Source organism: Danio rerio, chromosome 7 (genome assembly GCF_049306965.1).
Source record: "Danio rerio strain Tuebingen ecotype United States chromosome 7, GRCz12tu, whole genome shotgun sequence".
Taxonomy (NCBI): Eukaryota; Metazoa; Chordata; class Actinopteri; order Cypriniformes; family Danionidae; genus Danio; species Danio rerio.
Window position 1 is genome coordinate 40,872,220 of NC_133182.1, and position 144,179 is coordinate 41,016,398.

General features: G+C 34.6%; 5 protein-coding genes and 1 long non-coding RNA gene across 17 annotated transcripts in view; 2 read left to right on the top strand and 4 right to left on the bottom strand.

Moving 5' to 3' along the window:
• Positions 1–16,764: 16,764 nt before the first annotated feature.
• On the bottom strand, positions 16,765–58,199 carry dnajb6b (DnaJ heat shock protein family (Hsp40) member B6b). 9 transcript variants are annotated; one of them, XM_009303366.4, is made up of 10 exons: positions 57,907–58,199; positions 49,450–49,573; positions 46,588–46,697; positions 45,233–45,286; positions 45,032–45,136; positions 42,271–42,396; positions 40,887–41,031; positions 40,646–40,716; positions 21,428–21,583; positions 16,765–18,521 (listed from the first exon to the last, which is right to left on the bottom strand). In XM_009303366.4, exons 2-10 carry the CDS (start codon positions 49,515–49,517, stop codon positions 18,421–18,423), a joined length of 936 nt encoding a protein of 311 aa, XP_009301641.2. In that variant the 5' UTR covers positions 49,518–49,573; positions 57,907–58,199; the 3' UTR covers positions 16,765–18,420.
• Positions 30,082–31,912, bottom strand: LOC141375423 (uncharacterized). The gene is made up of 3 exons (XR_012383459.1): positions 31,482–31,912; positions 30,481–30,534; positions 30,082–30,145 (listed from the first exon to the last, which is right to left on the bottom strand). It is a non-coding gene; the product is annotated as an uncharacterized lncRNA (long non-coding RNA).
• A 5,110-nt stretch (positions 58,200–63,309) lies between the features above and the next one.
• On the bottom strand, positions 63,310–107,208 carry ube3c (ubiquitin protein ligase E3C). Its single transcript, NM_200473.2, is given in 24 exon segments — positions 63,310–65,414; positions 71,015–71,145; positions 72,371–72,437; positions 72,573–72,761; positions 74,479–74,691; positions 79,983–80,230; positions 81,481–81,613; positions 82,955–83,052; positions 85,567–85,654; positions 86,097–86,201; positions 91,720–91,946; positions 93,037–93,194; positions 93,280–93,366; positions 100,327–100,514; positions 100,591–100,742; positions 100,850–101,070; positions 102,824–102,977; positions 103,642–103,799; positions 104,143–104,258; positions 104,420–104,566; positions 104,693–104,767; positions 105,043–105,096; positions 105,701–105,830; positions 107,126–107,208. Coding segments are annotated over 23 exon segments (3,246 nt in total). The 5' UTR covers positions 105,767–105,830; positions 107,126–107,208; the 3' UTR covers positions 63,310–65,243.
• Positions 107,209–114,655: 7,447 nt separating this feature from the next.
• Positions 114,656–117,436, top strand: mnx1 (motor neuron and pancreas homeobox 1). The gene is given in 3 exon segments (NM_001009885.2): positions 114,656–115,286; positions 116,413–116,573; positions 116,760–117,436. Coding segments are annotated over 3 exon segments (936 nt in total). The 5' UTR covers positions 114,656–114,787; the 3' UTR covers positions 117,036–117,436.
• Positions 117,437–121,300: 3,864 nt separating this feature from the next.
• Positions 121,301–134,103, bottom strand: nom1 (nucleolar protein with MIF4G domain 1). Of its 2 annotated transcripts, none has more exon segments than NM_001044832.3 (12): positions 121,301–121,649; positions 122,581–122,690; positions 123,924–124,055; positions 125,225–125,357; positions 125,697–125,818; positions 126,022–126,192; positions 126,617–126,727; positions 127,215–127,541; positions 127,658–127,715; positions 128,619–128,756; positions 128,880–128,992; positions 134,024–134,103. In NM_001044832.3, coding segments are annotated over 10 exon segments (1,464 nt in total). In that variant the 5' UTR covers positions 128,741–128,756; positions 128,880–128,992; positions 134,024–134,103; the 3' UTR covers positions 121,301–121,471.
• A 57-nt stretch (positions 134,104–134,160) lies between these two features.
• The window catches only part of lmbr1 (limb development membrane protein 1), a 53,925-nt gene continuing 43,906 nt past the window's right edge, over positions 134,161–144,179 (top strand). For 2 of the 3 annotated variants that reach the window (XR_012382440.1, XM_005166430.6), the window contains exons 1-5: positions 134,161–134,374; positions 141,176–141,248; positions 142,151–142,190; positions 142,466–142,605; positions 143,210–143,313. Coding sequence is in view for 2 of the 3 variants with exons in the window: in XM_005166430.6 (XP_005166487.1) it covers positions 134,315–134,374; positions 141,176–141,248; positions 142,151–142,190; positions 142,466–142,605; positions 143,210–143,313 (417 nt within the window). In the remaining variant the exon portion in view is untranslated. The remainder of the gene's footprint in view (positions 134,375–141,175; positions 141,249–142,150; positions 142,191–142,465; positions 142,606–143,209; positions 143,314–144,179) is intronic. The other variant, NM_001252604.2, reaches the window with a different exon arrangement.

Below are 144,179 nucleotides of genomic sequence, written 5' to 3' on the forward strand. Positions count from 1 at the left end.
AGAGCATGTAAACTCTACACAGAAATGCCAACTGACCCAGCTAGGGCTTGAACCAGTGATCTACTTGCTGTGAAGCAATCGTGCTACCCACTGCGCCACTGTGGCGCCTTCTTTAGGTTTTTGTTCACATATAAACATTGATCAGTATGTATATGTATGTATACATGTATTTAGTATGAACTGTATGTATACAGTTCAAGGCAAATTTATTAGCCATCCGGTGAAACCTTATTTGTTTTTCAAATATTTCCCAAGTGCATATTTTCCAACTCATTTTAAAACTTGAAAGTTTTAATAACTATTTATTTTTGCCCTAACTGCAGTGTTGCGACTCGATCGGAGTGACACAGGAGCAGGAGCCAAATAAAGTTAATTGAACTGTCTTATGGTTTCTCATGGCAGGGTCAAACATGGAGTGTACACAAAAGCAATCAAAGAGCATGAAGTTTAAAACAGGTGAATGGTCGATAATTCGAAATTTTATAAACTGTCCAAGGGTCAAAAACACTGAAAGACATAACAAGGAAAACACATTGTAATGTAACTACAGACTAACAAATCTTAGCAGAGGGTGAATTTGAAGAGTGTGCAGAGTGAAGTTGAAACAGGTGTGTAAATGTAGGGTGTGATGGGGTTTGTAGTCTGGTAGGATCCACATTGGAAGAAGGGAGAAACAGTTTTTTTTTTCCTTGCCACTATTGCCACTGGTTTGCATAGTGCTGAACTTGTAGAGCTGCGCATCGATGGATTACTCTTTAGTGTTTGAGCTCACAGCAGTGAATATTAAAACACATTAACCTGAACTGAGCTAATCTAAACTGAACTGAACTTAAACTCTGAAAACGGAACTACACTGTTTCAATTTACTATAATCTTTTATGTAAAGCTGCTTTGACACAATCTACATCGTAAAAGCGCAATACAAATAAAGATAAATTGAATTGAATTGAATTGAATTGAATTGAATTGAATTGAATTGAACTGAATTTAATTGAATTAAATTGAATTGAATAGATTTACAGGAATAAGGTTTAGCATCCCCGTTTTAGAGCATAGTAACTTATAGGCAAGCATATTTATAATAAAGGCCGATTTTAAAATCACTGAGAGTTTTGTATATTTTGATGCTATTTTTCTGAATGGACCACCAAACTTCTAATCTGCAGCATTGCTCATGATTGATGCCATGTTGCATGAGTGACATTTGAGTGAATTTCTACATATGTCTTCTGGTCCATGTGTTTTCACAAACCTGAAACACAAGCAATGGCAGAGAGGAAAATAAGTCTAAAAAATTAAAAATCTAGAGAACTAAATTAGATTAATATTTTAGTGAAATCCAATACTGAAACCAAAACTTAAGTAATAAAAGATAAAGTTTGCCCTTAGGGTAAAAGAACCAATAATAAAGCAAGCACCAGTACATTATAAGAGATACCTGCTTAATTATTATCTCAGCTCATAGTATCACTATTTAAGCTCTAAATAAGACACAACACTAGTACATTATAATGAATGCTTTGTTTTTCCATGATCACATTTCCTGTTGACATATGCAGTGAGCCATCTGATCAGTGAGACCCCAGTCTTATCTGTCGGCATATTGTAAAGTGAAGTGCACAGATGTTGCAGTGTTTGTGGGTCAATCATCCAGGACATAAATGGAAAATGAGGGTCGGTCTATAATTGTCAGGCATAACAATACATCTAAACAGCCAACAGAGTTTGATACATACAGTGATTTTAGTTTCTGTCATACAAGAAAGAGTATTTTTGTGGATCTGACTTACAAAAACATCTTTTTTAGTTGATCATATTCCGTGTTGTACAAATTATACGTAAGAAAATGAAATAATAGCATTTACTCTGTTGCTGTGGCCTTGACATCAATGCTGTCATTTTTTAAACATCAGGTATATAATATAAGGTAAAAGGGAAACCGATTGTATATAAATGAAATGAATCTAGCTGAATGACTCCAGACAAAGAAAAGAGCATTGTTCAAACACATTTATCGTAATGAGCACAACATTTACTATTAATGTGCTCTTCACGAGAGACGGGACCATTAAAAACAAAGAAGCAATACAGAAGTCACATTGTAAATGAATGTTTTGATGACGCCTTTAGAACAAATTCCTCAAATGATGAAACTCTACTGCTCAGGTATTCATGCACTGAATGCACATGATTTAGATCTTTCAGTTAAAACCAGAAGAAACAGACAGTGTGTGTTCTGTAATAAAACACTTTTGATGCAGACTCTAACAGGACAGGACATTGTATGGGAAAGATGCAGGAATGAAAAACAGAATTGTATTATTAATATCAACCTCCAAACAACTAATTAATGAAATAATTAATGTGCTAGCATTTTGAAATAACATACGTTAACATGGGCTTTGAAGGTCTGTTGCAATTCCAGTTTAATAAGCATATGCTGTTCTTGTATTACAGCATATAGATTAAAACAAAGCAGCACGTTAACTACAGTATGATAAATGAACATCAACTTGACAACATATCCTAGTGGTGTCAAACTTCAGTCCTGCAGGGCCACAACCCAGCTCAACTTTGCTTCATTAAAGTCACTTGATCAAACCTACAGGTAAACTCTCAGTCACACTTTTTGCGATTTCTAATCATCCGTTTAAAAGATTCTAGCTTGTCAGACTGTATGAACTTGATCCCCATGTCACACTGTAGGATCTCAGTTGTGACTCATAACATCAGACTAAATGACAACCAAACATGCCAAACACAGATACAAGCAAGACTCATCTTAAGTTTGACTTCATCAGCCCAGAACTCGTTCAGTAACCTGTGCTGATGTCTCACAGCAAACATACAGTAGTAGTAATAATTTGACTCATATCATGTCGTAAGTCTTTCCCCACCATTGCCAAGATATCTTGTCAGCTGAGAGATGGTGATTCCTTCTCATTAATGAGTTTTTACAGCAATCCGTGTTTTAGGTGTATTACTGTAAAGGAAGCGCAAGAACTGAATGAGTTACAGGACTTCTGAGTATGAAAGCGTAGATCAGATCTCATGTAAAAATAAAGAGATGTACCTGTATACACAGGCAAACCCGAAATTGTGTTATCTTGAAAATGGAGTCATTTAAAAAAAAAAGAATGTATTTTTCTCTATTTTTTGTCAAAATGACAATTCGTAATAGTTGATAATAAAGTAAGAAAAAGTTTTCCTGAGGTGATTTGAAGATGCACAATCAGCTTCAAGTTCGTATTGGTTCTTGGATTGATGCTTGTGGTAAGACAAATCATACCAAAAATGTCTAAAAACTTTTGACACTTTATTGGAGGGACAATTTCAATCACAACAGCTATTAATTGGCTGTCTGTAAACATGGCAAACCTACAATCAAAGACCAAGAATTATACAATTATAAAAAGATCATGGCCAAAATCGTACAGTGTGAGCAGGGCTTAAATGTGTTGGAGCAGGGATCAACCTACTGTAAACTCTGCATGGCTCACAATTCAGTGTGCTGTATTCCCGAAGGCTTTGGGTCTCCTCTCCAAACCATTGAATTCAGGGGTTCCAGTTACTTCCATGGCCTCTGGTGTAAAAATTCAAGCACTTAGAAATCTTCTACAAACATTTTTGAAAGAACGGTTCTCTTTCGGCAACTCAGTGAATTCAAGAGTGGTACAGGTTTCCACCTGTGCAATAAGTCGACTCATGACATTTCCTCACTATTAAATAGTCCAGACCTCAACCCATTAGAACACACTTGGGATGAATAAAAGCAGAGACAGCAGGACAGACCTTCTCATGTCTAACCTCAAAAATATGCTGCAAGAAGAATGGTGAAAACGGTGTGGAAAGCCTCCTCCCAGGAGAACTGAAAAGGTTGGATCAGCTCTCTATTAAGCCCTACAGCTTAAGATTGAAATGTTATTAAAGTTTGCATGCGTGTAAAGACATGTCCCCAAACTTTTAACATTATTCATTCAATCCTTTTTCTTTGGCTTAGTCCCTTTATTCATAAGGAGTCACCTAAGTGGATTGAACTGGATACCCCTCCAGCTGTAACTCAGTATTGGGAAACACCCAGACACACTCATTCACACACATACTGTAAATTACAGACAATTTAGTTTATCCAATTCACCTGTATCAGACTCTTTGGACTGTGAGGAAAACCGGAGCACCTGGAGGAAACCCGCGCGAACACAGGAAGAACATGCAAACTCCACAAAGAAAATTTTTTTTGATGAATATTGACGAATAAGCTGTCTATTTGCTTAGTTTTTGTATGTGATAATTATTTTGTTGGTATTTATTTGTCAGTGATCTCAGATTTACTGTCTATGTCCTTTGAATTGGGAATTTCTCACATTACAACAAAGCTCAGCAAAGTGAATCAGACTGGAGTTGAGGAGTTCTGTACACAAACAGTTCAGTAATTTATGTGAGTAAACCACATTCTACAACCAAAAAGGTAATCCCTTACAAAAAAATAACAGCAGTCAACTGAAGTAAAACTGCTGTACAACAGTAGTATATAGAATTGCAAGTATTGCAAAATTGCAATACAATGAAGTATACACACAGTTTAAATACAGTATAATAAATTTCAACAGCAGTATAAGGTGCAGTAAACTGGAGTAAAAACAAGTGAACTCTGTATTTACTGCACTTGTGCTGCTAGATGCCAATGCTGTAGTAAGAACTGTACTGCACTTGTGTTCCAAGGGGTTAGTTCTTCAGCATCTTCTGGGAATATTTTGTACTTTTTTGGGTGATGTGTTTTTTCAAGTGCTTTTCTAATTAGCATTTTCAGAGTTCATTTGCAAAAATGAATAATAAAAAAAACTGCAGTGAAACTAAGAGGGGCATTCAAGTGTTCACACAGCTGATGATTGATTATAAAGCTTGTTTGGCATGCTGTCCCAGGAGAGAGCTCTGAGCTCATGAGATCCTCAAGCCCAGGGCTCCTTCCTACTTGCAAGGCGAGAGGGGAGTTTGAGCTCAGGTAGATCTCCAGAACTCCCCTGCTGTAGTAGCAGATGAACAGATAGTGATTGCCCTTAAGAGATAACTACTTACTAAAAGCATGTCTATGGTGCAGATTTGTATTAGTCAATTACTTTAATTGCATGTTTTTAGATGGTGGAAGGAAACCGGGCAACCCAAGAGAAACCCACGCATGCAAGCACAGGGAGAACGTGTAAACTCCACAAAGAAACATCGACTGGCTGGGTAAGGATTAGAACCAGTGACGTTCTTGCGGTGAGACAACAGTGGGCCACTGTGCCACCCATCTAGGAAAGGAGGAGGAGTAGGGGTGGTAGGGGGGATTCTTCAAAATGAAGATGGCTGTTATATGGAACTTAGGGTATTCATAAGCAATCATAAGCACGTTATCCTGTCGAAATTAGTTTATAAATAGGCTTTACATATAGTGATATGTTACATAATTTATTGCACTTATAAGTATTAAAAGGGCACTTTAGTGTTATTATGTCTTGCAGTGTTGTAGATGTATTTCTTTAGTTAGTTATACTTCTGAAAAGTGCAAAGCAATACAATGTGATATTTCAGCAATAGAGGGAAGTACTGAAACCTCATTTGGAAACCTTTGTCTACAGAGCAGGAAAAGTAGTAGTTGTGCTGCAGTTGTATTGTAAAAATACTTCAGTTGCATTGCAGTAGTACTGCATTATAGTAGTTTTAGTACTTCAGTACCATTGCAGTAGTTGTACTTCATTATAGTAGTAATATTCCTTCAGTACTATTGCAGAAGTTGTACTGCTGTTGTACTGTAGTAGTACTTCAGTTCTATTGCAGCAGATGTACTGCAGTTGGTTGTATTGTAGTACTTCAGTTGTATTGCAGTAATACTGTAATTTAATGTCCAAAAAATTCACTTTTCAGAAGTTAATTAAACTGCAGTATTCCTTTAAAAAAATGCAGTATTCTTTAAAGAAAACTGCAGTATTTTTGTAAGGGATGACAGCCATTGATGGCAAAAAAGTTACTGTTTCTGTTATACTGTACAGATTTTTTCCTCTCCATATGTTATTCCTTATACAATTTATGGTTTCAAGCTACTTAATAAGTCAATATGAGTGACTTTGTAAAACTGCAGAGCTGCATGATTAACTTTAAAAATGGCAAAGATGTTTTGAGGGGCATGTTTTTTAAAAAGAATTTATTATTAATTTATTATTATTTGATCAACGCTCTACTGAAAAATAAAACAGCAGATGTCAGATATTCTGTTCACATAATTTCATGTATATAATAAATTTATTTGAATTTATTTTGTGTGTTTATTCTCCTAAAATGAAATCTAAAGCATACCGTGTGTAACAGACGCAATATTTAAATATGTATTCAACAATAGAAAGAACTCACCGGACCAGATCTTTAATACACAACAGAGCTCCGCAATCCTGCATAATGCTCTAAATGTTTAAAATCATTTTATTTTTTAGATAACACTTTATCTTTGAATATTTCATTGTCCCTGAAGCACACAGTATATTACTGAAGAAAGATGAGTTCTGAATTACAGATCAGACTTTCCAAAGCAGCGCAGCTCTGGATCTGTTCCTCCACGGCAGGCCGTTTCCCCTTGGATACATAAAACAGCAAGCTAATTACTGTGCTAAACCTATTCATAAATCATGTCTTCTCATATTGAACTAATGCCACATGAGATGCTGTGTCAACGCTTTCTTTTGCATGAGTGTGTTAACTACTGGACATGCAAAAACAAATTAATGCAATGCTTGCTAATAAGGATCAGTAAATAAAAGCGTAACTGAAGGCACGGGCACAGATAACACTATTGAAGTAGTTTTTAGGGCCTTTATTTCATGAGCTGGCTTAATGACTTAATGAAGTTGAACATTATAATGTGGTCATTTGGGTACAATGCTGGGAAATGACTAAAGAGACTTTAAGACTGCCTGCAAAGTCACTGCGTCTTTTGCTGATTTCATTTTGAATGCAGGATTGCTTGTGAAACCGAAGACAGATGATACCACTGCTGAAATGACATTAGTGATTTTCTCAAATATTCTGAAAAGGAAGAGAAAAGTTACGTGCTGCGCTGGATGAAGTTTAAAACTCAAGCACTTGAGTAAAAGTATAGACATTGATCTGCCATTTCAATTTTAATTGAGTCAAAGATTTTTTTTTCAATTTGTTTTTTTAATTAAAAACTTACTTATAATTAATAATAATCTGTGTCTAAACAAATGAAAATTGTGAAAAAAAAATTATAAACAGAATTTAAAAAAAATTAAATGTATAAAATAAAAGATATAATATAGACTAAATGTTAAACTTTTCATACATAATAAACATAAAAGATACTAGTTATATATAAATATAGATAGATATTATGTGCTATAGAAGCAGGGAAAATGCATGCAGAAATGAAATAAAGCCTTCTCCGTTCAGATAGTAATACTCAAATATAAACTTCCACAATTATAGCAAATTACTCAATGAGCTTGAACAGCTCGTGTTTTAAGCTCACCTCTGTCTCCAAGTTTTCAAATATTTGCATATGGACTAAATATTCCTAATAATGAGAGATGGGCAGAATTTATGATAAATGTATTTCAAATTCGTGTTTCAAATACAAAATTTAGTAATTTTTATTTGATAGGGTTTATGAAAATGGCTTAATATTTTAAATCGAAATATTTAAGCGTTTTGTATTTTTCTAGTTTTAAAATTCTGTGGAATGCTTTGCAAGACATCTACAGTACATGTTGATATTTTTAAATCGAGCCCTCTGATTGGTGCTTTCTCAGTTATTGGCCTAAGCTTGAGATCAAAACAGAAAACTGATTTATTTTTTAGAAGGTGGTTAATGCTTAGAGTATGGACGGAAAGTGTGCTTAAAGAAATTAAAAGACAAATGTTTAGTGTATATTGAGGAGTAAGTCAACAACCATTGAAAATAGCTACTGAGTAATGCTAAACCATTAATATATAATGGCCATAATGTACAATTTAGCATCTTTGCTTAAGAAATGAGATGGAATAAAAGTTTACGTTTATGAACTAAGTAGCTAAGAAAATTTATTGTTATCAAACATTGTTTAATTCACAAGTGAGTTTAATGGTGAAGGGATGGATCCAACAGGCCTATTGATGGAGTTTGTGAAGTAATGTTATGCTACCATTTAAAAGTTTTATTTTGATACATTTATCACTGCTGTATTTTGTAGTTCATTTGTATACACTTAAATTTTTTATTTGGTGTTTTATTTTTAAAATATTCAATGTATCGCTGCTAATAACAATACATCAATGCAATGCAAAGCTTAGTTATTCAACTTTGGTTTGATGTAACTTATGTGGAATGAACAGTGGAATGAACCGCCAATTTCTCTGGCATGTGTTTTGTGTGGCGGATACCCTTCTAGCTGCAACTCAGGACAGAGAGTGCATCCATGAACTACCCAGTGCTGGCAAACTGGTACATTTCATCACCTTTAAAAAGAGTACTCCTCCAGTTTTACATGCAAATCATAGTGTGAAATCTCTATTCGGAAGAGATGACCGAAGATGGCTAAAACCAATTGGGGCTAATGCAGAAGCATGTTGTCCTCAGGCAGAGACAGAAGAAAGTGGTGAGTAAAGACACATGAGGGAAAGAAAAGAGAAGAAACTCAGAAGATGGAGGAGAGAGAAGAAAGAGAGAGGGAGGGAGGGAGGGGGTCTCACAGGGGAGCAGTGTGTTGAGCAGTGTTTACCTGAGCCGGGTCGATGTGTGGGTGTTGAGGAGGCAGACCACTCTCTCTCACACACATTCTCTCTCTCTGTCTCTCTGTCTCATTCCCTGGCTCACAAAGACAATGCCTTTTTAAACACTGTAAGCCTACGGCAGGAATTGCTGTCCGCTGACCAAGTCGGTCTTAGTCATCATCCAGCATACAAAAGGAGATACTGTTCAATCAGTCTAGATGATGCCAAATGCCTGTTGGTGTGATTCCAGTACAGCAAAATGTTTGTGTACGAAAAACATTTGGCAAAACATATTATCTTCATGGGCAACGCAGTAGCGCAGTAGGTAGTGCTGTCGCATCACAGCAAAAAGGTCCCTGGTTCGAGCCTCGGCTGGGTCAGTTGGCATGTTCTCCCCGCCTTCCTGTGGGTTTCCTCCGGGTGCTCTGGTTTCCCCAACAAGTCCAAAGACATGCGGTACAGGTGAATTGGATAAGCTAAAATTGTTTTTAGTGTATGTGTGTGATTAAGTGTGTATGGATTTTTCCCAATGATGGGTTGCAGCTGTAAGGGCATCCGCTCTGTTTAACATATGCTGGATAAGTTGGTGGTTCATTTCGCTGTGGCAATCCCTGTTTAATAAAGGGACTAAGCCGAAAAGAAAACGACTGAATGAATCAAGTTTTTTATTATTAGAATTTTCTGTAGTTTTAAGATCTGCAATTGACAATCAGAAACACTTGTTTAAGAGATCTAATGGCTTAAAATTAAGTACTGTAAAGTGTTTTAAAAACAATAGAGTCAAGATGCAAATGCTTGAAAAAGCTGTTAAATGTTTTAAGAGGTCTCAGTAAATTGTTTTATTTGACAGTTTTTCTCAGTGGCTTTGGTGCATATCTCGCAACACTATTTACATTTGCACAACATTTTTCAAAACAATTAGTCATTTGTCCACATCATAGTAGCAGTTTCTCATTCCACCCAACAAATTGCAAATGCTTTTGGACATGCATCAATTGCTTTTATACAACTCTCTGCTGTTTTATAACATTATCATTTGCTTATGTCATGTCAGTCAAAATTAACTAAACTTGTAAATGCTGAAAAGTCATTGCATATAAAACTAATAGTCCTCTTTTCATTACTTGAGTCAGACACAAATGTTGAACTACTTGTAAAAATCTGTCAAGCAAATTTTATACAAGTCTTTCCATCTTTTTTTTCCTGAAAATGTCTTCTAAATTGAACAATTTGATGAATGATTTTCAGACCTGTGTATGTTGTAGGTTCAGTTCCAATATGTACTGCAATATTGTTTACAGTTGTGCACAGCTCTACCCAAACGGAAGTTTCGGTTTGTTGTAAATTACGGTGTATTTATTCTTTTGCACAATGCTGTGAATAAATTAGAAATGCAAAGAACACATGCAGTAAAAACATACACATTCAGTGTCTTGTACTCAGGTACCTCATTAAATGCAGTGATGTCTAACTGTACTGCAGTTTTCAAACAGCTGTGCAAATAGTATATAGTGCCGTCTTGAGCATTTTCAGCAAGTGTCACCAAAATCTGACTTTTTGTCATAATGAAAACTGTCATAATGAAAACATGACAAAGCCATTTTGTTCATAAACAATGGTGCCAGGACTTTTCATCTCGATGACACTGACACTTTCATTGACATGTATACTTGCTTTTGAGAAACGAGCTATCCATTTTGAGCAAGTGACACGCTTTTGCAGGTTATCAGCTAGGTTATCTCTTCCTTGACAAGAAAACCAACCAAGAGTATTAATTTTTGTAAAATCCCCTGAACATCACCTTAGAGCTGAATAAATATGATGTATAGTGAGGACAATATTTGGCCAAGATACAACATTTTGAAAACTTGAAATCTGAGGTTTCGAAACAATCAAAATGCTGAGAAAATTGCCTTTAAAGTTGTTAAAATCAAGTTCTTAGCAATGTACAGTACTAATCATAAAACAAATAATAATAATTAAATAATCAATTTACCGTAAGAAATTTAGCTTCATGGAACATGATCTTTGCTAAATATAAAAAAAACAATAATAATAAAAATTAATAATATATATTAAAGATAATGTTGACCCACACAATGCATTTTTGTCTATTGTCAAAAATATGTGTAACATAAGACTTTTTTTGTGTGGTTTTGTGGTTCAGAGTCATGCATATCCTCCCTAAGAACTCATTTTTGAGGTTCTTTTTTCACACATTTTTTAATTTATTTAATCAGTAATTGTCAAAATATTTCAAAAACAACACATTATTGATCCTTAGCAAATAAACCCTCCATATAATATACAAAAATAATATTAATGGAGACAGATTATTATTAAGTATGAGGTTCTCTGTCACAACATTAATATTCTATGTCCTTTTCAAAGCAATTTTCTTTGTTGAACCTTATAAAAAGGATTCTATTTTTCACCAAAAGCAGTTTTGTGTTGTTGTTAAATATCAAATACTCCAATTGCTGTTAATTTTTTAAAGAAAAAATAAGAAACGTCTTTTTAAAAATGAAGTAAACAAGCTACAGTTCCTGAATTTGAAATAATTGTAATTTTTAAAAACTAGTCAACATCAGACAGACAGACATAGGTAGACAGACAGACAGACACAGACAGACAGACAGACAGACAGACAGACAGACAGACAGACATAGATAGATATCCTCCTTTGCTATGCTGACAAACATCTCCACCTAGTGTTAGACCAGAGACATCTCTAACACAGCCTTTATTTACTGATACACTCAGACATTTATTCATTTTCTTTTCGGCTTAGTCCCTTTATTAATCTGGGATCGCCACAGCGGAATGAGCCACCAACTTATCCAGTATATGTTTTACACAGCTGATGCCCTTCCAGCGGCAACCTCTGGGAAACGTCCATACAGACTCACTACAGACAATTTTAGCCTACCCAATTCACCTGTACCACATGTTTTTGGACTTGCGGGGGAAACCGGAGCACCCGGAGGAAACCCACGCAAACTTCACACAGAAACACCAACTGACTTAGCCGAGACTCAAACCAGCAACTTTTTTGCTGTGAGGTGACAGCAGTGCCTACAGCTCCACCACGTCGCCACACTCTGCTTTTGACAACATGCTTTTGCAACATATCAGTGCTAGCAGCATGAAAGCTTAATGTTTACTTGTAGTGGTAACAATGTTTCTGAGCTCTTTGGAAAAGCATTTTCAATCACTCTCAAACTGACATTGTCCACATCATTTGAAAGTACCAATTCAAATCTTTTAGGCACTAATATGTACATTTCATATGCTATAAAGTGATAAAAATGCATCATTTGGGGCTGAATAACAAATGTGCATGACCGTACAGCTTTGCCTACATCTGTCAAAGTCAAATGTTTTACCATCTTATATAAAGTTCAGAGCAAAAGTAAATTTACTGAAAGACTGAAGCTGTAACCAAGTTCATTTATTCATTCATTTTCTTTTCGGCTTAGTCCTTTTATTAATCAAGGCTCGCCACGTTGAACAAATGAACCGCCAACTTATCCAGCATATGTTTTATGCAGCGGATACCCTTCCAGCCACAACCCAAGACTGAGAAACACCCATACACTCTTGTATTCACACTTGAACACTACGGACAATTTAGTACTGTGAGACGATCGTGCTACCCACTGCCCACTGCTCCACTGTGACGACTGTAGCCATGTTCTTTAAGTTCATTTGAAGTATACATGCATTCATTCTTAATCTTGTAATATGCTGAAAATGCCTCTATTCATTCCTGAATATTGCTGATATATTACTGATAGGTGTTTAATATTTTTAACAGAGGTAAACTTTCAAAATTCAATGTTTAGCTATGAAAAGGACTTTATAGTTAATTTCATCAATGGAAAGATTTAATTTCACAAAATGTTCTAAAATGGCTGTTTAAATTATGAGTGTTCTTCACACTATATAAAAAATGTGAATCACTGAGAATTTTTTTTTCTTCCTGACACTTGTGTTTCTGAAAAAATTAAGAGACCACTTGAAACTTCTCAGTCTCTTTGAATGCACTACTAGATTTAAGAGGTATGTGTTAGACTAAAATGTTTATAGTTGTTTATTCTAGAAAGGTCTGGTGAGGTTTCCTTTTTAAACAACTTTTTCTGAAGTAAAGGAATCACTTTTATTATGGGAATAAAATATACCTTATTTTAGGAATCACTTTATTTTGATAGTCCCTTTAACGCCTTTCGTTGAATTTAAGTTACATTGCATCTAAATGCCAACTAATTGTAGTTAGATTATAAGACTGTTAGGTTGGGGTTAGAGTTGGGGTTAGGGTAAATGTAAGTTGACATGTACATGCAAATTTTCTTATAGTCAATTAAATATGGTGCAGTATCAGCAGATATTAAGCAGACAGTCTAATACTCAAGTGACAAGTAAGTGGCATGTAGTTGCAATGCAACTTGTAGTCAACAAAATGTGCAATAGGGACCATCAAAATAAAGTGTTACCAAATCTACAAGTTTAGTATTGTGCCATTCTTTTTGTTATTTTTTTCATGCTCTAAAAGAATTTTTATTTCTCATTTGAAAGGAATGTCATCAGCAGTTTCTAAAACAAAACAAAAAATACATCTACATCTGGGGACTGCATGGCAGGTACAACCATGCAGATGTGTTGAAAAAGTCCAGCAGTGACAGCCTTTATACTTTTATTTCACTTTATATTTCCAAAACCCAGATATCATGCCAACCAAGTCAAAGCACTGAAGAGTTATTACTGTAAAACATGACAAAGATTAATGCATGGTACATTTATAAACAGTACGTTACTTTTGGATGGAAACCACTGACATTTTTAGTTTCTCCGACACCACCTGAATCTGAAGTGTTCCTTCCCATCATGATCTATATTAATCTTAGTTGAGACAGCTTGCAAATTGAAAGCAATGGAGGGAAGGTGAGCTAGTGATATGACTGCTGCTGTGCTATCTAATTAAGCCCTGGGAGACTTCAGTCAAGCAAACAAGACCCAAATTACTCTACAGGTCATGTGCACGAATCTTGCCATGAATAATACTGTACTCTGCAAGCCCATTTAATACATTCAGAGATTCGTGTCTTTTGTCATACACACTTCTGTAATCCTAATTTAGTGGCAATGCATTTACAATGCATTCAAATTTCTTCAGGCTTCATTGGCGTATAGTAAAATATTATATTGGGATACACACATCAATGTAATGTAAGTCTTTAGTCAATATTACCAAGACAAAACTTTCACATCAGTAAGTAAACAGCAAGAGAGTTTCAAATGATTCAATTGTTTGTGTTAAAGGCACAATATTGTATGATTTTTTTTCATTAAAATATCCAAAAACCACAATAAGAGTGTTATATATTTTTATGACATATATTAACATTACCACAAATGATTTGATAAATGTTCAAATCCAGAGAAATAAGCTAATTTTAACAAGTGACATGGACTGTGTTTTTCATGCTAATCATGTCACACACAGAGAAACACATAAGATATTTTAATATGTTGTGCATCTTATTGGAATGCACAGAGCAGCATTATGAAAGAGCCCTAAAGTGTATCTAGTATGATAAAACAGCGCTGCTTCTTCCATGTGTTTATGAACAGAAGAACCGGAAGCAGTCAAGTGTGTCATAAAAACTCTGACTTTTTGCAGCATCGCACTCTAAAATATTTAGCAATTGCTTCAGCATTACGTTTCACTTCGACGACTGTCAGTTTCAAGGCCTGTGCACATGGGACTATTTCCACTTGTGAACATTTCCCCACAAGACTAAACAAAGTGTCAATGTGATTGTGCACCCCACTGCGCAAAACGGCTAAAAAAAAATGCTTGTTTGTAGTAGTTTGACATGCCCGTCCACCAATAGTATTGGCACTTTTGCCTACGTGCCTGTAGCTGCTGTACACTCAAAAATTATTTTTACTGCATGTTTAAACTACTTATTAATAAAAAGCTCAATCAACAAAATTCTTGAGGGTTTTTGTAGAATAACTTAATTGATTTAACCTAATTTAATTTAACTGAATTTTAATTAAGTTAGCTAAATTGTTTTGAGACAACATGAAGGAATTGTGTGGAACCCAGCATTTTAACAGTGTAGTTATGTGCAATAAACACAACATGGTTAACACTCCAACATAAACAGTCTAGGCAAACACAGTTTTAAAGTTGAAAATGACCTTCCATGTAGTGTGTGACACAGCACTACGTGAATGAAAACATCTAGCTGAGGTTTAAATCTGAAAGTGCACCGTGTTTAACATAATTCTTTAATGAAATAGTCGACTCAGAGTCGAATAAACAAATTGTGTAGGGTTTAGATCTTTTGCCTGAATGCGTCAATGTTAATACAGTACATTACCAAATGTCGGATCCCGTAAAACGTGAATGCACCTTTCCCTTCACACTTGTAAAAGACATCACTGATCATGAAATGAAGATGACGACCACTGTCAGATGGAGATTCGGCTGTCAGGAAAAAAGGGTTAAAGTTCATTTTCACAACAATACCACAGTATAGCAAACCAAGTGCTGTGTTTGTTCCTGTCATTTTTCTGATTTTTGATGTTATAATCTATGCTGAAATGTAGGATTCATCAGCCGTTTGCTATTAAAGGAAGGAGCAGCAGACACTATTATTTTTGGAACTTTGTCAGACTTTGACAGGGACTTTGTCAGTAACTGTTACAGTTCAAATGGACCAGTTTCTTCTTCCTCCGGATCATAGCATGTAAGTGTCATTAAAATTTTTGCCTCGTTTTATGTATTTTGCAAAATATGTGTTTAATCGTGTGTTATAAGTTGTAATCGCTCCGCGTGGCTTGTAATCACTTATATAGATCAGTGCTTGTACTGTATCTCTCAGGTTGAATTTTTACTGTGCTATTCACATTTTGCGTCCAAAACAACGATGAAAACGTGATGCGTGCTTCTTCCTTTACCAATTTAGATGTGTTTCTGAACTTGCAATTTTCTGTTGTTTGTCTTTGCTATGGCCACCACTGTTCCTCACATGCATGGCGCAGTCAATTTCCAAAAAATAGTTCAACATTTGCTACTGTGTGGATTAGTACTGAATGTGTGTCGTATTTATTATTTGGGGTTAGATTTAAGAGAAGAGTAATATTCTGGTGTTAAACTGCATTGCTTTATTGCATTCCTGCATTTGGGCTCTCACATACTCACTCTGTATTACTTTACAACCGTAATGGTAGTTTCTCTCTGTTCTGCGCTGAACCCAGTCAACCAATTGCAACAGACTGGGTCATCGGACCAATCGCAGCAGATTAGCCTCACGCAAAGGAGGTGTTTGAGAACAAATGAATTGCTGAACAAATCATATGAGTCGTTGGGATAATTCGATAAAAATAAATGCATATTATAAGACAATGAAAGTGTTTTTTGACCTTGCATGCATATCAGCCTGTTGTTGGAGACCCCCAAAACCAAAATATTACCTTTTATAATGCAAAATAAGAGCTCTTTAATGAAAAAAAAAGATGCAAGAGAGTTAAGAAGAACATGAAGCTGCTTTTTCAATGGGGTCTGAACAGTATGGTAAACACAATTATTTCATTTTATTTCACTTTACTTTTATGACTTTATGACAAACATTTTGAAAAATGTTGAAGATTACTATGGACGTTGTCCTGATATGCAGAAGCCATTACAGTGCTTCATATAATAAAGTTGTGAATACTCATCTGTGATTTTCTGCAGGAGTTACATAGGATGTAATGAAGATGACAACTCCCATGACTCCACAGTTGGTCACTTCATCATCAAACTAAAGCTTTGTTTGTTGTGTATAATGGTGAACACTTCACAATGTGCCTTTTGTGTTTTCCCCTCATAAAATACAACTTATAGGCTTTATAAATAGCAGTAATTGATTAAACCTCCCTCAGATCACACAACTGACGAAAAACAGCAGAGATATGTAATAACAAATATTACATATTCATTAGGCATGAGCTCAAAAATGACAATTACACATCAGAGTAGAACCTTTTTAATATGCATTACTAAAAATGTGTTTGTCTAGTTATTTGTTTCTTCAATTCATTTTTATTTCCCTTTTTAATATAGCAACTGTGAGTCAGCACAGATTTTCTATCAAAAACCAAAATGAAACATACATGGAGGAGTCGGGCTGAAATTAAAGCCATACTCCCGCTTCTGAAAGGACAGTGCACATCTGGAGTTTTCTCTGAAATATTGATACAGTGCTTAAGACTGGATCAAAAGACGAACTGGTGAAAATGTGTTCTCTCACATTGCTGAATGAATAATTAAAATCTCTTTTTCCTTTCTTTTTCTTCTGTCGTCCTTCTCACTTTCATATCTCAGAAACCTACTCTGACGTGTCCAATATCTTTACATCATGCAATCCTATATTGGACTTTTCTATGGTTACACTTTTAAATATTGCTAAAAAAAAACAATTTTACTTTAATACAAAATGCAGCAAATGTAAAGCTATCATGCAAACTTTAATGTGCCTCTTTTTATGTTTATAATGCATTATGTTTGTCATCAAAAATGTATCAAAGTGCTGAAAACAGACTTGACAAACCAATACTTCTTCATACTAATGAAGAAATCTGTTCAATGTTTAAATATGTGAATATATAAATATTTCAGCTGGGTCTAATTATCATATGAGTGCTATGTTTAGACTCATTTATGAACTGACTCTTTTTTAAAATCACAGGAAGGGAATGTTCTACAATATGCACAGCACAAGTTCAAAAGTCAGTGGGATTGCTTATTATACATCAGCTCAGGATAATTAAAGATCCTTTTCTTCATTGCGCATTGTAGCACCTGATACAGATCAGATTTTATATTTAACAAATAATCCATAATACCCCTCACTCAACATGCAAACTAAATGCCAGAGGAAGCTGGTTCAATACTAACACCCAGGCAGAATCAGACCTCTGGACAAATCTGAAAGATAAGGCTGTTTTCATCACCTCAAGGATTTTAGAATGAAAGAAAATCCTATATTTCTAACCACTTGAGAAATGTGGGAACATTACATGCACACATATGTTATAATGAATTATTCATATTTCCCTCTGAGCTAATTTGCTACTGGTGCTAATTAGCAAGGTGATAGATGTAGGAAGGTAACCAACGTTGATAAACTAGCTGGTGAAATTAAAATTGGTTTGTTCCAAATTTAGTACTCTGCCATTGAACTTTGTACAGAACCAATATTAAAGACTTTAAAATGTTCAAATAGTTACAAAATTGTTACAGATGTGACTGTGGCTATGATTTGACAACATTCAGAAAATGGTATAGTGCCTGTAAAAATTATCACACCACTTTGAAAATAACTTTGTCATACAGCCTGAAATCAAATCACATTTCACATTTCAGTTCCTAGCCTTTGAAATGTTTTTGTAGCCTTATAACCTGTGCCTTTCTACAACTGTTTCCCGTAGGCCTTTTGAAAGCAAGATGTAATGTGAGTTAAGGTAAAGATTTTCACAGGGTATGATGATTTTCTATAGGCTCTGTATATGTGTGCCATTGAAAAATAATTAATATTGTGTGACAGTATTCAACAGGCATGTCTATATAAATCCCCATTGGGTTTTAGAAAACGAACAGTAAAAACAACTATACATATAAAAAAACTATTAGAACCACACCCCAATCCGGGGAGTGAGTCTTGGTGTCCGCTTCTTTTTGGTGTCTGACTCCTTCAGCGATAGCTTCTTTCTCCTGGTGTCAAAAAACCCTAAAGAAAACAAAAGTGAAATCTTGAGCTTGTATTAAATCAAGCCATACAAAAATAGTTCTGATAGCACTGATTTAATCAACCCATGCTCAATGGAAAAATGTGCTTTAGACAACGTTAATTCATGCCAATTCATAACTTTTTGATTTGGTTGTTGATTGTTTAGTTGTTGATCTACAATCTCATTCGTACAATTTAGTACATTTTGCTCAACCCCCACTGATGGTTGGGTTTTGGAGTGGGGTTTGGTGCCACACCTACTTTTAAAAATCTTACATTTTTGTACAGATGAACTCATACGAATTAGCCACTAAACTAGCAAAACATTTTTGCAAAACAAAAAATACATTGCTCTGGATGTCAGAGTTGCAGGTAAAGGGAAAGGAGCAAGGACACAAATGCAAAGACAAAAATATTTTATTATAAAATAAAGCAAAAAGGAAACTACTGGGCTGGCAAGAAAGAGTAGGGCTGGCAGGTCTGGACATGACAGGACAAGACGATTAATGACAACGAACGGGCACAGGCCAGCAGACAAGAGGAGACTATAAAGAGAAAGAATTAAACAAATAGCTGAACTAAATAAACTAATATGTGTTAACAAAACTACACTGTAAAAATCATATGGTCAATTAGTCCTGACAGCATATCTTTTTAAATCATTGTAACTTAAGTTAACCATGTTCATAAAATTAAACTAAGTTAATCATGTTCTAACTTAATTTGATAAGTTATGCAAGCTGTTTTAAGTCAGTTTAACATAATTTAAGTTCAATGGACTCATAAGGTTAACTTGATTCAGCTTAAAAATTTAAGGCAATCAAGATTTTTTGACAGTGTAGGGACTAGACATGGGACTAGACCATAGACGGGAGAGCACATGACACTAAGAAACAATACAAGCCATGTGTTCACATAAACCGAGACTAGAACGTGCAGCCAAAGAGAAAACTCATTAATCCTGTGTTCACATGAAACACGACACTAAAGCACACAGCCAACATAAAACACTGAGCCACGTGGTTTGACACAACACCGAGACGAGACAGAACGCAGGAAACAAGTACACGATAAATAAAACACTTATCGTGCACTCTTGTTCCAATCACAGCACCAACCAAAACCATAACCAACTAGACTGAAATGCTGAGAATAGAACAGCACGCCACTGACAAATCAAACACAAACACAAGGGCAAGTGAGCATGTGCAAGCTCGCTACAAAGACACACACACAGCTCACTTGAGACCGCACGTTCATGACAAGAGACACAGAGATGAGTCTAAGGCATGACAGGATGAGTGCCCGTTCTGAGAAAACTCGAGCTGAGCACAACATAATTGATAAGACAAGACTAGTGTCTGGATTCTGCCACCAAAACAAGAATTAAGAAGACCAGAGTGACAGAACCCTGACATCAGTATTTTTTATTGCATGTTTCAGATGACAATCCCTCTAGAGGGCACTGTTCACATTTCTGTGAATTTGAAATATGTTCAGCGTACATTTTGTTGTAATATTTTAGGGCCTACTCACACAATGCTATCCAAACCGTGCCCAGGCCCGTTTCCCGGATCGTTTGAAAAGTGTGAGTGCTCTGAATCAGGCTCAGGCAGTTCACTTGGGCTTTGGCGCAGTATGCTTGTGTGTGAGTGCAAAACGTGTCTAAGCCCGAAACTGAAAGCGAGACGTGACTTTTAAGGGACTGTTTGATATGGATTTATTAATCATTCTTGCTGTTCAGTGAATGCAAACTGTCGTAGTTTATTAAAGACGCAAACCCCTCACTGCACGACAGCTGCACCTTTAGCAAACCTCCTAATTCCTGCGCCATGAGGACTTTATGATTGTTTATGAGCGTCAAAGGTGACTGATCTATTTGGCAAAATATGATGACTGTGTCTCACTGCATATCAAACGACTTAAACGATAGAACTAAAGAAATCTCCACTGTGCTGAGTGAAAGCGCTTACTGAACAGCGCGTCATCGATGGCGTAAGCGACCCCAGGCCCGAATGTAATGTGAGTGCGGGCCGTCGGGGGAGACGGGAGGGGGGACAAGCTTGCTTTGGCCCGGTTCAAGGCAACTGTTCATAGTGTGAGTACGCCCGTAGATACACATCCTAGTGCATATTCATGAAAACGCGGAGCCTGAAACCAAGTTGTTTTACCTTGAGATTATTTACATTATCTATTTTGTGTAACCATTTTTCACCAGACTCAAACCCGATTACTCTGAGCACATGTAAATCACCATACAAAATAAGCTATCATGTAATCTGGTCATACCAGAAAAAAATGAACACATAAAGATAGGCAGATGAGGCAAATATATTCAATTACAAATCATAGACAGCTTCTGTCACTGCACAAATATAATTTTTTTTGTGAATAATATGTTGCTGGAAATATAATTAGCGTGAAAAAAAAAACAAAAGTCATTGGCCTCATACTGCCCCCATCCTCATTTAATCTAGAAACTGCAGCTAAATGCATGTTGAAGTGTGTTCAATAATAGACTGAAGCACGTATTTTCAATAAACCTGTGTTGGTTTTAATTGTTTAATAGATATAAACTGTTGCTCTAGGACACAGAAGGGAGGAATTCAATCACTTTAAATCAAAAACTCCACTAGAATGTGTTTGTCGGAGCTCTCCATTAAACTACTTTCCCAGCAGTCAGAAGCAAGCCAAAAAAGTTGCCTGCTGAAACAAATTTCACGAGCATGTAGACGCCACCTCCACCATACTGGCAGATCTTACCTTTTAATATCTGACTCACTGATGCAACCTTGAACAAATACAAAACTGAATATCTTTATGAATCAGCTCTGCATGAAAAAGCTCTGCTCTTCTGGTTCTGGCCTGTAAAGCCTAAAGGCATAACATCCAGCTGGGACACAAACCTTTGGCAATTCCCAGATTCTGCAGGCCTCTATCCTCCTCCTCCACCTCCTCCTTTTCTGAAGGGTTCTGGGCCACGTTTCGGAGGTATCGGTTGTGCGGGGCAGGACCACAGAGAGTGTTCTGTCTCCGTCTTTCCTCAGAGTCATCAGAAATAGCTGTGAGCAAGACCAGACACAGCGCAGATGAATTTGCATGAAATGTTGATTGTCTGTTTTCGTTACTTCACTTTTGCACATTTGTGTATGCTTTGAATGCACATTTTAATTTAGCCTAGTCTTCAGTTCAGAATATACTAGCCAGAATGTTTCAATAGGACTTTATTGTTGATGATGGTCTACTTTGCAAGTCAAATTGCCACTTCAGTTGGCAGTCATTAGAGTATTAAAAAACTGCCTGCCTAATATCTGTGAACATTTTATGTTGATGCTTCCCAGCAGACATTATTCTGACTATAATGAGTTACTCTGCAAGTGCATGTCAACATTTTATACTAACCCTAACATAGCAGTTTACTAACACTCTTATGAGAGTCAGCCATAAAATTAAGGCTAACCACATTTTCTTTTATGTGCAATTAAACTCATTACTCTGACATTTACTCTGACATTTGTGGTCCCTTTGGACGTTTAACATGTATAATACATATCAGTGTCTAATATCTTTATATTGACAAGACTAGGCTTTCTCCAGGTCTTAATTTGCTATTCCACATTTAAAGAGATTACAGTTATAAAGTTGGTGGTATTACATTTATGTTCTGCAAAAAAGAAATTAATGAAATAAATAAAAAGATTAAAAATTACTGCTTTCTTTAGATTATTTGTACTGTATTTCCAGCGGTATGAATAATATTGGGCATTTATAATTTCGGACTTGACTATACATGTTAAACCAAGACATATTTAATGGAGCAGCAAAATAACTCTATAAGAGTTTTTTAATCTGTAAAATTAAATTAAAAAATATAACTAAACAAAATCGACTATGACATTGGGCATTATATTTAAATTATGACACAGTGGTAAATATTCTTTTCTGTTTTGATGATTCATTTATTCAGTCATTTTCCTTTGGCTAAGTCTCTGTTTCAGAGGTTGCCACAGCGGAACGAACCGCCAACTATTCCAGCATATTTTTTACGCAACAGATGCCCTTCCAACCACAACCCAGTATTGGGAAACTATCAATGCACAATCATTCACACACACATTCATACATTAATTCATTCACTGTTTTGATAAGTTTAATTATGTTTTGTTGTTTATGTAAGTTTGTTTGCTTGTTAGTTTATTTCTTTGTTGCAAGACAATTGTAAGAGGAATTGAAATCATTAGGAAGTTTTATTTTGAATGCATCATGTGTTTTTGAGTGTGTGAAGTATAGAATATTACAATTTTACAGTGGCCAAGAGAGCTTAACGTGCTGCAATTTAATAAAACATATGCGATTACAAAAAAAACATCAGCAAATTAAGTAAAGATCTTTATCCATTTGTGCACGTGCTGCAAATTCTCACAATTCATACACATAAAAAAGTGCTGCATATTCCCACAATGCAATCAAATTAATAAAACACACAGCATTTTCTCACAACGCAAACAATTTGCGAAAACGCGCTACATTTTCACACAACACAAAAACATAAGAATACAACAGAAATGTTTCAAGGGTATCCAAAAATGTGATGGATGCTGCTGTGCCGTGACTATTGCTCAGCAAAGTTGTAGGTGATCTTTGAAAGGTGAGTTTTTTGTTTGTTTATTGTAATATCCTGATTCTGGTTACTTTTGTATTTATTAGCCTAAATAACCATAACTTAAGTAGCCAAGTCCGTCATGTTATAGGGTCTTCTAGAAACAATTTCGTTGTGTTGTGAGAAAATGCAGCTTGTTTTCGTAATATGTTTGTGTAAAAATGCAGTGCTATTTTAAAAAAAGATCTTTTCTCAATTTGTTGTCATTTTTTGTTATTGCACCTGTTTTCTCAACTTGCAGCATGTTAAGCTCTCGGCCACCATACCTTTTACTTCTGATTTTCACAATGAAAAATTGATTTTTGCAAAACTCTTGTAAATAATTTAAATAGGTAGAATTTAAACAAACAAATGAAATGTAGTAATGTTCAACTTAATTTGTTTGTTTAAATTCAGCCTAAGTAAATAGTTTACCACCACTTAACTTTAAAAAAAATGTAAATCCAAGGAATAATCTTTGAATATTTTTTCTCAGTATGTATTGATTTGTTATTGCTGTACGTGCATTTTAGATAGCTGTTTCTACTGCTATATTTATTTTATACACAATATTAATATTACTATAAGTCAATTTATTGTTGATAGCAATCTCAAATTGGTTAAATGCAATCTTATATTATTATAAATTCATTACAAAATAGCATCTTTCCAAGTAAAGCAGCAAACACTGCTTTTAAAAATAAAGGTTCCTGGAAATCAGGAGCTTCAATGTAAATAAAACTTCATTGTAGTGAAAAAAGGTTGTTTCTCTATGTTGTTCAGCTGTTATTATTGTGTTATTATTTAGATTTTCTTATATAGCATCACTGCAAAAACACCATTTGGAACCTTTATTGATGTTAAGAGCACAGAAACTCAAAATACTGAGAAAAAAAGCTTTTCGTAGATCAATAAGTATCAATATGGGGTTTACAAGCATGTGTAAGATTTCAGTGGCTGGTTTACAAACAAACCCAAACAGAAGGAAGCTTGGTGTTGTGTTTGCTTGAATGCAGTCTTTAAGCATTGCCGAGCGGCTGTGATCTCTGGCCAGTTATTTATTTCTTTAAAATCTGACATCACACGATTTGCTTCAGGGCATCAATTCTGTCTCATATTTTTCTGCATGGCTTATGATCAAAAGTAGACAGAGGGCTTAAATACAAACAGAAAAAATATCATTTTTTGTATGACATCAGTGCAATAACTTAGACGGCAAGGCACAAAACCATGCAAAATCTACTCAATCATAATAATCTGTGATGATAATATTCAATGCACAATCGATCGTTTAGTCAGCCATCATGAATTATGGTAATTCAATCACAGCAGTTTACCGTACCGCATAAAGCAGATAAATGATATGGAACATTAGAAGATTATAATAAATAATTTGGGTTTAATGTTTCGTTCATGTGAAATATCTGTCAGTGCACACCTAGAGTCATAAAACAAACAAGATCAAGTAGATTATTATTGGATTTCTGAGAGTTACAAAAGGCAAAAATAAGAAATTCAGCTTGTTTTAGTGAGGCAAAATCAGTGTTATTATATCAGATCAGAGTTTCTAGTGGTCATTAAAAATATTTTACATGCATGAAACATTTCTGTCTGAATTCCTGCTGTAAAATGGACACCACGTAATCTGACATCTCACAAAGTAAATAATGAAAACAAATTTCTTAAAAGTTTCATCTGACCTCACTCCTTAGATATCACTGCTCAGGGTTGAGTAAGTTACTACAAAAAAGAAACTAATTGATAATTACATCATTACAATTGTATTCAAACTACATTTCTAATAACTTTGTTGTAAAAAGTAACTTAATTTAATTAGTTGACTGAATACTAAATATCCACATTATCCACAATCTCAACACTTAGACAATAGTATTTAAAGTCTTAATTCTTTAAATTTGAGCTTTTGTAATAGACAATTTAGTTTACTTTTTAAATCAATTACAACTTACATTTTAACAAAATAGCAATTTATGTATCAAATTATTTCAAATAAACTACACCATATTTCATATGTACTATACTGTATATTGATATATACATTTCTAAAATGTTTCATTGTTTCTTAAGCATGTGCACTTGTCGGACAGATCATACCAATAGTTGAAAAATCTGGAAAATGCCTGAATTATAACTTAAATATTTATAAATACTCTGCCTCAATGAATTTATGCTTTATATTTTTTACTTTTAAAAAGTGTCAATATTTTTATACATAGATAAAATATAGATAAAAAATAAATATTCTGCAGTTGAAAAAGAAATAATATTCAGAAAATATTATGTTACTCTGCTTCATTCTCATTCATTCATTCTCTTTTCAGCTTAGTCCCTTTATTAGTCAGGGGTCGCTGCAGCAGAATAAACCACCAGCTTATCCAGCAAATGTTTTACGCAGCAGATGCCCTTCCAGCCATAACCAATCACTTGGAAACACCTATACACTCTCATTCACACACATACACTTTAGACAGTTTAGCTTACCCAATTCATCTATACTGTATGTCTTTGGTATGTGGGGGAAACCAGAGCACCCGGAGAAAACCCACACAAACACAGGGAGAATATGCAAACTCCACATGGAAATTCCATCTGACCCAGCCGATCCTTGAACTAAACTAAACTTAAACGTAAACTTCTTCAAGTAGATTATAAGTAACTGTAATAAATAAAAATGAATCCTTTACTTTTCAGCGAAAATAATTTAACTACAGTAATTAGTTACTTTGCAGCCGCAGAAATTGAGTTTTTGAAGCTCCTTTAATACAGTTTGATACAATACAGTATTATGTTTGTTTAACCTCTTAAGGCCCAAGGTGTTTTTTTAAGTGAATTTTTATTTCTCTTTTACTATTTGGGCTTTTGGAACAAAATTAGAATAAAAAACCTAAGTGTCATCTTTTGATATGATGTACTTTTAGAGAAAAATGATGTCCATATTTGTGGACTGTAATGCTATATTATGGTAATACATATTTAACATAGAAAATTTTTTTAACATGTTTTGACTATCAGTGAGTAAAAACAAACAAAAATAAAATCTTATTTTGGACAGTTAAAAATACAGAATGACACTGTGTGTCTGTACCAAAATATAAAACATTTAAAGTATTTTAAATAGCCATGTGCTGCCCCCACATGTGGCCACTAAGCCCTAGAACAGGGGTGACCCTATTCCTGGAGATCCACCTTCCTGCAGATTTCAGTTGCAACCCATTTCAAACACACCTGCCTGTAATTACCACGTGGTGTTCAGGTTCTAATTAATTGGTTCAGGTGTGTTTGATATGGGTAGTAACTGAAATCTGCAGGAAGGTGGCTTTCCAGGAACAGGGTTGGCCACCCCTGCCCCAGAAGGTTAAATTGGATTAACTGTTTTATTTCCTTTGAATTGACAAAGAATTAAAATGAAACAAAATGTGTTTATCACAGAGATGTTTACAGAGTATCTGTAAACCCTACTTGAGTGAAAAATATTCAACTACAAGTTGCCAGGTCACCAGTTCCAACATGATTTGAGTAAAAGTCTCAGAGTTTTAGATTTTTACAGTGCTGAAATATTCTGCTTGTACTGAATAAAAAAGAGAGAAATGGCAGTGGGAAACAACAAACAGTTGATTTGTGAGGAGAGCACTCATTTTCCAAAATACAAATAAAGCTAAATGCCTCAGTAAATCAAGGTGAACACAACAGCCTCTTAAAACTTCTACAAAACCTCAACTCTACCGAATGTTCAAGTGACAAAGAGAGAAATAGCAGAATCAATTATTTCTGATTGAATTGAGCTCAATGCCAGTGAGAATGTTACAATATGACTATGCTGTAAACCAGGTTTACATTAACAAATAGCATATCTCATATACAGCGGCAAGCTGCTGATGCACTCAAAATCACATAATGTGCGCGAAGGCAAAGCACACAAGATCTGTCCTTTGGATGCTAATATCACTTTTTATAGTAGAAATAACCTGCTGCAAAGAAATTCCAGCCATTTATAATAATGTGATTATTACAATGTAGTAAGTACATATGTAATAAGAGTACATATTTTTAATTTTAAAAAAATCTATATAGTTAGTCCAAATGATTAGTAGCTAATGCGGAAATTTCTAGTCAAAATAAGTAGTCAAAGAATATTTAAGAACAGTGATTACATTTACACTGATACTTTAATTTTCTGGTTTATCATTTTACTAATAGTATTCTGTGCTGTTTTACCTTCCACATTTTACATTTCATTTACATACATTATTTCAATTTGTTATTATTATTAAAATTTCAGACATACAAGAGCTGTCAGTGGGGCTTTACCTATTTAGATGTTACACATTTCTAAAGAGTTGGTACCTCATAATGTATCTAAAGTTTTGAAATAAACTTTTTCCCCATGACAGCTCACATATTTCTGAGAGCATTTTATTATTTTCCATAAAATGCTCATTCTAGCCCAGTTTGCTTTCATCCAGTCTTTCTGACCCAGAACATTTGATTACAGTTAAATACTAGTATAAAGCATGGGCACATTTGAATCTTTTTCTATCCCAGGTAGACAGTCTGCCTGACAATAAAGTAATCTGTTTACAAGCAGGTAAATCTGACTATTGATATTTGAACAAAAAAATCATGAAAAAGGTTTGTGATTAGGGATGCTCAGATTCCTTGTCATGGTGATCGGCCAATACAAAGTACCGATTTTGAGGCTTCAAGCTTAATAATGCATTGAGCACATGTTCCCTTTAAGAATGAACCGTAAGAGATGATCTCGCCTTACCTAAGAGTACAAATGAAAGATGCTATAATATCTCGAAAACACGTCTCTTATAACCATTCACATATTGGTGTGAACAGGTCATGGCCAGAAGCAGCTTTACAAGAAAACAATTCATTTATTCATTTTACTTAGGCTTGTATATGGGAGCATTCCTTGGCTTGTAAACTCATAAACAAACACTGGCGATCGGCCCATGAGATTGGCCAGATTGGCAAGTACTGATCGAGTTATGAAATGTGATTATCGGCTGATACCGATCTTTCTTCAATCGATCAGAGTTTTCCTATTAGTGATGATTTCCCATTATTATAAAAAGTATGTAATATTATTCATACAACAACAACAAAATAAATCACAGTTCTTAGTGTCTGATTTAATCTATTGATTTTCTCAAAGTAACTTTGGCAATATTTTAGCTTGCTGTAACATTTTGTCAATATAAGACAGCAGAAAACAGTTGGGAACATTACAATTGTCTTTGAGGTGCACTCTCAGAAAAAATGGTACAACGTTGTACCAAAGAAGGTACAAACCCTTGTCACTGGGGCAGTACCTTTTAACGGAACAGAATTGTACCTTAAGACAAAGAAACAAACTTGTACCGTTGCAGTTTGTGCCTTCAAAAACATGATTTGTATCGTGGGACACCAAAATGTACCATTGGTTTTTAAAACCTGCAGATTGAATATTGATAAGAACTATTTAAAGGCATTCTGCTAAATCCAAAACGTGTCAATTTATTTTCAGTAAATATAAAAAATTAAATACATTTTTAAACAATGTTTTTAAAAAAAAGTTTCTTTTTGTGTAAATGCAGCTTTTCTATTGACATTAAAGAACAAAAAATACTTTAACATCAATCAAAAGATCTATTTTGTAATAAACATTTCACAACACTTTTCACAACAATGTTACAAAAATACATAGAATACATTCTTATTACAAGTGTTGTAATAAGATATGCACAATGTTTGATTAGCTTTACAATAATGTTTGCATAAACACTTTGCATATGCAGGACTTTTGCCAGCTCACGTGCGTAGTGAAAAGCAAACGCCAAAAGGTGTGGATATCAATAATCAAATGAAAATGTATTTATGAGAAAATGCTTAGCTAATGTTTATTAAAAATGCCTTACATGTTTAGGTCACAATACCTATAGTTTTGTTTTTTGTTTTTAAGTTTCTTTAAACATATGCTTCTAAATGATGTTTTAATATATACATTATTCATAAAATCACTTTGCCTTTCCAGTAATATTGATTTTCATAGATATTGTAATAAAGAAGTTGTCCAGCCCTTACAGTTGAAGTCAGAATTATTGCCCCCTGTTTTTCCCCCAATTTCTGTTTAACTGAGACAAGATTTTTCAGTATATTTCTAAACATAATAGTTTTAATAACTCATTTCTTATAACATATTTATTTTATCTTTGCCATGATGACAGTAAATAATATTGGACTGTATATTTTTAAGACACTTCTATACAGCTTAAAGTGACATTTAAAGGCTTAACTAGGTTAATTAGGTCAAGGCAGGTTAGGGTAAGTTGCCAAGTTATGGTATAATGATGGTTTGCTCTGCAGACGGTCGGAAAAATATAGCTTAAAGGGGCTAATCATTTTGTCCTTAAAATGGTGATTAAAAACTTAAAAACTGCTTTTATTCTAGCCTAAATAAAACAAACAAGACTTTCTCCAGAAGAAAAAAAACATTACCAGACATACTGTAAAAACTTTCTTGATCTGTTAAACATCATTTGGAAAATATTAAAAAAAAGAAAAAAAAATTCAAAGGGGGGCTAATAATTCTGACTTCAACCGTATGTACCTTTTTTATGAGGAAAAATTGTGTATCATTGTTTCAAATGTACCATAAAAGGTACAGAAAAGTATCATAAGAGGTATTTTCTGTACTATATAAGGTACAACTTTTACAAAGGTACAAAACTGTTCCTTAAGGAGCATTATTTGTACCACCGTGTACCTTTTTTTCTGAGAGTGTGGATTTCATGTTTTATTACCTGTGTCCTCATGTAAATTCCTTATGATTCTCCTGGTTGTATTAATTGGTCTTGTATTCCCTATTGTATGTGTTGTTCCTAAGACAGTCTTAAACGTTTACATCACACTTACCCTGCCACTTACAGGCACTTGTCCCTCAGACCATAAACACAAGAGAGTGTCTGTGCAGATACTGTAAAATAAAAAAAGTTTAAATAGCTCCTAAAGTGCTCCTTGCCTGACACCCACCGTCCCCTTTTCCCCATAATCGCGATGCATTCATTCATATTTCATGTGGAACGCATTTATTGTGATTAGTCATGTAAATAGATTGAGATTTCTTTATTCTTTGCGCGTGTTAATTTACATTTATATTGAATTAGCGTACGGAATAGAGGCTCGGAAGAGAGAAAAGAGAGGCTGATTATGCGTGCAGATTATGGGCACATCTCGTGGCTATTGTGTTGTGTAATTAAAGGGGAGAGAGGAGAAGAAAAGGGACAGATGCTGCTTCTCAAACTACCGGACCTTTTTTCATCTCCGGAAAAGGCCTGCGTCTGCCGCAACACCCTCCTCCTCCACCTACCAGCAACCCCCAGAAGAAAAGATGAAAAACAGAATACATTTAGAAGACAAGCCACAAGCCTTTAGCACATCTCTTGTAGTCTGGCGGACCCTTGTATTTGAGCTTGGAGAAAGGATCACCGTGACCCAGAGCACAACAGCAGCTGCCGGAGGTGACGCTGGCATTGGGAAATGTCATTGTTTGTACTCGAAAAGCTTTTAACAACAACAAGTTAATTAGTTTAAGTGGTAACATCTACTTTTACTAAAGGAATATAGTTCGCAAGGTAATGACAGTTCTCTCATCATTTACTGAATTTTAAATGAAGACTAAGGTTGAAATAGATTTCAACACCTAGGAGTTCCTTTATTTCTGTTGAACACAAAAGAAGATATTTTGAAAAATGTTACTCGCCAATAGCTTTGACTTTTCATAACACTATATGGAAGTCAGTGGTTACAGGTTTCAAACATTTTTCAAAATAAATTATTTTGTGTTCAACAGAAGAAAGAAATTCATATTTGAACAAGAGGAGGATGGCTAAATGAACTTTTAAGTCTTTCTAAATTTGTTTAGCCAGTAAAAACAATAAAGATATTTAGAAGAAATTTGGATAACATTTTTAGTGACCAATAACTTCCATTATATGGATGTGATGACATAACAATGGAACATTTTTTTTATATATTACTATTATTATTATTATTATTGTTGTTGTTATATATTATTATTATTATATTTATTATTATAATCATTACTATTATTATTATTATATTTAATAATATTATTATTACTATTATTATTATTTGGTTCAACTACTGTAACATTAAAATATCATTACCAAGACACATTTAATCATTCTTCAGCTTAGTCGGTTAATTATCAGGGGTAGCCACAGCAGAATGAACTGCCAACTATTCCAGCATATATTTTAAACAAACATATATTAGAAACACCAACTGACCCAGTCGAGACTCGAACCAGCAACCTTCTTGCTGTGAGGTGACACCACTGCCTACTGCGCCACTGCGTCGCCCGCCATCCCCAAGATGCACATTATAAATATAATTACTCCTGGGAACATCTGAGATTATTTAGAAACTCCAGTCTTCAACATGATGAAAAAAAGTAGAGTTTCAGTAATGAATGATTGTTAGTAGACCTTCACATGCACTGACAGTGATCTGAACAATCAACCAGTGGCTATCATTTGCTCATCTGTATTCAGTACTGGCTAGGTTAGTCTTTTCAATAAAGATGATTGGGGTCCATTTAAAATTCAACAGGCAAGCTAATAATATGTAAGATCGCTCAGATCTGGCTTTGTCTGATAAACTATTGTGTACAAATGTACTGTTTCTGGCAAGTATTTAATTATTTTACTGACAGAAAAATACTGGATTACTCACCAAACGTGTAGCTTATTCCATTCTGCCATTCTAGTGCCAATGATCCACTGGCTTTTAATTGCCCAAACTTTGGTGGCATCTCTACTCACTCTTTGACTATCCTTCAGCTTAGTCCCTTATTTATTAGTGATCGCCAGAGAGGAATGAACCGCCATTTATTCTGACATGTTTTTATGCAGCGGATGCCCTTCCAGCTAGAACAATGCATCTCTAGTAGCTGTTATTAACTGGTCTCTTCCCTTTAGAAAGTTTTAAATTTATTATAATTTTAATGTATTTCACGGCTTTTACATCGGTTTTAACATCAGGATACTTGCAGCTCTTCTAACGGTCAAAAGATTCATTGTTACATTAAGCAGTATTGTTTTTCAGTATAAATATCTAACATGCTTGATTTCACAAAAACTATACACTTCTTGTTACTTGAAAGTTTTCTCTTGCAAAATTAATGAATTTCGATTAAGGAAAATGTAAACATTTGTAATGGATGATAAAAAATCTTTAAATACTGAAGAAGAACAGCACTTTTTAAAGGAATTTCCATACAGAATTTTTCAAACCTTAAGGCGTATTTGTCTTTACAAATGAAAAACTTAAAGAGATCATTTATTTGTAACAATTATTTATGCTACATTTACCTGACAGATAAAAGAAGGCTTTATATTGTTATCATACAAAAAAGCCAGCAAGATGGCTATTTAATTTCATATTATTAAATGTGATATGGGATTACTGAATACAGCCAAAGTCCCTTTAAGGCAAGTCATTTCACTCGGCGACCATCTTTGAAACGCCTCTCGGGCAGTATACTCGGACATTCTGTTTGAATGGAAAAACATTAAATTCTCCAAAACTACTTGCCAAGATTACAATTTCATTTCATATTATGAATAACCAATACAATTAAACAATAACTGTCCTTTTAGTTTCATTTCTAAATGTTTGTATCACACGAAATCTGCAGAAATGCACGACTGGTCCGAGACCCTCTCCTGGAGAATTGTCATTCTATAGTGATCGCTGATTAGCTCCTCTACGAAAAGGCAGGCTTTAGTTGCCATATAGTGATCACTGATTGGCTCCTGTACTAGAAGGCGGGGCTTTATTCGCCATTTTGACCGTTACACTTTTCCACTTACAAAGTATAGTGAAATGTCTTGTGTATTCTAGAGTCTTTGATACAGCTTGCTGGATGTTGTAACTCTCATCCTTTTCACAAGGCTTATGATGCGTTTAACTGTCAACATAATCTTAAATCCTTGAAAGTTTTTCAATATTTGCATTTTTTTTACGTATTTATATAATTCATATGTAAAAATGTATTAATTACGATTTTATATCATCTTTGTATGAAATTACTAAAAACAAAATACCAATTATACGAGGCATTTCTAACGCAGCGTTTATGGACAGAACAGTAAATTTGGCATTGTTCCCTTTAGGTTCTGACTGCTGTTATCAGCCTTACAAAAATATTTTTATTCCGCTGCCGAGAAACCCAGAAATGTGAAAAGAGTCCATTACAAAAAACAATGGCAAATTAAGAAAATATCTCCATCTGTTTGATAGCACACGTGCTGCAAAACCTCATAATGCAAGCCCTTTTTAAATACCACAGTTTTTTCTCACAACGCAAACAATTAATAGAACACGCTGCATGAATCTTTTCTTAATTTGTGGCTGTTTTTTGTAATTGCATGTCTTTTCTTAAACTGCAGCACGTTAGGCTCTCTTGGTCACCCTACCATTGAACTCATTTACTATTTTCCAGGGTCTAATTGTGTATAAGTAGAATCATACACACTTTAAAAAAACTTTTGGGTAGGTGTGGATACCACAATCACACCAAACAAACGGTGCACGAAACGGACTCAGCTAAAGATAGTCTCGTGGTCTGCTTCCAAACGAACTCTGCTAATCAAAACCAGGAGAAATTTGCTCATTTATCTCTTACCTGAGCCTTTTTCATCCTCTATAGAAAAAAAGAAAACTAGGAAACAGATGAAGGATCAGTAGAGGGGAAAATGGCAAAAGAGAACGACACACAAAATGAAAGATGAAGGAAGAGATAAAGATGAAAGAACGTGACAGTGAGAAAAGGGAAGAGAAGAGGCCTAATCGCCAGCACAAAGCGGAACGAGTCTGGTCAAACAGAGAGACAAATGCAGCCCGCGCAACTCTCAATTTCCGCCGGTATGATTGGATGTGTCATTACCACGAGGTCGACGCGGAGACCCCGTATATTCACAGTCTATTACCGCAGGCTCACCTCCATACAAACACACACATTCAGACGCTGCATCCGTGCAAATCACGGCGCCTTGTCTAAATCCCAGTCAGGGATGTACGTGGGAAATAAGTGTCCCGCTCGCCGGCTCTCAGCGGACTGAAAACCCTCGCGTTAGGGTTTGTCTTCCTCGTCGAGCTCTGAATAATAAGCTGCGTTTATTCGTCCGTGAAAAGCGAGGCAGAGATCATATCTCTAGCTTTAGAAATATATGGACGGAAAATAAAGCAATGAAACGGAGAGTATAGGCTACTGGAGAAATAAGGTGTGTTTCTTTATTTCTTGCTTTCCAAGATCCGTGTATTATGTTATTAATGTGGGTTACAGCAGTGATAACAGCAAATGTTCCAATCCATTATCATTTAATTACTTTGAGTGGCGAGGAATAATAGCCTAAATATTTTTTTTAAGGAAAACAATTAAAATGCAGTCCTTTAATACTAATAAGCCATTTTTTCTTTGTTCGGTTTTTCTTTCTGTTTTAAACGTTCTTGTTTAAGCAGGCAATTGGTATGGGGCTTGTTATGGTGACCTGTTAAGTCTAAAATAATTATGTTTTTATAATTATGTTTTTTTTATTAATTAATATTTATGACATTAAGAAATGAGAAACATTTTTTTTTGAAAAAGTAAAATAGTATTTAAAAGTAGTGTCAATGGGTGGTTTTCCAGTGCACTTAGTAACAATCATGAAGTTTACTACTTAAAATAACTTTCTTTTTACAGGTATTGCACTTTAGTATGACTATTTCTTTTTCTGATAAAATGCCATAAACCTCAGCTGTTTTAATTCTTTTTTTATAAATATGTAAATGCATTTATCTGTGCTTTCCAAGTGCATTATTGATCCTTGCCTGGATAACTTTGATGAGAGTTTGCATGCTGTGGTAACATGACCAACTGAAACTGCTGTCCACAGAATAAATGAATAATGTTGCAGATGCTACATCCGCTGTTAGATATCAGAATAATTTACGCCCAATCAACCTGCCATATCAACATAAGCCAAAATAAATAAACCTTGCATAATGTACATGCACATGTAAAACAAACAACAGATAAATAATGACCATCACTGAAAAGTTAAACAGGATTTCCATTAATAACCTTAGAAATATCCATTCTCCCTAACACAAGAAACATTCACTAGGAAAGCAAGGCCATCATCAACAGCAGCCGCTTCCCACTGTTCAGGCAGTCTGATAGCATCACAGCAGGCGCTAACACAAACCCAGAGCTGGCCTCATGTTTTCCTCCTCCATCACTCCTATCTTCACCATCTTTCATAAGCCTTGGGAGAACAGTGGTAAAACATGAAGGGGGGAACTCTTCATCAGCCTCTGGATGCTTTCAGCTTCCGGTTTCATCACAGTTCTGGATCATTTTGATCAAATTTGGATCATTTATCAGAGAGAAGTAAAAAAGTGTAGAAAGGAAATTAAGGTCTAAATTTGTCTATATAGATTTTTGTGTCCTTATAGTCTGCATTTGGTGACTGCTTTCATTTGTCAACCACAATAAGACCCTTTTTTGGGTTGCTTTCTGCCAGAACTGGTTTAAAAATAAACACACCTGGAGTCATTAATTCACTGTTGTACAACTGTTGTAATATAAATCTTTATGGTTGACATACAAAGCTAAAAAGTATCAGTAAAACATTCGTGGCAGGATAATATTTATATAAATAAAAAAATAAATAAATAAAATGTAAATAGTTGACAATTTTATGTTGCAGTAAGTTTTAGTTTTTTCTCTCTAAGCCTTTTTGCAAACACTCAGTCAGTGACGGACAGTAACTAAGAACAGTGAAAACAGCAATGAAACAAGTGTATTGTAATTTTTTTTTTCTTTACATTTTTAGGAAACATTTACGTAGGCTTCACTACATAATGTTGTGAATCTTAAACTAGAGAAAATGTCACCCATTCAGGAACATGTAAGTGACATTCACAATTAGCTGAATTCTTCAGTTACCGTCAAACCAGTTCACAAATCACAATTAATTCATACAATTGACTAATCTGCTCTCAAGTTACTGATTTAAATGATCTGAGGTCAGAGCAAATGTCCATTTGAGGATTCACTGAATTCACAATCCAGACTCAAAATAACCCAAACATACTTTAAATACTCTAAATATCGGTTAGTTGACTGAAGTTGTCAACAGTTCCAAGTTCAAGCGGGTTTACTCTTTTAGATCAACTTATTGCTATTAAGGTAAAGGGTTTACTATTTTATTTAGGTAAGTTAACTAATCACTTTTCACAAAATACCTAATTAATTGCCATCCATCTAACTTACTGCTGCATAACATGTATGTATATATATATATATATATATATATATAAATATATATATATATATACATATATATATATATATATATATATATATATATATATATATATATATATATATATATATATATATATATATATATATGTATATATATATATGTATGTATATATATGTATGTATATATATATATATATATATATATATATATATATATATATATATATATATATATATATATATATATATATATATGTATGTATGTATGTATATATATATATATATATATATATATATATATATATATATATATATATATATATATATATATATATATATATATATATATATATATATATATATATATATATATATATATATGAGTGTTCCTATGTAAAATGTAACACATTTTGTCTGTTGTTAAATTACAGCCTATATTTTCAGCTGGTCTATGTCATATTTTGCTGTTTTCACTTGTTTGCACACTTCAGTTTTAATTAATTATCGGTAGTAGTTTTAATTATGTGACAGGTTTAGTTAATAGTTTTCCAGCAAAATAAAACAATCATTAATCAAAAAAGGTTTAATACTTTAAGTAAAAAGGTACCTGCTATTTTGAACAGAGTAATATTTTATAAGGGAATCTGTACTTTTACTCACTTGATTTGTGTACTTTAAACACGACTTGCAGCCCACCAAAGAAGTGTAAAATGACTGAAGAAATGTCGCCCTCTGGTGCTGTGATGTTATCACAGATTAGATCATGGATGGACAAATCTGGCCTTTGAGACCCAATTTTTTTAGCAGAGTTCAGCTCCAACTTTGATCAAACTCACATCCATGTAGCCTTCTAGTAAAGCTGCCGACCTTGATTAACTTGTTTGGGTTTAGCTATAAGAGTATCTCGAAGGCTAAGACTTTTGCCTTTCCTCAGACAATACAGTATAAATCAGCCTAAGCTACTCCGTCACAGAAAACGGTTAACAAATCTTTTCATCGTTAGAAACGCGAATCTATTTTGGTATCACTCAAGGACAAGGCAAAAGTGATTCTCGAGGGAATGTAGGCCAATGCGGAACAGATGTTCGTATAACATTTAGACTACAGGGGGCGCTAATGGACCACAAACAAGGAAGCCTACACAACGTTCAGTGTTTACCCACCATAATCTGATTCCTGTCTGATGGTTTTACAAAAGACAAAAACAACAAAAGAACAATAATAAAGACTTTTACGTTGTTACGATAGATAGATAGATAGATAGATAGATAGATAGATAGATAGATAGATAGATAGATAGATAGATAGATAGATAGATAGATAGATAGATAGATAGATAGATAGATAGATAGATAGATAGATAGATAGATAGATAGATAGATAGATAGATAGATAGATAGATAGATAGATAGATAGATAGATAGATAGATAGATAGATAGATAGATAGATAGATAGATAGATAGATAATCATAGTTTCCATCAAAAATAAATGGCACAAAGCTGACATCAGTAGAAGTAGAAGACATCAGCGTACAAATCAAGGTAAAGGCAAGTTCACCATGACTAGTGTCGGCAGTAAACTCTATTGTTTGGATTTTTTAAAAATTAATAAAATATTTAATGGCTTCATTGTAATAAGAGAGTTAAAATAATATACATTTTCAAAAAATGAATAATTCACTAGTAAATACAGTTGAAGTAATGTTTTTTTTTCTAATTATTTACAAATATTATTAAATAAATTAGGAAATTACCCAGGGTTTGCTAGATTTACTTTTGGGCCACAGCTCTCAATCAAGCTTTTTATGCATTTTATTTTTATTGCATTTTATCTCTTAAAAAAAAAAAAGTTTGGCCACCCCTGGTTAAGACCCAAAACTTTAGGAGGGGAAAAGTTGTAATTACCTTTTAATCAATTAACACCTCATGTTCAACACAATAGTTCCTTTTGACTTACCTTAATGGAGTATAAAAATCACCAGTTTCATCTTCAAATTGTTTCATTCATTTAGTGATACATATTGACCCTTACTAGTACAGTATTTTTTTAATTGTTAATAGCTGTAATTTAACCATTTTTTAAATCTCTCAACATCGGTGAGATCAAACAAAACTTCAGCATTTTACCTTCAAAGTGTAATTATGCAGATATAAATCAATTATATGCCTGCCTCCCCTTAGTTCACTCACTCACTTTAGAAAGTATATAGCAGGTTTTACACAGCAAATGCCAGGCCCGGATTGGCTAATCGGGAGGACCGGGAGAATTCCCGGTGGGCCGGTCCGTTTTTTGGCCGCGAGGGCCGATAGCTCCAGAATCTGTTGCTCTCAGCAGTCACACTTTTTAAATTAATGCATTTATTTACTTGACCACAGTCTTCTTATTCAATATTTTACCGCAGCTCTGCTCTTTTTATCTATTTTCTCGCAGCCTCGTGAACAAGATGCAGCCTGCAGGTCAAGTATCATTTTACTGTTGTGGTCGAGTGGTTAGCACGTTAGGTTTTGATACCACCGACCCGGGGATGATCCTCGTGAGAGTTTTTTTTTTTTTTTTTTTTTTTTTGTTAAGACATTTAATACTGTTAGGGTTGTTGAACATTTGAAGTTCTAAAGCAGCTGTTTTCTCAAAAAAGACGTGATAAGGTAATTTCCAATTCAGTTTCTAATTACACTATTTCAATATAGTCAGTCGTGAACTAAGGTGGGCCGGTCTGAGGCTTGAAACTCCAGGTCTGAAAAGGAGTCCCACTCCGGCCCTGGCAAATGCTATTTCAGCCAATACCCAGCTCTGAGAGTACACTTACTCACAAATCCCCAGTGATGGGAACCACCCATAAACTTTCCCATTAACACTTTAGATTATCTAATTTACCTATAACCATGTGTCGTTGGACTGTGGGTGAAACCAGAGCAGAGGAATCCCACTCATACACAGGGAGAACATGCATGAAAACTCCACACAGAAAGGTGTCCTAGTCCAGTCATAGCCTCTGTGCTGCCTCTCCACTTAATTTTCATGCTGTACTTTCCAGCATTGTGTGTATAAGCTAGTTTGTTATCCTACCTAATTGTCACCATGGACTCTTCTGTAAAAACAGTTGGCATTCATTATGAATTTCACTACAGCTACACCACAGCATCTGCATTCAGTTTTGAGAATTTACACACAGTAGTTAGTTAAAAGTGTCTTTGTGCAATTAAACAAATAAAACCACAGGTGCAGTATGCGCTCATGCATGTGTGAATATTTTAAAGAGGCATATCAAGGTGCAAGCAGACTGAAAGCAAAGTTTTACTGTCTTTAATTTTGTGAGTGTTATGAGACACGTACAGTTCATCAGGCCAAGATAAAGACACACACATACACACACACACACACACACAGACACACAAATTGGAGTTAAATCTGTGTTTCCCAAAAGCACCACAAAAACACTGAGTGCAGCATTCCAAACAGGTGAAAGTGAAATTTATTAAACCTGAAACTTTGTCTGTCTTTGCTTATTTGTTTTCTTAGAAAGAACAGAATTTCCAGCATATAAGTTTACACAATGTATATAAACAGTATGTTCGGATCAATGGAAAGGTCTCAGGCTATGCAACAGTTAGGTGAAAAGCCAAATAAAAATCATAATAATTTATTAACAGTCTAATATAATAAACAAATGGCAACTACTTACATTGGTTAGATCATATTAAATATGTCAGAATGGAGAGGTTAAGACTTCAACATATGAACAGTTGAACGGCTCTACAGCAGAAAGCAAACACAACCTGTTAAGCTCCAGTTTCAAGCACTTATGGATGAAAGAAAAGCTGACAGAAAGGGAATAGAGTGTGCTTGTTCGAACTGAGGTTTTGTAAGGAATAAATGGTCCCTAAGAAAGAAAGGAAAAAATGCTGGAATGAGACTTCACCCTGTTTACCTCTGCGATTCACTGCACTGAGGGTAACAGCACCATCTAAACGCTCATGTTACCTACTCTTGGTTTGCTGACTAGTGGAGAGCAGGTGCACTGGTAGCCATCAGCCTGGTTGGGAAGGTTGGTTATGCTTAGGAATGTTTGGGTTTAACCGCTTCGAACATTCATCTGCAGTTCATTTGCTGTCCAGTCGGAGTAACTGCTCCTTACCGTTGACTGTGAGAGATTTGAGCTGACCGTCCTCCTCTACCTCCACTCTCTCTTGACCGTTCTCTACAATACTGCAATGACACAAACGTTACCTGTGAGATTTGCATTGAATAAACTTAAGTCAAATGAGCAACACTTAGTGAGCAATTTGCATAGACGTGTAACTGAATAACGTTATTAAAATGATTGTGCAACTAAGGTGTGAAGCGGTTAAAAGCTATTCCAATATGTTCTTTTGTACCGTTTAGTGGTGATCCTCTTTCCGTTGATGAATTTGGTGGATGTGGAAATGGAGGTGAAGTTTCTCATCCCACCTCCACCACCAAATGGAGACGATGAAAATGAGCTGAAGCTTCCTCCACCCATTGGGCCGAACGGAGAAAACCCTACAGAAAAAATGATGATCATGTTCCATTACACTAATAGCTGTACAATAATAACTGTTGACTTTTCCCATGGCTATACCTGCATGTCCATAAATCACTGACCACACAGTCAAAATTCTGCCATATTTAAAGGGTTAATTTACACAAAAATTACATGCCATCAAACAGTTGTAAACCTTTGTAACCTTTGTAAAACTGAAAACTTGTATCAACTTCCATGGTCAGAATAACAAACACTATTGAAGTCAATAGTTACAGGTTTCCACTTTCCAACTTTCTTTAAAACATTTCAAAGCGGATTGGAACAAGTGAAGGATGAGTAAATGACGACAGAATTTTCATTTTTGATGAACTATCCCTTTAAAATGTAAGCCTTAAGAAAAGGGGCAGTTGATCTAAAACTGAAAATTCTGCCATCTTTTACTCACCCTTCACTTGTCACACTTGTTTGTGTTTCTTTTTTTTTTTTTGTCTGTTGAACACAAAAGTTATTTAAAAAAAAGTGTTGGAAACCACTGACCATTAAGTAACCAATAACTTCTATAACAATTGTTTTTCCTGTTATGCGTGTTAATGGTTACAGGTTTCTAACATGCTTCAAAATATCTTAATTTTGTGTTCAACAGAAAATGCAAACTTAAAAGGGTACTTGAGGGCGAGAGTATATTCAGTTTAGGGTGAACTATCCCTTTAAACAACATCAGACTGCGAAGGAAATACCAGAGTGATCTATGAGAATAATTTAATGTCAGAATGTAATTGAAGCAGAACAAAAACTGTGGTAAGGGGTATAAAAGTTTGCAATGAATCAATATTTGACATGGAACAAGAAGAAGCCATGCTGTTGCTTCACTGAAAATAAAATACAGATATCATATTAACATTGAGCAAAACTTGAGAGAGGTAGTAAGCCTACAACCATGTTTTGAAAATGTGTGTACAACAGGCTCATTGCAGACACTAAAATAATTAATAAAATGATCTTTTTTTGAATGTTCTTTTTGCATGCAGTTTCCAAAGTGTCGAAAATAAAGCAAAGCACTAGACTAGTCCACACTTTTCATGTTTCTGAATTTGAGGTTATCAAAGGTTTTTTATATAGTTCAGTAAGACTTGAAGCTCTAGTTTATTAGCATGAGTGATCGGGGACAGGTGAGGCTTGGAACCCTCATCTACATCTTAAGTGGGGAATGACAGAAAAGGTTTGAGAAACACTGAGCTGCACACAGATTAACATACCTGTGTCAAATCCAGAAAAGGATGGACCAAATGGAGAAAATCCAGGAAAGAATGGACCTGCTGTCCTGCTCCTGCTCATACCTCTGTGACGGCGCCCACCAAAAAAACCTTCAAATGGGTCATCAGCTTAAAAAAATAAAGAAAAAATAAATAAATAAAATTAGGAGCTTAGTAGAAAAAAGATGTCATAAAATTAGGATATTATAAAGATATTTACACTTAAAATAAAAACATAAAATACATCTAAAATAAAAACATCATTTCAGGCTCACTGTGGGTCAGCAGAAAGCATTCTAGGTTCAATAAAGCCATTGAGTGACTTATTTCAAAACTTTTTCCTAATTATAAAAAAATAATAATAATTTAATAAAAAAAGCAAGTGAAACCTAGATTTAAAAAATATATTTTGTTTGTTTTTCTTCCCCTAACAATTTAACTGATCAATACTGAATTATTTCGAATCACAGTTAAAATATTTAATATCAACACAAACTTTTCAGTACTCACAGAATTACTGTATGAACACCGAAGGAATATGAAGGAAAAGCACTATTTCACCTATATATGAAACTTATTTACACAAAAAATGTCAAAGTTTGTTTGATTTAGTAAGGCAACCTTTTTTTATTATTATTTTTTTTACAACCAAGCTAAATATAATGTCTTTAAATAAATCTTTATAATTGTGGTATAATGTTTTACTACACTTATAAACTAAGAAATGTATGATGCATTAAACAAATAAAATTTGTTTAAAAATAACAACATTATATATATAACAATTAATCATTTTTTTTATAAAGAAAACAACTATGTGGTGACAGTAAAACAAGTAGTAACTTGCAGCTTTAATTATCATCATCTAATGGGAACACATAGGTCAACAGGGGATACGTAGATCTATTTTTGCTCATCCTCGTAGTTCTGTGAGCAAATGTTGTAAAATAGAAGATTTAGATTATATGCCTGCTGAAACATGCCTAGATCAATAGTTCTCCATTTTCAGGCACTCAGCACCTTAACATGAACTTCCCCATCTCCTTCAAGCAAGTTTTATTTGGCAGGCAGAACCACGACTGAAATCTTTATGCACAGAGTTATTTTAACCCAGCCCAACCTTGTCATAGCTACATAAACACCGGTAAACACCAATGACCTTCTATCCTCAAAGATGGTGCTCCTGAAACCTAAACCAAGTGTATTTGCATCCAGTTGACCCATTCAAAAACAATTCTCAGTTCGCTGAAATTTTTCAACCATACATATAAAACACACACACACACAAGCGTTCTCTCCCCGCATTGGCCTACAGCTATTAGCTTTGCCTTTCTCTTGCTGCTCTTTTATTTGGAAGCTATTTCTGAGAACATTCCTAGTGGATGATGCACACTCTCTTCTCGTCCCGCTCGCTGGTCCAAGCACCCTCGCCATATTTAGAGTGCCTGTATGTTTCACACACATGCTGTTCGGCCATTTGTTCCCCGCAGTTAGAGTCAGAGCGCATGGGGAAGCACTTCAGTGTTTAACGGATGACTAAAGTGTGTTATTAGTGAGCAGTCCTATTTGAACAAGTTCACCAATATCAGTATTTAACAATAATTAAGGGGACAGATTTGCACTCCAAAAACTTTGTTTTGTTTTTTAAATTGTGGAAAGCATTTAAGATTTTATTTGTTCAACAATATAACAAATTATAACTATGAATGTGGTCTAAAAAGATAGTTCACCCAAAAATCTAAATTCTGTCATCATTTACCCTCTCTCCACATGTTCCAAACCTGATTGACTTTCTTCTGTTGAACACCAAGTTAGATATACTGAAGAACATTGGAAAACAAACAGCTACTGACTTCCATAAAATGAACAAAAGGTCCTCCTTTAGAGGTCAATGGCTGCTGGTTTCATTATTCTTCAGAAAACCTTGTTTTGTGTTCAACAGAATAAATTAAATTCATAAAAAGTTTAAAACCACTTGAGGCTGAGTAAATTTTAATTTACGAGTTAACTGTCCCTTTAAGCCTTTATTCATGGATAATCCTCAGAAGATGTGGATTGTAGCACGCAAGTCACATGCACTACTTTCATGATGCTGTTATGTCCTTTTCTAAAATAAGCATAAAGTTCCTTTGTGTGAAGTATCAGAGAAAAAACTGCACAAATGTGATATTAGATATATATATATATATATATATATATATATATATATATATATATATATTTATATATATATATATATATATATATATATATATATATATATATATATATATGTGTGTGTGTGTGTGTGTGTGTGTGTGTGTGTGTGTGTGTGTGTGTGTGTTTTGTAACCGTATAAAAGATAAAAGTACAATTTTCCCATAATACACACCAAAGTTAAGAGCCCATTTCTGAGAGTATTTTTAGTGAACAATATAATTATAGTAGATTAACATAAAGCTAATCAACTAATGAACCCAAGCTCCAATAATTTCATGCAAAATCTAATTACCTAATTATAACTCAAACCACGTTATTACTGTCACACAGACAGGAACAACGAGAGAGATTAAATGACCTTCATTTCCTCACTTTGGGAGTTTTGTTCTAATTTTGAACACCATTTTCACTGACAAGAAGCTCTTTATTCTGAAATAATGCAGGGTAAATGCGGTTTCACAGTTAAAAATTGAAATACTAAACTGCATGTTGCGAATGTCCCCTTTTGGCACTTGCTTTATTAATTCAATAAAATAATAATAATAATAATCTCACATGCACCTACCAAAGAAATCTGCAAATGGATCATGACCTCCAAAAAATTCCCTGAAGACGTCTTCTGGGTTACGGAATGTGAATCCACCCATATATTCATCATCGTAATGGCCACCTTTCACAACAATAAATCATTAGAGGACAGACACATTTCCAAAAACAGGAACAAATGTGAACAGGTAACTTTTACAAAGAAAATAACTTCACCTACCTCTATTAGAGAGGCCTTGTTTACCATATCTATCATAATCTCTCCGTTTGTTTTCTGCAAAAGAAAAATGCTGCTTTTAGTTTCACTCAGTTTAACATGTTTTATATAAGTTACACACACCTGCCACAACACCTTCACTTTTTCTTTGTGGCATGTTCGAGGTCTGGTATACAACTGATATTGAAGGTATAGCAAAATAGCAGTTTAATCAGATTCAATGATCTTTGCTAAGCTAAAAGTGCTCTCGCCAGACCGGGATATCAACTGAATCGATAAAAATAAATAAATAAATAAATAAATAAACTGTTTTACTCTAGGGCAGTTGCCTATTTACTATAAAAAAGCAGACTAAGGACACACATTCCTGTTTACACCTTTACATGACACTTCTGTTTTGTTTCAGTCTCTTCCCTGATTTCTTTAAGGGAAGAAGGGCCTATGGACAGCTGTGTGTACTGGCCTTTTCTAATCTAATCTAATATTAGTAAAATAAGAGTGATTGGCAAATGAATGCTAAAAGAGACAACAGAAAACAACACAGAACAGTTTTTTTGGTTTCAGATTAGATAAACACAAACAACACTCAACGCTTTGTGTTAAAAGGAAGACTTTTAAGGAAGCATTGTGCTGTTTAAATTATTTGCTTACAATTTCAGAAGACAGAGCTTAAACACCATCTGGCTGTCATGCTGCACCAAAAGGTCCAAGAATATTTCTTTATTTACTGGCTATTTAAACCACAAGTGGCTACACATGTGACTAAAAGCACATTACAAACACAATATGGGTGTTTTCTACCACCCATGGAAGTGAAAGTGGACACTTTTTTTGATTTATAAAAATTGTATCGTTTTTCACCTGTGACCAGATGAACAAAATATATTTTACTATCAGAAGCAAAAGCACCAACTTTTTTTTTATTCATGTTGAGATTACAATAACTGTGTGGCAATGCATTTTAACAAGTCTTGCACAGGAAAATGAAATATTTAATAATAAATAATAAATGAAATCTAAAAATACCTCTACACATTTAATAAAACGGTAAATGGGAAGATGTACAAAAAAAAATGCAGACATGCAAATGAAAATACATAACTTTTTTTTTTACTGCAGAAATACAGAAAAAAGTAACTGGCTTAAGAAAAAGACTTAAAAAGCCAAAATACCAGGACATGTGTCATACCTCAACACCTTAAAATAGTCATAAATCAAGCAATTCAACCACTGACAGGTTATTTTGGTAGATTTCTTTACACTTTACAAACATTTATAAGAGGAAATTATTCACTTTCAATAATAAAAAAACAGTGTATCATTTAAAAATAATTATAGAAAAAATAAATATCCAATACCATCTGACAGGACTTCATATGCTTCTGAGATTTCTTTGAACCTTTTCTCCGCCTCCTCTTTGTCATTGGGGTTTTTGTCTGGATGCCATTTTAGTGCAAGTTTTCTGTACCTGAAAAAGCACATACACACCTTTTTCAAAGCAAGACATCTTAAATTTGAAAAGGGCACAAAAACTACATGCACCTGCAGAATATAAATTTATATGCAGAATATATAGTCACAATTTAAAAAGTACATCAAAGATGTACAAAAAAGAATGAAAGTGATAATATATAGTGTATATAGTGTGTATTTGTATATCTAGAACATTAAAAAATTATTTACAAAAATAACAGCATATATGAGGGTGATTAATGAATGCAAACACAAAAAAAGTTTAGGTTATTAATTATTTTATTTATTTTTAATTTTCATTTATTTATTTATTCATTCATTTATTCATTCATTTTCTTTTTGGCTTGGTCCCTTAATTAATCCAGGGTCGCCACAGCGGAATGAACCGTCAAATTCAGCATATGCTTTACGCAGAGGATGCCGTTCCAGCTGCAACCCATCTCTGGGAAACATCCATACACACTCATACACCACGGACAATTTAGCCTACCTAATTCACCTGTACCGCATGTCTTTGGGCTGTGGGGGAAACCGGAGCACCCAGAGAAAACCCGCGCAAAACTCAAGAAGAACATGCAAACTCCACAGAGAAACGCCAACTGACCCAGCAGAGGCTCAAACCAACAACCTTCTTGCTGTAAGGCAACAGCACAACCTACTGTGCCACTGCTTTACCATATTTTTATTTTATTAACTTATATTTAATCAACAAATTTCATTATATAAGAATCATGAACAAACAACAACAAAAATGTTAGTTACAAAACTGAAGATATAGGACTACAAAGATTTTTATAAATCACTATAAATTCCTGATGCTGATTTTAGTAAAAAAAAAAAAAAAAAAAAAAAGCTGACCAGAAACAGTGTTTAAATCAAATTAAATGTTCAAGGATGCTAATATTCACTGGAAAAATAATGTAATGCCCACACAAAATAAATTCCACACCTCTTAACATCCACTTTTTAATCCAGGTCATGCTGCACAGTTTAACTTCAGTAGGTGTGACAACAGGTCAGCATCCCTGTACACTCAACCTGAGTCAGCAATACACACGCAGCCTGCAGCGTCAATGGCCTAAACCAAACACTCTATACACCAGAGGATTTGTCCTTTGCACATCTTTTGATAGCGTTTACCCTCCAAACCACTGTGCTTTAGAAATCCTCCCTTAAACATCAGCAAATTCAGTGACCTACAGAACAAGGCTTCAATAGCTGTTTGCTCACCTGAAAAACAAAGGACAAAAACACCCTTTCTAGAAAGGGAGTGGATGAATAAGGTGTGGAGTAATGAATAAGGACACAATGTGACTAAACACCACTAAATGCTGTAAGGTTTCCCGTCTACACCCTATTCCTTTTTCTGGGTCAAGCTCAATTTGCAATATAAAAGACTGTGTTTACGTTTACATGCAATATCTAAATGACGTGTGAAATTAGCAATTAGACTTTATTTTGATGGTCCCTATTGCACATTCAGTTGACAAGTTGCATTGAAACTAAATGCCAATAACTCTCATTTGAGTATTAGTAGACTGTCTGCTTAATATTTGCTGATACTGCTCCTTCAACACATTTATCTGACCATAAGAAAATTTGCAAGTACGTCTACTTACACTAACCCCAACCTAACAGTCTACTTATAATCTAATGAGAATTAGTTGGCATGTAGATGCAATGTAACTTAAATTCAACAAAATGCGTTAAAGGGACCATCAAAATACAATGTTACCGTGAAATTTTGCATTAATGGAACTTCTTTTCCACTACATTAGTTTCTCTGGGTTTACTGAACTCTTTAGGTATGTGTTTGCATAAACTGCTCATTTTTGTTTAATTCTATTAAAAAGGTAAAACCTTCCTTTTACATTTTTAAAGAAAACAAAAAGATAATTGGTTTAAAAAAAAAACACAAAAAAAGCAAAACAATTGTGATCAAACAACTGAAGTTATTCTACCAAATATTGCTTTCATAACTAAATACCAAGTTAAAACACTGGTTATTGCATCGTCTAAAAATGAATATAAATGAAAATGCCTTCTTTTTTGTTATTTTAACTAACTGTTGCATACATATATAAAATGCATATATAAAACGCATATATATATTTTTTTAAGAAATGACATTAGCTGTTTTCAGATAAAACAAAAATTACATTTTACTCCAACACATGACTACAAATTGTACTAAATACAGCTAAACTGAAAAATGCCAAATGATCTCTTATTTTTTCCCATAACTGCATCTTATGAAACTATTGAATATTTTAAACTATGTACTATTATATGAATGGTCTTGGATCAAGCTGATTAAGAATGTACTTTGCATTTTGAAGAGGTTTAGTTGAAAAATTATTGGCAAATTTCTTAAAACTTTTATCAATTTGTCATGACATAAGAGAGTTTGCCATAGCATTTCTCTTAATCCCTTCTATATTTACCACAGTGAAAGTGTTTCCATCTCAACCTCAGCAATGTCACGGCAAGCACGAACAGCAATGCTTATCTGGGTCCGCATTTGTTTATTTCCAAACGAAGACATTAAAAAGTAGGGCTTTTTTATTTTATTCAAAGAACATCAGAAGCAAGGGATTAAAACAAACGCACTGACAGAGATGAGTAATAAAGAAGTCTCACACAAACAGTAACACTAAGCCTGTGTTGCACAGTCACTGTTATCATTAACGCTCTACTATGTCCAGTGTGTAAAAATAGACAGCCATGACAGAACACAGAGTACTTACGCTTTCTTTATATCGTCAGGAGATGCGCTTTTCGTGACACCAAGGATGTGGTAATAATCCTCCTCCATGGCTCAGGTTTTGGGTTTCCACTCCACGGGATGAAGACTAATGTTCAGCAGTGGGCCTAAAAAAAAGAAAGAGAGCGACAGAGAACCAGTTGAAGAAGACATAAAAGAGAGGACAACAGATTGAGGGTGTGCTTTGTTAAAGGGTGGGAGACTACTGTGAGGGACAACCTCAAAACACCAACTCGTCACTTAAAAGCTTAGTTCTGCATTACATTTCATGGCATGCATAATAGTGTTTAGGATTGATTCATGATTGGACATGTCATCCACTCTAGGCTCCTGTATATTACTTCAATTTTATTTTAGGAAATCCTATTTAAGAAGGTAACATAATATGAGAAATTATCAAAAGCAGAAGTTCTTACTGGTTTATGAATATGACAAGTGTGTTATACTTCGAACCCACATGATATTTTTAAATTGTGTCCTTTAAATCATCTTAAATTTATCAGACTTATCATTAGCATCAAAACATCAACTGCTTTCAGACAATCAGGTGCCAAATAGTCAGTTCCCGTATCCTTCCAGCTGGATCTGACTGGTGTTATTTATATCAGCGGTGTCCTTCAGGACAGGCCCAGAGGTGATCAAGGCCTACACTACATGATTTTTAAAACACTAAACTGACTTTAGGACTGAACATTAGGCATCATAAGTCTACTGACCAGAAACACTGGGCATCAAACACAAAAACATCACATCCTTCTAGACTTTCAACCCACAGAGAAAAGTGTTCAAAATAAATTTATTTGCACTAAATGTGGCTCAAAAGCTTATCAACTCGATATAAAATATGTCTGAAGTGAAGGATGAAGATTACAAATACCAAAGTCCGTGTCCATCTAACATTAAACCTCACAAAGGCCTGTGATATCAGGGTCAGGCCAAAAACTACTCCAGATTGTAATTATGGGCAAAGTCATGTAATGTATTCCAGCCTTAAAGGCACAATATGTATTAATGTTTAAAAAGCACTAGTTATACTATACGTTATATTTTTGATGGCTTATGTACTTACTTTATTCCAAATGTTTTTAAAAACGTTCAAATCCAGAGAAATTGGTTAATTTAACTAGTGACTAAGTGTGGTTCTGTTTTCCTATTTTATGGAAAACAGGAAAACACCAAGATGTGTGGTGTATTTATAAGACTGCACAAAGCATTATAACAGAACCCTTAAATGTATTAAGTATGATATAACAGTGCTGCTTCTTCAACATGTGCTCATGACCAGAAGAAGTGATGGACTGTGGCATAATAAAAGCTCTCCTGCTTTCATGTTGTATAATGCTCGTTTCTCATCAGCAATTGCTTCAACATTCATTTCACTTCAACAGCTTTCAGCCTAACTCCGCTTCAAATACCATAATAACAAATAAGTTTTGAATATTTCAGCTCATTCTTTAAGAGGATTTCTGCAGTACAGCAGGATGTAATGACGAGGACAACTCCCATGACTCCACACTCAGTCACAGCATCATAACAATACACCGTATTTTGTTGTGAATACAGACAATTTTGTTACTGTCACTGTGTCTTTAAAAATACAATTACTTTATCAATTTAGTCCACTTGAAATGACATGTACAACAAATCTAACAAAAATATATTTTGGCTCAACTTTCGGTTGAGGCCAACTAATTACTATTTTATTAATACTTTATTTTAAATGTGTAACTTACTGATAACAATAAATTATGTATAATTACGTGCAACTAACCCTAAATCATACCAATTAATAACTATCATACTAATAATAATTATCTGTACATTGTTTACAGTGATTACTCAGGACTTAAATAAATTATTTTATTTTAATGGTGAATAATTACATGCAACTTACCCTAAATCACTCCCATTCCTAATCATAAACTGCAAGCACATTGTTGACTGTGATTATTCAGCACAACAATAAATTGTTTCATTTTGAAAACAACTTTTTTTTTTCTATCTAGATTTCTTCATTTTTGGTTTGCATTCATTTCCGTAAATTAAAATCACAGATAACGTTTGATTACAATTTGTTCAAAATGAATAATTGTATTGCTCATGCAAACACCCAATACTGAGGAAAAAAGACAGGATGAAGGTTGATTGGCCACAAAAATTTAAACCCTAAAGCTTAAAAAGCAAAAAAGATTTCATCATGCCACCCAAGCAAACTCAAGTTACACAACTACAGTGATTCAGTAAGAAACATCTACTAGTGTACTATACTGTACATAGTAAATTGTTTGGACTACTACACAAACAAACAAAAACTATTGTATTTATATTATTTTAACTATTTTCAAAAATGCTAAATATCAATGAACACAACCATTAAGGCAATTTGAGGACTAAGATATATTATTTCAAGAAAGCAACTTGAAAATGTACTTAATAGGTAGATTTTGACACACAAATGTATTTCTTTATGTTTTAATGTGATACCAGCACATTGGCTATTCATTTTCTTTTCGCTTTAGTCCCTTTATTAATCTGAGGTCACCACAGTAAAATGAACCGCCAACTTATTCAGCACATGTTTTACACAGCGGATGCCCTGGAAACATACATACACACCTATTCATACTCATACACAACTGACAATTTAACTTACCCAATTCACCTTTACCACGTCTTTGAACTTGTGAGGGAAAACGGAGCACCCAGAGGAAAACCATACAAACCCGGGGGGAAACAAACTCCACACAGAAATGCCAACTGACCCAGCTGAGGCTCAAACCAGCAGCCTTCTTGCAGTGAGGTGATCGTGCTACACACTGCTGCACCGCGTCACCCCAACAACATTGGCTATATTCATGTCAAAACCTATACTAAATATACAATATATAACATCCTTATCAATCATTCTTAATCAATTCTTTTTTTTCAAAGTACAAAAATCATACAAATAAAAATCAGGGGCAGACTTTATCGATAAGCGAGGTAAGCAGCCACGGGGATTTAAGGCCTCCAAACTTAGGGCAACAGGAAATTAGGGGCCCCCAACTAATACTAAGAAGCCTATTTAATCATATAGCTCTTTTATACATTTTCTATCATATATTGTAAAACTATATCCAAAACCATTAAGATTTTAATGATGAATTGTGAAATGTTCCTTTCATCCTGCACATGCAAATATTGAAATCTAATCAGTCACAAAAATGGCTAATTAAATGTATGTATAGTTCGTTTGTGAACTTTGTGAACGTTTTTTATTTGTAAGTTAATTGTATTTCATTTTACATTAGGAAGATAAAGGTTCCACTTAATATATATTTTTAACATGCAGTTTATTTAAAGAAAAAGAAAAATGAATCTACAGACAGAAAAAAGATCCACAGAGAAAGAGTGTTTTGAGTTTTAATGCTAGGGCCCCATACCTGGTAATGCTTGGGGCCCCCAAATCATCAAGTCTGCCCCGAATAACAACAACAACAACAACAACACTAAAAAGAGTCATATACATATATATCTTCTAGGTTGATTAATAATAACATTTGAAAAATTCCTCCTGAAGACCCCTTTTCAAACATTTCCCTTAAAATATTTCCTGAATAAAAATGTTTTCTAATATCATTTAAAATACACATTCTATTAAAATATGTTTTATCATCAAAATATTCGTACACAAGTCACAAACAGGTTTTTCTTGCCCTTTCGATAGATATTTTTAAAAGGAGGCACCATCTTAAATATAAGTGTGTAAGTCTTGACTGGCCGATTCTACATCTCCTACTATATGTACAACCTGAATGTTTCTTTCATTTACAAATGGATTCACTTCATATAAATTGTTGTTTCTACATTCATCCTATTCCAACGGCCATTTCTCATTAATATACAAACTCAACCCGTTTCACAAATTTATATAAACAACAGAATGTAAGAACTTTGTTAGCGACTGATGCCCCAGTTTCAATAGACGCTGATTCTCACATACAGCACACACACAGCATTTCCTCTTCTCTTCAGTCAGTTCTGAGCCATTAAGTGTTTCAAACCCCACCTTTTGCCCTGCAGCCAACATTCCAACATTTACACCTTTTTGAGTCATTCACTTCATGAAGTACACTTACAGTAAGTGTTCAGTCCTCGATTCATGGTTTTTCCTCAGCTCTATCTTCCTTCAATCTCTGTTGCACATTCCTTTGCTACTTGTCATGAAACAGCAGTCAGGGCAAACTCACAAATGTGTGAACAGATGTGAAATGGTTGCTGAATTCTCTGGAGCTTGTTTTCTGGCTTCTCATGATGGCACTAAGAGGAGGCTGTCAGCTCAGCTAACACCAGATCTCTTGACCGCAAAGTATGCAGTCAGATTGTGCCAAATCTCACCACAGATCAACCAGTTTTTGTTAGTCTAAATTGGTTTGGTGGTTTAATTATAAGATATGAAAAGTAACTCTAAATTAGCAGGTTTGAGAGTGCATGAATGTATTCTTGAAAGTTTAATGGATGATCAGTCCAGCAACAAGCATTGCCATTTCTTTTATTCTTTCAAAATAATAGATTTATTTGACAGCACATGTTTGCCAATGTGAGTAACAGATGAGGCAGTGCTATCTAGGACAATGGAAATCAATATTTGGCAAAGGTGTGACAGACTGAACCAGAGGACAGCTGGATGAACTCTGCTACTGTCTTTGAGTTTTATGGCCAACTGATACAAGTGTCTGAATCTGTTACTTTGGAAATTAAGTAGAGCTAGGCAAAGATTAACCGAACGCAAAATAAAGGTTTGCTTTGACGTAATAAATATCTATCTATAATAAACAGACATACCTTTAGGCCTGTCACAATATCAAATTTGTGTTGTACGATATATTGTACCACAATTTAATGTGATAACGATATTATTGTTCTTTTAAAATCAATTTATGCCACTCATTATGCAAGTATGAACCTAACAGCATCATAATGGAAATACACTATCAAAGAACATATTTTATTCTTTAGAATATTTCATTTAATAATTGGGCATTGGAATCAGCATGTGAAAATGTATATATCCTAAACAAATAATTAAGCAATGTTGACAAAATGTGCAAGGTACCAACACTAGGAAAAAGTAGCATGTTTACCAAAGTCAATTTAGAGCACAGGATGCTATAGGCCACATACAATACCAGATCTATTTTCAATTGTTAGGCACCCACATAAAAATATACTATAATTTATATTAAATACTATAGTTTTTTTAACCATACTGACATCGTCAGTATCTTTATTGAAGGTGTCAGAGGCTGTGCAATAAGTTAAAATGTTGCTGACTTTTTTTATGTATGGGCAATATATATTGCATCACAAAAAATTGAGGAAATATCCACGTGTTGTGCGATAATAAGTCAATATTTTGATTATTGTGACAGGCCTACATACATTATGTGTAAGTGATGGACATTCATTAAAACGAATCTATACAAAAAAGTTTTGCTACATAGATATTTAAATGTATGTATAATTAGTTTCAAATATAATTTAAATCTAAATATAAATATAATTTGTTTTCAAATATATACATGCCTGTATAGTTAATAAATATACACAGTCACACACTTAAATTATAACAAAACAAACCTTTATTTTATTAATTGTGATTATTTTTGTAAGCACTAATATTAAGCTTCTGTCATTTCCTTTCAGATGGCTGAAACCAAAGACTTTTTATAGGAGTAATTTGTTTCTGCAAAAGACAGACTGTAACATAAATAGCCCAGACAGTTTATACACTTCCTGAAAATTTTACATTTGATCAAACCGATGTCATTAAAATCAGTTTTATAAAGTATTACTACCCAATGACTACACTAAATTAATTAAACTTGTTTTGATAACGACACACTATTGCAGCTGCTTGATGTCTCTTTTATAAATAGTGGTTGTCTAGTGGCCTTAAAAAGGTTTCTAATCAACAAAGCCTGTTCTTACGTTACAGTGGGAGTGAAAGGCACACCAGTACCTCCTCAAAGACAGAAAGTAAAGTACACTGGGCACCTTTAACAGCATTGATCTTTAAATCCTGCAGAATATACTGACAAACAGAGAACTAAAAAGACACTTGGTTAGTTGACTTGAAACTGAAAGCTGTTACATTACGCATTTTCACAGTCCTGTCAAACTGGCTACTGCTACTCCACTTATCCAGGTTAACCCTGAGACAGGGTTTTTCCTCATTTAAAAGGATCTTCCTCCATTCTTTAGATTAAAGTGAAGCAATGCTGTGAAAGCACAATCAGCAAACTACCATCCTTAATAGACATCACTTGGACTAAGGTCGATACTGCAGTGGATCTACATATGAAGAGTTCAGATGCAAAATCCTTTAAACACTATCTAATATTTTCTCCCTAAATTAACATTTTTCTCAAGCTCTTGTGTGTAGGTTCTGCAATTTTAATATTTTGGTGATTAATAGGTTCTTTTCGTTGCCTTTAATGTGGAATAATTGAACCTAAACATAGGAGGTTGAGAAAAGTTTTCATTTTGAAAGAAATTTCATTTGGTATTTAAAGGCCTTTACATCTGAACTCTTCATATACTAAAAGGTGTTATTATTATTATTATTATTATTATGCAACACGGTGGCTCAGTGGTTAGCACTATCGTCTCACAGCAAGAAGGTCACTGGTTCGAGTCTTGGCTGGGTCAGTTGGCATTTCTGTGTGGAGTTTGCATGTTCCCCCGTGTTGGCATGGGTTTCCTCTGGATGCTCTGGTTTCGCCCACAAGTCCAAATACATGCGCTAGAGAGGAATTGAATAAACTAAATTGGCCATAGTGTATGTGTGTGAATGAGTGTGTATGGATGTTTTTCAGTACTGGGATGCAGCTGGAAAGGCATGTGCTGCGTAAAACATATACTGGATAAGTTGGCGGTTCATTCCGCTGTGGCGACCCCTGATGAATAAAGGGACGAAGTTGGAGGAAAATGTATGAATGAATTAATAATATACTTTCAGAATTATTATCGGATATCCCACGTCACCATTTCCAGATTCAAACACTAGATTCAAAATCACGTAATTCTCTAATATACAGTCAGCCAAAAACAACATGACGAGAGCAGTACATTTTTGAAACTCAATTAAACTTAATTCAATTAAACTAATTTAAATTTAACTATTTTAATGGAGTTTTCACATCAATGCCATATAAATACAACTATGTTTTTATCTTTAAAGGACACTCTAGAAGTAGGACAGTTCAACAAAAAGTAAAACCTTGTACCTTCTTTTAAACCGGCTTCACTTTCTTCTATTGAACAACAAAAAAGATGTTTTGAAAAATTATGGAAAGACCATTGACTTATAGACCATAGAGTTTGTTTTTTATACTATAGAAGTCAATGGTGTTTATAGTTTTCACAATTTCTTAATACATTCTTCAAAACATCTTTTGTGGTCAACAGAAAAACTCATAACCCAACTCATGTCAAGGTTCTTAATAAAAGAATATATGCAAACATTGATAAACAAACTTTGTTCAGTTACTATGTTACAGTTACTATGTTCAAATAATATACTAATGCTCATATAATAGTATGTAACCTATGCAATGCGAGTATGATATTTGAGACAGGATCACATTTGACTATCCACGAGGCCATGCATGGGGGAGGACTTGTAAATGGCAGTGAAGTAACGTGACGGATGCTGAGAGGTTACGTGATGACTATCTGGCAAATGTTGAATGTCAAGATTACATTAAAACCACAGTTGGTCTCAGAAACAGCATTCCAAACACCAAGACTCTCCCAAGACATGTTGTTGTTCTACAAGCGAACAACAGTGAGCTCTTCTGTTATCAGAACTAATTGTGAATGAATCTCCAGCACGTATCAGGTTTATATGACATTTTGAATGCAACAAGTTTAGAGGTGTGAGCAGACATGGAAAGTTCTGGAAAGTCAAGACTCTCTTTGAAATGACTAATACTTTCAAAGGCATGCCTTGGTTTAAACATAAATAATAATCATTTTAAAAAGCTGATTGTACACCATCATTTAGCACTAATTGTCTTCACCTGGTATTAAACTTAATGGACAAGTTTAAGGTGTTATCATATGTGTAGGCTTTGTACAGCAGTATTTACATTAACTATTGAATCGTATGCTCTTATAGATTTAATAAAATCGCTTGAACCTGAATTGGGTCAGTGAAGTGCCAATGGTCATTTCAAGGACATTTTAAATGAGTAAAACTAAACACTTATTTCTGTTTTTCAGCATTATGTGTGCTTAAATAGTCGCGCATCACAGAGAATCAACTCAAAAGTCGCCAGCGATGCTGACTACAAAGGCAGCACAGTAGAGTTTGAGACACTGACACTGTATTTTTTCATCTCGTTTTCATCGCAAGCCGAAAAACACATAGACGTAAATCAACTTTAAACTCACCAACCTTCGGTGACAATGATAAGTCTCTTTAATTACAGCTGTTTCGGAGCTTCGCGGTGTATCCAATGATAAGGTCGAGTTTTTTTATTAATATATAACCTATTATTCCTGCTGGAAATCTGTTTGGTCCGAGCGCTGTCCGTTTATTAAAACAGTCCCAGGTGGTTGGAACAACTTCCCTGTTAGAAAGGCAGAGATGAGCAGGTGTGTTTCAGTGACTCTGTATCCCTGTTAATGATCTGCCGTTAATGTTCTCCAACAATCCGCCGACCTCTATAAAAGCGACATGATTCTAGTGCAGTTTCGTCACTTCCTGTTACCCAAACAGCTGAGGAGAATTCGGAGTGGTGTGTCAGGTAAAGGTTTTGTAATGTGGGGAATGTCAAATGACATCTTGAAGAAAATAAGTAATATATTTTAACATTAGCTTCATACGATACAATGGACAAAACATCATGCATTTTTCATAAGATAAAAACAAATATGTAGGATTTATAGTTTAGGAACATATTGTGAAACTGATGTTAGTCTAAATAAAACTCTCGAGACCGAGAAGTGGTGAAGTAGGAAGTGAAAACATATTTCACACTGAGATGTGGAGAGAAGAGTGAAGAATTTTCACAGGTGTCAATATAGGCTAGAGTAAGTCCATATTTCAGTTTTAATCAATCAGATTTTTAAGAAATCCAAATGAGCTTTATTCCCCTATTTAAGGCACATTTCTCTCAAAACAGAAATTGCTGTCCGCATTACTCACTCTTCACTTGTTTCAAATCCTTTTGACTTTCTTCCATTGATCACAAAAGATCTTCTGAAGATGGAAACCTGAAGATGGAAACCTGAAGATGGAAACATTGACTTGCATGTTTTTTTTTCTACCAGCTTACTGCTTTTCATGTTGTGTTTTGTTTTTTTAAGCTTAATGCATTATTAACCAGGTATTTGCTTTATTTTCTTTTTTTCTGTATGTATTTTATTCTCTTAGTTTACTCATCAGTGGGATATACAGTTTGGATGTGGGATGGTGGGAAGCTGATGTCACAGATAATTCCTCCTCTGCTCAAGATTCAGGCCTAGTCAGATTCAGTTTAGGAATTTTCATATTTAAAACTTTAAATTACAGTACTTTTTTCAAAATATGGATGTTAAGGTGTTATCTGGCACCTGCTGAACATACAGTACCTCCTTTTTCCTTGTCCAAATTTGGGAGATTTTTAGAATAACTTTACTTTATCAACATTCTCCACGTGTTTTTGAACCATGACCTCTGATTGCAATCTTTGGTGTCCCATTCTTCTGGTCTGGGTGTATTCCAAAGGGTTTGCGAATGATGGTGCTTCAGCCTCAAGAAGCACAGTTAAGATTAGATTGCACTGGAACATTCCCTTTTTATATGGTTTAAGATTTGATACCTTTTTCATATTTTAAACAATTAAATTGGCTTTAACAGGTTCCACTATTTTATTTAATTATTTTTTGCAGTATCCAATGCTCTACTTTATTTTTATTGCAATTTTTAATCAACATTTCAAACTATGAATAACAAACATATCAAAGAAAACCAACTTTTATCAAAACCAACATTTTATCAATGCTAATCTAAAAGAAAATGTCAATAATAATAAAAAAAAACATTTTAAAAATCAATTAAGGCACACCAAAACTAAAGATTGCTTAAAGATACATTAATAAAATAAAGTAAGGAGTCCAGACTTTTGAAAAGCATCATAATAATAATAGTAATGATGTGTCATCTTTTCATTCCTTTCTGTTAACACTTTGGACAAACAAAAACTATGAAACTGGTATTATATTATACAACCATCAAAATGAACATCCAGATGCTTTTTATTTATTTAATCTCATTATATTTTTGGCCAAATATTTTATACACAAGTGTAAATTTTGTAAGCGTAAACCTTTCTTTCAGATTTTTCTTGAAGATCTAAATCTTTATATATCTTTGATTTCTGAATGTACTAACAAGAAAGCTGTAAAAACTGAATCTGTTAAAAGATACTTTTCTGTTTTAATCCCTGGCATGTAATGTGATATAACGTAATGTAAATGTTTCATTTTGTTATAATAAAACAAAATAAAAAAAAACTTTGGACAAAGTTAAATAATAAAATGTAAATGCCAATGAATACACCACACTTAGTTGATGTATGTGGACATTTTTTAATCCGTTTATCATATATTTGTCCATTTAAATCATGATTTTGTTTACTTATAAATTTTCTATTATGTTGAAAATTAATGCAGGTTTTAATTTTCTTTTTTTATAACCCTCAAGCTCACGGAGTGTTTTGACAGATCATGTTCACCTTTGTATCTATTTAAAAAAAAAAGAGTGTGTAAAATTATCAGTAATAAAATTATTGTTTTTTGTATAAAACAAATTAATGTTTTGTGCTATGTTTTTAGCATATTTCCAAAGTATATGTAACGGTTTAGATACATGTTTTAGTTTATAGGCATAGATGGATATGTTAATGTGTCCTTCAGAGTGTTACTGTGTGAATGTGTTTCAGTAGACAGGATGTGATGCATAGATTTGAATTCAAATGTTGCCTTGTCCTTCCTGCTGTGTGTGAAGGCTGGATCCTGGACTGGAAGCTTAAGATAAGAGCGATTATTTATGAGAGTGGCTACATTCCAAACCACTTGGAAAGGCTTTTTCATTATTCACTCAATACCCTGTATTTACAACCCTCTTTAGTAAGCTAAATAATGTATGCATTTATAGATGTATGTTTTTTTCAAATTGTCAAAAAAAAAACAACCTTTAAACAGTATTTGGTATTTAAGTTTCAGTTGCCATTTTGTGGGTGTCAATGAAAACAAAAACTACCAGCATTCTTCACAAATATCTTCTTTTGTGTTCTAGAAAGGAATTGACACCAGTGTAGAACTATAGAAACGAGCTTGAGTAAATGAGGACAGGTTTTCTATTTTTGACTGGACTATCCTGTTTAAAGGAAAAAAGTTACCCAATGTTTGCGTTGTAAAGATGCATTCTGTAAATGCCGGTGTATCAACTATATATTTTACATTTAGAAACTTCTATAAACTACAATGTACAAATAACATGAGTGATACGCCACAGACTGTAGACAATTATAAATAAATAAATATTAAAAATGTTGTGAGTTTTGAGAACCATAACAACAGTGTTAAGTAAAACAGGTGTTTATGATACAGCTTTGCCTTTGTTGTACTGTATATACTTGAACTAGTATGTTGGAAGCGTGTGCTGCATTTGCAAGTATTGGCCAGCAGAGGGTGAAAATGTCCTTCTGTTAGTAATGAGTTTTTATTCATTTATTTATTTTATTAAAGCTTTAGACAACACACATGTGACATTACCAAGGTAATATTATCTTATTATTCTAAAAATATATCACTTTACTAGTGTTTAACCATTGTTAGTCATGAATTCCGTGTTATATAACCAAGATTTCATATTAAGACTACAACATATTACAACTTTACACCACTGCACAAAGTTATGTGTATAGTCTTAATAGTAATAAAATAATAATACGAATATGTGTCTTCTTTCCTATTCAGTTAGACTTTTATCTCAAATCAGAGGCCATTCATGGTATATAAATGCTGCATTTATTAAAATATGGCTCTTTTCCTGTTGTGGAAATGAACCTCCACAAGGAGGCGCCCTTGGCCCTCTAATGTAGTAAACGAATTGAAGAATTTGTCTATATGCGGTAATTAATCGATTATTTAATTTACACGTGAGCAAAAAACTGTAGGAAGACAAAATGTTTATAAATCACAGAAATTGTATTACATCATTATTATAATAATAAGTATTATGTATTGACAGATTATTAGGCAATTATGAAATTTATTAATTATTTAGCATATTTCTTATGCTAAAATTTATGATGAATGTGGGAAAGCACATTGTTGCTGCTCCCCACTTGTATATTTTGGAAAATGTACTAGGCTATGCAAGTTGTTGGGGATCAGCAACTGTTAACAGAAGTTCTATCTTTAGGTGACCTATGCTTTTAAGTTAACTGTAATTGTGCTGTCATTTGCTTGTTTTATCGTGCAATATGACAATTGGTAAAAATGTAAAGTGTTAAAAAGACAAACAAAAACAAGACATTTCCTCTCTTCTTACATACAAAAGGATTAGCTCTCCTGTAACTCTGTCAAATATTTCCCAAGTGCTGTTTAACGGAAATATTTTAAAAATATAACATTTTCAAAGGCCTTTAATAACTAATTTCTTTTGTCTTTGCCCTGAAGACCATACATAATATTTTACTAGTTATTTAAAAGATACTATTCAGCTTAAAGTGCAATTTAAAAGTTAATTAGCTTGACTAAGCAAGTCATTGACCACAGTTTGTTCTGTAAAAAAGTTCTTAATAATTCATAGGCATGACATTGACCATAGCAGATCCCCATTTTCTGATTAATTCTTATATAATTTGTTAATTTGACCGATTACAATTTTATGCTTTAAATGACATTTTTTTCAAGATTTAAAATAAAAACATGTCAGGAGTTTGCAGACAACCATTTGTTTTACCAAGCATGAATTATTCATTATTATTATTATAAACTATAAGTCAAGAGAAAAGTGGTCATTTTAGCTGCAAATATTCAAAGAAAATCCAGTTTTGGGTGCCACAAACTGAAAAATTAAACTATCTTGTATCTTTAAATAAACATATTTAATTCATAAAATTAAAATAGGAAATGCTTAACCAAGATTGATGACGATCTACATTAGAATCTTTTCACTTACTGTTAAAAAAAAAAAAAAAAAAAAAAGCAATCAGACCCGCTTAACCGCAAAGGGTTTATAAAACCCATTAATTGTTCTTAATGAATTCTCTGAAATGAAATCTCTCCGCTTTCATATTCCGGCGTGAAATGACTTGACCCTAAGTGCAATAATAACATTTCTAAAAGCTATATAAAATACCTTTGCTATATCTTCGCACGTGGATGTGATGGATGGCCAGAGGCATTAAGTTTGCGAGCAATAATCCATTATAAGGTAATAGGCCCAAATAAATCTCCCCATAATTAAGACCAATCCTTCATCGCTATAGGACAAGTTGGTTTTTTAAGACCCAATTACCACCGCCTGAGATTGCTGCTAAAATGCTAGAGATTTGGTCATAGAGGGAGGAGGAGTCCAGAGACTTATTACAGTGCGGCGTATATGGAGAATACATGGAGATGAGCCAAGGAGAGAAAGGAAAAAAAAAAGTTCCCATTGCAGAGCCCTATTAGATTTATGTCAAACACTCCGAGCCCTAATTTATGTTGTCCGGATAATGCATCGGTGCTCTCCATAAGCCTCCTTTCTTGTTCCATCACTGGATGTTTCTTTAATTATATGTCAAAGGCCATAAAGCGCATCAGAGTTTTTACTCAGTTTCAACAAAAGATTCAGAAACCTCTCCGGTGCAAATAAAACCCCAAAACATATTTAATAACTGCCATACCCTCTGATACACAGATTGAAGAGTCGTCTTTGTCATTCAGGGCATGTACACTTTAGTAAACGCACACTTTTTTTTTTTACACACACAACTGCAATCACTTGTCATTCTCATCACCAACATCAAGACAAACTCTACACATCTACACTCAGATATTCAGCACCTGTATGACGTCGGGTGTTGAGGAACAGGTGACTACTGACAGCAGACAAATGAAAAGTCTTGTACAAATGCTGTGCGGACGTTAAAAGATGTAGACATGTACATATTCACAAATACATCATCTTCAGCTCTCTGCCAATCAAACAACCAACATGTCCTTTCAGAACCCGGCGAGTAGCAGCAAAACAAATGAAGCAATCGGAGGATGTTGAAAGTAAACGCTCGAGTCTTGCACTGCTCAAATGATTTGTTAATTAACGCTTTCTGTATTTTGTGATTCACAGCTTTTCCATTTATTTGCGTTTTGCATAATGATCTCTGCTTTGATGACTTTTGATGTGAAAAATTCAACTGTGCGGTTTAACGAAATGAAACAATTCGTTGAATAAGAAATAAAATATGCAGAAATAAATCTGTGGCTCTGGTACATTATTACCAGGTTTTTGAACTGTAATTTACACACTCAGCATCAGTTCAAACTACTAAAAATGTCAGAGTTAAAAGTCACTTTATCAAACTTTTTAACATCAGAAGTTGTTAGAGGAAAGATCAAAATCTCCGAATGCAATTCAAAAGCCTAAATAAACTTGAAAGAACAAACATGAATGGCAAAATACAGAAAAATGCTAATTTACAGACCTTTTTTACAGAGTGTGTTTATCTGAATTGTTCTGTGCTACAGCAGACGTTGGATTAGTGTCCAGATAAAGGCTTCAAAGTCATATTTATACTTCATTCATCAAAAAAAACCCTCCTTGAACCACTAGCCTAAAAACAACCTGCATGTCCTCAAAATCTCTGGTTTAATTTTATTGCACAAACATCAGCATCATCATCCATTGCTGTAATGCCAAGATCAAAATGTGTTGAAAATTTATTTTGGTTAAACGCAATGGATCATAAGGCCTGAATTCTTCCAATCGGGCCTGTTTGTTGCACTGAAATATCAAACTGTGTGCTGCAGCTCCATTCTGTCGGTAAAACTCATCATTTCTACATGATTAAAAACAAGACGACTGCACGCCATTTTCTGTCCTACCACCCGTTAAACTCACACATCCCACCATGACTCGATTAAACTTCTTTGTTGGGCACATTAGCTATAAAGTCATCTTTTTAGCCAGGAAAATTAATAGCTCAGAATTTTATTAGCAGGCCCCGTGTCAAGGCATGAGCGTTTGTATGAAGCTAATGTTTGTATTTTCGCCATGCTGTTACATCGTAGAAGCTTATGTTTGAGCTCGAGTCAGCGAGGTTAATGCATGCATCTTTATTGATAGACACTCAATATGTGCTGCACTATATGGTGACAAGGAGCAGTCGCAACCTTAAAATGGCATCGTCTTAAAAGATTGCCTTTGATGTTAGCAATGCAAAAACTAAAGGTAAATCTGCATGTCGATTTTCCGTTGCCGTTTTATTCCCTCAGTATTTTCAACATTCAGATGTTCCGCTTCAGTGTTAGTGCTTTTCTTGGATGCTGCTTGGAATTTATAAATGTGTTATTTACATGTTAATCTATTTGAAGTAAAAAATAAAACGGAGCGCATTTGTTCATGCCACAACTTCTGCGAATCACTGTAGATCCACAGCGGATGGACTAGCTGTTTATTTCCTCGCTGGTCACTATAACTGAAGGCCGCAGCTTCTTGTCTGAGTTTTAAGGCCATCAAGGAATTGTGGTTTTCCCTCAGCTGAGCTCGAAGCCAGCGGACGATTCGATAGCGTAGAGCAGCTTGTTCCTCATTAGCTGAGGGTCGCAGAACTCTGGCAGCTTCAAAAGGTTCATGCAAGTGCTAGCGGTGGGGAGGCGCTCCAGGTCAGTGCCTCCGTTGTGAATGCAAAAGGCTGGGTACAGCTCCTACAAATAGAGACAGTGGAAATTCTCATGAGCGTCAATAGCATCGATGAAATTGAGAAAATAAAAAAGGATAAAAAAAAATTATACTTCTTTTTGCAAATCCAAACAAACAGCCTAAATAATGTTATGGGACTCATACATTACTCCTATGAGCCAAACAGATGCTCTAGGGACTAAATGAATGCAATGAATTTTTCAGTTAAGTCAGCTTCAATTTAGTCAAGACTAAGAACATAATACCTTACAGTTTGTGCACTTGAAATGTTAAAAATCAAACCTGAGAATGCAGACTTCTTAACATACCACAGATACCCTCTGCACATTATCAATTTAACGATAATTGTTGTCTATTAAAACATTCCGCTTTTTTTGCACCCATAAAAAGATGGTTCATAACAATATTTAAATTTACTCAACATTTATTCACACTCAAGTGGTTCCAAGTGGTTATTTTATTCTGTTAAACACAAAAGATGATATTTTATAAAATGTTAAAAACCTGTAATCATTAACATCCATGGTAGGAAAAACAAATATTATGGAAGTCAATGGTTACAGGTTTGAAATTCTTCGAAATATTTTCTTTTAGGTAAAAAAAAAAAAATCCATCAATCTATCACGCGAAGCGGCTTCCGGGTCCAAGTACTCTACCGAACTGTATAAGAAGACTCAACAAATGGTAATAATAAAGGTTTACAAAGCACTTTTTAAAAAAGGTTTTTGAAAGGTTTGAAAATCACAATTGCAATAACCCCACACACACACACACACACACACACAGAGATAACCTAATTAACCAAGTTAAACCTTTAAATGTCACTTTAAGCTGTATAGAAGTGTCTTTAAAAATATTTTCAGTAAAATATTATTTACTGTCATGGCAAAGATAAATAATTCAGTTATTAGAGATGTGTTATTAAAACTATTATGTTTAGAAATGTGTTAAAAAAATCTGTTCTCTGTTAAACAGGAAAAAAAAATAACACACACAGTTGAAGTCAGATTTATTAGCCTCCCTGTTTATTTTTTATTTTTTCCAAATTTCTCTTCCATAGAGAGCAGATTTTTTCAACATTTCTAATCATGATAGTTTTAATAATTCATTTCTAATCACGGATTCATTTTATCTTTGCCATGTTGGCAGTAAATAATATTTGAATATTGAATAATATTTTTCACTTGAATGTGTCATATGACTAAAAGGTAGTCATAGATGAATATTTTCTTAATTCAAATGACTAGTGGGTTATACCCGGAAACAGTATTCCATGTCACAACTTAACACGCGGATAGTGTCAGATGCAGCAGACTGATTTTATGGCAGCAGGTTAAATGTTCTGGCACATTTACAGCACTCACATAAGTTAAAAAAAAATAAACGTAAATGAAGAATAGACTTGTGCCTATTGGTGTGTGTGCACTGTTGCTATATTTATTACCACCTCAGAGGATATTGGTGGTCGCACTGCCATTATTATTTGTGAATAGTTTGGGAACCCCTGATTTAGCTTTTGTCTAAAGCAATTACAATTAAGAATACAAACAAGAAGTGCTAGTCATACAATGTAACTTGTTTGTGCTAAGAGAATTTAATGCTAGAGTGGGAGTGCTGTGCTGGATTTAGTTTTAGTATTCAGCTCCAAAAAATGCAAATAGATGTTTGACTTCTTTTTACTATATGTGAATCAAAACTCGGGATTTATAATAATTAGTACTGATACAAAGAATACAAATCCTTCCTCGCATTAAATATAGAAAGTATTAGATCATAACAATTTAAAGGGATGTAAACAATAACAATGGTCCTGACGTGTCTCCTGTTTTACATTCTAAATTTCCATAGTGTCTGAGAGTCCAAAAAGTTCCACATTTTGATAAATAATGCTACAATAGCTGTTATAACATCAAGTAGTGAAATAGTTTGACAACAAGCAGGAAATGTTCATGGACCAATGACATCCTCACATTGAAATGGTCTATAAAGTGCTTTATACCAGGATGGTAACTATCATAGACACTGAGGACAAGTCCTGCCCTATAACTGACTAAATGGATGGAAGTTAAAAGTTAGAGATGGCCAATCAAATTTGAGTAGGTGGCACTTATTATTCACAGAGAGAGAGGCTGAATTCCAGAGAGGATTATCAGGTTTAATGGTACAAGAGAGCAAGGTAGCTTCTAAGTAGTAAAACCTTTATTATTTGACTAATGTTTCCTCATGCAAACATCCAACAGTAATATCCAGTGATGGACATTATTACTTTTGATTTCTTAAATAGGGCCATTTTGTTGGAAATATTACATCATTTACATGATTTATGTAATTCCTAATTGAATGTGATGATACAGGGAACATTTCCCATTTATGACATATTAAGCAATTTAAGTAAGAATGAATCTGTGCATTTTTAAAATATTATCTACTGACTTCCAAATGATGTTGCAAAACACTGATAATACAGATAACGCAACGAGATGGGCCTAATGAAAAAACTCTCCCCACGGCTGCAAGGCTCAACCCCAAAATGAACCTGATTAAACCTGCTTTAACGGGCCAATTTTTCTAACAATTAAGGTATTAAAGTATCGTTGCTTATCGAGAAAGTGTCACGATGGGAGCCATCATTTTGAAAAAAGGGTATCCATCATCTTTTTTAAATAGCTCGCCGTGACAGGGCTATTTCTCCCCTAATGAATTCTAGGGTGTTTAACGGCACCTAATTAAGGCTGAGCTGGCTGAAGAGGCAGACGGGGTGGAAGGCCATCTCCCCTTGATCCGTCTCTCTTCGTCTTTTTCCTCTTACTCCTCTTTTCCATCCCTTCCTCAGAGCATCTGCACCAAAGTCAAATTCATTAAACGGACCCACTTTAATTTTGGCAGTAACACATATCTGTGGAATTGCTCCGATGCCACAATTTCCCCCCACCCAAATTCATACAGGCTAAAGTAATCCGCTTTAACTGATGACGGCTATTAAAATATCTAATAAAGTCAATGAAATGACTATTACTGTACTTGGTTAGTTTAAGAAAGGCAGAAAAACACATCTTTTGTTCGATTTTTCAATAAGCACAACTGGCATACTGCACACTGACATATACAGTTGAAGTCAGAATTATAAGCTGGTAAATTTTAATTATTTGATTTTTTTTAATTTCTGTTTAATGGAGCGAAGGATTTTCTTTCAACACATTTCTAATCATAGTAGTTTTACTAAATAATTTATTTTATTTTTGCCATGATGACAGTACATAATATTTGACTTGATATTTTTCAAGATACTAGTATTCAGCTTAAAGTGCAATTTAAAGACTTACCTGGGTTAAATAGTCAAGCTAGCGTATTTAGACAAGTCATTGTATAACAGTGGTTCATTCTGTAGACAATTAAAAAAGAAATATTGCTTAAGGGGGCTAATAATGTTGACATTAAAAGGGTTTAAAAACTTAAAAACTGTTTTTATTCCAGCCAAAATGAATCAAATAAGTAAAAAATATTTTTGTAATAATATAAATAATATAGTAATATTATAGTAATAATATAAATGCCCCAGAGATGGGTCCAGAACCATTTGAAAGCTCCATTTCATTTACTGTACAGTCAAACGTAACTCTCTCATCCCAAAACGTACATACAAGTCAGTATCGAGAGAAATACATTTGAATTTTAACAGGGTCTTTATACCTTTTTTCTTAATTTACCAGTCAGATAGATTTCACACAGCCAGTGGCACTTGGCAAAGCCCCAAATAACATTTCAATGCTGGGGGTCACAACCTCTCCAGCACAAACACAGCCCAAGATAAGGCCTGTGCTGATAGCTGTTATAATGTGAAAATGATTTGTTACAATGAGCCTGTTTGCTCACACACCCTTGTGCAAATTAATGACGACATTCTGCGACAAAACATATTTTGTTCACTTCATTATTTCCCAGTTAGGGCAGCACACCTTACAGGGAGCAGACGTCTTTGTGGTGGGGATGCTGATAACTTTATTGAATAAAAATGCAAAAAAAAAAAAAAATGGGACAAAATCATCAGCAGGTGTGAGTTGGCATGAACTTGAACTGAACTCTATATGTGGTAATAGAATTTTGAGTCATACTGATGTGGCTCAAACGAGGGTTGGGTCGTGTCTGTACATTTCACTTTTCTAGTCAAGCCACTTGAGGTCTTTTACAATCTCAGATAAAACATTAGCTCATTACAGTCCAGACATAATACAACCAACCCGATGTTAATTGAAATCACATTTATGCTTTTGTATTTTTTTAGTGGGTTCATTTAGGACATACTGTAGGTCTCAAACTCAATTCCTGGAGTGCCGCAGCTCTGCACATTTTGCTCCAACTGTAATCAAACACAACTGATCCAACTAATGAAGATGTTCATGACTCTTTTGAACACCTCAATTATTTGGATCAGCTGTGTTCAGGGCCGGAGTGGGACTCCTTTTCAGCCCTGGAGTTTCAAGCCTCAGACCGGCCCACCTCAGTTCACGACTGACTATATTAAAATAAGGTCATTTCCAATTCAGTATCTAATGACACTATCACGTCTTTCTTTGAGAAAACAGCTGCTTTAGAACTTCAAATGTTCAACAACCCTAACAGTATTATATGTCTTAACAATAAAAATGAAAAAAATTAAAATTACTCAGACGAGGATCGAACCCGGGTCTGCGGGGTTGATAACTAACGTGCTCATCATTAACCTGCAGGCTGCAACTTGCTCACTGAGCTGCGAGAAAATAGATAAAAAGAGTAGAGTTGCGGTAAAATAATGAATAAAAAGGCTGTGGTCAAGTAAATAAATAAATTAATTTAAAAAGTGTGACTGCTGAGCGCAACCAATTCTGGAGCTAGGGATACCAGCCCTCGCGGCCAAAAAACGGACCGGCCCACCGGGAATTCTCCCGGTCCTCCCGATTAGCCAATCCGGGCCTGGCTGTGTTTGATAGGAAAACTGTGCAGAGCTGCGGCCCTCCAGGAATTGAGTTTGAGACCTATGATTTAGGGTTACACTGTCCTAAAAACATGCAACGCAGCTTGCAACATGCGAATACGTTATCTTTTTGAAGTTTAAATGTTTTTGTTCTAACCATCTGCAACAGTGATGTACGAAATTTCTATTTTAGAAACATTTTCTATTTCCACAACAAAACAATATGATAAACTACTATGGCAATTCTCACCTCAGACAGATGATGTGCTTTATTCAGTGTTAAATGCTACCAATTTGAGTACCATTATGTGACATTTACTTCCAAACTACTGAAAGCAGCAGCAAATAGTTCACTTCAGATCATAAAAATAACACAACTAGCAAATGGTTTGAAAAGAAAAGTCAGAACTGTGACTGCAAACCACATTAGTCACTCAGCCCATGTACATTTAATAATGTCAAATAGGTTAATTATGTATTAATTCGATTATAACACTTACCATTTCGTTGGCAGTGCATTGGCTGATATATAAATAAATGGCTGGTATTTAAATGCTTCTGTTGTGTCGCATTGACTTTAGTGCAGACCGCCAAATTGCTTTTCTCTGGAATATTGTCGCGTGTTATGACATGGTTTTTGCCAAAGTCACTAACCTTAAAGCCCAAGAGCGGAGGTCGTGAGCAGCTTGTGACAAACTTGAGCAGCTTGCGTTTCTCCTCATCGCTGAAGCTCTCCACTACATCCCAGAAGATTTTGATGACTGGATGAGTTGCCGAATAACCACCTAGGCAGAGTAACAAACGAGGAAAACAAAGTTAGAAATAGAACTCTTTAGTCTAGCATAACTAACACTTCTCAATGATCAGAGGATACAGCATTTCAGCTATGTGCTGCTACTGCTAAACATGATAAAAACATTTTGACATATTGTAAAGAAAAAGAAAAAAAATCTGTAAAATTGTTTTTTTTCTGTCAAAATCTGTAAAAAAAAAAAAATTATAATGTAGTCCATTTTAATATTTACTGTTAAATAGTAACTGTAAAAAACGGTACATTCATGTATTTATATATTAAACCATTTATTTATAAAGTGTTAAAACACCAATGTTTTGAAATACTAACATCTACACTTAAAACTCTTTAAAACTCTTAAAACTATTGAGCATCACTGATGAGTAAAAAAAAAAAAAAAAAGAACCATAGTAATATGGTATAAGAAGAAGATAAAAAAAAGTGGAGCATTATAAAGGGAATTCTGTCAAATTTAATATATGGTTATTCACAGTATATATTAAGAAAATGTACTGTTAACCAGGTAAAAGATTTTTACTTTAGCATTTTTACCATTCAAATGATAGTCATTTATGCTTTAATATTAGAGCAAAATATGAAATGCTTTGATAAAAAAAAACTACTATGTCTATAATAAACTGCACAAATTGGATGAAAGAATTAGTTAATTAAAATAAGCAAAGTCTTGAGAATGATTGAGTTTCAAAAACTAGCTTCTTCAATTGGGGCACAAATCTGAGAAATTGTATAGTGTCCTTCCAGCCTTTAAAAGTGCTACCAAACAAAATCTATACAAACCAAATAAACAGTTTTATGTTAAGCATCAATAAGCTTTATTACAAATTAACAACTCTCTTGCTAATTAAATACAGAAAACACAACAAAATGTAAATCGCAACCTGGCATCACTGAAAAAAAAAAGCTCATAAATCAAGCAAAATCTAAAATAAAAACCAAGTGACAAACATAAAATGTGACTGTGTACTTGTAGCAAAGCCTATTAAAGGCAAGTCTAAAATCATTAGCCTAAAAAGCATAACAGCTAATGCTGCCTTTATGGCAATACAAAGGAAAGGGAAAGCAGTCATTTGATTAGCTAAGACATGCTTCACGTGGCCAAGATCGCATTATAGGTTTTCCAATGATAAGCATCTCCCATCTAACCATCACCATCATCTTTCCAGCTCCCCCATAGTAACAAAATCTTAGACTTGTACCCGAGTAGTTAGTAAATCTCTTCAGGTCTTCCAAACAGATGGGCACATGTGCACCAGAAACCAATACCTGGAAATAGACAAAAATCCTTCATTTATTTTATGATTAAAACTTACAAACAGATAATATCTGCTGAAGTCATTGTTATAATTATGAATCCACTCTGACTGTTTTGTGTTCAGACACTTTTGCTGACAGTTTCACCTGGATTTCCTGCTGATCAAACATTCGCAGCCACTCCAGGTTGACCACGTTGGCCAGACCCTGTCGAAAGGCCAGGCAATGTGCTCTGATCTGTTTGTTCAGACGGTAATCGGCCACTAAATGGATGTAGGCTATCCTGTTGGCTGTGGTTACCGGGATGTCCTTTCCCCCTGGTTTGAGCTCGACCACCTGGAAAAGACAAAAATAGATGAGTGTGTGACAGGCACCGTCTCCCTGCGCTCAGTGACTGAGTGGAACAGGGCATCTGCAGAGGAAAGTGTCGAAGGCAATTGAGGAACACAGAGGAAATGAGTGCACATGGCCACCGTTTACTGCATTAATGAAGCGGAAAGTAAATAGCAGTCTGCTTTTACTGTTACTGCAGAATTATTGCACATTTTTAATTAAAGGGACATTTTTGCCATTTTATCTTAAAACAATGTTACAGACATTTTTATAACATGCATGCTGCCCCCTAGAGAGTGATATATCTTTAAAGTGTGCTTATGGAGGAAAAAAATAAATAAATAAATAAATTCACATTTTGTTCCTTATTTGTCTCCGTTTTCCCAAAAGTTCTACATTTGCTAAACACTAGTAGCAGACTTCTGTCATGCGATAATAGGCTAATCCAGTGGTTCCCAAAGTGGGGTTCCGGGGGGTTGCAAGACAAGGACAGGGGGTCACTTAATGATTTCCAAAAGTCAAATAAATTTGATTAAACTATTAGAATTACCAAATTTTTTCCATAACCCACAGAAGATAAAAATAGTCATTTTTAAATAGTAAGAAAACAACATGTAAATGAAAAGCCATCAGTCTTTAAATAATTTTTTTTAAAGGATCAGTGCGTTTACGTTAGATTAACACCACGGCAATAGCGTCAGATGCAACAGATTGATTTTATAGCACCAGGTTACCTTTCTGATACCTTTATAGCAATTAATTACATTAAAAATGAATACAGTCACTACAGAACATTTAGGATGATCTCTGAGTGGGGGTTTTCAAAATTAAACCAAGAATAGACTTATGCTAGACATTATGCCCACCAGTTTCTTTAGTTGAGGATAATATTAATTCAAACAAATTAATAAATGACTATAAAAATGATATGGATGTTAGTCTGTTGCATTTTTTTGTGTTTTCAACATGCTCATGTTTATATGGGCCTATTGTTGTGTACGCAATCTTTGGGGGTCGCGAGTCACTGGCAGTGTTATTTCAGAGGTCGCAGGCTGAAAAGTTTAGGAACCCCTGGGCTAATCAGTGCTAGCTAATCATATCAGTACATTTTGAAGATGTTTCAGTAAAACTAATTTGGTCATCATTTAATCATTCTCAGTCTCCACTTGTTCCAAACCTGAGTTTCTATTTTTCAGTTAAAAATCATTTAGAAGAATTCTGGAAACTGGTAGCCACAGAACTCCATTTTCATAGTTATTTTTCCCACTTTATATGTCAGTGGATATTGGTTTCGTACATTCTTCAAAATGTCTTAATTTGTTTTCTACAAAAAAAAAGAAACTCATAAAAGTTTGTCACCACTTAAGAGAGTAAATGATGAGCAAATGTTTGACCTCTCAATGTTGAAAATGATCATTTTCTAAGCACCTCCTTTCATTGAGCATTTATTAAAAGATTTTTTTAATAACAGAAATTATACAGGATGATTAGCTCTAATACTATGCTAGACAGTTTTCTCCCAGCAGATATGATTGAGCTGGTCCACCGAGAAGTTCTTTCAGAGAGATCCAGACAGAGACGTGCTTTATCTCTATCAGTAAAGACTAACAACAATTCCATCAATCATTAACAATGTAGGAGAACAAGAAATAGAGAAAGGAAACAAAAAAGACTAGCAAAAAAAAAAAAAAAAAGTGGAGAATTAAGAGGTGTTGTTCACCTGGGCCTCCCCGAGATCATTGTTAACCACTGTAAAGTTTAGGCCGAGGTCTTCCACGTCACCTTCATAGCTCTTAAGGAAAAGCAGGTTTCTGTACATCTCTGGATCTAGAGAGGCCAGATGGTGGATATCCACGTCTGCACTGGTGCCTAAAAGCTTGGACAGGAAGAAACTGGCAAAGGGCAATTCCACTAGCATGTTTTCATACAGCGCCTGAGAAACAGAAGAAAGAAAAAAGAGAGAGATTAAATATGACCTCCATTTGATGAAATGATCAAGGTATTAGTGTCCCAAATCTCTCACAATCACCAACACTTGTTATACTAAACAAGCACAAACTTTAAAAATAAAAAAAACATCCTTAACCTGTCGTTCTATTAAAAAGTACAAGGATGATGAGTCATAAAAGCTCAAGTACCACAACTGTCCTGAAAACAGCATATCTGAGGGCATTAAACTATACAGGCCTTGAATAAACGATTGCACTAAAATGCCTTGACCACATAAGCTAAATGGATTATAAATTTCCCAAATCTCCATAATGCATGCATCTAAAACACACACGCAGACCATAAATCAGAGCATTTTCTAAACACAGGTTAATCGTGCGACTTCAAACATGGGACATTTTTTATGCAAAATAATCCACTTAGCAACATTCTTCCCACGAGTCCCGTTGAGGCAACATATGTGCCACGCCGTCCTGAAACCTATCAATAACGTCGCTCCTGAGAAAGAAGTCGCAATAATGATATGGAGACTATTTTTCAAACCTTCAAGTTATTTATGGGTGTTTATTGCCAGAAATTGTGCCAAAATGACTTGGGATAAAAAGGATTAATGAATGGCCGGGCCTTTTAATATAAGTGAGTGCAGTGGCAACGCAATTAATGCAAATCGTGGCACCATCAGGAGAGTAAACGCCAACAACTTAGCAGCTGCCTTCTGTTTCTGCCAAATAAATTTGTAAATTTACAGCATTAAGAATCAATAAAAAATTTAACACACTTGCCATCAATCAGGAGTTCTGACCTTCTCTCTCCTCCTGGTTGCCCTTTGAAAAGGGACAGTTAAGCTCTGCAGAACACGTGCTATTCGTGTGTGTGTGTGACTCAGTCTGTATTTAAGGGGTAGTGTAGACTGACAGAGTACTTCTGTAAAATAATTCAGCAGTGTATTTCTACACAAGGATGTGGCTTTCAATAGATGGCTATAACTTCCTTTTTTTTTACATGAATAAGAGAAACTATGACTTGAACCAAGAGCGTCAAGCAAAGGCTAGGATTATGGCTTCAGTTATGTGCAATTGATTGGTTAGCAGATCCATAAAAAAAATCTGTAAATTTATTTTCCAAAAAATATATTATATTTAAGAGCTCTGTTATAATGATTTAGGAACAAAGTCTGAAGTGCATGGCGCAAAAGCATTAAGGGCATGTCTGAATCCACTTTTGCTGTTTTAAGGACTGAAAAATCCAATTTGCGCCCCTGTGCATGGTCTAACAGGGTTGTGCTTATTCTCTTAATGAGTTATGGGTGTGTTTTGAGCATAATGTGCATTAAACCAATTAGAGTCTCATCTCACATTCCCTTTAAGAGTCAGTTGCATGGTGCATTTGCTATTTACATGGTGGACTTTGTAAGTGGGAAAACTTTTCACTAGTGAGAAAACAGTTAAACAGACCACCTGCATAAAAGAACTAGCCTTCACCATTTAACCTCTTTACTTTTACTCTTTACTTTTGTGGATAAGGAAATAGTGGAAACTCACTCCACTAAAGACATCCATTAGTCTACACACTTAATTTAGTTTTTTAAGTGCAAAGATTTGTTTAAAAAATATTTCTAAAATTCTGTTTTAATTTCCAGTAAACAAATTAATGAACAATAATAACAAAATGTGGTCAAAAAACTTGAGTTATATCCAAACACAAGTCCTATTCTTATGCCTCATATGGTGATGCATTGCATACATCTCCAAAACCCGACAGGTGGACAAATCTAAACTTGTTTTCATTAAAACAAATATAAATATGCATATAATGAATACCACTGCTAATAATAATAACAACATTATACAAATGCAAATTGTCATGAATAAACTGAAAAAAAAGCCCCCCAAAGCAAAACAGGAAAATTACCGTTGCACTGGTCTGAAAATAGCAAGAAATCACACCAAACACGTCTTGCGCCCTATTGCGCCGGGTGTATGATAGGGCACCAAGTATAAAACATTTATTTATTAAAACTCAATAAAATGTGTCAATATGTGCTCAAAATGTAAATGTCAAACAGATCGCTATACATTTTAGTCTTTTTACTTTCTCAGTCAAAGAATGAATGAACAAATTAAAGTTGCAGAAAAGCCTTTTGAAAAACTAGTAGAATATATAAAACATTTTCCAGTGCAGATGTCAAATCATTACTCAAAAAGCTAAATTTATACCATTTGTTCTGGTTTTAAGAATAAACGCAACAAACTTGCATCTCAAGTAAAAGTATCTGGAAAATAAGGCAATTATCTTTTTTTTTGCATATTTCACCCAATATTAACATTTCCTCACCATTTACTCACATTCAAGGGGTTCTAAACTTAAAATAATAAATTTCTTCTGTTGAATACAAAACAAGATATTCTAAAGAATGACGGAAAACAGCAGCCATTGGCATACATGGTAGGAACAAAAACATTTTTCAGTACGTCTTCTTTTGTGCTTAACAATAAAAAATATAAAACTACAACTTTGCAACAAGTGAAGTGAGAGTTAATAATGGCAGAATTTTCATTTTTGGATGAACTATCCCTCTTAACCAAGATTTTCTGCTTCAATTTATAAACATGTTTTCAACTGAAAACTATAGCACACAACGTAAAACACCATTGAACTGCTAGACAACATTACTTTTAAAACAAATCAGCAGAATTGGAATAAAACCATAAGATTTACATCATCTCACAGAAAGTGAAATCTAGTTTTTTTTTTGTGCATTTGGTTGACCCGGTAACAGTGACGCCATTATAATGCGTACGAGTCGCCTTTATAACAGCACTAAACAAATATCAATATCCCACTCAGCCTGCCACTCTTTCACATATTTATGGAGAGAGAAGGAGGGTTAATTGAAAGTCAAATTCAAATTAATCTCGTCACCTTAATTGCTCTGCCCATTACTAAAGAGTGGGGGCAATTGAATGGATTAAGATCAGGAAAGTAGCAGGGTGGGGCCAGTCATTCCTCAGGGCACACGCTCAGTTATGTCCCTTCCATCCTACAAGGTATGTGTGTGTGTTCATTATAGCCCTCTAATAAGTGGCCTGAATTGCCTCTTCACAAGTGGTGTTGATGCCCGTGACTGTAAAACAGATCAAAACTCTATTACCAGCGGCACGGAGCCGGTTATTTATGGTGCTAGCTGATTTAGCGTCCATGGCCAAATGCGATGGCTACACAAACAGAGATGGGGAATCATGGGCTAATGGAGTAGCCTAATTGAGCAGCGAGCTTCTTGTCATGAGGTAATTCATCTACCCTTCCCCCCAGTCAATGTGCTTCGCGATAAACAATCCTGGGCCTACGCATTAATGAAACTTTAAAAACATTAGCGGCTAATAAATACCGGCTCGTAGACACACAAAAGAGATGGCCAATTCTACTGCGTCAATAAAAAAAGTAGCTGAAGGTGCAGCCAATATAGGAAAACAACAGGCAAAATTTGGATAATCAGAAGAGTTATCAAAATTCCACCATTGTGAATCAGTTTCCATTTATTAGGAAGACATTAATATGCAATTTCTATCACAAAATCTCAAAATATCGTTTCCTTACCAACATGGCAATGTGCACATTCACAATAGTCATATCACAGGATGTGCAATGTCAAGCAGGGATCATAATGTATGGTGCTTTTCCACTGCATGGTACAGCTAGGTGCGCACATTTTGGGGAGTTTCCAGTGTACAGTACAAAGTCTCTGCTACATTTTTAGTATCATCTTGGTTTAAGTTTCAAAGCAAGCCATAACAATATCAAATTGAGGTGTTGAAACACTGTAGATCAACAATTGGCCAGTGGGAATCGTCCCTTCCGGCATCATTAACCATCCAACAAAAGACACCAGACCCACTAGATTGGAATAAATCCATAAAACATAATAAAGTCACCAAAGAATCAATGATGCAAATGACGACAAAATGACTCTATCATAGTCAGTAGAGGAAATATAGACATTCTTCTCATTGATAGTTTAGGAGCAGAATAGAGCAAGATCTCAGGTTTATAAAAATGTCACTGCAGTGAGCATCTATAACTACATTTCTATAGTCCTACCCACTTTAAAGGAAAACTAAATTGGAGTGAAAATAAACTGCTTCACACATGCTTTCACTTACGTTTTCACCATAAAACGCACATTTACTGGTAGGAATGACATCCTGCCCTACTCGTATCTCTCTCTTCATATAGCTATGAATATGACTTTTAGCCTACACAACCATAATACACTGTGATAAAGCCTAGTTTGTTAGTTTGTTGGATTGTTTTGCTTTCTCACTACAATCGATCCGCTCCAGAGTTCGTTTCAATTGAGCTGAGACCACCTCTTTCAGGCAATCTCGGACTGATTGTTTTGGCGTGGATCTGAGCACGATTGCGGAATTCACATATGCCAAACGAACCGCGCTAACTTGGCAAATGAGACCGGTTCCGTAACAAATGTCTAGGTGTGAAAGCACCCTATTTGCATGGAACTGACAAACATTCGCAGCCAAATTTAACTTTAGTGACAAGGCAGCACTGGCCCGATCACGCTAGTAACGATCCTGTCCACTGTCCAGAGCATCTAGCATGCTGGCCCTGTTGCCATCAGACAGTCCTTACTGCCGAGCCCTGTTTATGAAGGGCAATGATTTATTTTGTATAATTGAAGAATTGAAGTAAATTAGTTAACGTTGACAGTCTTTAAATTTTGGGGTGAACTATCCCTTTATCAAAAACTATATATTGCTACTGTATGTACAGAATCCATACTAAATATATACAAAGCCAAAAATATACCAATTATAATTTTACATCTAAATTTATCATTGTTTTCCTAATACATAAGCCGAGTCATGTTATATACTATTTCATTTAAATAGAGTGCAACCTTTGCATCACTTTCACAGAGGTTTTCACAATGATCTTACAAAAATAAATCTACACAAAGGAAAAATTATTTGGATCAAAAGGCCACAAATAAACTTGACTTTAAACTCCTGTGACCTCATAAATCAAATGCACATAATCCATAATGCTACTCAGCCAGAGACCACTGATTGAACCTGACCTTCGACCTTCAGCATCGATCCAAAGACCTTGTTTGTGTCTGAGAGTTTATGCGAGTGAAAGACAAATGTATGAGAAGTTATCAAATTATTACAGCTTTGGTCTCTGTGTCAATGAAAAGAAAAGGAATGTTTCAGAGAAATGCAATATATCATGAGTTTTTTGTGAATTCAGTCTTACCTTTCCCAGTATCCTGCCAAGAAAGTAGTAATGGCGGGTGAAGGATTCTCCCACAAGCATCTCTGCAGTGGGACTCGGGTAAAGAAGACCTTCATTGGTGGTCTTGAAGAAGCCTTGGTTAGGATTAAAGCCTGACTTCAACAGCTCATTCAGAAACTCTCTAAATATTCCTCCTCCGTCAATGCCAGCTTCATCAAGCCCGTGAGCATTGAGAAGATGAACCCTGATCCGCTTCTTTAGATCAGGCTCTGAAATGGATAAAAGCAAAAATTATTAAAAAATTATTTCAGTTACTTATTCAAATTAATCCATTCCCCTAACAAACAGCTGCCAAACTTGCATTAGAACTGTGAACAGAACACAAAATATTTTTCATTTTCCATTATGATTTCCAGTTGAATGTTCATCAAAGTGCAGTAAAGAAATTCTGCTGATCTTTTACATTGAACTTTTGAAGTATAACATTATAAAGATGGTTCACTCACGGGCGTAAATCCCAGGGTGGGGGGGACTTGTCCCCTCCCATCCGAGGGTTGTCCCCCCCAAAAAACAATAAATTATTAAAAATAAAAACTCTCAATTGTGAAAAATTTTATGTATATATAGCTAAAATAATTGTCTAAGTAGAAAGAAAACCGCATTTATCATTTAAAATGCACTTAGAAACAGTTGAGTTGAGCTTGTTGCTAACGCTAAAGTCGTTTCCCATGCATTGTTTCATTTGTGACGACTTGGCATAATGTTAACTTAACATTAACGACCACAATTAGCATATTGTTTAGCTGTGTATTTGCCAAAGGAGCACTGCTACACCGAGAACACTAACCCCACTGTATTTTTTTGTATAATAAGTTTCTATTTTGTTTTAAGTGACTCAATTAATTTGAAATTAAAATGTTAACCTTTTTTAATTCTTTGTTTTTATTGTTGTGATTATTTTTATGATAGTTTTGCATTCTATATGTAAAGCACTTTGAATTGCCATTGTGTACTATATAAAATGTGCTACAGTATAAATAAATTAGTATATTATAAAAAAATATACTAATGTCACAATATCAATCAAAGCAAAGGAGAAAGAAATGATTGAGGAACAGGCAGAGCAGGGTCAGTCAGATGTACAGAGTCAGGTAAATGTGTTGTGCTTTATTGAAGGGATAATGGCAATTCTTTTGGGCGGTGAATTTTTTTATTTAATGTTTTCAGAGTTATAGGTTTTGAACAAGTAATAGGTTAGTAAATAATGGCAGAATTTAGATTTTTGAGTGAACTCTCCCTTTAAGCTAATATCAGAAAAACACATGCTCGATAAATGTCTGGAACTGCTAACTATAGACTTTTCTCTAGTGAAACTGCCTCCACCTCACACACTTTGGTTATTATAGCATAATGTCTGTTCTCAGTGACAGTGACAACTACATTACGTATGCTATTGTTTGTCATTTTTTGTATACAATAAGCTTTTTTATATTTAAAGGAACAGGTCTGTGTTGTTTACCATTCTCAGGGGATAATTTGTCATATGCATCTTCATAGATGTAATTCCGTCGTATGGTGACGTTAACCCCATCCAAAAAAGGGCCCTCGCCTTGAACCTCTCGCTTATCAGCATAGATCAACTTCTGAAAAATCTAAACACAGAATGACAGTAGACACATATCACTTCATGTTAATGTTAAATGCACAATATGCCATTTTCACCCCTAAACAATACATACAGTTGAAGTCAGAATTATTAGCCCCCTTTTAATATTTTTTTTCTTTTTAAAATATTTTCCAAATAATGTTTAACAAAGCAAGGATTTTTTTTTTTTTTATTGTCTTATTTGTTTTATTTTGGCTAGAATAAAAGCAGTTTTTAATTTTCTAAACACCATTTTAGGGACAAAATTATTAGCCCCTTTAAGATGTATTTTTTCTTGACTGTCTACTGAACAAACCACTGTTATACAATAACTTGCCTAATTACCCTAACCTGCCTAGTTAACCTAATTAACCTATTTAAGACTTTAAATCTCACTTTAAGCTGTATAGAAGTGTCTTGAAAACTATCTAGTTAAATATTATTTACAGTCAACATGGCAAAGATAAAATAAATCAGTTATTAGAGATGACTTATAAAAATTATTATGTTTAGAAATGTGCTGAAAAAATCTGCTCTCCTTTAAACAGAAATTAGGGAAAATAATAAACATGCGTTCTAATAATTCAGGGGGCTAATAATTCTGACTTTAACTGTATTTAGAAAAAACAAAGATGTAGATTGAGGATGAAGTGACTGAGTGTGAAATCATGGGAGTTGTCTTCATTACATCATACTGGACTCCTGCAGAAATGCTCATAGATGAGCTAAAATATTTAAGATTTATTATCATGGTAGTATGAAGCAGGGTAAAGCCGACGTGGTTCATGTGAAACAAGACAGCCAAAGCAATCGCTGATGACAGACAAGTGTGACACGACACAAAAGCAGCAGAGCTTTTATTATGCCACAGTCTACCACTTCTGGCTCTTCTGGTTGTAATCACGTGTTGAAGAAGCTGTGATATTTTATCATCCTAAAAATATTTTAACCGAACTATTATAATGCTCCTCAGTGCAGTGTAATAAAATGCACAACATATTGAAGCGTATTTGGTGTTTTAGTTTTCTATAAAACCAAACAGGACATCATTAGCATGAACACACAAGACACATACAGTGTCTCTAGTAAACGTTGCTTATTTCTCTTGATTTGAATATTCAAACATTCATTTGAAATAATATAAGTACATCAAGACAAAAAATACATATGACACCATTCTAGTCCTTTTTGGATATTTTAATGAAAAAACTTAATTATTGTGCCTTTAAATGGGATGTTTAAAATCTAAGGCATAATAAAATAAAATGGTTTTAAAACACATTAAATAATGTTGAATCTTCTCAAACGACATATCGCTGAATCAGTTGACTGGTGCTAAGTATCATACCTTCACTCTCTCCTCAAAGGGCACAACAAACGGTAGCTCAGTGAGAATTGCCAAATGTCTCTCCTCTGATACTGACAATGGTGGAGGCTCCAGTCCAACTGTGGGGGAAAAAAGATTACACATCATCTCTGAATGAATACTTCTTTTGCAAAAAAAATTATGATGAGAAAACATTTCTTTTTACTCAAAAAGACAAATGAATATTTACTAATGTTCAAATCTTGGCTCTGGTACACAGGTCATGTAAGATAAAACATATTGTTATTTTCCATATTTGTTTCTCATGTGTCCTTATACCTTCTGGTCGTCTCTAGTATATGGTTATTTAAAGGGTATAAAAAAAGCAAAAATTAAATAAACATCTAGAAATATAATGAGAAATCCATCTGATGACCAGGGCCAGAAAAATCTGCTGACATTTTCTGCCATATCGGTGCAGAATGTTGTAAAAAACCTGCATATTTATGTAGAATGACTTTGGAAGTACAGAAACTTAAAACTTAAAAAATAATTAAAAAACTTTTAAACCTTTATTTCAGGTTTACATTGCAAATCTAGGTTAGTCTCTATGTAAAATATCTACTGAAGGACAGAAGACTAATGATTATACTATAAAAGAATAATGCATTTACTAATGTCACTGAAATTATATAAATAATAATAATAATAATAATAATCATGATAATAATAATAATAATAATAATAATAGAACTGAATAAATATATATTTATTCCCAGTACTGGGTTGTGGCTGAAAGGGCATCTGCTGCGTAAAACATATACTGGATAAGTTGGTGGTTCATTCCACTGTGGCGACCCCTTATTAATAAAGGGACTAAGCTGAAAATGAAATGAATGAATAAATATATATTTTCACATATTTACATCAAGTATATAACAATATTCAAAGATGGACTAAAATAAAAATCAGATGACATACCGATGACTAGGGCCAGACAGAATAATTTTTTGCTATTTCTGCAGAGAATTTTTGAAAAATTCTGCGGATTTATGCAGAATTATTTTGGGAGTATCGTAACTAAAAACTTAATATATGAAATAAAAATAATACCTTTTAAACTTTTATTTAATGTCTACAAGGCAAATCCAGATCCACTTATTTGGTAAACAAAGCAAGTGTCTCATTTAGTTCATCTACTAAAAGACAGAAAACATTACTTTACAAACTGTATTGTAAATAAATCAAAAGAACATTTTCATAATAGTCAGTATTATTACTGAAATCAATTTAAAAACTGACTAATTATAAATGTACACACATTTACACAAGTAAATAGACTCAATGTTGGGCTAAAAATGTGCAGAAATCTGCGGCTTTCTGCGTGTACAGATTCCACCTATAACTTATTAATCCACTTGTAAATTTACATGGACAAAAGCTACAACAGTGTCAAGCAATTCTATATTGAATATCCAGACAATTTTACAAATTTTACTAAATTTACTGTAGATTATACTAGATTATACTACAGTTCAAATATTCAAGAACAGTATTTTATTTCAGGAACACATTAAATTGATAAAAAAATGACAGAAAATACTTTATATAATAATAGACATCCCATTTTTTATCATTCAAACTATTCAATATAGAACAAATCCCTGAAAAAATATTATCACAGAAATATGAAAATATTTTTAAAAAACATTGTAGTCAACATTTCTAACAACAACAAAGAAAATCTTGAGCACCATTTTTAACAGTGACAATAATTCACAACATGCTATTTTACTATATTTTCTATTAAACAAATTGAGCATTGGCAAGCTTAAAATTCATTTTAAAAAAAGATCTTAAACAGTAGAATATATATTACACATATGTTTCTTTCATCACAAAATCAAACAATGCGGCAGTTCATTGCTAAAGGGATAATTAACCTGCACAAGACAATGATGATGGTCTGGACGTCTGTTGCTAAAGACCCACTTCATTTGCTTCTGTACACTCACACAACCTTGAGTGAGCTCCACTTCCAGCCTTGCTGAATGCGGTATTTACAGAGCATCCCATTAAAGATCGCTCAATCGCCCTCTGTCTTCCCTGCCACACACTTTTAATTAACTCAGCAGCGATTTGCCCATCCACCTGTCCTCTCCCTCCATTACTGGGACGTTTGTTTTGTATTAAAACTCCGTCCTACAAACGTTTCGACCACGGGGGAAAAAAACTGCCATAGCAGCAGATGAGAAGTGTCATTCATCTACTAGGTTGCTTGAATGGTGGAGCGATCAGTCAGTGTTCTCTCTCTCCACAAACCAGCCATCAAGAGGCCATCTTGGTGGAGAAATATGGCACAGCATGGTCAATACAGGAGCCATTCGTCACTACCTCGCAAGTCCATTTAGGAAAATGAAAAAGGTCCGGACAAACAGGCAACCAGATGTGTCCAGTCTTAAGCTAATTGAATTTTTAAGCACATATGCTCAAGGGTGGCATGGAAAAGATCAGGCATGCTGGTATTAGTTTGCGTTAACACCCACACAGCCCTTCCATTGAAATTAAATTGCTTGACGGAAGCCATATTATGCTTTCCTTTTTAGCATGTGTTTCACAGCACTTCAATATGTATACTTCAATTCAAGCCTTACCATCTAATGTGGACTGAAGTGGTCCGATTCGTCCCATTCGCCTGGTTCTCCACATATGCCTCGCAGACGGCACATAGAGCTGAGTCACCTACACACAAACATTAATATATTAAACAAGTTAGATCACTGCAAGCTATTATCAATTCAACACATCTTGTATTTTTCTACTTGAAGCAATGGTGCCAAAATTTCAATTTACTCACATTTAAAGTGCTTTTTAAACCATCATGAGTGTTCGTTTTTTTCTGTTGAACACGAAATATATTTAAAAGAATGTTGGCAACTTGTAGCCACTGACATTCATATTAGGAAAACAAAATATGATGAATGTCAGAGGCTACCAGTTTCCAACATTCTTTAAAATATCTTCATTTGTGTTTAACAGAAGAAAGAAAATTCCTATGTAGAGGTAGAGTTATTTTTGTGATGAACTATCCCTTTAAGATGTATTTTTCTGTTTTGTAAAGATTTGCACTCATTTCTTTTCCCATCACAAATTTCTTTGTTAATAATTTTTTAAATAGTTTTACCTTGTCTGCCCTGATGTTGACCTCATCAGAAAGCCAATGACCCGATGGACAGAATGGTCTTCGGATATCTCGGGCTTTCAGCATTTTCACAAGGTTGGTAATCACCTTTTAAGAAACATATTTAATTAATGTTCATCATTTGAAGAGTGGGGTTTTAATGTATGATAAGCATAAGATCTAACTAATCAAGAAAGCAATTAAAAACTCCAATGTGGTTCCACTGTCATATGTTTATTTTAAAAAAAATTCACATTCACCTTTTCACATTCATCCATATTATGACAGAATCCAGAATCATTAAAAAAATATATCTAAAAATATAATGTTTCCATGTAAAATTTCATACATTTTAACTTTGGGTTTGGTTATAAAAAATAATGTATTTAAATTATTTTTCACCAAAAATCCTAAATTTGAGTGTGTTCATGAGGCTATTGACACTACAAAACAAATCTGTCAAAAACCTCTCATCTCTCTGACCTCTCAAACCTCTCATATCTCTGACTCTTGCAGCAGGTTACACATTTGCTCTATAGACACTTTTTTAATCACTCCATGACTATTGGAAACAAAGTGCATTTCAAATCTTGCTTCATACAGTTCAGTGGGGTTTACAAAGCACCTGTAGAAACACTCTTTCTTATGCACCTGACATGCTCCATCTTACAATGACTCAATAATGAAAATGATGTCTACTTCAAATGTCTTACAATAGTGTTGCACTGTTTGCTTCAACCTTTAATAACTCTTGCACAATATTAAACCTTTAATACCTCTTTTGCACAATATTCACCTTTAATGCCTCTCTTGCACATAATCCTGCACAACATTGTTCAGTCTCACGTAAAAGTTCTTATTTGTAAAGTTAGTTATATGTTAGTTATGCATGGGTTTCTTTTTTAAATAGCTCTTATTTGGTGTGTTTGTATTTATGAGTAATTTATGTAGCACCGTTGTCCTGCGTAACACAACATTTCGCTCCTCTGTATGTCCACACATGTAGCAGAATTACAATAAAGCTCGACTTGACAGGACTTAAACTTTCATCTTTCATCAACTACAGCAAGTGATGTAGAGACTGTAGAATTATGGTCGAGTTAAGCACTGGTTTCATTGTTTTATGAATATTGATCTATCAAAACTTTTATACTTGTATGCTTTTTCTGGACAAGTCAGAGTGATTTGTGGTTTAAACGTGCAGTCAACACTCAAAAGCAGTGTTTTCTTTAAATAACACATTAGACTTCAGTGTTTTTTTTATAACAAATACACAACATGTAAAATTAAACCATTCTTCGATACTTTTGCATCTTTTTTAAAACCTTAAATGCTGGACGAATGCTGGACAAGCTTTTATTGTGTTTCTCTATCACTGGTCAACAAAAGAAGCACAGATGGCATTGGGAAACCACAAGTGTAATAAATAAAAACTGAATTTTATGGTTTATTTGTAGGTGAGCTAACGCTTTAAAAAACCTGAAAGGAGAAACAAATATTTTCTCCACATAATGCTTTTAATGTGTACAATTTCTTTAATAGGTCGTTTCATAGCCCATGTAATAATCCAATAGAGGCTGATGAATTTATCCTTTCATTGACCAGCTGGCACAACTTGTACGCAATTTGTTAGCTTGAGGACTTTAATACACAGATGTAGTCTTAAAAAAATCCAGAATACCACAAATGACCAAATGTGTCTAATTTTTGTTTAAACGATGAGTAACTCATCTCTAACATCAGTCGACTTCATCTAAATTCACTTATCTACACTTCTTCTTAACACCTTTTTCTTAGATTACAGTGTCAAACAAATGTCTCGCTGGTCATTTCTAGAAATTGCAGATCAATCTCTGAGCAATGCTACCAGAGTCTGTATTAACAGCAAGTGCAAAACTCTGTTGCTGGTGGGTTTGTGGGGCAGGGGGTCTGAAGGCTCTTCCTGTCTAAGTGGAATGAATAAGCATTGGTTAATTAGCCCATCGGGTTAAGTGCAGGCCTTAATGGGTCTCTCCAAAACTCCTGCAGTGACATCCTTCTCCAAACACGGCCAAGAAGAAAGTTCCATTAGCAATATTAATACAAGCTTAGTTGATCATTTTCATTCAATTAACTTCTTTCAATTAAATAGATAGCTCGACAATAGGAGTGATAAAACATCCGGAGGGACGGCCCATGGCTGGAGGCAAACATTAGTGTGTGAGGGGTCAACAGCGTTAGAGCTGACTGTAAATTGCACATTCAATTTGGGAAATGCGTTTCTCCTGCTTGTACTTCTTTAATGGGTCGTTTTAGCTGACAGGAGGCGTTTTCCGCCATCTTTTGTGGAAATATTTCAGGGCCTTTTGTACGCTGCATTGATATAACTAACAGATCCCTAACAATGAGCTGCCGTTTTAAATGTTTCACTTAGAAAGAGAGGTTTACTAAAATAGTACAAATTACCAAAACAAATAAAGAATCATTCCACCAATGAAATGAGGTTTGTCACTTTTCTCTGTAACGGTGTCTTCAGAGATGTAGAGTAGAAAGGTTTTTGCAAGGCAACATTTTTTTCTATTTTATTTATTATGTTGTCACACCTGGCAAATGGCCAGTGATTTAAGACATTTAGCCAACAACCTGTATTAAACGGCCATAAAACTGTTTATTATTTTATAAAAATAAAATAGGTTTTAAAGTTAGAGAAAAATAGAAATTATTATTAGTATTATTTTTAAAATATGTTTTAAAATTATTATTATGGCAACTGTTATTATTAATTTAACGTTAAAATTACAACAACAAAATTATAATTGGTAGCATTTTATTTTGATGATACATTTGAGTATTAGTAAACTGCTCAATATCTGTTGATACTGCTCCTTCAACAGACATTTAACTGACTATAAGAAACTTTGCAAGTGCATGACAACTTACATTAACCCTAACCCCAACCTAACAGTCTACTTATAATCTAATGTTAATCAGTTGACGTGTAGATGCAATGTAACTTAAATTCAAGATAAGGGACTATCAAAATAAAGTGTGAACTAATATTTACTTTAAAACGCTAAATTACATCACCTTTTGTTTACAAACCACTTTCATAAGCTTCGGAGGAATTTTGGCCCATGTTGCATCTTCACATTGTAAGCAACTTAAGCCTACAATACTTGCAGAAATGCAGCTTGATTTAGGAATGGGTGATATGGACTTAAAACTATATCGCATTATTTTCTGTCATTAATTGCGATAATGACATTGATAATAATTTATACATATCCACTAAAAGACAAAAAAATCTTCATGTTTAAAGAAAACTATTAATATACTAAACCATGCCGAAACCTTGACCTGAAACTGAAACTTAACTGTGAGATGTCTGTATTTTTGCACCACAAATTTACCTGTATATTACAAATGATATCGCCCATAGTTTGTTTGTCTCCTTTATTATGAATTGAGCTGCTACAAGAGACCTAAAACACTGACTTTGTTTACATGGACATAATCAAATGATTTGCCTTAATCTGAAAAAGACAATAATATGATTAGGGTTTTACACGAGTTGCTTTTAAATGTTCCTTTTTTTAACCCGCTTTACATGTTATAATTTGATTAACGTCATTGGGTCACCACGCTATCCCCACTTTTTGATTTATCGACTTTAACTGTAGTTTGGCACTTTCACTTTCATTTAGAAACATTTCATATATGCCCTCCATGACAAAGAAGATATTGGGTGCGAGTATGAACTGCTGGAAGAGTGTTGTTTTAATGGAATTTGATACCACACAGTACGGGGAAAAAACCTTGGCATTTCGTGATGCAGGTGTCTGTGGTCAATCACTCACTCAGTGAGTGCAAAGTATAGTGTCATACTATAGTGTCATGTGTGTACTGTATAGACTATCCTGTCGCAAAACACAGCAAAAAGTCCTACATGACACCTACAGTTTGATTAAGGTGTTTACATGTCTGTACTGCACTTTAATAATTATACTCCATAATAATACTTCTTAATTCAATTTCCTTTTAGTTTAATTATGACCTTAATCAGATTAAATGAATCGCTGTTTACATGGTCGACTCTTAATCAGAGTCTTAATCATATTAAAATCAGATTACTGAGTATTGTATTAACCAAGTTAAAAACCAACTGCCAAGACACACTAATCCATTTTTACTTGCCTTACACTTGGAAAGTGTTGATTTTAGTTGCATGAAACATAAAGAAATGTAAACAAAACAGGATTGGTGCTACAATTGAATTATTAAACTAAATTACATATAACTTAGAAGAGATAAAATTATGACTGCAAATATATTTTTTATTTATCACTGAAAAGTATCACTTGCAATTGAGGATAATAGAAGATAACATGCAGAAGCAGTGACAAGTCAATTATTTTAGAAATGTGTGCTTTTTTTATTATCAATGTATGTATTTCAGAGATGAGCAATGAAAAGAGATGCTCTTGGCATTGTTCTCACCCACAAAATTAGAAATGACTGAATTTTTGGAAGACACTCTTAAGAATTAAGGCCCAGAATTTTTCTTTGGTACAAAAAAGCCAAGACCGCGTCATCGGATAATCTCTGACAGAATATATTGGTGCTGATCTGACTGTGTGTGTGTGTGTGTGTGTGTGTGTGTGTGTGTGTGTGTGTGTGTGTGTGTGTGTGTGTGTGTGTGTGTGTGAGAGTGTGATAATCAATCATGAAAATCCTTAATTAAAAATTGAACTTTAAAAACTAAATATCTAATTGGAATGGACATGTCGGAATGGAGACTTTGCATAATTAATATATCACTACAACTGAACAAGTTCTGAAAATGCATCACTAAATATTAGATGTAATAGAGGAAAAATCTATAGTTTTACAGATTATAACGACAACTGTTTTATCATTTGAACTTATCTTAATTCCATGACTTTATAGTTTGGATTAAAGTGTTAAATTAATAAAACAGGTCTCTAAAGACGTACACTGAATAATCATAGAAATTGCCTCACATTAATTTTATAATGCATCTAAATTGTATAAATTATGCGCTTTCATTTGTAACTGCCAATGTTGGAAAGCTCCACAAATCTACTGACAAGATGTTTAGTTAAATGAAAGGACAAAAGTAGGTCAATGAGCTGTCAACAGGCAGCAAGGGATCTGGTTAAACCACACACATAAATAATGAGGGGAAAAGCTGAAACCTGACAGGGGGATGGACGCGAGAACATGATGGAGGAAGACGAGGAAGAGGACGATGAAGGAAGACAGAGAGTGAAGACAGCTGACTAATATCCTAATGCCGTTATTCAGCTCACTTAGTCTTGGCAAACAACCTATTAATTTCCCGAGTGAGTGGTCTTCCTGCCTGGCTGATCAGCACTGATGGCCCTAACAGATGCTAAGACCATTCGCCTCATTAATTGTCAACCCATCTAATTAGGTCATCAAAGACGTTGTTAACGCTGCTAATACAGCGTATGGTTAATAGAAACGCGCACCACCCACTGAAGAATTAATCAGCAGTATTGAATATGGAATGAATACTAGTGACAATCTTCTCGGTAGCATTTAATCTTTTCCACTACTTCTGAATGAATATCAGCTAAGAAATAGAAAACATGAAGGAAATCACCTTAAAGAGCTGCACCCATCGTTTCTGCTGAGCTTGAATGCGCTGCTGTACTTGGCTGTTGGTTTTTACTCCGACACTACGAAATGCCGCTACATACTCCTCTTTGTGCTCTGTCTTAGTCTCAGGATAGGCCAGCTTTATGATTCCCAAACATGCATCCCGCAAACACCGAGACAACGTCACCAACTCTCCCAGAGAGAAGGGCATCATGGACGACTGGCTCTGACCTGCACGAGCAAAGAAAAACATTTTATTTGCAACACTGCATTTTTAAACAAAGCTAACATTGAGAAACGAGACTTTTTAAAAGTGCAAAGGAATTAAACAGAAGGTTCACCCAAAAATGGCCATTTAGTTAGCATTTATGGTGCAAAGTGCTTAGTATGGCTTACTTTTGGGGGCTTTGCATTCGATAACTGGTACTATTTTAGTACAACCTCAGATGATGTTTTAATTGAACTGTCTCATAACCAAAAACAGGATGAATAATACACATTCTGATAACCAATGGGTGGCATAACTGGATTTTTGTGTCACCAGCATTTCTGCTAAACTGCATTGGAAATCAAATGGAAGCAAGCCATTCTGAGCCATACCATGCAGTTATAAACGGACTTTTCTCACCCTTAAGTGGTTCCAAATTTTTATAAGTTATTTTTTTCTGTTAAAAAAATATCTTAAGGTGATATTATGAAGAATGTTGGAAACCAGTATCCACTGATATCCATAGCAATCAATGGCTACTTGTTTCCAGCATTCTTTAAGACAATAGGGTATATGCAGAAGGATTTTTAATTTTCAGTAACCAAGTAAATGTGATTCCGGTCAACTACGCTGTAAAAGAAATTATAATAATTGACGCGTTTAAGGTCTGTTTTCTTTAAAATGATCTTTCACAGCGTTTGATATACCATTGGGTCCCAGAATGTGCAAAAAGCACTGCATTAAATGACATTTTTCCATACCATGTCTTTAAAATATGAAAAAAAAAATGTATTGCAGATACTGACGGCACGTGGGCATAAATGGTTTTTCATCTTGTTTTACACTTAAACAACTAAAAGAATGCTTAAGTCTATTTAACTGACTATTTTTAAATTGCATTACAACATGGATGCTGTAAAAGGAACCTTATGAAATTGAAAACAGTCACATTAACTGTTTACTGGAAGTTTATCAAGACCAAAATAAAACGGGAAAAAAACTAATTAATCTGGTTGTGTTTTAAAGGTATTTTATTAGATACGTCTATTACTATTTACTTCTATATTCTACTATTCAATTATTGCTCCATTGATGTAGAATAGATGTTCATACCATCAGCTGAGCTGCCAAAGAACTCGCTGTCGTGCACAGAGATGAGTGAATGACTGAAGAGTGAACTGAAGAGATAGAAGAGGGGGATGATCCTGTTAGAGTCCTCCAGAGTCATTGGAGAACCTCGAGACATCACCTGCAACAAGGGAACCATAGAGCTGCACCCACAGAGAGAGGAGAGAAAAAAACAGAGGTATTAATATTGTACTCAGGATATTAGAAATAAACATGTAGAAAACTTACCCTGTGATCATTTTAGTCTTCATAGATGTGATTAAATACCAGAGGTGCCGAAGAAAGCGTGCATTGAAGGCTAAACTGTACAGAAGCCTGAAAAAGACAACAACAAAAAAAAAAACGAGAATTGGCATCTTTACTTGAGGTTAAAAAATTTAACAGGAAAGCACTTTTGTCTAACATTTCTTTTTTAAACTTAGAGATTATTAAAGTAAAACTTACAAATGCATTTGTAATAGCTATAGGGTATACATTTGTATGATAGAGCCTTTTTTACAATATTTTTTTTACTTTATGCATCAAAGCAGAATCATTATGTACCCACACACACAAACACATATACTCTTACTGAACACATACTCTGATTTAAAAAAAAAAACTTTACAATTCGTTACTATATTAGCATCTATCTGATTTGTGCCAAATTCTGAGATTATTACCCCTTTCATTCAGGTAGGTTTGGGTAAAGATGTGGGGATATAGATTAGGCAATCTTTAATGAAGATAGCAACTTTATTGAAGGGGTTATAATTTGGCAGGGGTGGAAAAAAGTGAGACAGCAGTAGTTCCGAGCGTTTAATAATTGGGGGAAGTCGCTACTTCAACAGCACATTGACTGCATGCCAAATAATTTCCCACTCCAATAGACTCTGGCTCTCATGGTGACAAAACTAGAGACATGGTCGCAAATATAGGTAGGCCTGGTGGCCACCCACAGTTTCTAGACAAACTAGACATGTGAAGAGAATCAAGGCATTATTTCACTTGTGTTACTTAAAGCCAGGCTCACAAACATCACAATACCAATCTGCAAGAAATGTTACACTCGTCAGTGATGCCTTAAATAGGTTTGGTGGAGATACTGTACATTTTAATTAGGGTGCTTTACTTTTTATGATTTGAAATTCGATCACGTATAAATGAATAGAGCTCTGATTTTGTAGGAAAAAAAAAGCACACACAAATAAAATGTATATACAATTTGATTTGATTTACAATAATACAGGTTTACACTACTGTAAATCTAAATTTGCTAAATATATAACGGTTAAGGAAACTGTGGTGCTAATGATAAACAAAGATTAACAAATATTATCCTGCACACTACTGTGCTAAAGAACACGACAGGTCTCGTCTCCCAACACCTTATTAGTAAATTCTGGTTTGCATTTCAAAGAACCTGAAATGGCTGAAGATCTTTCTAGAAAATAAGAACAAGTGAGAAGAGGGGAACATGTTTTGATTTTTGTTTCTCTGTTCTGTTAACAAAACAAAATTCTATTGTGAACCGATGCTTATTTAAAAAGCTCAGCGGTAACAATTAATTTTTTGTTATAGAGAGATGTACCCTATTTTTGATTTATATTTATATTTTATTTAGATTTATATTTATTTATTTGTATTTTATACTTTCTTTTTTTTAAGCAAACAGTAAACACTTGCTAATATTAAATCAAATGAAAGTTAGATCATTCAATTGGTTTTCCTGTTGTTGTTGTTGTTTTTAAGGGGTTGGCCAAAGTATCTATATGTATCGATATTGATATCAGTGTCAGTTACTAAACCATTCAGCAACACTTTCTAAGGTGTCACGAGAACAATGCTCATCTCTGGATGTTCAGATAACCACATCTCCTGCCCATAAAACCTAAACTTCCCAGATCTCCAGGAGGACTCATAAAGTGGGAAAAATATAAACAAGCCAGTGAGCTGGAATTTCTAGTCTTTGTATGTGACCACAGGAAAGATTAAATGAGCCATTAAGCTTTATTTAGGTGAGGCACCTTCCATTAGTAAACTAGCAGACGCTTCAGGGTCGTAAACAGACCAGTGGTTCCTGTGGGGGCTCCATTTAAGTTAATGACGACCGTGGAGACAATGTAGCACGACCACAATTGCCTGACCGTAGAGGCAGTGCTACTATCACAGATTAGGCACTGTGCTTAGGTCACCAAAATCATTAAAGCTAACAGTCGTCACACCATGGTGCGAGAAATCGCTCCGGCGATTACAGCATGGTTGTTTTGTGTCAAGGGGTGAAAGAATAAATAAAGCATAATTGAAAGTAATTAGGAGTGAAAATAAGATTAAAGCTGGTGTACAACAAGCATACAAAGCACTTCTGTTTACAATATTATAGACATTTCCTCCCAATATGTTGCAGTAAACTGATTTTCAGCCAAAAATGAAAATGATGCCATTGTTTACTCATCATCCACTTGTTCCAAACCTCTTGAGTTTCTTTCCTCTTTTGAACACAAAGGAAGATATACTGAAGAACATTGGAAAGCAGCAGTCATTGACTAATGTAGTTTTTTGTTCCTAATATAGATGACAATGACTGCTGGTTTCCAACATTCTTCACAATGTCTTAATGTTTGACAAAAGAAATAAATTCATAAACTTTTGTGTGAGGAAATGGAAAGGAAATTTTCATTTTCTGGTTAACTATCCCTTCATCGTCAAGTTGCAATGCTAAAACAAAATTTACATTTATATTTAATTGTTTAACAAGTGACTTGAAAAAAACGCAGACCAACAAAAAAAGTGTTGCCAAAAAAGAATTCTCATTGAGAAATGGGTTTGACTAACACTGAAAATGTACAACTATGTGACCAGTTACTAGCCCCAAATGTATATTTAAATATATAGACACTGAAAAAAAAGACCAAATCTTAAAAAAAATAAATCATAAATAAAATAATCACAGGCCAAAAAAGAAAATCAATCAAAGCCAAAAAAAGAGTACTAAAAAGAGGCTACAGATTGTGCTGTTTTCCCAGAGACATAGGAAAAATTGATGGGGAAAAATTAACTAAGTTGTTCTAATTAGTGGTTACAGAAAGCAAGGGATTGAGTGATTTTATTTTATTTTTTACAAATTTGATAAATTAATAAAACTAATTAGATGGGCATACCAGCCACCACATTTCCATAAACAGCATAATAAAAAAAATTATTAAGATGAATAACATGATTTATTTGTTTGTTTTAATTATCTTTATAGTCTTTAAATAGCTAAAGCAAGTCCAGTCTGCTTAACACTGAGACCTTTCAATGCATAAGAACCATGCCTGCTATTTACACTAATACAGGTTTGACAATATAATGACCTTGTTTAGAGTGAAATACAGCCGTACTCTTCACTTTTAAAATATGATAATGTTTAAAAAGGCTACCAAGTTTGCATGCACACTGGGCGCTTCTTTAAAGGTTGTAAATCAAGCCCAGCTGTTATACCTCTTGTAAAACTATCCCATCCACTCCTGCAGGAATTAATCTTCCTAGGCCAGCTAATTATTTTGTACAGATATCCAATAATGATAAAGTAGTGAAGGCAGGATTTATGATAAAAGCCTTCTCTTTTTGGACGGAGCAGTAAAATATATAATCACCACTAAAAAAAAGAAAGAAAAACAAAGGCTGAGTAAATGAAACGCAAGAAAAAAATACTGAAAATAAAGCAGATTATGTCATGTATGCAAGAGCATGTAAAATATTTTAAATACATAAGAAAATCAAGAATACAGGCGAGCCAACTTAATTATTTTATGTTATACTTTACATTTCCATAATAATCATACTATGAACAATACTATGAGTTTTACTCTCATATGAAGAATTAGGATTTTTTTTTCGTCATTTTGGAACTTTCCTTTAACTGTAAAATGATTATGGTTGTGAAAGCAGCTTTTCTCCAATTAAGATGTCTCTGTCTTAACTAAACTAGATTCTTTCTGCAATAAATAGGAATATATTAATGCATGATTTTATTTTCAGAAAACTGGATTATGTAATTTATACATAGGCATACACTAATACTTGCTCTGAGATTGTTATATTTATGTTTTATTTATGCTTTGTCATTTATTTTAAAAGTTTTGAAATTGCTATAGTAATGGAGTTGAACTAAACATCAACTAAAACTTTCATTTTTTATTAGAAAATGCAAAATGTCAGCTTTTAAGAACTGCATTAGCTAACAGGGATTTGGACATACTGTGATAAATCAATTTGTAAATCTTTTAAATAAAAGTTGTTGTTTTTTTTTAAATAAAAAAATTGGAAGAAAAAAATGACCTAGAACTAGATGGCCTTAGGGGATTTTTTTAAGAATTGATTTCAATACATAATGCAGAAATCGTAGATCTCTAATACTGAGAACACATCATAAGCTCGCTGTGAGCACTTATTCTGCAGGATTAAAGGCACTACATGTGTGGAATCTTCAAAATAGTTCTGATTTAGCTGATTGGCACTGCCTTTTAATGCACAGTGCCTTTATCAATATCCTTTCCTCATTAAACCAGACAAACTTCTCTTCCCTGTCTTCTTACATCCATCTCTTCTCTCCATCACTCAGTTTACTCAAACTGAAATCCTGGTCTCATTTTGTCAACATTGCAGGATCAGAAGTACGTAGAGGAGAAAGGATTGTAGAGGAGAGCACATTACACTAATTGATGACTGACAGCAACTAAAACTGCCCTGGCAATTAAAAGAAAAGAAAAAAAGATTAGATTTAATTGTCTGTGTCTTCAGAATTGTTACTGCTTTTAGGTTTTAAAAACTAGCAGTAGGAAGGATCAAAAAAGTAACACAGCCTGCTCAAATGCTTTAAGGGTCACGAAACACCAAAACGCATGTTTTGAGCTGTTGACAGTCGTATATGTGTCCCACACTGCTAAAAACACTATTAGGACACCTATATTTCACTAAAAAGTGTAAATTGGTTGTTTTTGCGTTATTTCAAGCAAATTCGTACTTCCGGTTTGAAACGAATTTTTAAAGCTGTGTCAAGGGTCATGACATAATAGCGTTGTATTCCAGCGTGCAGACTGGGCGTCTGTGCCAGAGTGAGTCTTATTACGTCTTACAGTGTGTTGCATAAATGCATGAGTAAAGCTTGGTTAAACCAATCAGCGCGCTCTATTGTGCAACTTTATTAATATTCATTAGTGTCACCGTATTTACACGACAGAGACGCCACGTTGTGTTGGCAAAACAAGCGTGAAGTGTTGCTTTTATAGTTTGCTGCCGTTAAGTTTTGTTTTCATTTTCTCTCTGTGAGAGCTCAGAGTCACGTGTGGATTAACAGTCTACGCGACGCTCGACAACAATAACTTACGTGTCTAAGGAGGATTATTGTTTACCTGAGAGCTGTTCTCATCTGCAAACGCTGAGATCCGGATTCGCTTATAGTCTTCTCTTAATAAAGACACGGCTCTAGCTGCTGTTGATTGTCCTGTCTCTACAGATTTGGTAAGTGAGCAACCAGTGCTCTGTTTATTCAGTTTGTTCGTATTGAACTAAGTTAACTATTGCACCGAGTGTAAACATGTTAATACCACAACCAAACTTTAATCTCGTGTAGGGTTTTTACCGCATTTAGTGACCGGAATAACACACACGGCTTTCTGACGCTACCTGCCGTGTGCATCTAAGTTTCCGGGAAATGCTGAGGGTTTTTTTCTCTCATTCGCCGTGCGGTATCAAACATTGCATGAAAAATACACGCTTAGAGCAGTTCCTCGAATCAAATATCTCGTTTGTCGCGAGGGGCATGAATGAATTCCCTGAATGAAAGAGCCAAACAGCAGTTAAAGTCCAACATTTAATAATTTGGCAAATAATTCGACTACAGATGTCCATGTAGGTTAAACACCATCACTTTCTCCTGTGTGTTGATTTTGACTCTGAAACTCACGCGTGCCTAAATAGACACTCCCACACCATCCCACTTTAGTTCCTCCGACACTCCCCCCTAAACAGAGCTGGACACGCCCACTTTTCTGACTTTTTCCAAAGTAGAGGTGTGAAAACACCCTGCTGAAACGAGGGGGTTTCATGGCCCTTTAAGGACAGTTTAATGTATTTCCATTTAATGGACATCTACAGCTCTTTCAAGACTTAAGAAAAAAACCTATCTTGCAACAAAAAGGTTTTCTCTGTGCACTGAATCAAAGTCTAAATGTTAAGCCCATAGGTTAGGGTTAGTGATTAACTAAAATGAAATTGCAAACACAGTTTAGAAAGATGCAAGTTATTAAAGATGTAATGCAATGGAAAATCAGCATCAAAACCCCCTAAAAAAAATTCTAGATGTACTTGGCCAAAAACTGTAACTACTTGGTAATAATTATTTATTATTTAATAAAAAAAATTAATGTTGTCAGATTTTTTAGAATTTAACTTAAACAATACTGATTTTATTTTTTTATTTAAGACAATAGTCACATTTTATTGACATTAGTCACTTTACCAGCTTTGCCATGACAACACACTATTGCATGCAGGAGGAACAAGTACACTATGTAAAAATGTCCTGACAGCAATTTACTTGAGCAGACTTTGCTTTTCCAGGTAAGCTTGTGTGTTACATGCATAGAAATATTAACTGGTACATGAGCAGAATATTCACAGAGCGGAAAATTTTGCTATTTCAAACTGCGACTTTGGCTGGTTTCATAGAACATATCATTCCACATCCAGTGTGAAATCTGCACAGCACATCTAAGCCTTTATTTTGACTAAGACTTTATTTTTGATATTTTTCTCTATATCTTTTTCTGCTGCTAATTTTCATTGCCTGAAATTTCAGTGCATCCCTAATTTTCATGCACATCTTGTCAGGAAAGCACGGTTGAGTGATCAATAGCCCACACTCTCCACCAATGGAAAAGAAATCCAGGTAATTTCCATCTGTTGAGCATTTTAACACAGTGTTTAAGAACTTCCTCAACAGGGCGTAAAAAGAAAAAAAATCATTATTCATTGGTGCTGAAGTCAATACTTTTGACAACCCTAACAATAACAGCTGTAACTATGACAGAACTATTATTGCAATGTCATATTCAATTAAATTGTTTTTGCGTAGCTTGTCAGTGAACTACAACTCCGTGTAGTAAAATCTCCTCCATCTGACACCTCATGCTGGAGGCTTACTAGAACTGGCTTTACCAACAAAATAAAAATTGCCTTTGATTCATCGCCCTCAATGTGATGATGACTGTGAGGTTAATTTACTAGGTTTTAGTCTATTGTGTATCTGACCTGACTCGTGGCACCATCATACGGTGTTGCACCATCAACGTGTGACAGATGGAGGCCATCATGGTGAAGACATCTTCACTTGCCGAGTCTCTCCACACTAATGTTAACAGAGCATTAGTCTGCTGCTTGGTGTCCAACTTCTGTACACATTCCTCCGTTATGTAATGCACAGATATCCAACTGCCATCCTTTAAAAAAATGACACAATTGATCAAAATGTAAACTATGCTGTAAAGATGTGAATAAGCGAGAACGCGCATGTACCGGTGCTGCAGGATGCTGTACGGTCATTTCCTCCTCATCTTCTGAATCACTGTTGATGTCAGCTCTACTGTTACACTCTGTCACTGGCAACAAAGGCAAAAGCGTCTGTAGAGCATTCAGGTATAACAGCAACCCTTCCTCTGAGAGTGAACCTACGGAAGCACAACACACAATCCTCAAACCTGACTTTAAATGGGGGGTAAGTGATTATATTAGTTATTCAATGCTGTTTTAATTCTCCCTTCCATACACTACTTACTCAGTCCTGATTCTCCAACTGAGAGCACAAAGTAAAAGAGCCAGGGAGCCTGAGTTCTGGCCTGCACAGAAGAGGCTATGGTGGCCTGGAGGGACCAAAGGAAGTTTTGAAATGGGAAAGCTAGTTTTGGGTCCGACAAAGCTGGCACGAAGAAATGATAGATTTGTTCAGTGAAAGGCGCAGAGATGAACTCCTCGGTGAAGGCTGAAAAAACAAACTGCCTGTGAATGAAAAGAGAGTAGAGATTAAGAAACTGTACAGTGATACATCTGAGGTAAGTACTTTATGTATTAAGCACTAGCTTTCATATTCAAACTTAAAAATATAATACAATATAATTACTCTAATGCAGTGGTTCTTAAGCTCTTTTCATCAAGTACCACCTCAGAAAAAAATTATTCCTTCAAGTACCACCATAATGACCAGTATTGAAATACAGTAGTGTAGTAGGCCCAGTAAAGCAACTTTAGCTCTGCATAGTTTAAAAACGTGGCAGATTTACTACAATTATTAAAAATATTTATTATTATTAGCCACATTAAACATGAATAGTTTAAACATTAACACTGTACTGTGCTTATTTGTTAAAAAAAAAATTTAATAAAATGTCAACGTTTAAATCAAAATGTGCTTTTAAAAGTTCATTTAAAAATGGTAGGCTGTACTTAAATGTAAAGTGTTGACCTAAAGTAACCTATTCATCTAAACCTGGAAATGTTGCTTGGACCTCATGAATATATGCTATTTGTCATCATATTCAAATATGAACCATTTGTGATCAAATTTGAAATATGTACATATGACATTTTGGATTCCTCTGCGTACCACTAGAAGGAAGCCCACGTACCACTAGTGGTACACATACCACAGTTTGAGAACCTCTGCTCTCAATATGTTTTCAGACACACCTTTAGATATATGTGATATTTAAGAAACCAACAAACCTCCTCAATAGGACAGATTTGTACAAGAAGAACTTGCTCCCATTTAGAATACATTTTATCCAAAGTGATGGTATAATACACAAGTAATTCAGAATGACCAATTTTGCGCTAAAGACACAATGCTGTTAAAATGATCTAATCAAGACCTATTTCAATAACAAAGGCAGCATTTATTAGAACAAAAATACATTAAAATGTTTCATTTCTTTCACTCATTCATTTTCTTTTCAGCTTAGTCCCTTTATTAATCAGGGGTTGCCACAGCAGAATGAACTGCCAACTTATCCAGCATATGTTTCACGCAGCAGATGCCCTTCTAGCTGCAACCCATCACTGAGAAATGTTACATTTTTTAAAAATGTAAAATATATTTTTTTATTTTAATATCTCCTGAATAGTAATTTATTAAAGTGATGGCAAACTTCGAGACGTTTCTTTTATTCTTTGATAGACAGTAAGATTTTGACTTTGTATTAAATTATTTAAAATCTTCTGTAACATCTTAACATTAATCTTGCTAGTTTTTTATTTCTTTAAAGAAAAACAGCTTAATAAGTAAAAACATCTGGCTGGTTTGTCTGGGTACAAGTCTCTCGGTGTGTTTGTGTGTACCAGAGAGAGAGAGAGAGAGAGAGAGAGAGAGAGATAGAGAGTGAGAGAACAAACACAATACTATATGCACAAGCTTCTTCTCTCGCACTCTTGTCGTTGTTCAGAGAGAAAAGAAAAGAAAACAGCACTGTTCATCACTCTGAGTGTTAGAACGGAGGGTAAATGTTGTGTAAACATTACATGTTGAGTCAATGAGCCTGTCTGGATTTTACTACTCTCTGTAAACACAGGAGTGAGGGAATTACTGTCCCTTGGTCCACTGGAAGAATAAAGCTACCCTTCTGTGTGGCGGGACCCTTCCATCACGCACGTCAAAACAAAGACATTCCTATGGCAACGTAATTTGGATGCAGCATGTACAGTTTAAAAAGCTAGTATAAGTAAGTAGTTTTTTATATTTGGACATTTGTGTGAATACCTGGTATCTGGAGGACAGGAGCTGTATGTAAAGTGCAGAGGCTTGAGTGTGTGTTCCAGCAGTGTTTGTGCCAATGGTATGGAAGGGGTATCACTGTATTCTAGACTTGACGGCAACTTGTGATTCACTAAAACATACAGAGATCTGTAGAATCCTGAAAAAGAGAAATGTAAAAAATTGATTTAGACAGGTAATATACTCAAAAAATTGCTAGATTAAAACATATATATATATATTCTGTACAGTCTCTAACTTACTAAGGAAGATATATAGTTATGTTTGAGTAGACATGTTATATGCTGCTATAGATATGTTAGTGCTTTGGGTGTAAAAAAAAAAAGTGCAGTATAAATAAAATGCATTATTATTATTATTGTTATTGTTTTTTTTATTGCATGCCATATTCAAAAGTAGGGGATACAGTATGTAATAAGCATCTAAGAATAGTCAACATCTCATCACTCTCATGAACTTATACCACTTTATTAGATTTGGTTATCAAAATATGGAGTTTTAAATAACAAAAATAACCTTCACAGGTAAAAATGTGTTTAAATTTGGATAATAGTACAGGTTTATAACTAAAGTATAACCAACTATAACTATACTACTTTAGTTCTAAACCTGTAATATTTAGTTATTTTAATTAAAACACATTTCCACCTCTGAAAGGTCTTTTTTGCATACATGTTTGAATATGCAGAGTCAACTTTCTTCCATGTTTTCAAGAAGCAGCTTTGGACTATGTGGCAGATGGCCAATATCGGCACGTTTTTATATTTTTGTGGTCAGATAGAACATGCGGGAAAACTCTTTACCTTTCTGTACCATATAGTGCAAAATTTGCTCAATAAGTGAAGTGACACAATTTTCATCCTGTAGAAAGGGCAAGTAGGTTCTCTCAGATGAAAACACCTCCAGCATCCGCATTGGAACCGCCACATTCAGACTGTCATCTTCACATGATTGCAATAACCTTAAAGAGACAAAGAAAAGGCTTGACAACAAATCAACAAGTGTATCTAAGGGCCGAGACACCAACTGTGCTATCAGCTCGCATCTGGTCTCATGTGGACAAAAAGCTGCGCATGAACACAGTAAAACACCAAATGGATGGCAGTCCACTGAAACAAGAGAGAGCGTTCTGCACCTGCATGAAAGGAAATATCTGTAGCATTACTACACTAATTGTCAATCACCACAGAGGAATTCGTTCGTGCTCATGACCAATGGCCCAATAGTTTGGTGTGTCCCCGCCATAAAGAGTTATGACAGGTGGATACATTTTGGAAATGCGAAGTAAACATCTAATTTTGTACCTGCAACAGTGTCCCAGTAACCTCTTGATCTGAAACAGACAGATCTGTCTTTCTGGCCCCGTCAGCAGCTTGACAAACTGAGCATGATGCTTTACTAAACACTGACACATCCAGATCTACAAAGGTTAAGAAATAAACATCTTCAAATGCACAGTTATACAATGAGATTTTCAGATTCATAATTTTCATTAATCAACACCAATAGGAAAGTGTAAACAAAAAAACTGAATTGAGCGATAATTAACGGGGCAGCACAGAACATTTTTGTGGTCCTTACCATTCTTGGTCTGTCTTCACTTAGTCTGTAAAAAAAGAGAAGCTGGCGAACCAGTTGGCTGAGTATGGCACTGTCTGTAAGCTGAGGGCCAGAGCCTGACTGGCACTGACACACACAGTGGTCAAAGGAGCCCCTCTGAATGGCATACTATTTAAATAAAAGAACAGAAAACGTAGAAATGTAACTATCTGTCTGACCTCTACATGTATACAGACGGGGTTTTTTTTTTGAAAGAAGCTTCTCGGAACTTGAGTTTAGAGTACTTCCACATACTTGCTGTTTCCTGTCTTGGTATCCCCTTATGTAAGACTGAATGATGATTGCATTTTTCAATCTTTTCCTCTCATCCTGCAGGAACAAAAAAAAAACACACAAATGTGAAGTTTTCATTTAAAAAAACATGAAGTAAATCTATTTGTTCAGATCCTCAAATCTTTCTGTGACTATTTATATACAGTGTACATATTGGTACAGTCCAGAATGCATAAATGTCACTGCATTACATAAAAAAACTAAACTAAAACCTTTTCTCAGAACTAACTTTGGTCTTATTTTGCTATTAAAACATCTTTAAAATTATTAGACATACTTTAGACTTCTGATTCTGAAAATCTGATTCTCACCTCTCTTTTTCTTCGCTCTTCTTGTGTTCGATGAAGAAGTGATGCTTTTTCCTCCTGTCCAAAGTGCATGTGAGATATATATCAGTATTCAAAACTAAATAGAGTTCAGCCAAAAAATAAAATATAAATTTGTAGCTGTGACCGTGATTTATGGCTATTCATCAAATACAAGTCAGCAGATATTGGCACTTTTACATACAAAAAAAAAAGGCAAAACAAAACTAATAGTTTTGACTCATGGAGAAACAGTAAGATTTTATGAACTAAAAAGATCTGTCTGCACGAAACACAATATATCAAATATTTTTGAAATATTATTACATTTAATCCTGAGCATGTTCATGACAGTGTAAAGTAAATAAAGCAACAATGTTCACCTATTTGGACAGAGAAAATTATTACTTTGCTTCATAAGAACTCGTGAACCATAGGTATTTATTTTCCTCTGTCTGTGTATGTTTTTACAAAAAAAAGTACTTGTTGTCACACTGGCATTTCATAAAGAATTCACTTTAAAGTTGTATTTTAAAAAATGACTTGGAATATAAGGTATTATAACAATTATTTTCATGAGTAAAAATAGTGACATGCAAAACATTACATTTGTGTGAGGCAAATTTCAGCATAATTTAGCTATCACATCACATTGAAAACTTACTTTTCTGCTAGCACCACCAAGGGACACCTTAGGTGTTCTTCTGAAATCTCCCTCAAAACTGAACATGGTTACACTTTTCCCATCGAGCAGAGATCAATGAAAGTACCCCTGTTTGCAGAGGATCAAAGTGCTGTTTGTGCCAGCAGGACAGAGAAAACACAAAGAACAGGCTGCTGTTAAGCATAGCAACTAATCACATTTATAGAGGTAACGTTGGTTTTATATTCGGATATTCAGACATTTTCCTTAATAATATCATTTCAGAAAAGTATTCTTTTTAAAATTCCAAATGGGGAAATCATATTAACAGCAAATGACTATCAAAGTACAACATTGTTCACAGTGAATTTGATAGTGTTAATGTTGTTTAGAAGTCATACTTGCATGCTAAGTCTGACCGAATATTCAAAGTAACATGGTAAACAATAGAGAGACTGCTTAATGAACGAATGTGCGAATATAAAACCAACTTTACCTCTATATCACATTTCCTAACTCTCTCATAACAGAAGTTACATTTAACCTACTACACACGATGCTGAAAATATCTGTATAGAGCTTCTATAGTATAATGACACAAGGCAGGCTGTTATGCCTAAGATATTTAACTGTAGGCTTGTGGTTGACAAATAAAGGTGTAGAAGGTTTAAATGGGAGTGAATGTATACTAACACTTACTAATCTGACAATTTAGCAGATCCAAACAACAGTAAATTATGTAATAACTTTAATAAGTTAATGAGAGTAACGTAATATTTCCAGCTAGAAATGTCAAAACAATACTGCTGAAATGAGAATTATTGATTGCATGTACACATTGACTGGTTAAGAAATATACATGTAATTCATACAATTATATTACACATTCATACACCTTCGTTCGACGCATGTTGTAGAAAAGCGTTGATTCATAAGAGACAAATGCATTTGTTATGACTCAGAGAAGGATCCTCGACTTGCTACCATAAAACACGAGCAAAAGCTGACAACCGTCATCATTTATAAACGTGTTCTTTGAGGTTTTTTTGTATAAATGTGCATTCACGCTGTTAAATAGGCAAGAGTGAAATGCTTTTTTTCAGTCAGATCCACTGAAGTTCTGTTAGCCTCTCGGCTAAAGCTTCTTTGACTAGCTAGCTAATGACTCAGCAGCAGGTCAATTGTCTTTCGACACGAAAAATCCAATTTCCAGTCATGTACACATTTACGTTTATTTGAGGCAATTTTCATTTAGCAATAAATAAGACGGTAGTTTGGAAGCATCGATGCTGTGCTCTGTTCTGACATGTTAGTTCAGCTTGACACAAACTTCAGTCATATGTCGCTCTGGATGCTTCAAGAACATTCTAGTGATTTCACTGAGCTTTTACGGGTTTTTCTTTTAACATAAAAGTCGTAATATTCAATGTAATGCAAATCGTTTACCTGACTTTACAGAATGATCAGCCGAACGGTATAGTTCAGCGACTGGAAATCAAAGAAAACAAAACCGAAATCGTAGCTCTTGCTCTACCAAACAAACACAACACAGAGAACAGCCCGCCCACTAAGCAACACCGTGAAATGTTATTGGACATGACAACAGCTGCTAGCAAACGATTGGTTCAAAACGGGGTCAATAACGTAGAAAATGTCACAATTACTTCCTGGATGAATCACAGCACTAAAAGGAAACCAGTAACTGTAAGGTTTCTTCGGGAACTCCACATATTCTGTAGATCATTATATTCACTGGTGTTTTATGTCTCAGGGGAAAGAAAAAATTTGGGCTTTTTAAGACAAGACTCTTCAGATGATGTTTAGTTTAGATGTTCATGTTTAATTTTAATGAACTAAAAGTTATTACCCATCAGTTTTTGATTACATAAAGAACATTTGTGTATTCATGTTTTTTGATGTTTAAATATATACTTGAAGCATTTATTAAATATCCACTAATTAGCACTAAATTCTATTACAAAACAATCTAACATCTTGTGCAATTAATTGTATATAATCAGGCATATTATGTATAAAGTAATATATAATTATTCTTGAGTTTTATTCTTTAAAATATATTCTTGAGATATTAACTAATTTTTTGGCTGCTAAAGTAGAGATTTATGGCAGAGAAAAAAAAACTGGTCTTGAGAAAACAGACTACTGAATGATTAGTGGTTAGCACTGTTGCCTCAAAGCAAGAAGGTCGCTGGGTTTGAGCTCCGGCTGGGTCAGTTGGCGTTTCTGTGTGAAGTTTGCGTGTTCTCCCTGTGTTGGCGTAGGTTTCCTCCGGGAGTTCTGGTTTCCCCCACAGTCCAAAGACTATAGGTGAATTAAATTAACAAAATTGGTTGTAGTTTATGAGTAAGTATTGGTGTTTCCCAGTACTGGGTTGCAGATGAAAGGGCATCCGCTGTGTAAAACATAAACTGGAATACTTGGTGGTTCATTCTGCTGTGGCGACCCCTGATAAATAATCTTTATTTTTTTATAAATTTTTTCCATAATAGTGAGAAAAATTCTGCAAAAGCCAAAAAGTTGTTTTTGCCTGTATTGTCTCAACTTAAAGAGATTGTTAGCCCAAAACTTAAAATCATTTACTTATCCTCCCCTTGATCTGACCTTTTTTTCTTCTGTTGAAAACAATATATATATATATATATATATATATATATATATATATATATATATATATATATATATATATATATATATATATATATATATATATATATATATATATATGTGTGTGTGTGTGTGTATATATGTATATATGTATATATATAGTTGAATTATTAGCCCCACTGTTTATTTTTTCCCCAATTTTTGTTAAACAGATTTTTATCAACACATTTCTAAACATAATAGTTTTAAAAACTCATCTCTAATCACTGATTTATTTTATCTTTGCCATGATAACAGCACAAAATATTTGACTAGATATTTTTCAAGACACTTCTATACAGCTTAAAGTGACATTTAAAGGCTTAACTAGGTTAATTAGGTTAACTGGGCAGGTTAGGGTAATTAAACAAGTTATTGTATAACGATGGTTTGTTCTGTAGACTATCAAAAACAAAAAAAGCTTTTTTGACCTTAAAATGGTGTTTAAAAAATTAAAAACTGCTTTTATTTTAGTCAAAACAAAAGACTCTCCTGAAGAAAAAATATTATCAGACATGCTGTGAAAAAATCTTGAATCAGTTAAACATCCTTTGGCACATATTTAAAAAAGAAAAAAATCAAAGGGAGGCTAATAATTCTGACTTCAATTGTATATATACTGGAGGTATATCAGGAAACATATAATCTTTGACATTCATGGTATTTGATTTTCTTATAAAGGAAGTCAATGGTTTCAGGTTTCCCTTCATTCATTCATTTTCTTTTGGCTTAGTCCCTTTATTCATCAGGGGTCGCCACCGCAGAATGAACCGCCAACTTATCCAGCATATAGATAGATAGATAGAAAAACCAAGACTTATTACTTATCTGACTTATCCTGCATATATGCTAACCACTGAGCCACCGTGTCACCTATTGGTTTCCAACTTTTTCAAAATATTTTCTTTTGTGTTCAACAGAATAAATTAATTTATAAAGGTTTAAATCAAGTAATCTAAGGCAAAAATAATTTTTTACATTTAAATTTGGGGCAAACTGCCTTTACGATTTATGTTTAAACTCTGAATTTAAATAAACAGTTTAGGACAAATGGTTGTCTATTTATTCTTTCAATACATTCAATTTAGCATATAATGAATTTTCCAACACACCGCAACAAATAAAAATAATATTTTGTAGTAATTTACTCACCAATGTGTGACTCTATGGTGTTTGGCCTTCTCAACAACATTAAGCAAGATATTTAAATAATATTCAAGTGTTATTTTAATGTTTTGCAGGTTTGGAACAACATGAGTGTAAGTAAAGCATGGCAGAATCTCTCTATGTGGTGAACTATTTTTTTTTACCTTTAACATACAAATTTTGAAACAGAAGCCTATTTGCACTTCAAACACTTCTGTCTAAATATTGTAAATATAGGTTTCACACTCATCACTTGGCATCTGATTCTTGTTGGACAGCAGTAGCAAGACAGGAAACCACTCTGTTTCTCATATATGTTATAGAAGGATTTATGAGTTATTGATTGATCATATCCTGCCTTTTAGACCTGAAAAGGGATAACGAGCCACTACAGCAAGTCTTCTGGAGCTGCTTCAGAATACAAAATGGGGTCTCATCATCTCAAAAGGTCTCTAATTTTGAATGATGTCAAAAAAGGTCACACATTTACGTCAACTGCCTGAGTTATATGTCTCCATAACTCTTTGTTGAGGCTGGTTAATTGCTAAATTGTTCAAGAGTCCTCTCAGGACTTGTATTCTTACAGTAAAAGGTGTCCTAAAGCTATTTGCAGAATCTATTTTTTGTACACATACATTTACGCACATTTAAAAATTAACAGATGCCAATAAGCAGCATTTATAATATTAGAGTTTGTATTCAGCCTAAATTTTAAATATAAAATTATTATTTGAACACCTTATCAGAAACAAACATCAAAATTCAATGTTTAAGCTTACATAATACATGAATCAAGTTTTACTGTCAATATAGGCTTTAAAAAGTGCTAGAAACCCTATATTTATACAAATATAGCATTATACACAACAGATTTTAAAAACAAAACAAAATTCTTATTGTTATATCTTGGAGTCAAGCAAGGCAATATTTCTTTTTATCTGCTGTCAGATCACAGCCATTGCTTTTATTATAAAACCTAATACAAAAAACAGTCTTACATTTTGATACATGTTTGCTCATCAGTCAGTTTGTAAAATGTAAAAGCAGAGTTTCAAGAAACATTAATAAGAAAAAGGCAGCTGTTTTCATTGACTAAAAGCTGTTTAGCTCTTATAGCTATAAGGCTGGTTGATAAATTGAAACACATAGGGCCAAATGCACCTTCACTCAGCCTTTTATTCTGATAAAAGTAATGAAAAAGAGAGGAAGAATAGGAATAAGGAAAATTGACACTCTCCATTTAATTTGTGGTGGCAAAATGTGCTTTTTAAAAATCACATTGTCACTTTTGGCAGTCATTTAAAAAGGTGTGGAGTCATGTTATGAGGTGCCACTCCCAGCTGATATTTGTCCACATTCAAATTAGGTTGACAAGACTTAAAGTCATCTTACAGTGGTTTGTTCTATAGCCAACTGGGAAAAAAATATTAAAGGGGGTTAAGATTAACCTTAGAATTTATTTATTTTATTTTTAATTCCAGCCAATCGAAAATATAGTAAGAAATAATGTGAATTGTGTCTCTTCTCTGTTAAACATCACTTGGGAAATTTTTCAAAAAGTGTTAAAATTTCACAGGAGGACAATTAATTTCGTCTTCAAATGTCTTTTTAATGTTTGTTACATTTTGTTTAGAAGAAATGTTAAAACATTTTCATATAATAAAGAAAGAACTACGAATTTTGTCAGGCCAAATTTGTTTCAATGGTATTTTCTTTTTCTTTTCTTTTTTTCTTCCTGAAAATGTGTTTATGTTGATTTCACATTTGATTGAGTTATTTTTCTTTTCTGGGAAAACATGACTTAATATAATATTTAAGACGTCTTCCTGTTTATAAAGAATAGGCCTAGAATGTATTTTATTTCAAATATATGATACAAAATAATCAAATCAGTAATTTACATACCAACTTAGGTCAACGTAATCTACTGTAAAATGAATTTTAAAAATCCGATTGCATGATCTATAATTAAACATATGACCTGAACTACAATTGTACATAATTTGTAATCAATAATAGACTAAATTTTTTCACTTGATTATAATTATTTTACTCTAAAAATATAGCCTATTTTAATGATGTTAAATTAATTTTAAATCATTTAAAATTAAAATATTTACATCACCTGCCTTACTGTAATTTTAAAATGTTTTTGCTGATTTAATTAGGCTAATACATAGAAAAGAGAATGCATTTAAATATATTTACACAGTCGGGGATACTCGTTTTAATAAACAGCGAGATTTTTGCAGTCAGGTATAGCCTATGACATGAATTCATTTAAATTAGCCTGGCATCTGGACATCGTCAATCACGGGCTCGTGACACCGAGAGGGGACTCGTGGGTCATCTCGTTTAAAGCGCATTTTAAATTACACCAGCCACTGAATTGTGTGTATTCATCACATTAGTGTGTACCAGTGTGTTCGGTTAAGTAACACCTGGTTTTCGGGCTGGTTCATCAGTTTGTTTGGTCCAGTGAATCACTTAAGAGATAATCAGGCTTATCAAAGCAAACTGAGGAAAACGCTTTCGACTACAGAAGGACTTTGTATTATGCAATGTGTTTTCAAAAAAATATCTTCATATTCAGTGTGGGAGATAATAAGAAAGGAAAAACCATGAAGCACTGAATCGGTGTCCTTTAATGACTTTTATAGTTGGGAACAATTATCCGTTCTCCACAAATTAAATTGATAAAAAGATTACGAGACCCAAATGCGTTTAAAAGCTGTGGTACGCACGGCCCATTTGTGCCATTATGATCGAAAATATTTATTGCAATAAAAGAGACAGTGCAGGTCCCGTTAAATTGGCTTTTCATAATGAACACATTTAACATGGATAATTAATATATAAACTATTTCGATTTGTCACGATGATATGTGTTGCACTTAATTGTGAAAGTAATTACCGAGCGAATGAACATCTTTGAGGAGAGTCCCTGGTTTCAGGCCCTCGTATCATCGGGTGCAATAATAATTTTACTCTCTCCTGATGTGATGAAAAAGAGCCATAAATCTCTCAGATCGCTGCAGGTCCACGGCTTCATATTTCACCGCTGCTTTAATAGAAATATTCATGCGATCCCTTAATGAAATTAAAACTGAGAAGCGGACAAAGCGGCCCTAGGCTATAATGTGCAGCGTGTAAAGACACAAGAGCATTTGATTGTGAAAATGTTGCATCCATTTAAATATTAGGATGTTGTTGCACTGTAAACCACGTAAAACATTTTTTTTCTTACAGTCCAGTATTGGCCACACTTGATAATTGTTACATTTGTTATCAATTACACGCGAGGCTCATTGAATGTCATTTCAGAATTGGTCAGTGCATGCGTCATTACGGCACGCTGTTATTCTCATCCTTTCGGCCGGTGACTTGTTGATTTCCCTCGAGCAAATAAACGCATGCGACCAGTCTCTCGAGAGTGGTTAGCTGATGAATTGAGGAAAACTAATCCGCTTTATTGGTAGACAGGTTAAGGGCAACAGAGTGTCAATAATTCTCTCCCTGACCTCTTTCTCCATTAGCTTAAAGAGGCTTATAAGAGGAACAGACCCCACAACATGATACCGATCCTCCACATCACCATCTCACATGTAGCCAACCTAGGCTTGGAAAATCATTTCGATTTATAAAGCTCAAGATCCAACATTTGCCAAAAATTCATGAAAACAGGGCACAAATAGGACATCATTTTCTCACAAAGTATTATATAGGCCTAATTAGATAGATAGATAGATAGATAGATAGATAGATAGATAGATAGATAGATAGATAGATAGATAGATAGATAGATAGATAGATAGATAGATAGATAGATAGATAGATAGATAGATAGATAGATAGAAAAACCAAGATTTTGCTTGTGATTCATTATGCATAATAATTTGCCTATGTTTATTAATAAACATCGTGTTAGGATTATAAATGTGTTGTGATGAATGTGATTAAATGTTTACTGACTGTTGTTAGCCTATATTTACAGATGTAAAAAATCTACGTCTAATTAGTATGTGCTTCTTAATCTATAATAAGTAAAGGCTTATTAAGCTTGTCTTTACAATTTAGAATTTACGAATTTATCCTCCAGAGAAAAAAAAAATGTAATAACACCATATTTAAATATCCTGTTGAGAAATTATGAAATCCAATTTTCACATTCTAAGACCAAGGTTAAATATTGACAGTTGACAGTTGTTTTATTTTTTAAGCATGTTGTGGTGGGTGAGTTTTCAAAGATTTACACATTTCAAACAATTTATTAAAACAATATTTGTTGCATAATACACTGATTTGGTCAGTTTTACCACTGACTTTAACTAATTTATTTAATTAATTATATTTATATTGTTCATTGTTATTAAATTTTGCCTACCTAATGCTCTCTAACAAATAAGGAATAACTTGAATATTTCCTCTGCGCAAAATGTTCATCGTAATGTAAAAGATCCGTTTGACATTTAAAATGGTTCTCTTCTCATAAAGATAGTAATTCTTTTAAGAACTGTCCTCTAAAAGGTTCTTTGGGGAAACAAAAAAATATACGTGTACAACATCAATGTGAAAATCAAATAGTTTTTTTTATTATCGCAGGCTGTTCAGATAAAAAATACAATTGAATAAAAAAGTATGGACATTAAAATGGTGTCATAGCAAAATGACAAATGCGTGTATAGACTATGGTTTTTTGTTAATTCATTTGATGAAATAAAAAAAAATTATACAAATGAAAAAAATGTCATGCCTCTACATCTATGCGAATAAAATGCATGGCTGTTTTTTTTTTTGTTCAAACAAACTATTTCGCCAAAATAATATTTTCGAGTTAACGTGCTTTATCAATCTTCGTTTATATTAAGATCATAGGTCGGTGTTTAAATAATGAAATCTTGATAACTTTATAAATGTTTCATGTTTCAAAGTTGCATGTTAATAATTGCCCTTTAGACTCTACAAATCTGGAATTATTCATAAATTAAGTAGATGTAAAATGTATGTGTGCATGTTGTGTTTCCCACTTAAAAAGCTTTCATTTTATGGGAGAACATACTTATGACAACTCTTGAACTTCTACAAGCACACCGTGAACACTGGAATCACTGTCCAATCGGAAATGCACAAGAATGACGTGAATGACCAATCCACTCCCTCTCGGGCAGCAGTTGACAAGTGGACTTCTGGCTTGCACACCTTGGCCAAGATCATAACTTTACGAAGAGGAGCGGTGACACTCCTGACAGCCTTTTAAAGTTACGAACGACGCGTTAATCTGTTTGTGAGGTGGGCCAGATGGAGAAATCTAAAAACTTTCGGATCGACGCGCTTCTGGCTGTCGATCCACCAAAAGTGCAGACCTCGCCGCTGGCGCTGGTCACCTCCCTGCCCACCTCATCCATATCCTCCTCCTCCGACAGCGTCCAGGCGGTGGAGCTGACCACGAACTCCGACGCACTCCAGACAGAGTCTCCATCGCCACCCAGGATATCGTCTTGCGGCTTGATTCCCAAACCAGGTTTCCTGAACTCTCCACATTCGGGCATGGTCGGACTACACCCTCAGAGCAGTACCGGGATTCCTCCTCAGGCTCTCTACGGTCACCCAATGTACACGTATTCAGCAGCAGCGCTCGGTCAGCACCCGGCGCTCTCGTACTCATACCCGCACGGTTCCCACCATCATCACCATCCCAGCGACCCCCTCAAACTCACAGCCAGCTCCTTTCAGCTCGACCACTGGCTGAGGGTCTCCACCGCCGGAATGATGCTGCCTAAAATGGCAGATTTCAATGGTGAGTACCAATTGACTTTCATCAATAATATTTGTTTTTGTTATTATTAATATTATTGTTATTATTAGTAGTAGTATATTGACATTTTTATACGCTACAAGTTTCCATTTTTTTGTTGTGCTTAAAAAGTGTATTTTTTAACACTAATTTTGAACAATTAACATTTAACAATTGGCCTACTGATTTATGCTGCTGTATCATGATGTAAATAAAAATAATCATATTAGATTTGAGCCCCTAAACCATAAATACTGCACTGGGCCTGTTCAGTCAGATCTAGCAAGCGCGTGCAGAGTCAGTAAAGCTGTTCTCTGACTGAGACTGAACGAGCACTCTCTTTCAAAGAGGGGCTAAAATGGACAGATAATGGACAGAGGGAAAGTGGCGGACGAGTGTGAAAACCACAGCCTGCCAACTGTGTACACTGCAGACACAGTCTCTCTGTTCCGCTGCTCGTCTGCAGATTTTCTCAAAGCTCTCCCAAACAAATCAGATAGGGTGGAAATGTTACCAGATGTACTGACAATGCCGTGGCACATAGAGGGTATGTGTGATTGGGAATAAGTCCTTTAAGACTAAAGATTTTAACATTTCTTGCCGTGCCATTATGTTTCTTTAAATTCTTTGTGAGTGTAGTGTAAAATCCACAGTGGTGCAGCAATGTACTGTTACACGGCTGCTAGGCCTATACATAAATAAATTGATAAAAAACGCAGCCTGCATGCAGTTTCACTGTTTGTGCCATTCTCAAGAAAATATTCCTATATAACATTTCGATATACTGTGGTAATTCACCAAATATATATATATATTTTTTCAGATTAAATGTCCTCTTCCTGCTTTTATATTTGCTTGGTTAAGTCTAGTGCGAGACGTTGCATAGCTATAATTTGCTTTTGAATTTACATTCGTTTACCGAAAGAACTGGTAAGAACTGTACAATAAAAAAATCCCTGAACTTAAAATGTTGTAAAATATATCAATCTTGGTTCTAAATAGAATTTGCGGATGGATTCCCTAAAACATTAATAAATAATTAAAAAAATTATTTCTTATAGAGGTATGGAAGTATCAATTTGCTGTCTGTGTAAAATGTGCAGTTTTGTTTTTAAAATTCTCCATGCAGGCCAGGCGCAGTCGAACTTACTCGGCAAGTGCAGAAGACCAAGAACTGCGTTCACAAGCCAGCAGCTCCTTGAACTTGAGCATCAGTTTAAGCTGAATAAATATCTATCCAGACCAAAACGCTTTGAAGTGGCCACGTCATTGATGCTAACAGAGACGCAGGTAAACCTTTCTTTTAACGCATCGCCTGACCAGTCTATTTTATGTCTAATTTGTTCAAAACAAGCCAATATTTTCTACAATAAAAAAAGCTTCAAATGAACATGACAGATTAACAAAGGTCGAATAATGCCAGTTTCAATTATTGTGAATTAATAAACGCAATGTGCGTAATGTTTTTTTCTTCAGGTGAAAATCTGGTTTCAGAACAGGCGCATGAAATGGAAGCGCAGTAAAAAGGCCAAAGAACAAGCCGCTCAAGATGCCGAGAAGCAAAAGGGAAAAGGAAACCACGACAAAATGGACGGACTGGAAAAGGACTACCAGAAGGTAGATTCAGGGAAAAGTAACAGAATACGGGACTTTAGGGACAGTGACGACGAAGAAGGAGATAACTATATGCTGAATTCATCTGATTGTTCCTCTGAGGATGAACGAACCAATGACATAAGTCCACAACCATGAGACCTTATAAAAACGAAAGACTATGAGTGAATTATGTGATTTGCATGTATCATCATCTTGCAGTCAATATGGAAATGCAGAGGTGACATCCACATGAGCTGTTTGTACACATACAAACATAAATACTATTCCTGAAGAGCATGTGGTAATCACATCAGGTAAAATAGATGAGTAAAGGCCTATCAATAATTAACATCATTAAGATGTCCCCATATCCATGACCACTGCGTGTTTATTTCTGAATTGAAATAGGATGAAAATAGGCATTTCATACTAGAATCATACGTGATCTGTTTATTTTTATACAATGTATTTATAACTAAATCGCTTTTAAAATGCATGTAAATTATTGTTTATGTTTATCAGTTGTACGCTCTGTGAATAAAGTTACATTTTTGTAATTTCTGGCGGGTTTGCTAATTTGTATCAATTTGACCTCGAATATTCCTGTAGAAAGTTAAAGAAAAAAGCGTGAAGGAAAACAAGCTGGATGTGAAGCGGTCTCTGTTGTCGGTGGCACTGTCGGGTCATGGGAATCGCTGTTTATAGAGCTCTCATATCTGTGCAAATGTGCGAGTAAGCATACTCGAATATGGCGAAACATTTCGCACCACTGCAGCAATGGGCACCCAATAATGAACCTTTGAGACAAAGCCCATCCATCATCAGAGGACATCACAGGAGCTATTTTACAGCTCTTTTATATTTGATACATTTGTCTTTTAGTCGAGTGATTTTAGATCGACCTTTCCGCTGATTCTCGTGTTATAACCGAAAATCGGCTTCTGTCATGTTAACACAGAGTAGAAGTATTAGCTAAACCAAAGACAGAGAACTCGTACTTAGAAGGACATGAATTGAAAATGATAAAGAAAGCAGGAGAGCACTGAATGTTGGATTGCTCTACAGCAAGACTTTTTTTAATGGTCTTTTCGGCAATCTAATTGAGGTCTATTTCGCATAAGTGCATTTCCTCCTTTATTAATAACGACATGCTTTATTGGGTAATAAACCCAGAGATCCATCTGGTCTTTGCCAAGGAGCTTCTTCGAATCAATTAGAGGACATTTAAATATAATCACTATCCACTCCTATCAGTCCAGGGCCATGAGAACTATCTCGGACACTGATCTGAAATGCTCCTTGATTTTCATTCACTTTCAGCTATAAATATATAACCATTTTTTTTAGTTAAACAATTAGCCTATTAGTTTGTTTTCTGTAGGTTTTACCAATCCATATTTAATACCACTGAATTTAAGACCAATAATATTTAAAGCATTAAAAATGGTCAGAAACTTACTTGCAAATGGAATTAATTTATTCAGATTTAATAGTACTGATGACAGTACTATGAAAAAGGACTGCTGCAAAATTTCAGTAAATGTTAGGGTTAAATGGATGGAAAAAAATTAACTCCGATTAGACCTACATATAAGATGTTTAAAGGCCCCGTGTGACCTTGTAATGAATACTTATAAAAGAAAAAAAAACAAACAAATTAATAAACTACACAGTTGTTTAAACCCAAACTTAGGAAATATACAAACAAACCCAATTTAATTACATTTTCAACTCAGCAAGTACTATGTATGACCATATTCAACCAAAATTGCTTTAAAATAACCCAGCATTTTAGAGTATATAAAGGTAAAGACTAAATGATGATGAACCATGGAGCTACTGAAATAAGCAAACACACAATGTAAAAAAAAAATTTCAAATTACCAAATTAAAAGATAATTAAAATTAGCCCATTTAACTCAAAATCTACTTCAATTGGTTTATTTTAAAAATAGAAATTGTGCTAAACCATTTGTTTCCTGGTATCTATATAAAAACAAAAGCCTGTATAATGTTACCCCAAAATACGCAACCAGGCTCCAGTGAGCTATAGTTCAATCAAATGTACAATTGATCCCATTCGGAACAGGTAGCGGTCAATTTAGGAAACATTAGTTACTGATTTAACTAATGAGTAATTTACCCAACCTGTACGTTTACCCAGCTGTGCAAGTACTCAAGCTTATCAGTTCCACAACCAGCCTCTAACGATCAAAAAAAAAAACACACACAAGTGAGCCAGTAAAACACTCAGAAGTAGACATGAATGAGTCAGTTAAAGCATAATAAGCCACATACTGTAATATGTAAACATTTTGCACCTTTTCATTTTACTGTAGGAGCCAGTAAATGTGGTTTTGTATATCTTTCAGCTTATAAAAATTTTCAAGAGAATGTGGAAGAACAACCACTGATGGTGATGAAACAACATTGCTAAGTCACACTCCTTAAATATATCCATTAGTCCTTCAAACAGGAACAAGTAATATCCTCGTGAACTGTATTCTGACTGTGCCGTTATCAGTTCGAAAGGCAACTTTGCTTCCTATTAGCAGTTCAAACCCGGGTCAGTATCAACCTTCTTAAGGTCTCCCACAGACTGACAATAGCACACACTATTTACAATCACCTGTGTGTATCTTAGCAAGCTTCACCCCCATTATACGCTCCTTCCCACATATGGTGACAATGTTGTCTTTGTTGAAAGGTGGAAAAGTGGGCCATCTGTAAGGAAAGAAACCCCAGCCAGACTGATGTGTCATGTTTACAGGTTGTAATGTGGCAGTCTGTGTGATCTGACACAGTGATAAAGTTTAATTAATCAAATGTAATTGAACAGTTGGATTTTTTTTTTTGTCATAGAGCTGCGAGGGTGATGTTTCCGCAGCCTGACCCCAGATGATGGTGGTGGCTCATCGTCTCAATTTGTGCTGTGGATTGATGTCAGTAATGCTGATGTTGCTAATGAATTAACCATAGGCATCAAATATAACGGTAAGCCTCTGCTATGCTATGCTAGACGGTCATGGCTGGTGCACTGCTGCGTGTGCAGTCGCTCAAAACAAACGCAATGAACCCCATAATCAAAGAGGTTAAGTCGGTGTTGTTTATATGGGGTAAGATATTCAAGTCTGAGAGTTGGATGCTGATTTTAAAGCAGAGAATGTATACCAACAATGTATATAAAATTGATTTTCTACCAACTAACACACTCAAATTTGTGTTTTATAAACTCGTTATGGTAGCACTTCACAGTAAGGTCCTTTAGTTTTTCCATTAACTAACATTAAGATACAAGTTTGCTATGGTATTTATTCTTTGTTAATATAAATTAAGCATTCAGCTGTTTATGGTTATCTCAGTTATATTTAATATAATACATTTAATTTACTAATGCATTATCAACAGTTGCATTTGGAAATAGTTGCTAGCTGAGTTCAATTAATGCTTTGGATATACTTTTCATGTTACACAATCGAACCTTACTGAAAAATTTTATCCTTGATCATTTTTTTCTTTTCTTTTTTTAACGTTATTTGCGTCTTCTGCTCAATAACAATACTCTGAACATTTTCTTTTCACTACTAAACGAAATCCACTGACTTAAAGAGATTTGTCATCATTTACTCAACCTTCAGTTTTCACTAACCAGTTTGAACACAAAAGAAGTTATTTTGAAAACTGGTAACCATAGACTTCCATAGTATTTGCTTTACTATAGAAGTCTAAGGTTACAGATTTCCTTCATTCTTTAAAATATATTTTATTTTTTAAAAACACTTTATAATTGAAATTTTTGGGTGAACTATACCTTTAATGAATGGTTTCATTATTCATTATTCATTCATTTTCCTTCAGCTTAGTCCCTTTATTCATCAGGGGTCACCACTGCGGAATGAACTGCCAACTTATCTAGCATATGTTTTACACAGCAGATGCCCTTTCTGCTGCAACCCAGTGCTGGGAAACATCTATACACACTCATTCACCACATACACTATGGCCAGTTTAGTTTATTCGATTCACCTATTTCACATGTCTTTGGACTGTGGGTGAAACCAGAGTACCCGGAGGAGACCCACGCGAACACGTGGAGAACATGCAAACTCAACCAGCCACCTTCTTGCTGTAAGGTGACAGTGCTAACCACTGAGCCACTGTGTCACCACATTTCATTATAAAAATGGAAAACATTTATGCATTGGTTTTATCCAACTGTTAAATTCTTCTTTCCCATATCTAGGTATTCAAGTCAAAAACAAGTCCACATGTCATTAAAAATCTAAGATTTGAGATCAATGGGCATTCAAATATTTAAAACCCTGCAGGTGATGATATTTTGCATGAAACGTATACAGAGCAGAAAAACTGCCCACTTTCTAGTATATACGTCTTTAAAACACATAAATGTTACATTTATATATTTCACACTTGTTTTATTTTTCTAGAGAATGTCATTACTGCAAAAAAGCAATAACGTTTTTGAAAGTCTGCATTCATATTTGCATATGGCCCTGCACAGTCACAGTCATTTGTTTTTATTTTGGCATTTTTGTGTGTGAATTATTTACACATCTGTAAGTACGGAAGCTCTATAGCTTGATTTTAGCGTCTCGGGCCTCCATGGCTTTAGTGGCGACCTCGGCTCTGTCCTTGAGTACCTTGGCTTGCTCAGGTGGTTCTTGTGTGTTAACGGTGCGGAGCAGAAAGTGACTGATGAACAGCTTCAAGCCTTCCCGAAGCATTCCCAGCTTGGGAATTCCAGAGATCCTGAGGCACAATGGTAGACACACAGGCAGATATTGACATACCAGGCCACACACAAGATGTTTTCAATGAACTCCTTCACATCTGGGCCTATATTCACAAAATATCTTAAGTCTTAAAAAAAGCTCAGAGCCTGCTGACTTAGAAGAAAACCTTAAAAATAAAGGATAGTGTCAGTCCTAAATTTAGGACTCCTTAAGTTTTAGTTTTAGCGTATTTCACAAAGCATTTTAGGATGAAAACCTGCTCTTAAACTGGTGAAATGTTAAGAGTAGCAAAGAGAACTCCTAAAGTCACGAACAAAGACCTCAAGACCTAAGACCAAACCACAAACCATGCTAAAATGGCTGTCATAAGCATACTATTTTAAAAAAACATTTGACCACAAGAAGCTAACAAAAGTTATTGCCCTAATCATGGAGGCATTCTTATATATATATATATATATATATATATATATATATATATATATATATATATATATATATATATATATATATACACATGCGCAAAAAATATGACACAAATATAAACATTATTTCAGCATAATACTGTGCACTGCAATGTTGAATGAATGAATAAAGAAATGAATACATTTCTGACAGAGGTGCATAGTTAGTAATCATGCTGACATCATCCATAGCAATGATGTCAACCCTGCCCTATAGTTTGAGACTTCTCTTGTTCTTAGTAAAAGTTTGTCTCAGCAGCTTTGTAAATAGAATTGAGAAGAGAAAGATAAGATCAAATGTTTTTTGAATACAAGCCCTGGTGTTTCATTAATTTGAGTTTAATATGCCAAATAAATATTTATTATTTAAAACATATTTTGAGATTAATATAAAACTATACATAATGAATATAATATCTCATGTTAAATTACGCTGCAAATGTGAAAGTGGTTAGCAACAACAATGTTAAACATTATTCTCACCTGCCAAATATATTCACAAGATCTTCTGGTTCGGTTTCTTTAAGGAGTTTTGACAGAATCTGCTTCAGGAATTTCACTTTAGGCTTATCAAGCTCCCCAAACTCAATAGCCTAATGAGATGGTGAGAGAACAGGCAAAAAAATTAAGTCATACTAATATGTAAAAGATTAATATAAAAGATGAAATAGAACACATATTCAGTTCTTAGCTTATATAAGTACACCCCTCGCAAATCTTTTAAATTAATATTTTTAATAGGAAGCTTTATAATACTATACTTGCGCATATACATTAGATTAATCAGTACTGAAGCCAAATCTGGAGTTTATCTAACAAAATAACCTACGATAACAGTCCAAAAACTAGTACAGCCACATTTATATGTTATAGAAAAATATTAAATACAAATTTAAAACGAGGAAAAATCAAAAGAAACAAAAATATTGAACAAATTTGTTGCAATATTGTAGGTTATTTATTTTTGCAATATTTTGCTATAATTGTATTATCTTTCAATTTCTAAATCTGTTTGGTGACTAAAATATCAGTTTAATAAATATATCCATTTAATAAATCTGTTTTGTTTAAATGCACCAAAATATATTGCCTATATTCACTGACATATGGATAAAAATAGTCATTTTCAAAATGGGGTGTACTCAAATATGCTGTGCACTGTATATTACGAGACTTTTATTAAAATTAAAAGTATTTTTCCAAATTAATTTCACACTTATCAAGTACAAATATGTAAGTTTTGTATATTAATTAGAGTTTATATTTTTTTCATCATTTAAAAACATAATTTTTCACGTAGCATGAATGTACTATTCAAGTTCAAGTCAAGTGAAGCTGAGCTTTTTTGTTTTTCCACTACACATGTGAACACAGTGGAACGAAATGTTGTGTCATGCAGGACCACTGTGCTACATAAAAAAAAAAAAATCTTAAATATGAACACAAAACTGGAGGTAAGAGCTGTTTAAACTTATACATAATTAACATACAGGAGCAATAATCAAACTATATTATCATATACATAAACTATATTTACTTAAACTATACACATAAACTATGGCAGACTATACGATTAGTTTTATATAGGCAGAACAATATTGTGCAAAAAGGTATTTTACGATTAAAAAAACAAGTAGTGCAACGTGATTTGCTATATTTTGGCACAAACATTTCTCTATATTGTTATAATTTGTCATCTAGTAAATATTGTAAGTTTTGTTATCATGGAACGTGTGGAAATGTTTAAACAATGTGTGTTACAACTAACCGTGTGTTGTAATGCAAGCTTTCCTTTGTGGAGAGGGGTGAACATTATCACATATTACCTTAAGAATAGAAAGAGACAGAGACTTCCTGTGTAAAAGATGAGTGACCAGCTGGACCAGGTTACTGAAGGACCTATTGGAAAGGTTTGCCAGGTCTCTGAACTTATCCCATAGACTAAACTGAAAGGTCATCTAGAGGACAGGGGAAAAGCAGAGAGGGTTTACAATCTACAAAATGAAGTCAACAGCTTCAAGCTGCTAAGTATTACATGCTGTAGAATTGAGTGTAAACAGATCAATTCTCTTTTGACATTATGATTTAATATTACTCAGTCATGCAATAGATCATATGCAACAGAAGATCAGGCATAAGCTTTTTTTAAATAGGCAAACCTATAAATGAAGAGTTTAGATGCAAAAACCTCTAGATGCTGCGTGAAATGTTCCTTTACAATGAGCATTTTTCTTTGCACCTATGTTAATGTTCAGTTATTTTGCTTTGAAGGCACTTACAATGACCTATTATTTGCCATAAAAGTAAAATTTCTGAATCTACACAAAGAGCATGAGGAAAAATGCTGATTTTAAAAGAAAGTTTTAGAAACTCTTTAATTATAAGTTTTCCCATAAAAAAGATTATGGCTGATTATGGCATTGCATATGACAAGGGTGCCTAATCCTGTTCCTGGAGATCTCCAACTCTAAACAACTTCTAACAAACAACTTAACCAACTAAGTTTAAATACAGATGTGTTTTGTAGCAGGTTGCAGCTGAACTCTGCAGAAAGGTAGATCTCCAGGAAGAGAATTGGGCACCCCTGGCAAAATATCATAATGCATGACAGAGTATTATAAAATCATAATATTAATAGAGTTGTGCAAGAAGAATGTAGTTGGGTTCATCAGGATTTTCCAATAGAATTTTTCAATTTAAAGGAAAATTAACTGTGATAAAAAAATGATTATTTATTAAAATTATCATTAATAAAGCAAATCACATATCAAAAATGTGAATATTTGTTTGAGTCTATGTAGTTTTTGTTGTAGAACAAAATATTTAATTATCAATTTAACGAAAGTCAGAATTTCCATCATGATGGAACCAGTCTCCCAGGTTTTACTTTTGATATAATCATTGCCTCATAAAGCTATATATTTTTTTAACTTAACGGCTGCATCAAAGTATTGAAAAATATATAATTATTCATAGTTTGACCATTAGTTTTTGTGCAGACATTCCAAGTTAAATATAGAAAGCACAAGCTTCCGCTCTAAATGCAGTAAAATCAGTGACACCAACTAAAACCAGAAATCTGTCTAACGCGGACAGAGAAGAGGGAAACACTGCTTTTTTACTCTACCTGGAACCGCCGATCATGTGAGCAAAGCTTCTCAGCCAGAACAGCATAAAATCTATTAAACATCTTCTCCTGCAGGCAGCAGTCCATCAAAACATGAACAATCTCCCGCTCTTGCTGGTCTTTCAATCCTAACCTGAGAAAGAATTAAGAATCCACTGTCTTTATTTTATCTTAATTTGCCTTTATCTTATTAAATTCTACACATTTTCGTGGTCAAAAACAAATGCTTGTAACTTTGCATACTGCTGATCCTGTTTTTATTTTAAAGTAGAATGATGTTTTAAAACATCTGCATAAACTATGCATTACTGAATATACATTTATTTAGCATCCTTTTATCACGAACTGTGTTTGTCTTTCTGTAAAAATACAAAAAAATCAAATTTTGAAAATAAAATAAATGAAGTTTTAATTAAGACAGAGCCTGTCACTAATAAGTAATCAGAAAAAAACAGAAACTACACTGACAGACCTTAATAGTTTTTCATACGCATCCAAAAAGTCTTCACTTGACATGAGAACACAGAAAATATTCCTCCTGACGTCAGTGTTCATTCTTTGTTTACGAGCAAGCTCCAGCATTTTTGCACTGTACTGCAAATTGATAGAGAAATAAACATATTAAAATTACAAGTTATGTATTGCCTTAAATCCTAGCTAAAATAAAACATGTTAAAAAAATCCAGATGTTAAAACAGAAATATTTTTGATACATTTTTTGAAAAGCAAACATCATAGAATTTAAATTACTGCTAACTTATTTACATATACGCATTTTTTTCAATTTTTCCCCTTACTTGCTCTCCTTTAGTGGATGGGGTGGTTGTCTTGTTCCCCTGGTCATCAATCATGGGTGCTCCACTCCAGGAAGACCCCACAATCCACCAGCGGCCAACACGCTCAGCTTCCAGAAGATTGTCCAGAGAGACCCTCAACTTCATGTCACTGCTGCCAGCACTGCTGTGAATCTGTTAAGATAGTTCTTTTTAGTGTAAGTGGGTTTCGGCACAAGATACAAACACATTTCTGAGAACATACTATACTAATCAATGTGACCACACCAAACTATGGAAAGAGCCTGACCCCTAGTGGACACTGCAAGAAGTACATTAAGTACCGATTAAACCAAACATCAAATTTACTCACCCTCAAACCATTCACAAAAATCAAACCTTTATGAGTTTCTTTCTTATGAACACAAAAGAAGATTTTTCGAAGAATGTTCAAAAGCCACTGAATCACATAGTGGGAACATTCTTCAAAATATTTTATTTTGTGTTCAAAATCTTACCAGCAAAGCTTGAATAAATGTACTGTTCCTAATAAGACAGTAATAACTGCTCTAAGCCCTTTTGCATTGCAAGCTAAACTAAATTAACATCATTTGCTCACCAAAGTCCTCTGAAGTTTTCTTAATTTCTCTACAGGTTCAGGGTCATAACCTGGAATCTTCCTCATGTCGTTGTTCTTCAATGCCATCATCGTCTCCAACATAAACCGAATCTGAGAACAAAACAAATGTCTGTCTGTTTTAATTTACACCAACTGTACTGAAAGTTTTCAGGAAAAGAATAAAAGTTTCACTGGATTTATGATTTAAAGTTATGTGTTTGAGTAAAACTTCTGATTACTTCACATTTAAAATAAAAATGTTTATATTTATTTTTAGACACCATCAGAGAGGTTAAAAATCAATATCTGATGAAATAACTCTGATTTTAATTAGAAAATGCTGAATGAAACATGTTTTTTTTGACCAATTATCATTTTTTCTGAAAAAAGAATGCCCTAAATGACATTTTATAAAAAACTTTGAATTTTTTTTTAATCAAATATAGATTAAAACAAATATTAACATCTTAAATCCACACAATAAATTCAGCCTTCTTTAAAGGTATATCTTAATATTCTCTATAGCTGTAAATATAATACAATACAATCATTCCAAAGCACCAAAAGACAGCTTCTTCAAAGGTCAAAGTAGCCTTACCCTTGTTTGGTCCTGAAATTGTTCTCCTTCAGCACTCGCTTTCCGCTGAGCCTCGGAGATCAACTCCTTAAGAGCTATTGGGTCGTCCTTTCTGAGCGCGAACCCAACGGTCTTTAGCACCAGCAGAAGCAGCTCTATATCCTTTGAGCTGAAAGATGTCACCAGTTTCTTCAGAATGTCAAACACCAGGACAGCATGGACCACATGAAAGTTGTAGAGGTGAGCAATTATTGATACCAAGTTGTCACATTCTTTGTCTGTTCCATCAAGCTCACTGTAGATTCTATCAAACTGACGCACTACAGTCTCTAAAAAATGAGCTCCAACCTTTAAACATGAGAAAGAGAGTGGAATTAGTCAGAACCAGCAATGCAATGATAAACCATATTGCCATGATGGCAAGGTATTGATCCACAAATTGAAATGAACTGAAGATCAAATACCTCCAGGCCAACACTATAGTGAAGCACGCTGACAAGTAGAATGTGCTCCATTAGAAGCCTGGAAAGGAGAGAAGATGTTAATAATAAGAATTTACGTTGGTGCAAATAGTCTAGTGGTCAGTGTGAAACATATATCGTAACTGCGTAGTGGGAGTACCAAGTTAGATCCTTAATCACAAATCTTTACTCAATCCCATCCCCCCAAATATTATCCCATGTCCTCTTACTTCACTTCCTGTCAATATATACAATTCCATCATAATAATAAAAACAAAAGTGTCAAAAATGTATCAAATAAACAAATAAAAAAATAAATAAATAAGGCGACGCAGTGGCGCAGTAGGTAGTGCTGTCGCCTCACAGCAAGAAGGTCACTGGTTTAAGCCTCTACTGGGTCAGTTGGCGTTTCTGTGTGGAGTTTGCATGTTCTCCCTGCATTCGCGTGGGTTTCCTCCGGGTGCTCCGGTTTCTTGATATAGTGGCTGTGTGTTTAAGTAAGCCAACAAGTGGTAACATTAACTTAAAAAAATACGGTGTGATAAACCTTGATGTCAGCACGAGCCAAGCTGATGGTTTCAAATGTACTTTTAGACACTGCTGAAAACATTGACATCCCATAAATCATTTGAAGCAATGTAAAAGCTTGGATGCTTGTATTTGCAAGGGTGTTCCAGGTTATCCCTGGTATAAGGTTTGTACCCATGGTGTCATCTTTTCATTAATGTCCTAACGCGGCCCAACAAAAGTTTAAAAATTTACTCTGAATTTGAGTTTTATAACTGATGCACCCAGACTGTTGATAAAAGCTAACATGTCAGAACAGTCTGAAGATCTGTCTCAAATGTGGTGGATGCAGCTTGAAAGCTCTTTACTCAAATAGTTAAAATAGTACATCAGTGAGTGAACAGGTCAATATAAATAAATTGAGTTATATAATAAAATCACTATGAAAAGTGTAGACCTTTCTGGCATGAGAGCAGGCGTGACGCAGGCAGCCAGCAGAATGTCAGTGAGTGTATCGTTCATGTCCTTCCTGCTGGTGTTCATGTACAGCTCTTCCAACTGACTGCTGATGGACGCCATGTTGGGCTGACTCAACCTGCCAAGCAGAGGGCAGAGCCATCAAACAACAACAAACTGGTGAAGTCAACGACACTAAATGCTTTTAAAAACAAAGCCTCTTTAAAATGCATTAATCAAGTTAATCTCTGTGACACCTTACCTGTTAATCAGACCTTTCACACTGCGCTTCAGCTTCTCCAGCTCAGCTTTGCGTTTGCTGTCTGCAGCCTCTCGCAGGTGAGGTGGAACATACTTGCCAGTTGTGGCAGGATTCTACAGCAAATAGAAGACCAAATAACTGATATTAGCTTCAAAGTATAAGGTGTATCCTGGTTTGTGTCCTTATGCACCATTATGAGCAGATAATGCACTTATAGACCCTTTTCAGTATTCAGTTTTCTCAGTAGCGGAAAGCGTCATAGTTGGGTGAACTGAAAAGTGCAGCGAATGGGAGAGTACAACTAATAATTTTTTACAAGCCTATTTGCTAAAAAAAGAAAAACTCCACGATGGTGTAATCAAGACCTTTAGAAAAAGTAAAAAAATAGTGTGAGACTGATGACGGCCAGAGGAGAGAATAAGGTCAAATTTACTCTCAGCCCAACAGACGCCGCATTAAAAACGCCTCGCACGAGCAGTAATTCATTTTTTGTAATTTGATGCAAAGATGATATAATACATGCATAAACACATATAAATGTTTTTATGTTTAAAAAATCTAAATATTAAAAACTTTCAAGGATTTAAGATTATGATGACCGTTAAGCATGTCATGTTGAAAAGAGGCCATTATAAAAGGCCACTTTATAAAGTCTTTCAAACTTTGATGACTTTATAAAGTTGATCAATTAGATCAGGGGTGTCAAACTCAATTCCTGGAGGGCCGACGCCCTGCACAGTTTAGTTCCAACCCTGCTCCAACACAATTACCTGTAGGTTTCAAACAAGCCTGAAGGACTCAATTAATCAGGTGTGTTTAATTAGGGTTGGAACTGAACAGTGCAGAGCTGCGGCCCTTTTGGAACGGAGTTTGACACCTGTGAATTAGATGGTTCAGTGCATAAACCAGGGATGTCCAGATTCGGTCCTGGAGAGCTGGTGTCCTGCAAAGTTTAGTTCTAACCCCAATCAGACACAGCTGGCCTAGCTAATCAAGCTCTTACTAGGCAGTCTAGAAACGTCCTGGCAGGTGTGTTGAGGCAAGTTGGAGCTAAAATCTGCAAGACACCCCTGGCATAAACAATAAGTGCATGGTGTGTAGTGTGTCTTTTGGGACAAAGCATTACACCTGATGAGCATGCGATAGTAAAAAATAGTGCTGAATAAGGACACTCTGGTCTTCTGTAGAACTGCTTTACGGTTGAATTAAGGTTATATCATCACAACTTTGAAATTCATCAATCATTTATTTTCTGCCAATTTTCCGGGGCCGGGTCGCGGGGGCAGCAGTCTTAGGAGAGAACCCCAGACTGCACTCTGCCCAAACACTTCCTCCAGCTCCTCCGGGGGGATCCAGAGGCATTCCTAGGTCAGCCGAGAGATATAGTCCCTCCAGCGTGTGGGACATGCCTGGAACACCTCCTTACGTAGGCGTCCAGGAGGCATCCGAAAAAGATGCCCGAGCCACCTCAGCTGACTTCCCTCAATGTGGAGGTGCAGCGGCTCTACTCCGAGCTCCTCCCGGGTGTCAGACTTTGAAATTCTGATACCACATCTGAAGTTAACGGAGCAGAAAAATGACACTCTAGATCTCCTTTAAAACTGGAATTAATTTTGAACATATTTTTTCTGTTATTACTGTGACGTAACTATTGCATAAACCTTTATATAACCAATCAACTGATTTTAGACTACTTCTTATAATACTATTTATCTTTACATTTAAACAAACATCTGACCGCAAAACTCTAAAACTCTTTATTCTGTCTGTTTTTTTTTTATCACTGTAACCTTACTGTGACCAGCTGTTTATCAAAGTATTTACATATTGCTGTTTTTTCATTGCTTTGATTACTGAAATAAATTATAGAAAATAATAAGCAGATGTACAATGACATACTAGTTCCTGGCTTTCAGGATTTTTTTGTTCAGATTCAGCTTCCTCCACTTCTTCATTTTCCTCTGATGCATCCGAGTCATCCTCTTCATCTCCTTCCACCTCCTCATCATCTATTTGTGTGTCTTCCTCCTCCACGTCCTCCTCTTCCTCCATCTGCGCTTCAACCTCTTCCTCACCATCACCTGTGTCTTCATCGTCTGTCATTTGCTCCTCGCTGTCTTCTTCCAGCTCATCAAAGTTCTCCTTGGCTTTGTCAATGTCCATTTCTTCATCGCTCTCATACAGTCCCGTAGCAGACGCTCCAGGCTCAAGAATTCCTAAAATATAATCTAACCCATCATTGGTGAAAGACTGAGGCAGACTCTTCTTGTTCTTTCTTTTATTCAGTCCAAGGCGTTTCTCTAGCTTCTTTATTTCTCTGTCCTCTTCGACATTCGCCTCTAACAGAGCCAGCTTTCTGCTCTCGTTCAGGCCAGATTTCTTTTTCTGCTTTGGCAGATCTTCTGAGAAGTGGACTTTCTTACTTTTCGTCTCATCTTTAGCGTCTTTAGTATTAGCATCGCCTTTTTTAGTCTTCTGCTGTCTCTGAGGAGCATCTGTAGTCTTCTTCAGGGCTGGTTTGTGTGTGTTTTCCTCCTTCACAGCAGGAGTGTTTGGATTAAGCTCCTCGCTGGATTTTGCCATTACCTGACCCATGTAGTGGCTCTTCATCTTGGCTTTCTTCATCTTACGTTTCTCCTTGCGCAGGTCTTTTCTGCTTTTCCGCTTTACGAAATTTACTCTTTGGTCGTTTTCATTTTTATCGAAGCCTCCTTTACTCTTCACAAAGTCGCTGACTGAATCCTTGAGTTTCTTAAATTTGTCATTGTTTGCTTGCTTTCCACCTTTACCTTTGCGCTGCCGCTTTGCCTTCATTTTCTAAGTGGATTATAAAGGAACGCGCATACAATCTTCTTCTTATTTTTTATTTTAATAGGTACGTGTCACAGACTAAACAGAGTTATCGAAAGTTTACACATGCAGAAGCTGGAGGCAGCCATTGGCGTTTTCTTCGTTAGACATTTCGAAAGTGAAGAAAACAAAATTGAGTTTATCGCCATCTGCTGAGTCGGAGAGTAAGTTCTGTCATCATTTACTCAAACTTCACTTGACACAAACCAGTTTGAGGTTTTCATTTAATTTTTCAAAAATTAAAACATTTAACCATTGACTTCGATAGTGTTTGTCTTTCTTACTATGGAGGTCAAGTTTCAGGTTTCTATAACATTTTTCTAAATAGCTTCTTTTGTGTTTAGCAAAAAAGTAAACTCATAAGGATTTGGAACCACTCGATCATTTTTGGGTGAACTGTCTCTATAATAACAGATGTGTATAGATTTATTAGCAGTATGTACTGTATAAATATATACCAGAAGATATATGTATAACTTCTTGTATACTTGCATATGAACAGGACATATTCACATACAGACATTTTAGCTTACCCAATTCAACTATAGTGCATGTCTTTAGACTGGGGAAAACAGGAGCACCCGGAGGGAACTCGTGCAAACATGGAGAGAACATGCAAACTCCACACAGAAAACTGATCCAGAAAGACTCAAACCAGCAACCTTCTTGCTGTGAGGTGACATCGTTACCCATTGCACCACCCTACCACCCCATAATTTCTTATAATTTCTCTAATATGCAAGTAGTGTCTAGAAATAATAATTAAGTAGGCATGACACTATTTTTTGGTACACAAGATGCTCTGTTGTTCTGTTCCGCTATTAATATGCTAACATATAAAAATCAGTATTTTAAAATGCAATATTTAATGTGTCAGACACAAAATAGACACGTCAATTTGTTTAATATAAAATTAATAGTAATCTGACCAGTTAACCGTTAATAACCGATTAATGAGCAGCGTTTGTCGGTTAGCAAAACTAACGAAATGAACATTCCTAGTAGCTATTTAATTTACTTTTTCTATGTAAGAGAACTTGATTGAAAAATAATTTTCAACATGCTTGAACCATCTACACAATGGAGTTTAGTTCTGTTTTTTAAAACAGGAGCACCCGGAGGGAACTCGTGCAAACATGGAGAGAACATGCAAACTCCACACAGAAAACTGACCCAGAAAGACTCGAACCAGCAACCTTCTTGCTGTGAGGTGACATCGTTACCCATTGCACCACCGTACCACCCCATAATTTCTTATAATTTCTCTAAAATGCAAGTAGTGTCTATTTTAATGTTGTAATTAGCCTAATTAGTAATTAACTTTTATGAAAATAGAATGTAAAAGAATATTGGTGAAATAATAGTCCACCATCTTACACCAACAATATTTATATTTTAAAAAATATGTTGTACAACATATGTACTCATTACATTAAATAAATGTTCGCAATACACTTAATATATTTGCAAAATAAACATTAGACATATTTATTTTTAATGATTAAAAAACGAGACACGGTGGGTCAGTGGTTAGCACTGTTGCCTCACAGCAAGAATGTTGCTGGTTTGAGCCCTGGCTGGGTCAGTTAGTTTTTCTGTGTGGAGTTTGTATGTTCTCCCCATGTTCACGTTGGTCTCCTCCCGGTGCTCAAGTTTCCCCTCACAGTCCAAACACATGCGCTATAAGTGAATAATAAACAAATTGGCCGTAGTGTGAATGAGTGTGTATGGATGTTTGCCAGTGATGGATTGCAGCTGGAAGGGCATCTGCTGTGTAAAACATATGCTGGATAAGTTAGAGGTTCATTCCGCAGTGGCGACCCCTTATGAATCAAGGGACAAAATACAAATTTCATTGTAATGTAATTTCTAATAATGTTTATATTTTCATCGATGCTTACAATCAGTTTGTTTTAAAAAGCAAAAAATAAAAATTTTAAATCACAATTAATTAAATATTTATCTCATAAAATAATTAAGTAGACATGACACTATTTTTTGGTACACAAGTTACATCGAATTACATTTTAGTGTGTGTCTTCTGTAAATCATGGTAAAATATGATACCAACTGTTTTTGATTATAAAACATTTTAAGCTGCATTTCCCTTTTATTGATTTATTTTATATTACTCAATGCCTGCTAACTAAAGATCTGTTGCCAACAGTAACATATTTAGCTAAGTTAAATTCACTTATACTCCTGATTCATTTTTCACAAACAAACTCGACACTGTGACCATACATAAGACAAGTTGTTTAGTGGAAATACTGATGGATGAATTAGTGGATTACCTAAATGTAGCACAGGAGAAAGTCATCCATTTCCAGAAGGATTTTACTGTATTCATCTTGACAAGCCATCTGTGTACATCCATCGTCCTGCCTGTCGTAAGTCGCCGAATGATGACGCGATATATTTTGACTGTGTTGTGATCGTTTATTTGGCGCTGAGCGCAACCGCTGTCAGTCAGTCGAGCTCTTCCAAAGGGCGGTTTATTTATCTGATAAAGTCGCTTTCTCTCGCAGTGAATGGACTGGCCACCAAAATGCGTTGCTAATGAATGTGTTTCTGCAATATGAAGAATGGAAGACGATGTGACGATCAGAGAGCAGAATTTCCACAGCCAAGTGCGCGAGTACATCGTGAGTACAGAGAGACCCATTAAAGCACAGCACACTGACCCTTTATGCTCCGTGTTCATTATCCAGCTTGCATTTAGACTTCATTACGGATATTCCGTATAATGAAATCATGAATGGGTTTAACTGTGGTTAAGACTTTTGATAAATATCTCTAGAAACAGAACTGAGTTTAAATGAGGTCCATTAGGCTAGTTGGTTAGCCTCTTAGCTTGTCGTTAGCTACAATATTGAGCTCTTTAATCCCTTTCTGTGACTGAGCTCGCAATTCATTTGACTTCTAACCCAAAATTAAACGCGTTTTGTAAATAATTGTTAGCTGTCTGCAATTGTATGCATGAAGCCGAGTAACCTTTGTGTCATATTTCTAAAACTAGTAGAATTAGGACAGACTGAACTATCGTCAACTGACATCTGAGTAATCCTAACGGTTCTTCACTGACAGCTTGTTTACAGTTGTTGGTGTACACATGAGCATTGCAGGTTTGCAGTGTTTATTTTGGGTGTTAGGATATAATGTGCCTCTCCTTTCTGACTTGGCAAACTTGGGGCCAGTTGCATAAACTCTTAAGTTACCAACTAATTTGACTGACTGATGTGTTTTATTTAACAGGTTCACGTTAGACCAGCCTATGTTGTTTTTAAGGTTAAGTTGGTTTTATTTTCGCAGATTTGTTCAGTGACAACTTGTCCCTATATTGCCATGGTACATTGAATATTCGGTCTGAAATCACATTTATGTATAACTTCAAAACAACACATGCACTATTTAATTGACTGAACAATGTTGTACTTTGATTGTTGTTGGTTGCTTAGAATTTTCTTTTATTATTATTATTATTATAACAAAGCACACAGGCTGAAAAAAAAGGCGAGGGCAAGTGGCGCAGTAGGTAGTGCTGTCGCCTCACAGCAAGAAGGTCGCTGGTTCGAACCTCGGCTTAGTTGGCGTTTCTGTGTGGAGTTTGCATGTCCTCCCTGCATTTGTGTGGGTTTCCTCAGGGTGCTCCGGTTTCCCCCACAGTCCAAAGACATGCAGTACAGGTGAATGAGGTAGGCTAAATTGTCCGTAGTGTATAAGTGTGTGTGTGAATGTGTGTGTGGATGTTTCCCAGAGATGGGTTGTGGCTGGAAGGGCATCCACTGCGTAAAAACTTGCTGGATAAGTTGGCGGTTCATTCCGCTGTGGCAACCCCGGATTAATAAAGAGACTAAGCCGACAAGAAAATGAATGAATGACACAGGCTGAAAAAAACAATATAATGAAATATATTAATCATACTACACCCCCCCCTGCGGTCTCTTTAAACTGGGGTATCCAATTAATAGAAGTTAACAGAAAAACAAAAGCAAAGTACAGTATCAAGTATCAATTATACAAAGTAAGGCAATCATCCTGATTCATGATCATTGTTTTGTGCAGTAAACGTGGAGATTTTGTCCAGATCTTTAATGCACACATTTGTAGCAAGTTCACTCGAGCTGTGGATAATTATAATGTCGTACAGTTGTACCAGCCACTTGTATGTGTCCAAATTATGTGATGAGTTTCTCAGTAGCAGAAGTCATCATAGTTGGGGAAAGTGCAGTTGGGGAGTGCAGTGAATGGGAGAATACAACAAACATTTTTTTTTATCTTATTTGCTCAAATATTTAAGAAAAACTCCATGATGATTTTATAAACACTTTTAGAAAAAGGAAAAAAAGTGTGGCGCTGAAAACGGCAGCCAGAGAAGAGAATAAGTCAAATTTACTGTCCAGTCACATAGACGCGGCATTATAAACGCCTTGCACAAGCAGTAATAGATTTTTTGTAATTTGATTCAAAGATGATATAATACATTCATAAATACATAGAAATGTTCATGAGTTTTTTTTTTTTTTGAAAATCAAAACTTTTAAGGATTTAAGATGCTGATGACTGTTAAACGCGTTATAACAGGCTTGTGAAAAGGGTCCATTCCCACATCAGATGAAAAAAGATCCAAGTTCCTGGTCAGGACATTTATAACAGAGAGGACTAAGGAGGCGTTGATACGATGTCTTTTAAGTGGGGTTCAGTAGGTTCTATGACAAAAATTATTGTAAATGAGTTGGTGATTGAGATTTTTAGATGAAGTAAAAATGTTCTGCCATACTCTTTTCCCAGTCTGTGACACCCTCTAATAGTTAACAGTCAGTTGCCCAACTGCGCTGTATAACAAAATGCTTTCAATTGAGAATTTCCAAAGAAAAGTTTTCTGAAATTGTATTAAGGAGAATGTCTTGAATGTTTTGAATGTCTGAATATAAAACCAATTTTACCTTAATTATGCTTTTATAAAACCCGCTTAAAACCTTTGACCTGTTTTCTTAACAAATAAATGACTAACTTGTTGGCATTTTATGCAACTGGTCACTCATGTGATTAATGAATGGATTGCATGATTTTGCAAATGAATACATTTCTCAGTACTCTGTGTTTGTTGCCAGGTATATCTGACCAATCTGATTTTGCCAACTTTTTGCTAGAAGGGTAGCCAAGAAATATTTAATGTTGGTAACAGTTATCCCAGCTTAATCTTAAATACAAAGCTATGTTAAATCGATTGATTCAGATGTAGATGCAGACATTGTTTTTGATTCACACAATAAAACAGGATTTTATATGCATTGAAAGCATATTTAATGCAGGCAATTTGTATAATAAAATTTAAAAAACATATTTTACTCTATGACGTAAAGCAATTAAACGTGTTAGTATAGGAAATTCCGTTTTTTTTATGTTGTTGTTTTAGCGAAGTCTTTTGTTTTTTACAGTTACACCAGACCTTACAGTTGAAATTTTGAAACTTATAGTAAAAAAAAAAGAAAATATAGAAACACACACACACACACACACACACACACACACACACACACACACACACACACACACACACACACACACACACACATACACAGTCTGTGCATTCGAAAGAGTGTCATAGGTGTGTGTAGAGTGTGTATGAGATAGCTGTTATCAGGCACACATACAGTTCGAGTTATTCTAACTAAAGTCTGTGCTGTGCAGATAGATCAACTTTTCTGGCTCTTTATTGTTGCTGTGCTGATAATGTGCAAATAGTTTTTCAGCTTCCCTTTTTAAAAACGAAGTGATTAGATATTACTTATACAATAATATTGATTATATTTGGCTCTTACTGAACAGAATCGTTAATTTCGGAAGATGATCTTGATTAAGACAAATCAGGAATTCTTGTGTGCTAGTAGGACTGAACAGTATATCATTTGAGCATCGATATCACAATGTGTAAATCTGCAATAGTCACATCGCAGGATTAAATTATTTATTGAAAAATAAAAGATAAAGATATTATTATATATATGTATATATATATATATATATATATATATATATATATATATATATATATATATATATATATATATATATATATATAAATAATTATTTTTACAATAATGACCATTATATTTTACATTTGATTGTTCAATTTCTTTACATGAGTACTTGTAAACTCCACAGAAAACTCTAAAAAGCTCTGTTTATTTGTTTGTTTTTGCTTGTAATTTATTATAATTCAGATCCCACTAGCTGGCAAATTTTTCACCTATTTTGGGTTTTAGGTACGATGAAGATTGCTCAGCTCAGCTGGCTCATAATACCTTTGCTTGAAAACAAAAAGAGATTAAAGTCAAGCTGAAATTTAAGTGACTAGCCAGCTAATCCTGCTTCATGATACAGGCCCCAGTTCTCTTGGTTTTTATTTTGTCTAGACCAAAACATTAAACACAAAACATTTTGAAATGACACATTTTCTAATTCACTGAGCTTTCACACCTTAATTTTTAAATCAAAACCTAAATATACAGTGAAAAGAAGTTATTTGTTATTCCGATGCAATGTAAAGAGGTTAACTGGAACTTAATCTGAATCTGATTTCCATTCAAAGCTCCAGTTAGGTTTATTTTTATGGTGGAGTAAAGTTGCATATATATGTAATGGAGAACTGTGTTAATGCTCTGTAGTTTTGTAAGGCTACAAGCAAGGTGTAATATGAGTGAAAGTTCAGGCATGACTGGCATGTTTACATATCCATCAGTCTGTCCTCTTAAAATACTCCTCAGTGTCATGGAGACTGGCTGCTGATTCATGCATATAAAGCTGAATTCACACTGCACAGACAGATGCTGGCAAAAGTGGACAATCACAAGTCCAGTATGTTCAGTCATTAAAAAACATCACTGCTTCACAGACAGGGCTAACAAAACCAAATGAAATGTGGTTTACGTTGGTTATTGATGTAGAGTGAATTGGCCATAAGGCTTTGTCTCTGTGACAGATATTACATATAATTTTATTTAACCATGCTTTAACACTGTTGGGCTATTAGTATGTATACTATATACATTTTTTTTTAAATATAGACTAGATTTATACTTATAGTATTTGTATTGAAAATCAAATCAATAGATATTTGGGGGTACATAGCAGGCACATAATTTTTTTCTTCACTTTTTTTACATTAATATTTCTAACCTGATTTTTAGTTTATGTTCTTTTTAATTAAATGTCTATGAGGGTCTAAGATGAACGGGGCTTTTCAAAGATTCCTGATCAAATGTATTAGATCCAGCCCCTGATTCTGTCAGAAGATATCACTTTCTCAGATATCAATTACAACAGTTTTCAAATGCCCAAACCTGGTTATATCGGCTGAAGCTTATAATTGAATTATTTGATGTAATAACAAATACTTTATTTAATAACAAAACAAATCTTCAGAGTAAGTTGAAAAAGCTTATCCGATTAATCGACCGACTACAGTGGTAGATTAATCATTTATTAAAATAATCTATAGCTGCAGGTCTAATATCACCTTTGGTTTGTTACTTGTTTGGTTCCCAAAACTGTTGCCATTTTCTACCAGCAAAGACATCCATCTTCTGATTGATCAGAAACATTCTCTTACTAGAGATAATCAATTTATTTCAAAACAACACTTTGATTAAAAAAGCAACAATGCAAAAATAGTAAATAAAATATAATAATAATGTATAAAATGAATATAAAAAGTAGTAAATAAATGATTTACATTTTGTTGTAAATTACATAATTAACTAGAATAAAATGATTGTACATAACAGATCATTCTGATTTTGATATTGGCTACCATACAAACATTTTTAGAAAACGTTCACAAAAAAACAATGTGTAACTGTTGTGTATATGCATGTATGTCTTCATAAAAGCAGGCAGGCAAACATTTGAGAAGAGGAACAACAATATATTACAGTTGTTTAAACCAATAAATGCTGTTATCAGTCAATTGTTTCCCATCATGCCTTTACTATCATACTCTGTGAACAGCTGTGACAAGAATTATTTGACCTGCAATTGGATGATACAGATTTCTAACCAACATGTCTCACAGTGATCAGCAGACGGGTATTTTGTGCAGATTTGTTCATCTCATATAAACCTGATGAATTCTTGATTCTGTTACTCTGAATGAGCTCTAATAAACTGCCGGTTCAGTCAGCCAACGGTTGGCTGGTTATGTCAATAGTAAGAAAAAAAAAAAACTTTTACACAGCCAGCACTTATTTGAGCATGCCAGAAAAGCAAATATCTATTTTTTTTTAAACTTGGTATTTTAGGTTTCATTAAAGATCTAACAATAAGTCAGTTGCAAAACATGACATTTTGGGCATTTTTTACAGACAGTTTGATGTTTTATTTTTTTAAACACTACTTAAAATAATAAAGTTGACACTGCCGCCTAATATGTTCTCTCTATATTTATAAAATACTTTAAGTTGAATTTTATGCAGACAGGATGTTTTGTGAATGCAATATTTTCATGCACTGCTGTGTATTGCGATATATGCAATTTCACCAGATGACTAGAATAGCTTGTAAAGAGTTCATAATTTTAAATCGATTGGGATGACTAAGTAGGGGAGTGTATCTACATAAAATATAATTAAAGAAATGAAAAGCATAGTTAAATACAACAGACAAAAGATGCAAATAAACGGTCATTTATGTATTTACAATAAATACTGTAAATCATGTATTTAATTTATTTTCTGGGGAGTCAGATAGAAAATTCTGCAGCAGAAATTAAATAATCACTATAGAAAATTCTGCAGCAGAACTTAAACAAGCACTATAGAAAAGTCAGCAGCAGAAAATAAATAATCACTTGAAAATTCGGCAGCAGAAATTAAATAAGCACTATAGAAAATTCTGCAGCAGAAATTAAATAAGCACTATAGAAAATTCTGCAGCAGAAATTAAATAAGCACTATAGAAAATTCAGCAGCAGAAATGAAATAATCACTAGAAAATTCTGCAGCAGAAATTAAATAATAACTGTAGAAAATTCAGCAGCAGAAATTAAACAATCACTAGAAAATTCAGCAGCAGAAATTAAATAATAATAACAACACTGTATTGTTTTATTTGAGTACAAAGGTACAAATAAACTTTAAGCTTGAAATGTTTAATTTATTGTGCCCAAATGTATAAGTTTGCTCAAAATTGTTACAGTCAGACCTTAAAAACACCTCAAAATAAAAAACTTTAACTCAAAGATTGAAATTCACTTGAAATTACTTCACTACAGTTAACTGTAACATCTGGTCAACTATAATCCCAACTACATCGCAGATCTCTGTACTGTGACTATTGCGGACGCACACATTACGATATCGATCCTGGGACTGAGACGATATATTGTGCAGCCCTAGTTTAAAATCAATGTTTGGAAACTCAATCTCCTTCTCTCTGTTTTTTAGGTCTGCTTCCTCTTGTTTGCAGTACTGTACATTGTGTCGTACTGCATCATCTCACAGTACAAGAGGAAAAGTGGTGAGTAAGACTAATCTGTTTAGTTTCTGATCAAACCATACAATACCATTAAAAATAATTACCATTTAAAATGTTCTTCATGACCTGCAAGGTTTTCATATAAGGTGATACTAAATTTTTTGTGACAATTGAACTATTTTATTGGTTGTAAAATCTTTTGAAGACTACAAATCTCAATTCGGGTATCATCCAGCTCCGTAAAACAAGGTGCTTCTGCTATCAGACTCCCTGATACAAACAATCGTAAGGACAGTTATTCCTTACTTATTCTCGAGGAGGTCTCATAACTAATGTCAGCTAAATCCTTATAAGCAGTTTATTGTAGGAGAAACTTGTTTTAAATAAAAAAAATGTAATAAAATATATTAACTGCTGTTTACTGTTAAGCTGTTAGACTACCAGCCCTATATGGATTTTCTGTGGTCCGAATCTTCATTTACTTTAGAGTGATTGAGTTTTGTGCTGGGTTCTTTCTTTCTTTCTTTCTTTCTTTCTTTCTTTCTTTCTTTCTTTCTTTTTTTTTATCCCATTTGGCAATCGATTCATCTCCCCCCGCTCCTCCATCCACTCTTTAACCCTTTTTGATTCTGGACAGCCTCCATCTGGCCAATTCATTCAGAAGGTTTATTCAAATGTTTGTGATTTATGATAAGCCAGTATTGTTTTCATGTTGCTTTCAGTTAAATGAAGAGAAATTGTGCTTTAGTCTTATTAAACCATCTGTCGTGTCCCTGTGTCCTCTGTTGTGTCGCAAGTTCACAGCAAAGAACTTTACACTGGATGAAAAGAAAAACAAACTTACATTTAAGATAGCCGGCACATCAGAAGCAACAGTAGTAGGTTTACCAAAAATATAAATGGCAAATCTAATGCCATTGATCTGTGTTTTCCTATGCCAACAGATGACCAGGAAGATGAGGATGCCATTGTCAACAGAATATCGTGAGTTCTTTGATACTAACATATGGGACATAAAAAGTGTTTTTATGGTACACTGAAATAATTCGTTTATAAGAGGTGATATCAATAAAACTGATGTTTTTCCCCCCCAGATTTTTCACTGTACTTTCTGTTCTAGACTATTTTTTTCTTCATATGATACAGCAATAATATATCAGGACATAAAAAGTAAAACAGAAGCAAGTTGACGATTTAATAAAATCTTTAACATAATAACATTTTAAAATAATGATTGTTTAATTTGATCTTTCTTTCAGTATGTACCTGTGTACATTTACACTGGCGGTGTCTGGAGGTGCTGTCCTCCTTTTACCATTCTCTATAATCAGCAATGAGATCCTGCTTTCTCTTCCAAAAAACTACTATATACAATGGCTCAACGGATCTCTCATACATGGTCAGTGTCATGACTTTTTATACAGTATGTTTTAACAACTTTACATATAGGCATACATAAAGTTATATATTGTGTCATTTAAAAAAAATAACTGTGGTATGTATGCTACTGCTTTGTTCTCCTGAAAGCACAGCAAAACTAGTTTTCTTTTTTGGATGCTTTTATTTTAAAATGGTGTTTAAATCTGTTCTTTTTTTTAATTAAAAGGTTTATTAATTAGCAAGCCGCCTAAATTTATTTATAAGTCCGTACTCTTCTAGAGTTATTTTTTTCCACGTTTCAGCCATGGCCACAAGGTGGTGTTGTGTGTCTATTTTTTTGTATTTATGTTAACCTGAGAGCAGTTGTTTGACATTAAATCGTTGAGGTTTTTCACTGTGACAAGGCAAGGTTCATTTTTATTTTGTTTGTTTGATTTTGGAGGAAAATTTAAAAAATAAATATAAACATGGTGTTAAATTGCTCACACTAAAAGAATTAGATTAGACAAGTTATTTACTGAAGCAGGGGTGGAGTGGGAATGATTTCTTATCATATAAAATGATATCTATCATGTTAGTTAGCTGAACTTTCATGCTTTATGATCTGATGTGTTTTTCTTCAGGCCTGTGGAACCTGGTCTCCCTCTTCTCAAATCTCAGTCTTTTTGTGCTGATGCCTTTTGCCTACTTCTTCCTGGAGTCCGAAGGCTTTGCTGGTTCCAAAAAGGTACGTGCTTGTTTTTGAGTTTAATAGGTATGTTCAATGGGCTGGTATAAGTTTCTGACATTATGATAAACTTGGATAAAAATATTTAACAGTTTTGTAATTACTGCTCTATTATAGATTCTTATTAAATGGCTGGGTAAAAACCAAAAACTTTTCCCCCTTTGAACACAATACATTTTATTTTGAGAAACTTAAAATATTTTGTAACACTAAACATTCATTCATTCATTCATTTTTTTTTTGGCTTTATTAATCTGGGGTCGCCACAGCTTAATGAACCGCCCACTTATCCAGCACATGTTTAACGCAGCGGATGCCCTTCCAGCCACAACCCAAACACCCATACATTCTTGCACACACAATCATACACTCCATACACATTTAGCTTATTTAATTCACTTATAGCACATGTCTTTAGACTGTGGGGTAAACTGGAGCAACCGGAGGAAACCCACGCGAACACAGGGAGAAAAACTCTACACAGAAATACCAACTGACCCAGCTGGGGCTCAAACCAGCGACCCTCATGCTGTAAGGTGATTGTGCTACCCACTGCGCCACTTTGCTGCCCTAACAGTAAACATGTCAGGCTAAATAATTCAAATGAATCATTGACTTCTGCTGTCTTTATTAGTCATTGGGTATCTTTTCTGCTGGAGATACTGCTGTCCTAAAAAAATAAAATAAACGTTAAAAAAAAACAATCTTACATATACTGTGGGATAGGGCTGTGTTTTAATATGGGCAAAAGAAACTCATCAAAATTTTCTTAAACAATAATGCAATTTCAATTTTAATCCCAATTATGACACACACAAATGGTTTACAGTGTGAATCTGAAAAAATATTTCCAAAGGAAAACAATT

Coding starts and splice junctions, on each gene's coding strand:
- dnajb6b (XM_009303366.4), bottom strand. CDS start 49,517: ATGGAGGAGGATTATTACCACATCCTTGGTGTCACGAAAAGCGCATCT. Junction 40,717..40,886: donor AAGAGGATCACCACTAAACG/GTACAAAAGAAC, acceptor GTGTCATTGCAG/TATTGTAGAGAACGGTCAAG. Junction 21,584..40,645: donor CAAATCTCTCACAGTCAACG/GTAAGGAGCAGT, acceptor TCTTGCTCACAG/CTATTTCTGATGACTCTGAG.